Source organism: Capra hircus, chromosome 5 (assembly GCF_001704415.2).
Source record: "Capra hircus breed San Clemente chromosome 5, ASM170441v1, whole genome shotgun sequence".
In the NCBI taxonomy this organism is placed as follows: domain Eukaryota; kingdom Metazoa; phylum Chordata; class Mammalia; order Artiodactyla; family Bovidae; genus Capra; species Capra hircus.
Genome location: NC_030812.1, coordinates 118,784,784 through 118,908,146, shown reverse-complemented (window position 1 = coordinate 118,908,146; position 123,363 = coordinate 118,784,784). Strand labels below are relative to the sequence as shown.

The following is a 123,363-nucleotide window of genomic DNA, read 5'->3' as shown; positions in this document are numbered from 1 at the left end:
TGAGCAGCGAGGACCGCGCCGCCCTTCGGCTGCGGAAGAGCATCCGTGGACCACCGGGGAAGATGCGGCGAGGAGGGGGTCTTGGAGCTGGGATGGGGGCCGCTTTGGGCACTGGGACCAGAGAGAGGGCAGGAAGGGGAGAGAAAAACTGGAGAATTAATATCCGGGGGTGGCGGCTTCTCCCCACTCTACCGACCCCCTCTCCCCACCCTGCTCAAGACCCGGGGATGACAGGGACCAGCCCGGTCCCAGTCCTGGGGGTGAGACGGCAGGGACCTCAGAGCCCTGGGGTCTCTCCCACCGCCAGAACCATTTAACCCTCCAACTTAACCCTTAGGACCTCGCCGAACTGTGTTCAGCGCGGCTGGTGGCTCCCGCATCCCTAGCCGAGTTTGGGGAGTTCGCTCCGGACTCAGGCCCGCCGCTCCTCCAGCCCCCTCCCCAGGTCCCCTGGTTCGCCTAGCTCCGACGCGGGTCACCCCATCCCGGTCACCTTAGCGACAACAGGATGGGGCCGCGACCTAAGAGGAAGGGCTTAGGGGAGGGGGCGCTACTAGTCTCCACCTGCACCCGGGAAGTGAATTTTAGTTTTACGCGTTGTCGTGGCAACGCGGGAGGGGGTGATGAGTAGGCGGAGGAGAGGGGAGCGCAATAAAGAACCTAGCTCAGGCACCACCGCCCCATTGGAGCGCGCCAGCTCCCCCCCCAATACTCGTCAGCCTCACAGAACTACCCCAGAGCTGGGAAACCCGAGCCCTCACGGTTCTTAAAAGCAAAGAGCAGCCGCCCCTTCACGTTGAAATAGCCCTGATTTCCCGAGAAACAGCTTCTGACTCCCACAAAGCTCCCCCACCGTGCTGGACTCCTCCCCAGAGAACAGGCTCTGACCCCCATGGCTGCTCCCCTTCTCACAAGGCACACTTGCTAACCTTCACAGAACAACCCAGCCTGGGGACAACTTCTGGTCCTGGTAGAAAATACCCCAGTCTCACTCACCTTCTCCAAGAGCAGCCCTGGATCCCCTGAGCCTCCCAGGAATAAACTTGAATGAACCGCCCCCCGCCCCTCCACACACACACACACACACACACACACACACACGCACACACAGAGAAAACCTCCCTACCCTTCCGCGACATCCTGGAAGCACCCTACCCCCACACAGACCAGTTCTTGACACCCTGTTGGAGAAGTCCCCACCCCAAAGAGCCCCACAGTACCCACCGCTCTGCCCCTGGAACAGCCTCTGGTCACCCCAGAGCAAGACCCACTTCCCCATCACCAGCCCTGACCCCTGAGGGAAACCGGGCTCTCTCCCTCCCCAGCCACCACCCCTCCAGGAAAAATCTCTGCCTCCTAGGACTCCACTGACCCCACCGAGCGTGTGTCCAGCGCTGTCTGCAATCTGCTGCGGCTTTCTTCCCAGGCCTGGGCGGACCCTCCTTGCCTAAGAGTATGACCCCAGGATGTTCAGGCTCTTCCCAAGGCCACTGGCCTAGCCTGAGTGGGGGAGCTGAGGGTCCCCAGAGGCTGGGGCGGATAGGAGGGGTAGGGGAAGGGGGGGGAGCAGGAAGGGGCTGCCGGAAGCCCACTTATCTGCAGGAAGCACCTTGGGAAGCATGTGGCCCAGCCCTGGGAGAGGAAACGAGTGCTTCCCAGCCCCCCTGTCTCCACCGTCTTCCTGCCCCTGGCCTCCCCTCCCTGAGTCACCCAGAGCTGCCCCTTCCCGTGCCCCTCCCCCTCCCGCTGTGGCAGCTGTTTGGCCACGGCCACGTCCACCAGAGTCGTGATGGGACTGAGGAACGAGGCTGCATCTCCCCACAACCAGCCTCAGAGCAGCCCCAGGCCTCCAGGCTCTCCCTGCAACCCTGCCCTTGACCTGGGTGGCCAGACACCCACCTGTCCACCGAGACGCCCTCATGGGGACCACTGTGCTTGATACACCCAGCACCATGAATGCGGCACTTTCAGGAGAAAGCCTCACATCTCAGAAGCAACCAACACATCCCTGGTCTCCAGGCTCAACTGGGCCTGCCCTGCCAGGGCCAGGTCCACAGAGCACCTGGCCCAAAGAATGGGCACATGATGAACAAATTCCAAGCTGGAACCACTCCCCAGCCCACTGCCACCCTGGCAAATGGCAAAAATCCCAACCCCCAGAAGCACCTTTCCCACAGAATGTCCTCCTGGCCCTGCAGCCTGCTGGGTTGACGGAGCAGGAAGCCCAGGGACAAGCTATTTGGTTGAGAATAAGAGACCCCAGGCTCCTCAGTACCTCCCAGCCCAGCCCTGCCTCTCCACCCTCCTGTCTTAGTCCTTGAAGGCAAGGAGCCCCCAGACCCCATGGCCCTTCCATCAGGGCTGATTCCAGAAAGACCCATGGTTCTCCCATCCCCGCTTCCTCCCAACACAGGTTCGGAAGCCCAGGGCCTGTGGAAGCTCATGTGGGCAAAGCGTCCGGAACGTGCCTGGCACAGGGTCAGACCCCTCCAGTGGAACACTGCCCACCACTCCGTGGCCCCCCAGGCCCCCAGCCACTGCAGAGGCCGTCTGTGCCCACACCCTCAAGGGCCTAAGCACCCCTCATCCCGCTGCGTGGGCAGAGCACCCCCACCTGCGGCGTCCTGTCAGCCCTTCCAGGTGAGGCTACGTCCCCTCCCTCACCATGCCCTCCTTCCACACTCCTGGGCCACTTCCTCACCCAAATCCCAGCCTTTCCCTCCCTCGCAGTCGCCTACAGAGGCCTGGCCCACAGCCTCCTCTTGCTGCAAACCCCACAGGCCTGCTGTGTCTCCTGCTGCCTCACACCCGTTCTGTGCTGTGCGGGGCGGGGGTGGGGGCGTCCTGCTGTCTGGCCCTCCCCCGGGGCCCTCTCCCCGCCCGTGCTCCTCCTCTGCCTCTCCCACAACTCACAGCACCCTAGTGTCTGCCTGCCCTGAAATCACTCGTTGCTTATGGTCTAGGACCTGTCTTTCCCCCGGATGCAGGCTCCCGTGGGGTGGGAGCTTTCCGGATCTGGTTCACTGCTGTGTCCGAGGCCCCGGGCTTAGTCCCTTCTCAGTGGACACTGCTGAACTTTTATCTTCAAACTGTTCACACCCAACTTTGTCTGTTCAGGGCAGACCCTCTCCAGACTCAGAGCAGCTTGTAGGGCAGAACACCTGAGTATTCCGACTGTCTGGACCTGGCGCACTGTTTCTGGACAGGTGTTTGTTTTGTTTGCGTCAAGTTATTCAACATCTATCAGTATATTTAGGTTCGAGTTCATCCTAAGTCTGATAAGTTTTATTCTTCTAGAAAGACAGATCTTCTTCGGAAGAACCAACTTTCCATTCTGCTGATCTATTTCTATTTGGTCTTCTGTTTCTTTCTACTGCTTTGATTGTTGTTAGGATCCTTCTAATTTCTTCAGCTGGGTACCAAATTCAATTTTTAGTCTTTCTTTTCTCTGACAATCAGTGTTTCAGGTTATAAATTTCCAAGTTCCACTTTAGTTATGTCCATTAGGTCGGGTCTTAGTTCTGGCATGTGGGATCTAGTTCCCTGAAGGGATTGAACCCAGGCCCCTGCACTGGGAACTCGAAGTCTTGGCCAATGGACCACCAGGGAAGTCCTCCATTAAGTCTTAATAAGTAGTATCTTTAATTGCACCTTGTTGATTTTCTAATATCCATTGTATTGTTTGCCTTTCAGTTCAGTTCAGTTCAGTTCAGTTCAGTCGCTCAGTCATGTGCGACTCTTTGCGACCGCATGAATCGCAGCACGCCAGGCCTCCCTGTCCATCACCAACTCCCGGAGTTCACTCAGGCTCACGTCCATCGAGTCCGTGATGCCATGCAGCCATCTCATCCTCAGTCGTCCCCTTCTCCTCCTGCCCCCAATCCCTCCCAGCATCAGGGTCTTTTCCAATGAGTCCACTCTTCTCATGAGGTGGCCAAAGTACTGGAGCTTCAGCTTTGGCATCATTCCTTCCAAAGAAATCCCAGGGCTGATTCGTTTGCCATAGGGATTACTGGAAAGTATGCTACTTCAAGCTTCCAAATGTATACTAGGTTTCTTTCTTTTTATTTATTCATTTCTTTTCGAGGAGGGACTCGCCCTTAGCTACTGATTTCCTTTCTTATTGTACTACGGTCAGAGAGGATGACCTGCAGAATGCTGATCTTTGAGTATACTCGAGTACAGATACAAATATGATTTATTTGTAAAAAAACAAAAAATAATATAAGAAATACAAATATAAATATGTCTGAGCATATTTGAATAATACTGATTTTACAAAGGCTTTTTTGTTGCCATGTATGTGGTTCAATAGGAATTGTCGGATGCAAGGAGATGTGTGTGTGTGTGTGTGTGTCTCCAACAACATACACACACATAAAATCATACCTCCACCATATCGTTTGTTGATTGTATTATTCAAATATGCTGTGTCTTTTCTAATGTTCCCTTTGCTTGATTTATAAATTACTAAAAGAAGTGGGATAAAATCCCACTTTAGCAGCCTCTCCATGAAATTTTGCCACTTTGGGATTTATATGTCTTTTCAGGCTTTCTTTTAATGCTAACAGATTCAGAATTAGTATAGCTTTCTGATAAGTTATTCCTTTTATCATTACATGGTGCCTTATTTATTCTTAATGACGCTTCTTGCCTTAGTGTTTTTGCGATATCTAGTCTAGGCGTAGCCCTGTTTTGTGAGTATTGGCCTCACATATCTTTCCCCTCATTCTCCTTCCGTTCTTTCTACATTCCATATCCTTAGACGTGCTTCCGGTAAATAGTGTGTGTAGCCCTTTTGTAAACTAACGGTTAATGGGGTTTCACGACGCCAGTGGGCATGTCTCACCCGACTCTTGCCTTTATTTCGTGTTGTCAGTCAGTATTTTTTTGCTCTCTTGTCTGTGCTGCTCTCTCCTCTCTTTGGGCTCTTCCTTTGATTGATCACGTTGCCTTTATTCCTCTTTCCCTCAACCCCCTTTGTTTTTGGAGTTAAACATTCTTGCCATCATTTGCATAAATACACTGAGATTTGTAACACGCGGGATTAACAAAGCCCAAAGTAAGGGCTGTCCCCCTCCCCCTTCCCTGCACTAGAGGGGGCTCAGCCTCAGCCTCGGGCCTTTGTCCACATTGTTCTGCCTCGAGCGAAGCTGTTGTGGTTGCTCCTGGAGTCACCTGTCAACCCACTCTTCACTCACTTTCCTTCTGCCTTGAATTCTCTTCTTCCTGAAAGTAGTGACAAAGTAGTGACTTTGAAGTGTCTTATTTCACCCTTATTTTGAGTGATAATTTAGCCAGTGTAGGATGCTAAATTGACAAAATATCTTTTTCTCAATACTTGGAAGATTTTTCTCTCTGTGTGCTGTATTCTGGGTAATTTTTCTACTTCTGGTTTCCACCTCACTGATTTTGTTTGAGTTTAATCTGTTATTGATATTATCCATAGGTTTAATTTCCCCTCCATAGAATTTTAAATTTCAGTGGCCATAAATTTTATTTCTGCAAGCCGTATTTGGTACATTATCAAATCTGCTTCTTCTTTCTTTATATTGACTTTTTCTTTTTATTTAATGCAATGTTTAGATTTCTTTTGTCTTTAATTATTTTTAAAACATTTACTTTAAAGTTCTAGTCAATAGTTCACATGTGTGAATTTTTGGTGGTCTAATCCCGTTTGTAGTATCTCCCAACTCACTCACTGCAGGGGGACTGTAGGTTCTTTCTGTGACAGTTTTGTGACTTGGGGTTATGAACTCAACTGGGCCTGGGAAGCCTAGATGTGTTCCTCAGAGGAGTATAACTAGCCCAGGAATTGTGTCATGTTAATTTCTTGGCTTGGTGGTCCCGGGGACGACAAAGGGTAATATAATTTAGACTCCAAACTTGGGGGACCAACAGCGGCTACAACTTAATATGGAGACTTCTTCACAGAGAGACCCCCACAGAGCTTTATGAAAATTGCTCAAATAAAAGAGAAATACATAGTGATAATTATGAAGATAGATTACGCCCCAGATTTCTGAGCGCTGTATGGCATCCCAGGTGTATGACATGTACGGACTCATTCAGTCATCACTACATCACTGAGCCAGCCCATTACTGTCCTCACGTAATGGATGAGGAGACAGAGCAAATTAGAAGCAACTCAGCTTGTCTGAAGTCGCACGTGGTGGCGAGTCAGTGGAGAAGCCAGGGCTTAGAACACCATAGTGGGTGTGTGACCCAAACAGGGCCGATGAGAATCCTATTCTGGAGGCTAAGGGTCATAACTGAGGGAAGAAACCCTTTCTCCATGCTTGGGACACATGGGAGAAATGAAGCTCGATAGAGGCTAGTGACCATGATCGCAGCCTTGGGAAAAAGCAACCCTGGGAGGAAAATAGACGTGGGGGACGAGGAGGGTTCTGAAGAGGCTTTGCATCTCCAGACTTGGTCCCTGAAATCTGCTTTTCTTTCTTTTGGCTTCAAGAGCCAAGGGTACCTGAAAGTCCACACGAAGGAGGAGGGAAAGGCCTCTCTAAAAGGGAGCGTGGCTGCAGGAGAGGTGGAAGGGCCGGCCTTAGGGCAGGGCCTGAGCTGGCATCCCGGCTCAGCCACCAGATACCCTGGTGGCTGGGAAAACTTCCTGGCTCCACTCTCCCTGCCTGTGAGCTCCGGTATGTTAGGGACAATGGTAGGACGTGCTGCATCCCCTCCCTCCTTCAGGCCACACGCCAGGCTCCTGCTTTGGGGCCGACGAGGCGGCTCGAGCTCCCCCTGGGCCCTGGTGCAGGCGAGGAGAGCGCGTGGGTGTGACATGCTCACCGTGCACCTGGCGCCTAGCGAACACATTCTAATGGAACCAGAAAGCTAGTTGTGTGAAGACCTCCAAGACCGTCTGGAACCAACACCAAAAAATCATCACAGGGTATGGGAATGCAAAAGTAGGGTGTCAAGAGATACCTGGTGGAGGAGGGCACGGCAACGCACTCCCGTATTCTTGCCAGGGAAATGGACAGAGGAGCCCGGTGGGCTTCAGTCCACGGAATCACAAAAGAGCTGGATATGACTGAATGACCACATAACAGCAACATACACGCGTTTATATGTGTCTGTGTGTGTTACAGCTGAATCAATCTGCTGTACACCCAAAACATTGCAAATTAATTATACTTGAATAAAAGATAATTTTGAAAATAAAAAAAAAAAGAGATACCTGGAATAACAGGCAAGTGTGGCCTTTGAGTACAAGACGAAACAGGGCAAAGGCTAACACCGTTGCCAAGAGAACGCAGTGGACATAGCACGCTGGTCTTCCAGCAACACAAGAGAGGACTGTACACATGGACGTCCCCAGATGGTCGACACCGAAATCAGATTGTTTATATTCTTTGCAGCCAAAGATGGAGAAGCTCTATACAGTCAGCATAAACAAGACCTGGAGCTGACTGTGGCTCAGGTCACGAACTCCTCATTGCAATTTCACATGCTAGCAAGGTAATACTCAAAATCCTGCAAGCTAGGCTTCAACAGTATGTGGATCAAGAACTCCCAGTGTACGCGTTGGATTTACAGAAGGCAGAGGAACCAGAGATCAAATTGACAACCTCCACTGGATCATACAAAAAGCAAGAGAATTCCAGAAAAACATCTACTTCTGCTTCGTTGACTATGCTAAAGCCTTTGAGTGTGTAGATCGCGACAAACTGGAAAATTCTGAAAGAGCTGGGAATCCCAGACCACCTGACCTACCTTCTGAGAAACCTGTATGCCGGTCAAGAAGCAACAGTTAGAACCAGACATGGAACAACAGTCTGGTTCCAAACTGGGAAAGGAGTATGTCAAGGCTGTGTATTGTCACCCTGCTTATTTAATTTCTATGTAGAGTACATCATGCGAAATGCCCGGCTGGATGAGCCACAAGCTGGCATCAAGATTGCCGGGAGAAATATCAACAACCTCAGATATGCAAATGATACCACCCTAATGGCAGAAAGCAGAGACTCTAAAGAGCCTCTTGATGAAGGTGAAAGAGAAGAGTGAAAAAGCTGGCTTGATATTCAACATTCAAAACACTGAAGATCATGGCATCCCTTTCCATCACTTCATGACAAATAGACGGGGAAAAAATGGAAACAGTGACAGATTTTATTTTGTTGGGCTCCAAAGTCATGTCAGATGGTGACTGCAGCCATGAAATTAAAGATGCTTGCTCTTTGGGAAAAAAGCTATGCCAAACCTAGACTGAGTATTAGAAAGTGGTGAAAGTGAAAGTATTAGTCACTCAGTCATGTCCAACTCTTTGCAACACCATGAACTGTAGCCTGCCAGGCTTCTGTGTCCATGGAATTCTTCAAGCAAGAATACTCAAGTGGCCTGCCATTTCCTTCTCCAGGGGATCTTCCCCACCCATGGATCAAACCCGGGTCTCCTGCGTTGCAGGCAGATTCTTTACTGTCTGAACCACTGGGGGAAGCCAAAAAAAAGAAAAACAGAGACATCACTTTGCTGACAAAGGTCCATATAGTCAGAGCTATGGTTTTTCCAGTGTACAGGTGTGAGAGTTGGACCATAATGAAGGCTGAGCACCAAAGAATAAATGTTTTCGAACTGTGGTGCTGGAGAAGAGAGTCCCTTGGACAGCAAGGAGATCAAACCAGTTAATCCGAAAGGAAATCAACCCTGAGTACTCATTGGAAGGACTGATGCTGAAGTTGAAGCTCCAATATTTCAGCCACCTAATGCATAGAGCTGACTCACTGGAGAAGACCCTGATGCTGGGAAAGATTGCGGGCAGGAGGAGAAGGAGGAGTCAGAGGATGAGATGGTTGGATGCATCACCGACGCAATGGACATGAGTTTGAGCAAGCTCTGGGAGACAGTGAACGACAGGGAGGCCTGGCGCGCTGCGGTCCAGGGGGTCGCAGAGAGTGGGACGCACTGAGCGGCTGACCAGCAGCAGCAGCATTTCCGAGTGTTTCACAGCAGAGGCGTTTCCGACTGTGTCGTTGGAACCCTGCTTTTCGTATTCAGTCACAGTAGTCAGCACACAGAAATGCTTAATGATGGTTGGACAGGTATTAATTAACGAATAAATGAACCAAAGGACATCCTGCATTTAAAATGTGTTTTACTCACAAACATACTCAGCAAAGTATGAGGATGAGGCACTAGGCGTAGAGCAGTGGTCAAACAGCCCCCCTTGGCCGACCGGGTCCTCCCCTCACTGGGAACTGCGGCGACAGGCTGTCTGCTCGCCCCGCGTTCTGACATCATCCCTGTCTCTCCAAGGGATCCCTCACTCTCTGGCCTCCCAGTTCCTCGACCTCTCATCCCCCTAACTGTAAAAGTCAGGGTTTAGGTATAGAGTATGGACCCATGTACAACTGCTTTGAGCCGAAAGGGATTTGGCACATGGAGTTGTTGCCTGCAAAGTCATCGGAAGCACTGAAAGAAGCATCCAGCCTCAGCTCCTGGAGATACACTCTCCCTCAGCAGCACCACAGAACTAGTCCCCAGGGATTTGCTTTCTGCCACATTCAGCAAACTGAGATGTCCGAAAGCTGACATCCCACCTGCTGACTCCAACAGACCACCCCTCTGAGTCTGTATTTTCCAGCCCCTTTTGCATCTAGGTAGGGCCAAGTCAAGAGTTCCGGAATCGCGGCCACTCCTAGGCCTAGGAGATAATCAGTAAATACCTCCTTCTTATCCTGCCTGCTCTCTATTCAGCCTGCTGCATCCAGGATGGTCTTAAATCCATGAGTCAAAAATGGCAGCAGTTCCTCATCTACCAGGGAAGCCCCTACTTCCTCTTCTATGGGTCCCTAAATGCCTTCATGGAGCAGAGACTCACCCACCCCTATTCCTGCTTATGTTGCAAACTGGATTTTCTGTGAGCAAGAAGTAAATATCTGTTGTGTTGAGTCACTGAGATTTGGGGGTTTATCTGTTAAGGTAGCTAGTGTTCCTTCAACTGTTATAGGAGGGGAATCCCAGGGGCCTCGCTTTGGGCTTCCTACTCTGAGTCCCTGTCTAGATCAGCAGGCAGTGTTGCACTGGCCTGCTGCTCAATACATCTACTAGAATGATATGCTTAAGAACCAGGGAAATTAAGACAAAATAAATTAACAGAATCACTGCGTCCATGGTGAGATGGACTGTGGCCCCATACGCTTGTCTTGTGTGACCTCCAAAGCCCTCTCTGATCCGTGGACTATGGGGGCATCAGAATGTCTGGGCAGTGGTATTCACTCAGAATTAGTGGCCAACAGCCCCTGAGAACCTGACTGTCCCATCCCCTAGAGCATGGCCGTCCTGGCTGAAGGCCATGCCTCCCTCAAGGGAGGCCAGGGAGAAGACTTAGTACAGCCTTGGGTGTTTCCGCCAGGTCTTTCCCTCTGGCAGCTCCAGGTCCGTGAGTGACTCATGTCCAGGAATTGGAAGAGGAGCTGCATTGTGAGTCAAGTGTGGGCCATGTTCCCGAAACCTAGGGTCTTTCCACCACCACCCCCGCTGCCACTACCCTCTGTTTTTGTCCTGGAGGATGACTCCATGGCCAGGGAGCCAAAAATCTCTGAGGCCAAGCCATTCCGCCTGGCGCTGCGGCCTCTGCTAGTACCCAGCTCCCCAGAGTCTAAAGCGTGCCGCTGCTCCCCTCTCGACTCTGGAGTGCAGCTTGCTGTCTCAGAGAGGGAGTCCTCCAGACCCTCACCCAGGACAGCTGGGGACACCTGACCAGGTCACACACAACACACTTCTTTCTCTCTCTGTCTCTGGGCGCCTTTTTCTCTATTAAACCAAAGAGGTTTCCGGCAGCTTGGCTTCATTCACATGGACTGTCGTGAACCCTGGCTTAAAAACCAGAGCACAGTCAGCATCATCCAAGCCCCTGGATCTGAGTCCAGAACCTGCTCCCTGTTAGACCTGACTGATTTAGGATCTTTTGCCTCCAGTATCCTGGGGTTAGGAATAATGGTTGTTGAGGCCAAAGAGGAGGGAGCAGACCCAAGGGGGTAAGTGGAAGCCTGCACACAGGGCCCTTGGTGTCCCGGATCCCTGACATCAGCCATTCCCAGGGATCACCACAGAATACCTTCAAATGGGCCAAGCGCTGCAGCAGCCCCCAGCAGGCCCAGGAAATGGAGGCCCCTCCCTTGTTCGAGGTAGAAAGACCAGACCGGCACCTCTCACAAGGCCCCTCTCTTAACTGTGGGTGTTAGTTCCAAATTAAGTGTCCAGAGCCACTTCCCGCACCCTGGCAGGCTGCCTCCCACTGGGGCTCTGTCCCAAACTGACCCTCCTGCCAGCTCCCACAGCAATGCCAAGGAAGGCCCACAATCACGGAAAGACTCGGATGCCCACAGAGCTCAGCTTTGAACAGACACAGATGGAGGCACACGCGCCCTCTCCCCACCCAGAGGTCAGGGCTGCCTGCCGTGGGCACACGCCTGAGCAACCTCCAGAGTCTGCAGGGGAAAGTGCCGGCCATTTGCATAACATTACAGCCACAGGCCGGCTCTCCTGGAGAATAAGGGTACTTCCCAGCTTGCAGCAGAAAGGGAAGAAAGGGCCTTTGGCTGATTCCTTTTAAATTCCAATTCACAGCACCAACCAGCTGTGATAGTTCCAATTACAGGTTCAAAGATTTCTGGGCCATGGAAAAACTTTCTGTCCTGGCCACCCACCCCATCCTGCTCCCACGCACAGGCACAGAACCCATCCTGGAGTGTGACACCAAGGGGAAGGTTCACAGGAGCCCCTCCCATTCCCAACGAGGCCAGCAGCAGCCTGGAGGCCAGCCCTGTCTCAGGGAGATCCCTGCCCCTCAAATTTTGCTCCTTCGTACTGTCGCTAGTCTTAGCTTTCATCTTTCACCAGGAAAATGCCAGCTCCACAGCTGGGCTTCGGTGGAAGCTGTGTCTTGGCCCCACCCCAAGGGACCAGCGGCCTTTCAAGGACCCTGTCCATGCTCCCGCTGGCTCCACGGGCAGGAACTATGAGAAACCCTCCGCAACAGCAGCCCATGCTGCTGGTCCTGAGGTCCGACCCTGTTGGGGAGCCTGAGGCCAGAGAGCTATCCCCGGGGGGCGGGGGGGGGGGGTTTGGTTCCAGGGAAGAGATGTCCTAGGGGAGCTGCTGTGGGGAGGCACTCTCCGGGAGGCACTGACCTTGGGGTGTTTAGTTGCACTTAGTAAGATACCCGCCTAACCGCCTCGTGGGGCGCTCTCTTACTTGGAAACAGCTAAACAATCTGGGGACCAAAACCGTGAAGTCATTCGAACAAGGCTGTCCAGTGATGGAGCCAGGGCCGACATCTCTTTGGATGAGCCCTTCCCATTGGTGTGACCCGGATGCAGAGAAGACACCGCCCTCCAGATGCCCCACCAGCCCCTTCCCGACACACACAAACGCACCATCACACCCCCACCACACACACACACCACAAATACACCACACACACCACAAATACACCACACACACACACACACAGCCCACAAATACACCACACACACAGACACACACACGGCCCACCACACCCACACACACACGAACGGAGGGGGAAAGGCTGGAAAGAATTTTTGATCTGTTTCAAGAAAACACCAAACATGGCATTGTAGGAAAAGCCAGCAGCCCGCGGACTCCACGGTTTCCGGTTCGATTTGCTCATTCCACACTCTCCAGGCTCAGGGCCTTAAAGGAACACTAGGGCGCCAAGCGCCAACACTAGGATCCGTCCTGCCCGCACCTCACGCGCCGCCCGCCTCCAGCGCCGAAGGCCTCCGGGCGCAAACCCGGGCGCACCCGCCGCCCGCAACCCAGCCGAGACCCCGCCCCTCCCAGCGCCGTGCCCCGCCCCTCCCAGCGCCGTGCCCCGCCCTCTTAGCGCCGTGCCCCGCCCCTCAGCACCGTGCCCCGCCCTTCCAGTGCCGTGCCCCGCCCCTCAGCACCGTGCTCCGCCCCCTTAGCGCCGTGCCCCGCCCCGGGGCGGGCCGCGCGGGAGTCACGGGTCAGGGCCCGGGGCGGGGCCAGGCCCGGCCGAGGCGGAAGCGCCCGAGGAGGGCCCGGCTTCCCGGTGTCCCGCACTTACCCCCTCCTCGGCCCTGAACTGCTTTTGTCCCGCTTCGTGGGGCCCCTCGGGTCAGTGTTCTGGGACTTCTGCCCCCTGACCACGAGCCTAGGCGGGACCTTTAGCAGAAGAGGGTCAGATCTCCGCCTGAGAGTCTGAAGGTGTCCTGGCCCTTTAGGGTCTCCAGGGAGTTAGATCCAAGGCCACAGGCTCCTGGGTTTTGTTGGGGTCGAGGGTCTCCGGGTGCCGAGGCAGCTGGAAAGGAGTTGTCTCCGTCGGGGGAGTATTTGGGTCTGGGGTTTCAGCGGAGGGTAGTGCCTGAGCCTGGGTTCTTGGGGGAGGTTAATGTCCGGGTTTGGGGAGTGGGTAGCGCTCAAATTTGGGGTCTCCGGGTTAGAGCTTGCGGGAGCCAGTTTGCCTTCTCTCCCAAGGGTCTCTGTTACAGGCCTGTTTGTGCGGTGAGCCATGGAGGCTCCGTGGACCCTCACCCTGACCTTGGCCGCAGGCCTGGCTGCTGCCAGCCCACCTAACATCCTGCTGATCTTTGCTGATGACCTGGGCTACGGGGACCTGGGCTCCTATGGGCACCCCAGTTCCACCACCCCCAATCTGGACCAGTTGGCCGCAGGGGGTCTTCGGTTCACAGACTTCTATGTGCCTGTGTCTCTGTGCACACCCTCCCGGTGAGGAAGGAAACCGAGAGCCCTCACCCCTGACGGTTTGGTTCCTCCCAGATTCACTCTGGAGTGCAGAGGGCGGAGCAGGGCCTCTGTCTCTATGGAGAAATTGACGCCTCTCTGTTTCTCTCCTCTCTCCCCTCCTGTGTGCATCTTGGCTTTGCTCTGTCGTGGACTCTGACTTGCCCTGTAGGGCTGCCCTCCTGACCGGCCGACTCCCAGTTCGGATGGGCTTGTACCCTGGAGTTCTGGAGCCCAGCTCCCGAGGGGGCCTGCCCCTGGAGGAGGTGACCTTGGCTGAGGTCCTGGCTGCCCAAGGCTACCTCACAGGGATAGCTGGCAAGTGGCACCTTGGGGTGGGGCCTGAGGGGGCCTTTCTGCCCCCCCACCATGGCTTCCATCGATTCCTGGGCATCCCGTACTCCCATGACCAGGTAGGAACCACCAAGTTCCTTCCCCTTGACCCCAGAGCCCCACCCCACAGTCTAGACCACTGAAGGAGCTGCTCCCTCAGGGCCCTTGCCAGAATCTGACCTGCTTCCCGCCGGCCACCCCCTGCGAAGGCATCTGTGACCAGGGGCTGGTCCCTATCCCCCTGCTGGCCAACCTGTCGGTGGAGGCACAGCCCCCTTGGCTGCCTGGACTCGAGGCCCGCTACGTGGCTTTTGCCCGTGACCTCATGACTGATGCCCAACGCCAAGGCCGCCCGTTCTTCCTGTACTATGCCTCCCACGTGAGTGACCGTGGGCCCCCCGCCCGGGCTCCCCGTGATGCCCACTTGGTGCTAACTCCAGTCTCCATCCTCAGCATACCCACTACCCCCAGTTCAGTGGGCAGAGCTTTCCAGGGCACTCAGGCCGAGGGCCGTTTGGGGACTCCCTGATGGAGCTGGATGCGGCTGTGGGGGCCCTGATGACAGCTGTGGGGGACCTGGGGCTGCTCGGAGAGACACTCGTCTTCTTCACTGCGGACAACGGGTACTCAGCAGGGGCAGGGGGCTGCTGGTCAACCCCACACAGGGCCCTGGGTCTTCCGATGTTGACGCTGGCCAAGAACCTAGTGGGCTAAGGGGGTCTCGGGAGTTGTTGGCCATATATGGTGACACCCAGGTGCATGTGGGAGGCTGGCAGCTGTGAGTACATGGAGGTGCTGGTCTTGGGAGGACAGGGAGTGAGTGGACAGACATGTGCTGGCCATTCCTGTGCAAAATGTGTGACTTATATCGGTCTGGGGCTGGGGTCCCCGAGGCCACCTGGAAACCCTGGGCTCCTCATAGCTGACGTCCTCCCTGTGTGTCCTAGACCTGAGACGATGCGGATGTCCCACGGTGGCTGCTCTGGCCTCCTGCGATGCGGAAAGGGAACCACTTTCGAAGGGGGCGTCCGAGAGCCCGCCTTGGCCTTCTGGCCTGGCCACATCGCTCCCGGTCAGTTTTCAGGCCTTCTGATCCTGGACTCTTGGTCCCATCTTCCCAGCCCTGGTCACAAATGGAGTGACTGTACAGCCCTCCATTCCCAGGTGTGACCCATGAGCTGGCCAGCTCCCTGGACCTGCTGCCCACCCTGGCAGCCCTGGCGGGGGCCCAGCTGCCCAATATCACCTTGGATGGCGTTGACCTCAGCCCCCTGCTGTTGGGCACAGGCAAGGTAGGGCCCGTGAGCACATAGCCACAGCTCCCCCGACCCCCAGCCTGACCTCCCCTCCCCCGCCCCCACCAGCCACTCACCCTCCCCAGAAGTGAGTGTGGGCAGCCCCTGAAGTCCCTGGGGCCAGGCGGACCCTCTGTCGAGCTGCACCCGAGTGGTGCCGGCCGGGGGCTTCTGGGTGGGCAGGGAGCGACTGCACGCCCAGGGCCCAGCACGGAGCAGACAGTGTGGGCACGTGCAGACCCCCCGACTCTGCCCCCAGAGCCCCCGGCACACCCTCTTCTTCTACTCGGCTTTCCCGGATGAGGTCCGAGGGGTCTTTGCTGTGCGGAGCGGGAAGTACAAGGCGCACTTCTTTACCCAGGGTAACCTCCTCTCCCCGAGCCCTGCCCGCCCCGCCCAACCCCAGAGCCCAGCACCCCCGCCCTGTGCACAGATGTGCACCCCTCCCCAGGCTCTGTCCACAGCGACACCACTGCGGACCCTGCCTGCCACGCCTCTAGTCCTCTGACTGCCCATGAGCCCCCGCTGCTCTTTGACCTGTCTGAGGACCCTGGTGAGAACTACAACCTTCTGGAGGGTGTGGATAAGGTCGCCCCAGAGGCGCTGCAGGCAATGAAGCAACTTGAGCTGCTCAAGGCCCAGTTTGATGCTGCCATGACCTTTGGGCCCAGCCAGATGGCGCGGGGCGAGGACCCCGCCCTGCAGGTCTGCTGCCAGCCCAGCTGCACCCCCCGGCCGTCCTGCTGCCACTGCCCCGAGTTCCAGCCCTGAGGGCGCAGACGGAGGCCGTCTGGGGTTCCTGGCTGTGCTGTGGGGGTGTGGAGGTGGTTTGTACCCGAGAACTCTAATAACACCAGCTGACACTTGTGTGATAATTCATGTGATCCTTGTGAGAGCCCTGAGCTAGGTGTTTTTCTCCCTGTTACACATGAGGAACCTGAGGCATGGAGAGTCCAGTGACTTCCCTGAGGTCGCCCAGCCCGAGAGATAGCCGCCTTCCTCCCCCTGGTGATTGCTTGCGTCAGTGCAGACAAGCATGGTGGCAAGTGTGGGCACAGCGTTCACTGGAGCAGCACTAGGGGCTTCTGTGTGCCAGGGGAGGGTGGGGAGGGGGCGAGAGAGTGGCGGAGAGCAGACCCTGAGGACACAGCGCCCGGAAGAGCCAGGCTTTCCCCGGTGGAGAAGCACAGGAGCCAGACCTGCCTGGCTCTGGGAAGCCTGTCTGAAGTTGGGTGAGGAGCTGCACATCCTACGTGGTGGAGCGGTCAGCCGGCGTGGTGACGTGGGCTGGGGGCCCCGCACTCGGAGGGCACAGCAGCAGCTCCAGACACCTGCCCTCGGCCCCCAGTGCCTCCTGCAAAGCTCCGAGCTGCCTGCCTGCACGCACCTTTGCGGTCTCCCGGCTTCACCTCTGCCAGCGCAGGAGCCATTCTCCACCAAAGCAATCTCTTAAGAGACGTGCCGGTTTGGCTCCGTCTGCTCAGAACTGCAGGCTTCCTGTTGTGCTCAGAACCCAGACTCCTCGAGTGGCCTGCCATGCCTCCCCCATGCCCTCGTCCCTTAGCCCTGGCAGCTGGCCAAGATGCCCATCCTTGACGCTGTCTGGCACCTTCTCTGAAGAAAGCGCCCCCTGACTGCCCACTGCATGCATCTGCACAATGGCGTGTAGCCCTCAGGGGTCACCTGTGTGTATGCTGATGTCAGGGCCCCCCGCCCCCTCATGGGTGAGTGAGAAGAGTGCTGTGCTCAGGACCCCGAAGTGGGTGTGCTGTCTTCATGGTAGACCAGACAGCCATTCTCTTTCTACTGATGGAGTCCACCCTTTCCTTGGTGGGCTGAGACTCCTTGACCTCTCAGGTGCAGCCTCTCCTAGTCCCAGGAGAGTAGTAGCCAGTCTTAGCCACTCACAATCCAGTGATTGGCCCGAGAAGGGTGTCTAACCAAGGATCCTTGTCAGAGAAAGCTCAGGGCATCTGCTGGAGCCCAGGGTCTTGTTCAGCATCATCCTTGGAGATGGTGAGGACGATGCTGTGTCATCGCTGGCCCTGAGCAGACACTGGATGCTAATCAGCGTCCCCAGCCGTGTCCCTCCGGAGCTCATGGTGTGAGAAGACAGACCAGCCTCCGAAACCACGGCTGCTGGCTTGTGTGTTACTTGCAGCCAGAGGCAGTCTCGCTGGTTGGGCGTGTGGACGGGACGCGTGGAGGGCATGTGTCTAGGTGCAGGGGCCCCTTCTGGGTTCTCCATGTGACCCGTCACTTCTTGTCTGGCTTGGGCGCTGCACTAGCCATGTCCAAATCCCACTGCATCCTGGAACTGCCCCTCTGAGGCTGCCTAGGGAGGACCCACGTGCACACGTGGTCTGGGCATGCCCACCCCGTGCCGCCTGCACCCTCTCCTCCAGGGGGCCTGCAGGCACCTCAGGGTGCCTTGGTTTCAGGACGAGGACAGAGAGGAGTGGAAGCAGGTGCACGATCTCTATCACATCCAAACTCCAGCAAGAGTGAACGGATGCCAACACTCAGGCACAACCTGCGGGCACCTTGTTGCCCAGCTGGGTTGTGAGCATCACCTCATTAGTTCCACAGACCTTCACTGGCATAGGGCTGGGGCGCGGATCCAAAGAGGGGACTCAGCCCTGCTCCTGTGGGTGTCTTATTATTAAACATACTTTTATTTGGTTGCACTGGATCGTAGTCGCAGCACGCAGGATCTTCACTGTGCGAGGGATCTTTATGTCATTTGAACTCTTAGTTTTACCACACAGATCTAGTTCCTGCACCAGGGCTTGAACCCAGGACGCTTGCGCTGGGAGAGTGAAGGCTTGGCCGCTGGGTCACCAGTGAAGCCCCGCTCTCGTGGTGTTTAGTGACTAGCAAAGGAGGTGAGCACCCGGCCTGAGCACACAAACAGAGTGGAGTTCAGTGCAGAGACACCTAGACTGCCCAGGTTTCGGGGTGTGGGAACTGACTGGGTGCAACAGGAGAGAACTGTCAGGTGCTGCCGCAGCTCCCCCCTTGACTAAGGGCTGAGGTGTGTGCACACGTGCATGACGCACTGAAGCTGCACGCTTGAGGCTTGTGTGCTCAGGACACACCTTACGGCAGAAAGCGGAGAGGAACTAGAGAGCCTCCTGGTGACAGTGAAAGAGGAGGGCGGGAAAGCCGGCTTAAAACACTCAAAAAACGAGGACCGTGGCGTCCAGTCCCATCACTTCATGGCAAAGAGATGGGGAAACGATGGAAACAGGGACAGACTTTACTTTCTTGGGTTCCAAAATCACTGCAGATGGTGACTGCAGCCATGAAATAAACGACACTTTTCTCCGTGGAAGAACAGCTATGACCAACCTAGAGAAAGTGAAAGTGAAGTCGCTCAGTCATGTCCGACTCTTTGTGACCCCATGGACTGTAGCCCATGAGGCTCCTCCATCCATGGGATTTTCTAGGCAAGAATACTGGAGTGGGTTGCGATCTTCTTCTCCAGGGCATCTTCCCGACCCAAGGATCGAACCCGAGTCTCCCGCATTTCGGGCAGACACTTTACCATCTAAGCCACCAGGGAATCCCATGATCCAAGCTAGACAGCATATTAAAGAGTATAGACATTACTTTATTGACAAAGGTCCGCCTAGTCAAAGCTATGGTTTTTCCAGTAGTCATGTATGGATGTGAGAGTTGGACTATAAAGAAGGCTGAGGGCCAAAGAATTGATGTTTTTAAACTGTGGTGTTGGAGAAGATTCTTGAGAGTCCCTTGGACTGCAAGGAGATCCAACCAGTCCATCCTAAAGGAAGTCCTGGGTGTTCGTTGGAAGGACCGATGCTGAGGCTAAAGCTCCAATACTTTGGCCACCTGATGCAAAGAGCTGACCCATCAGAAAAGACCCTGATCCTGGGAAAGATTGAAGGCAGGAGAAAGGGACAACAGAGAATGAGACGGTTGGATGGCATCACCAACTCAATGGACATGAGTTTGAGCAAGTTCCGGAAGTCAGTGATGGACAGGGAAGCCTGGTGTGCTGCGGTCCATGGGGCTGCAGAGTCAGACATAACTGAACAACTGAACAAAACAAAAGATTTTATCGTTCAATGGAAATGAAAACTTAATCATGACTGTGTCAGTTATATCATTAAAAAATTTACCCGTTATAAATGCCACAAAGGAAGAGTCCTTGGTCCCACGGAAGCGTAACTGTGGGCTGAGGTGGTAGCTGAAGCAGTCAGGGCTGCCTCCCTGTCTGCCGAGACCTGAGGCAGGGCACTCGCGTGTGCGTGAGGTCTCCCCTCCCCTCCCCTCCGTGCAGGGCTTGCTGTGATGCTTTGAGAGCAGAGAAGCTGGTTTCTCATCATCGTGGCCGTGTTAGCGCGCCGCCCCCTTCATACAGGCACCCGTGTGCACGCCCGGCCCAGACGCACACTCGCACGTTAGACACGCATTTAACGGCCCCAGATGCTGTCCAAAATGCCCCGCTCTGCTTCTGTTGATTTGAAAAGTAGCTCTGGGCTTCCTTGGTGGCTCAATGGTAAAGAATTCACCAGGCAATGCAGGAGACGTGGGTTCGATCCCTGGTCCGGAAAGATCCCACTTGCCACGGGGCAGCTGAGCCACGGCTCCTGAGCCCGCGCCCCGCCGCGTGCGCTCTGCAGCAGGAGAAGCTGCAGCAGCGGGAAACCGGGCGCCGCAGCGACGGAGGAGCCACCTCGCCACGACCAGAGAGAAGCCGGCAGAGCAACGCAGCCTCCGCAGGTCAGGAACAAACAAAATGCAGCCGAAGCCTCCGCACGGTCAGGAACAAACAAAAGGCAGCCGAAGCCTCCGCAGGGTCAGAAACAAACAAAATGCAGCAGCCCTTCCCTGTGAGCCTAAGACCATCCACGCCCCTAAGCGGCTTCCTCAGGGAGCCCAGGCCCCTCTGCCAGGAGCTGCTTGTGTGGGGATGAACAGAACAGCAGGCAGTGGGTGCCGCGGTTTCCCCTCAGGCGGTGGGAAGGAAAGGAGGGGTCCCGACTCCACCTCCCTCTCCCCCCACCCCGTGACCTTGACCGCGACCGCAGGGAGACCACCCTCCCCTCGCCTTCCCATTGTCCCTCTTTGCTCAGGTGCTTGCTTGTCCCCCAAATGGCCAGAAGGGGTGGCAAAAGGGGGCATCTCCATGGGATAGGATGAATCCCGCCTCTTCTCTGACTGTTGTCCCAGAAGTCTTGCGTCCTGGTTAGGGTTCCCAGGCAGGGCCTGCAGCTCACTCTGAGGGGGCCTGACGACCAGGTGGGTGTGCCTGCCCCCCACCGGGGTCTGTACTCACCGCGACTCCTGCACCCGACCCTGACCTTCGTCATACCTGCACACCACCCGGGACGTCTGGAGAGTCCCACCAGTCCCCCGACCCCTGGCCTGCCAAAGGGGCAGCGGCAGCAGAGGGAGGAGGCACGCATTTGTGCCCCCAGCCTCCTGGGCTCCTTTGCGTGGAGACCCCCCGCCTCAGGTGGTCACAGCCCTGGGGGCCAAGGCAAGCCTGCCCCGCCGCCCCACCCCCACCCCACCAGGAGGACGAGCAGAGTCCCTCTGCCCAGAGGAACAGACCCAGGGAGGGGGAGCAGAGGCAGAGGGACCCGGGGTTGGGGAGGGTCCAGGATGGCAGGGCCCTGGGGGGCAGTCTCTACCTGGGCCCAGGTCCCTTGGCAAGGGTGCAGACTCCCCCTGTCTTGCAGACCCTACAACACTGTGGTGTGAGCGGCCTCATCAGCTGGGTGTCCAGAGCCCACCTTCCCAAGGGGGCGCCTGGGTCTCTGGGGACCACAGCCCCCTCCAGCCTGGAGGGACCGTCAGTCCAGCCTCCTGTCTTGCCCAGAAGTGGATCTCCAGGTGGTTGGGGCCCAGGGAGCAAGGGAAGGGGTCAGCTCACCACCAGCAGAGCCAGCCCGGGGCAGGCACGGGGAGCACAGGGGCTCCTGCTCCCGGGGTTCGGGTTCTCTGCCGGCGGTGGAGCGTGAGTGTGGTGAGCTGCTTCTGCCGAGGGGGTTGTCTACACAGGGTGGGAGTCTACACAGGGTGGGAGTCTACACAGGGTGGGAGTCTACACAGGGTGAGAGCCAGGCCCCTTCCTGCCAGGTGGATGCTGGGAACTGGCCGCTCTTGTCTGCTCTAAATTTGCACAAAGGAAATAAACAAAATCAAAGTTGTCTTGTCATCAACCCCAGTGATTGCCGAGGCAGCTTTTAGGGCTGAATTGTTCTGTCCTCCTCCCTGCAAAGCTGCACTTCACTCGCGGCGAGAGGGCGTGGGACTCGGTGCCACTGACTGTGGACTCCGGATGCTGCCACAAGGCAGAGCCAGGGCCGGAGACAGGCCTGTGTGCCGGGTCCTGTGCTAATTCCAGAACACGAGGCCCAGGCCGGAGCGGGGACACATCGGAGGGGAGACCTACGCTGGGCAGCAGCTCCCGGTTCACACGCACCTCACACCTGCACACCAGGTGAGGCCAGCTCAGGGCACTGTCTCAGGAACGGGGTCCCGGTACCACTGCTGTGCTCAGCACCAAGGCCGTGCCCCCAGTGGCCTGTCTTTAGGGGCGCCATTTGCCTCTCAGCCACCCTCAGCCTGGGGCAGGCTGGTACCTGGAGGCCCCTCAGGGGGTTTTGCTCTCAGTGCTTCTTTTGAGAATGTCAGGACGGCTACTCAGCTGTGAAGGATCAGAAGCCCATGCAGGGGTCCTGAGCTTGGCTGTGGCCGGCTGGGTGGTCCCAAGGGGACTTGCTTCTTCACTCCACTCTCAGCCCTCGCGTGAGACGCTCTGAAGGGCAAGGGGGGAGCCCTCCTGGGGTGGCCCTCAACCAGCTAGGGCCGGGAGCCAGCAGGTAAATGTTCTGGCTCCCCACCTTCAGGAGGTGCAGCAGGGAAGGGCACGCAGCCTAAGGATGGGCCTTACGCGGCTTTTGTTCCCTCTGCCTTGCTTTTGCCCACTCCTCAGTACAGCACACAGTGGGGCCTTTCCCAACCCCGCTGCCTGCCCTCTGCCCTTTCATGTCCTCCTGCCTGGAAGCGAGCACAGCGCGCAGGGACCCAGCAGCCTCGGGGAGCCATGAGGACTGAGAGCACACACAGGGGCCAGGACCGAGAGGGGCCTGACGCCCTCCAGGCCAGCCTCCAGACCCCCTGTGGCGCAAGGAGTGCCATGGCCCACTAGACCGTCTTCCTGGGGTTTTCTCTTAGAGCTCAATACTTGCATCGCACCTAACCCCCTGTTGAAATATTCCCATTAACATCCGAAAAGAATGTTGCTACTGACATGAAGAATATAAAGTCCCAGTTGTACATGTATTTTTTTATTTGCCTTATAGATTGTATTTTTAGATCTGATTATGTTTTTCTCCTTAACATTTTGAATCATGAACTTCTTGGTCAATATTTCATAACTAGACTGAGCTGAGACCACCATTCTTCACTTTATAATGATCTTGGCTACTCTGCCTTAATTTTTTTTTTTTTTTTTTGCCTTAAATTATACCTTGATTCTCTCAATCTCTTTCTAGCCTCAAATAAAACTCACATACGACTGCCGCTCTCAGCCTCCTGGCCGAGCACACCGAATCCTCTGAGATGGGTACTTTCATCGTGGCCAAAATAGCTTTTCATGTTAGAGTTTATCCTTTTTATTTTTAGCTTTTCTGTCAGTCTTTCTATTTGCCTTTGGGGGTCCCTAATAAACAGTTAGGACATGTTCACTGCAGGGAAAGATGAAGGAGCCGTCCTCCTACGGCTCCGGTGGCGACTGCAGTCTTTGTCTGCTTTCAGTCTTTTCCAGCGTAGTTTCGAGCATAGACTCTGCATATTTATTTTTCCTTAACAACATAACAAACATTTTCTGTATGATTGTTATTTGTAAGCACACTTTTTTTCAAATCAGCCCAATATTCCAATTATTTATTTCTAGTCTAAACCAGTTAACTCTATTGGTCAGTATTTAGATTGTTCTTATGCTTTCAACTTTTTTTACTCACTTATTTCTGGCCTCACGAGGTCTTGGTTGCTGCGTGCCGGCTTTCTGAGCTGTGGGGAGCAGGGCTCCCGCCCGGCTGCTCAGTCATCTCAGGGCGGCCTCTCCTGCTGTGAGCATGGACCCTGGAGCCTGTGGCCGCAGGAGCTATGGCGCACGGGCTTAACTGCTCCAAGGCACATGGGGTCTTCCTGGACCAAGAATCAGACCTGTGTCCCCTACATCGGCAGGCGGATTCTTAACCGCTGGGCCACCAGGGAAGTCCCTGCTTCCAACATTTTAAACAGGAACGTGTGTAAAGCTTTTCGTGCAGGGCGTTGCCCTTGGCTGGGCTTCCGGAAGGCAGAGTCCCGGCACAGGGGGCTGACTCATTCCCCACTCCGGGCTCCGAAGGGCCCCCAGCAAGTGTGCCAGGCGCTGCACCAGGCTCTGGGAGGACAGGGAGCATTAGCCATGTCCTGCTCTCTGGCTTCCCGGGTGGTGCTAGTGGTAAGGAACCTGCCTGCCAACGCAGGAGACATAAGAGACGTGAGTTTGATCCCTGGGTCGGGAAGGTCCCCTGGAGGAGGTCAAGGCAACCCACTCCAGTATTCTTGCCTGGAGAATCCCATGGACAGAGGAGCCTGGCGGGCTACAGTCCATGGGGTCGCAAAGAGTCGGACACAACTGAAGCGACCTGGCACACACACATGCTCTTAGACTCACGGTTGGCATCGTCTGCCAGGGGAGGGACAGGGCCCAGAGCCCGGGGCTCCCGCATCCAGGATGGTAGGAGATCGCCCAGCCACACGCAGAGGACAGCAGATGCCCACAGGAAGCTGTTTCCAAGGGCGGAAGTGGGGTGGAGGGAAGAGGGGCTGGAGGGCAGCAACAGGGCAGGTGGAGGTTCAGCTGGGAGCCGCCAGAATTGCGGCCACAGGATTAGGAGGGTGAGCGGCTTGCTCAGGTTTCTGCCGAGACTGCTCTCCTTGCAGGCGCTGGTGGACTTGCAGAGGCAGGTGGGGGCTGGGAGCCTGCAGGGAGCTGCTTGATGCCCAAAGATCCAGGCGGTGTGATCTGGCAGAGGTGGGGGGTGAGGGGGCAGAGTTAGGGGTGATGGGTGGGGGCGAAGCTGACATCAGGGAAGTCTAGGCTGGCTCCAGCCCAGCAAACTGGAAAACACGATAGAGCACAGATCTATTGGGATGGCTGAAAAGTTGTTTTCCAAACCAGCTTGTGCAACACCTGAACGAACTTTTCAGCCAACCCAAGAGGACGCGGGCACGTGCGGGGAAAGCTCATGGGTTCCAAGTGTCTGTGGCAGCCACCGGGCGTGTGCTCCTATGCACCTCTGTGTCAGGGTCCCCTTGACAGAGTCCCTCGAGGCCGCTGCCCAGGGGCCGGCAGAGGGCGCTCCTGGAGGACAGCTGGGCCTGTGCCTCCCTGGGTGGCACAGGGCGCGGCCCAGCTCGGGGAGGGCGCCGGTGAGAGGGAGCTGGAGCTGGAGACTGTGAGCCCAGGCAGGGAACCTGGGCTGAGAAGCCCCCAGAAGCTGGGGGCGTGAAGGAAGGTGCCTGAGAGGTCAGGAGAGGAGGCCAGGGCGGAGAGCCGGGCAGGTGTGGGAAGGGCCCCACAGGAAGCTGCGCCCCGCAAAGGCCACCAAGCACGTCTGGCCGCTGTCCCAAAGGCAGGCAGGTAGAGAGAGCCTCAGAGACAGAGAGGTGGGGAGGTGAGCTGGAGGAGGGCACTGAGCCCAGTGGCGGGGCGGGGGTGCTGGGCAAATGGAGCCTCCCGGGTGTGGGAGGCTCAAAGGCGGGCAGCCGCTCAGGGCTCCGCCTCTTTCAGCCGCATTCGGTAAGAGGTTTGCTCACAGGTGCTCCGCCGGGTCTCCTTCTTCCGCGGGGTTGGGGCCCTGGCCTGCGTGGCGGTTGCCCAGATGCTGAGGGGTCACTGATGACACCTGGCGTGTGACTGTGTTCTCTGTGGGTGGGTGAGCAGAGGCACATGGTTTCACAGACAGGTGTCTCTGACCTCCACGTGTGGACTGTCTCCCTGGCCCTCCTTCCATCCCCTGCACCCGTGGTCTTCCTCCTGCTGCTCTTGTCCTGGGTCTGGGGGGCGGGTGGGGCAGGCCCACCCTCGGGAAACTGCTGACTGCCACGCTGACCTCAGCGCCTGAGAGCGGGTGCTCGTGGAGCCAGAAGCAACGGAAGCCCTTGCCCCAGCAGGCAGGCCATGTGACAAAGAGTCACCTCTCGCCTTCTGGCTCTCTGTGGAGACTTGTTAAAACACCAGTCTTAGGATATAAGCAGAGTGATGCCTGCTGTGTCTCACACACGCATTCACAAGCATGCGGGCACACTCACAGGCCTGCACACACTCCCAGCCTGGTGCTCCAGTGCAGGCGGACAGCACACGCACCTCATGACCTTCTCTCGGGCCTCAGCTTCCTCACTGACCCAGCGAGTGGCGGTGGAGAGCAGCCACCACACAGCGCACCAGGAGCCCGGCAGAGCTTCAGACGGCAGCTCCAGCACCCTGGCCCCTCGGCCCCCGCCGCCGTGGGCAGCGCCTGGTCCCCAGCCCCGTATCTGCTGCCCTCACCCCAGAAATAGCCAGGGTCACACCAAGCAGAAAGTTTATTGAGGTGCTGGACTGGGGGGAGTGTTTGCAGCGGCAAAGCAGATGCTGGTGTGGTTGGGGCCCAGGCCAGGGCCCCCTCCTCCTAGCAGCGTCTGGGACTCGGGGTGAGCATCAGGGACAGCTAGTCCCCACCAAGGCCCTCCTGGGGAACCCCTCCCCGTGTCCCCCGAGCGCCAAGTGGGGCAGTATGGGGGGCCCTCTCTTTGTCCCCATGATGAGGACAGGACGATCCCTTGATATTCACTATAAAAATTAAAACTCCTTTATAAATCACGGGGGACGAGCAAGAGGGGTCACCTGGGAGCTTCCTCCCCACGCACCTCCCAGTTCCGACCCCACAGTGAAGAGCAGAGGGTGAGAGTTCGCAGCACAGAGGAGCAGAGACAGATGGGGTTTGGGGGGGCCGCGGGCAGCCCCAGGTGGCAGGGGGACGCGTGGGGGGCAGAGGCGCAGGGCCCCCCCGGGCGAGGACGCGCAATCCCGCACAGCCTGCAGCCCCCCAGGTGTCAGGCCCCACGGGCCCCCAGTCCAGTCCTTGCCGAAGCTGAGGCAGCCTCCCGAGGCGGCCCCAGCCCTGGCTGCTCCCGGGGCAGGAGAGCGGGGCGGCTACTCCAGGTAGATGTCCTCTGTGGGGCAGGCATACTCCAGGTGCTGCTGGTAGTACTCCAGGAAGGCGCGGCTTCAGGGGGAGAGCATCCTCAGGCCCGGGGCCCCACGGCCCCACCCAGGCCCGCCACACCGCCCCAGCTTCAGCCCTCAGCCTCCTGACCCGGACCTGGCTCCTTATTGTCTGGGTCCAGTGTGGCCTTCCCTACCCCCACCCCCCCACCCCATGGAATGCCGCTCCCACACTGAGGACCACCCGCCCAGGCCCCTCGACACCCTGCACTGCCATCTGACCCCCCCACCCCATCCCCACGCCCGACACCCTCCACTGCCATCTGAGCCCCCTCACCCCGTCCCCACGCCCGACACCTTCCACTGCCATCTGACCCCTCCACTCTGTCCCCACGCCCCTCGACACCCTCCACTGCCATCTGACCCCCCACTCTGTCCCCACGCCCCTCGACACCCTCCACTGCCATCTGACCCCCCCACTCTGTCCCCACGCCCGACACCCTCCACTGCCATCTGACCCCCCACCCCGCCCCCACGCCCCCCAAACCTCATCCCCACCATCCCCGCAGCTGCGTGCCCCGGGGCACCAGGTCAGCACCCCGTCCCAGTCCCGGTCATCATGTGCACTGGCCCACCCTCCAGACCCACTCACCCCACACTCTGGGCCACGGGCCTCATCGACTCCTGGGAGACAAAGACGTGGCAGGCAAAGCGGCTCAGCAGCGGGTGTTTGGTGATAAAGCCAAAATAGCTGTGGGGGGTGGGGCAGCGAGCGCACAGGGGTGTCAGGGCATGGAGCACTGGCCCCCGGGGTCAGAGCGCAGGGTGCAGGGCGGGCAGGGCTGCGGAGTGTGCGGGTCACATGACTTCTGTCCAGGAGCACAGTGCTGGGCACCATGAGGAGTTAGCGATCTTTGTTAATGTGTCCACAAGGGTGCCCAGCTGCATCTTCCTCCTGAGCCAGCGCCCGGAGCCTGCCCCCAGGCCGCGGGGCGAGGCGGTCTCTCCCCGGTCTGCTGGGCGTCCCGGGTGACCCCGCCCCGTCCTTCCCCTGAGGCCTGGAGCCTGCCCAGCTCCACCTCTGGTCCTGCACACCCACAGTACTTTTCAGGCTCCGCTGTGGGCTTGACGTGGGCCCTGATGTGCACAAGAGTCCTCCTGGAGGAGAAGCTTGTACCCCAGCTCCGGGGGCCCAGCTCTGTTCCCTCTGTGGCTTTCCTGAACCTGCCCTTCTTCTCAGCAAGACATCAACAAAAACTACTGTCCAGAGGGAGGGCCTGTCAGCGGCCAGCAGCAGGAGGCTCGGGACCCTCACCCAGCTGTGGCCTATCCAGTCCACGCCGGGGGGTCAGGGCTTTGTGGCTCCTCCAGACGGGAGCCCACAGGACAGCGTCATCGCCAGCACAGCATGCGTGTGTGGGCCTTGTCTCGAGCACCACGCTCAGATGACTGGATTCAGAGCAAGGGCCAGGCACCCTCCTAAGCAAGCTCTTTTCGTTAATAACCGGCACAAACCTCACAACAGTGCGGTGAGGCCGGTCTCAAGGTGACGGCACCAAGGCCCAGAAAGGGTCAAACGCACACCGCGACAGACAGCAAGCCTGCAGCGCCCTGGGCACGCTCTCTACCGCCTGTGATCACAGTCACCACTCACTCCTACCTTGTCCAGACCCCAGGCACCCAGCAGAGGCCAACCTCGCCCCTGCTTCACCTGAGCTACCAGGCACCGTCTCCCTGTGCCTCCTCCCTGAGGGGCCTGGGCTGGGCTCTGGAGCAGCGAATATCAGGAAGCTCAGGTCCGGGACAGCAGCTCCTCGGTCCCTTCCTGGCCACAGAACCTCGGAGCTGCACACGGTCAGGGTCTGGCCGGGGGGCCCGAGCCTGTGGCACCCCGTCTCCCTCTGGCGCCCTTCTCTCTCAAGGCCACCGTCCACATGGCTGCCCTGCACGCCAGTCCTCACGGCACAGTCCACCCCGCGGCCTGGTCTGAGCCCCGGCCCCCTACCCAGATCTCCAGCCCGTCAAATCAGCTTCCTCTCAATGGAGAAACGGCCAAATGAGGCTCTGCCCTGCTAAGGGTGGAAACCATTGCCCAGTCGGCAGACAGTGCGCCCCCAGTCTCACCACAAGCGTGCAAACGGCAAACACCCGACCTCAACCCCGGGAACAGAGTGTGCTTCTCACGGTCTGCCTCCCTTGAGGACCTGTGGCCTCAAATACCAGCAGCACCTCCGGGCCCCTGCAGGGCTCCATGTGCCTCGAGGCTCAGCCTCCATCGCCTCCTCTGGGGCACACAGCACTGTGCCGCGCGGCTCTCCTCACCGGCACCGCACAGAGTCAGCTGGGCAGGACGGCCGGCCTCCACCCGCCGGGCACGCCGCTGCTCTCACTCCCACCTCCTCTCTCTCGGCCTGGCCATCTTGTCTGCCTCATGGCCGAAGTTACCCGCCTGCTCCAAAACATACCTGCCCCGAGGTCTCTCTTCCATGCGCCAGACCCAGTAACAACGGACACCACAACCCCACCACGTCTGCAACTGAAGACTGCACGGCCAGCCTGCCAGGCCCGTTTGCACCATGCCCCTTCTCTTGCTGTGTGGGCCACCAACCGCTCAACGCCCAGGTCACCTGATTCTCCCTGCAGACTGGTCTCTACATCCAGTCAGCTCAGGCCTGCCTGTCCCACCTCCCGAAACCCGCCGGGACACGCGACTTGGAGGGCCCTGCACCTCCTGGCTCTGGCCAGCAGCACTTGGGTCCTTCCGCTTGCACAGTAGGCAGAGCCAGCTGGTCAGCCTGACGGCGTCACCCACCACCCCACTGCCGATGGGGTTAACTACAAGCTCCTCGGCAGGGTCAGAAGGGCACAGGTCCTCTGCGTCCCTCCTGCCTCATCTGGCTGCCCTAAAGACCCCCTAGTGCCTCTCACCCCTGGCCCTGGCTCAGCTGGCTCCATGCCAAGAAGACCCACCCTGTCACCCAACTGTCTTTTGAGGTTTATAGAGTGGTCTCTGGCTGCCCCCCCCAAGTCCCAGGAGAATTCAGCCACCTCTGTGCTCACTGGAGCCCCAGAGAGATGTCCACCGGATCCCTAGAGATGCTTCAAGCACTTACTTGACTGTGTGTCTATCTTCCTACCCAGACCACATGGGAGCCTGTCTGATCCATGTCTCCCGGGCCCGGAACAGAGCGGGCGCCATGTGGGGCTCACCTCATGGAGCCAAGTGGGTGGGGCTGCTGGACGGCGGGACTGCATGTGGGCGGCCCCCGGGGCCTGAGGGGACTACGGGAAGGGGAAGCCTCTTACCAGCTGTTACGGGGGTGGCAGCCGCAGAACGAGATGTTCTTCATCTGGAAGAAGTGGCTGCAGTGTTGGAACTGGAAGAGACGGCAGAAGAGTTAGCAGAGGTGGCCCAGCCCGCCAGACACGCCTGCTCTGATCCGCCTGCTCCGCCCTTTGCAGCCGCCTCGGTGGTTCAGGGCCCACACCCCACCTCAGGGCCTCCGCTGAGACTCAGCTTGACACCCCGGAGAGAGATCTCAAGGTCACAAGAGGCAGGAGGACGCAGGTGGACGGTCAGTTTTCGGGCCGTGGCAATCTGCAGAGTCAAGGAGAAGAAGGTCTCAGGGGCCTACAAGCATCAGCTTCCCCCTGGGGGAACATTCTCGATTAGGTCTGAAAAGCCGTGGCCCTGATTTGGGAAGATGTGAGTGTGGTCTCGGCCGCTCCGTGGTCTTGGGGTGGCCTGCCCCGTCTTCTCCCCGGCCCTTTGCAGGACTGCAGCCCCGGGCTCCTCAGTACCCGTCCCATGAGAGGGTAGGGGCAGGGCTGCCCCGCCCCCCTGCTGCTCCGGCTCTGTCTCAGGACCAGCAGGCAGGCAGGCCCTCCTGAGCGGCCACTGAGCGAATACTGAGCGAGCAAGTTGCATTCTCGGTGGCTCAGGTGGTAAAGAATCCGCCTGCGATGCGGAAGACCTGGGTTTGATCCCTGGATCAGGCAGATCCCCTGGAGAAGGAAATGGCAACCACTCCCGTGTTCCTGCCTGGAGAATCCCATGGGCAGAGGAGTCAGACGGGCTACAGTCCCTGGGGCTGCAAAGAGTCGGACACGACTGAGGGACTATCAGTGAGCCCCTGCAGGAGGGTCTGAGAGAGCTGGTCTTGACTTCCAGACACGAATAGGACGGGCTGCAGGGGGAGGTCAGTGGGATGGTGCCAGGGAACAGCCATGGCGCTGCCCTCGGCCTGTCTGCCAGCCCCTCCATCAGCGCTGGGGGTCCCAGGCTCGAGGCCTCCAAGGGCTGAGCCAGCCTGCAGCGCTTGCCCCACCCCCAGCCCCAGACTGACCTTCTGCATGGCTGCACACAGGATGCCATTGCCCTGGTGGCAAGGCACCTCCACGGAGCCCAGGAACTGGACGTCAAAGCGCTCCACCCAGCAGGGACCCCGCTTGCTCCCTAAGGGGTCACAAGGAGCCTGGGTTAGGCCAGCAAGAGAGGGTCTGGGTGACACAATGACCCTTAGGGAAGGGGCCTCACCCAGCAGGTCCTTGGCAGGCCCTGGCACCGCATGGGCGTAGAAGGCAGGGAAGACCCCGCGCTCGCCCGTACGCATGTTGAAGCCACGGAACCAGAAGTCGTCCTCCTCAGCCTCCACCAGCACTGGGTCATCCACGTCCAGCTCCAGCTCATCGGGATGGCGGGGAATGAACCTGAGGGCGAGTCAGAGGTGGGAGACCACTAGGGCAGGGGCAGGAGGGCTGGGCTGTGCCCACCAGGGTCCCAGAGGGTCTGAGACTCGGGTGGAGGGTCAGCGCCAGCAAGGGGGGTGGCTGTACCTGAAGACAGCCCTGTGTGTTTGCTCTCTCTCCTCCCCATTGACCAGGCACGAAAAAAGTCCGAAAGACTCGGTGCCTGAGAGAGAGAAACAGAGAGGAAGGCTCAGGGAGGCGCTAGAAGGCCAACCAGGGCCCCCTTCCCATGGCCCCCTGGGGTGGGTTGGCCCGGTCTGGGGCTGGAGACAGAGCAGCCTCCCCTCGCCACTCCCCACGCGGGGGTAGCCCGGGAAAGCCCCCACCCAAGCGCTGGGTAAGAGGGCAGTGCCCAGCGCTGACCACCCGCAGACCCTCAGGCTGTCCTGGCCCTTGGGGACTGATCTGCGTGCCCCGGGCGAGGAGCCAGCCTGCTCCCCTAGAACCACCCCCTTCCCCCTTCCCACTCACTGGAAGACCGAGAGGTGCTGTTGACAAAGACGTTGAGGAACTTCTTGGAGAAGGTGAGGTCGGGGCTGTCCGGGGAGGCGTCCCCGGGGCCCTGCTCCCCGCCCAGCAGCACGGCTCCTGCCTCCTCCTCGCTGGCCTCGCCACCGCTGTCCTCGCTGTCCTCACCCAGGCCGGCGCAGCGCCGCAGGCTCACCAGCTCCAGCTGCGTGTGCTCGTCCACCACCAGCGTGTACTTGACCGCGTCGTACACCAGCGAGGCGTCCAGCGCCGCAGGGCCCGCTCCTCGGCCCCCGGGGGGCGCCGCCTTAGCCTCAGCTTCGTCCTCCTCCTCTTCGTCCTCATCGTCGTCCTCATCCGAGCAGGCGGCGGAGCAGGCACGGCCTGGGCGGGCGGGGCGACCCGGGGCGGCCCACAGCGGGGTGATGGTGTCGCGCGTGGGGTTGCTGAGGAAGAGGCAGGGCCCCGGCTGCGCAGGGCCGGGCCGAGGGGCGGGGGGCGCGGGCGGCGGCGGCCCACACAGCGTCTCCATGTCCACCAGCTCCACGCCGCCAGGCGCCGCCGCTGCCGCCGGGGCCTCGCCAGCGGGTGAGGCAGGCTCCCCCGCAGGGCGCGGCGAGGGGGACAGGCACTGGCCGGGGCAGCGGATGGGCGAGGAGCCCTCGGAGATCATCCGGCTCACGAGGTTGCTGAGCAGCCAGGGCGAGTCGGCGTCCTCGCTGAGGTCCGGCTCCGACTCGGACCCGGACTCGTACTCGCTGTTGGTGTCCTCGGGGCCGACCGGCAGGAAGGCGGGGCGGCGCGGGGGCTCGCAGGGCGGCTCGGGCTCCGGCTCGGGCTCCGAGGCCGGCGACGAGGCCTCCTCGATGGAGTTGGTGAGGTGCGAGGAGCGGCCGCTGCTGCTGCTGCCGTCGTCACTGCTCCGCTCCAGCTCGGTCTCCGAGATAGACGAGATCATGCGCCCTAGGCGCGCGCCCCCGACGTCCTCGTAGTCGGAGCCCGGCGACGACAGGTCCTGGCTGCTGCGCCGGCCCCCGCGGCCTCCGCTGGAGCCGCTGCCCAGGTCGGCCTCGATACCCGGATCCGAGGAGGGGGAGGCCCCACCAGGTGCCAGGGGCCCTGCGGGTTGGTTTCCTTCGGAGTCGCAGCCTGGGCGCACAGGTGGCTGCGCCCCGCAGGGGTCTGTGTCGGTGGGCGGGAGGGGGGCGGGCGGCTCTGCGGGGCAGAGGCTCAGGTCAGCCCCCCCTGCCCTCCCCCCGCCTCCTGTGCCGCTCCCCACCACCCACCGCTGCCCTGCTCACCTCGGAGAGGCTCCTGCGCCGCTGGGCATAGCGCTGTTTCCTGCCTGGAGGCCGGAGGCCCTGGAGCAAACCCTCCATTGTTGTTCAGCGAGTCCTGCGGTGGGGGAGGGGCAGGGGAGAGCGGCGCTGAGCGCCCCCCCGTCCTCTCGGGCAGGAGGGGGCAGGTGGCCATGGGCACCAGAGCCCCCCACGCCGGGAACCAGGGGGAGCTCTGGGCCTGGGAGCTCACCTGGGCTCCGAGCGTTGTCAGGTGGAGGGTGGTAGGTCGATGCTTGTGAGGCTCCTCTAGGGAAGGGGAGGGGATGAGGGGCTCCGGGGCAGGGGTCTCTGAGCCAGGGCCTCCTCCCTCCTTGCCCTCCCCCTCTCCTTCCTCTTCGTCCTCCTCCTCCTCGTCCTCCTCCTCCTCTTCTTCCTCCTCCTCTTCATTGTCGTCAATCATCTCGAACTCCTGGAAGTCATCCTGGAAGGAGCAGATGGGGTGCGGCTGCTCCGAACGCCCCAGGGCAAGGCTGTCCTGCAGGAAGAAGGACAGGGCAGAGCTGGGCTGCAGCAGGACAGCGACCTGGGGTCCCAGGTGCCAGGAAAGGTGGAAGCAGGAAGCCACAAGTCAAGGGGGAAACCTCCCTCCAGACCACTCTGCTCTCCATCAACAGAGCAGTTTTTGATTTTTGCTTTTTTTAATATCAGCTTAAGATACATAAGGATCTTGATAAGTAAGAGCCCAAACTCCTAAGTCTCAGTGACAGATTCTCAAAGAGGCCCCAACCCACCTGCCAACCTCATCCCACCCTCAAATCCCATCACATTTAACACCAGTACTTTTTCCTTCACAGCATTTTAACACAACTCATAATTAACCGTAGAGTTTGCATCTGTCTCCCCAGTAAGCTGCAAGCCCCACCAGGACAGGGCCATGTCCATATTGTACACTGGGGTACCCCGACCCCCACCGAGAACAGGCCCTGGCCCACATAAAAGCTCAGTAAAGATCAAATGAATGCGTGAAGCGAAGAGGCCCAGCACCAGGTTTCACCAGACTTGCACCAACCTCAGAGCCTGTGATCCACTAATCCCCCGCCAGCAATTCCTCTGCTCCATCCCCTCCGGTACACTGCCCTCATCTGCCAACTCCTGCTAGTCTTCCCTAAGGGCATGGCCCTGCGTTTCCACTAGAAAATCTCCCTAATGGCCTCAGTCTCTGGTGGGCCATGTGTCCCCTCATTGGAACCCAGATGCTGAGGCTCAGGCACCCATTGTCTCTCACCTGTCTTCCTCCCCTACTAGGTTATAAGCTCCCAAGGGCAAGAGCCACACCTGTCCTGCTGTCTTCCCAGGCACCTGCAAGCCTCTAGCACTTGCCACACGGGAGTTGCTCAGAAATGTTCTTGAATGAAAACAAAAACGTGAAGAGCCAGGGAGGAGGAGGAGATGGGGGAAGGGGAACTTCAGGGGAGGAGACAGGAGGCTAAGAGAGGCTAGAGAGGTGGGGACAGGACTGAGAAGGAGATGAGATGGCAGCTGGAAGGGGGTAGATCTGAGGCCAGAGGCCCCAAAGCAGAGGCACTTCTTCCCTCCCCAAGTCCAGCCCATGGAGGAAGCCAGGCAGGGACGCTGGGGAAGGTCCTCAGTGGGCTGCTCTTAGGAAGAGAGGTGTCAGGTATCGAGGGGCCCACAAGTCAAGAGGCCCAGGGAGAGGGGGCACCGAGAGGATCCTCTCAAGGCTGAGCTTAGACCCGCCCCAGAGACCGCTGAGCAAAAGCTAAGCGAGGCTCTCCTGTGAGAGAGTTCTCTGCCCCAGCCCTCTCCCCACCTTCTCGCAGTGGTCCGAGTCATAGCTGAGGCCCAGACCGCAGTCATCAGTGATCTCAGACAGATCTTCATCGTCAAATTCCTCCAGGCTTATGTCCTGTGGAGGCCTGGAGAGGAGAGCAAGGACAGGGCTCCTGAGAGAGCCATCAGTCCTGGACTCCCTGCCTGAGAGCCGGTCCTAAGGAGGGGCCAAGGGAGCCCCCCACCCCAGCTCCTCGACCCCACGATCTCCAGAGCCCCCAACTCCCACACCGGCATCCTGCCATTATCCTGAAGCTTAAGCCCTGCTCTCCAGGGCATTTCCCCCACAACTGGAGCCACCGCCTGCCCAGAGGAAGCACTTGCCCCCAGCCCTCCTCCCAGTCCTCTCATTCAGAGCCAGCAGCCTCTCCTCCCACTGCGCTCAGCTCCAGGCCCCTCTGGGTCACAGCCTCAGCCTCGGGGGAGTCAGGCTGAGCCGAGAAGGGGGAGGGGGACTGAAGCTGCAGCAGCCGGGGGAGGGGGAGGGGTCGAGCCTGCTCCGGAGCGGAATTCAGCCCCTTTATCCGCTATTCCTGCCCAAGACCGGCCTACATCCCAAGGTTCAGCCCTTTCCCCACCCTAGTCCCTTCCCCCAGGCTCCAGGCTTGACTGCAACTCTCTTCCCTGAGCCCTGCAGACCAGGCCAGGCCTCCACCACAGAGGCCCAGCAAGGCCAAAAAGGACACTGCCAGGCAGAGTGTGTGCTCAGCACCCCGCAGGCAGGCTGCCCCTCAGGTTTGGCCCATGACCTCCGCCTTTGGAGGAGAGGCTCAGGTTGGGTGCAGCACCGGGTCCCGGCAGGAATCTGGGGTGGGGGATGGTCACTGGGGCTGGAGGAGGGTCGGAAGGGGAGGACAAAGTGGAGAGGCCTGGAATCAGGAGTGGGGGATGGGGAGCAAGTGGGCCTCAGGACCAGAGAGGGTCTGGGGCTCGGGCCCTCAAAGGCGTTGGGGGTGGGGTGGCAGGGTCGGGCCGGCGGAGTCTGGGGCGGGGTCAGAGGGGGAGCGGTGGGCAGGGAAGGGCCCGGGCGCCCGAGTGCGTACCTGCAGCCTGGCGGCGACAGCGAGTGGAAGGTGGAAAGAGAAAACATCTCCGCCCGATCCGCCATCTTCTCCGGGGAAAGGCCTGCCGACCGCGGCGGGGGAGGGGTGCCCGGAGCGCCAGCCCCGCGCGCCCTCCGTCGCTCCCGCCCGCCCGTCCTCAGCCCGCCCCCGGTCACCTCGTGACACGCCCTGCGACACCCCGCCGCCAGCACACCTCGACGCCAGGACACCGCGGCAGCGCGAGCCGGGGGCGGGGGTACCGGGAGCAGGGCGGGCCGGGGAGGGGAGGGGCGGGACGGGGGACGGCGGGGAAGCTGGTTGGAGGAGGCGAGATGGTTTGACTGAGGCTCGGGTTGGAGAGGCGCGTGTGTGGCTTAGTTCTTTGGGGTGGGGGCAGGTGGGAAGCAGATTGGTGGGGATGGGGCATCAGTTCGCGTGGTAAGAGCTTCAGCGAGGAACTGGCGATGGGAAAGTCGATTTGCAGACCCCTGGTTAGCTGGTGTGGGGGTGGGGGGACGGGGCCTCATGGAGGGGTGGGTGCGGCCCCGGGAGCTGCGCTGACTTCCAGGGAATCAGAGCAGAAGCCTGGGGTTCCCAAGCCCGGATCCGAGTGGTTCAGACTGACAGTGTGGGCTGTGCGCGAACGGGGCTGGAGGAGCTGTCCACGTCTGGGTGCTGACCAGGGCTGGTCGGAGCTGTCCCACAAGGGGTGCTGAGTGGCCCACGGACATGTCTCCCTAAAACGTGCGGACTGGGGCTGCAGGAGCTGTTTCCCCGCCGAGTGCTGATCAGAGCTGGAGGAGCTGTTCCCCCAGAGGGTGCTGAGCGGTGCTGGACAGAGGCATCTGCCCAAGGGGCGCTGATCCCGTCTGGACAGAGTTGACCACACAGAGGATGTTGACTGGGGCCCACACGGAATTTCAGTACACAGTACAGATTGCGCAGGCTGCATACAGGTATTGATGGACATCAGGTGAAGTTATAACCCTGAGGCTCTCTTCATTCAATTAGGAAAACTTTCTTGAGCACCAACTAGGTAACCAGCATGTTCTGGCTTTTGTGGAGCTGTGTGTGGAGAGAAATGGTTGACACTCAGCTCAAGGGGTGAGGATCAGCTGGTGTTGCAATGGGGGAAGGACAGGTCAGAGTCGGGAGTATGGTTATTAAAGACAGGTTGGAGGACCAGGTTAGGGAGACTTTACGGAGAAGATTGGGCTATAGAAAGAGGCTGGAGTTTCAACAAGGTTGCAATGAAATCATTCTTTTTTTTGCCTTGATGGAAATTATGTGTCCTGACATTCTTTGTCTAAATTTTTTCTGTGGAAAATTATTTCTGAGGAAAGGACTAGCCACTTGAGTGGCTGATGCCTGCAAACCGCAGGGCAAAGGAGCTCATGCAAGGTGGGATAGGTGACATTGTCCTTTGGGCGGCAATCATTCCAGCCCAGAGAGAAGAGACAGATGGTGCCCTCATTTGTGGCCCAACCCCAATTTATAATTTATCTCAATTACAGTGTTTTTCTAAGAAAGGCATTTATACGTTTTTTCCCTCCCCAATGGCTGAGAGCCACAGGAGAGCAGAGACACTATTGTACCTCTCTTTGAACCTCTCAGCTTCAAGCACAGTGCCTGGCACACAGTAAGTGCTCAGCAAATATGTGAATGAATGAATGAGGCTTGTGGACTCTACCACATCTGGGGCACTAAATCCTTGTCATCACGCTGTCTTTTCAACTTTAGGAGCACTAAGAACATTCCCCATTTCTGACGTTCAAGGACTCTGGATGCATTAACTACTCTGCTTTCCCCAGGAAACTCCAGATCTCTTCTCAGAATTCTCAAAGAACTTTGACCTAAAGTTCCCAGATTCCCTTTTGATCTTGAGTCTTGTCATTGAACTGACGAACTTGGACATCCACAAAAATGACCCATCTAACACCCTCGACTTCTGATCAAGTCTAATGGTGTAGGGTCTACTAATGGTAAACCTAGTACAAAACACAAAATTGACTGGACTTATGTGGGAAAGTTGAAACAGCAACACAGCCTCAGCAATCCTAATCACAGATGAACCCTAAAAAGCCAGGGGATACTTTCTGACAATTTTCTCATAGATTAGAAACTAAATAAAGTCAAACCTTCTGCCTTTTGCTTTATTCACATAGCACAGGTATCACAAACACAAAATTAAAACCCCAGTAGCAAAACTGAAAAATGAAAAGTTTAAGAGCTGTACTTTGTTGGGAGTACTCTCATAACCAGCCATTTCACCTCTTGAATCTTGATTTTGAGCCCTAATTCTCTGGCCGTTGCCTATCTTTCTCACTTTCTTATGGTATCGCCATGACACAATTCTTTGACCCCGTAACCCTGCTCCAGGGAATCCCCTGGTGGTCCAGGGGCAGGGCTCCATGCTCTTACTATCGGGGCCAGGGCTCCATCCCTGATCAGGGAACGGAGATCTCACAACACGGCCAAAGTGGCGGAGAAACTTACTCCAGGCACTACTGCTGTGTAGCAAGTTACCATCCAATTTAGGGGACTGAAACAACCGCTTTATTCTGCTCACAGTCTGGGCTTGTAAACTCAGGAAGGACTCCAGTGGGAAGCTCTTGCCTGGGGCTTCTCAAGCAGTTTGGTTACAGCTGGAGGTAAATGGAGCTGGATGCCAAAGATGGTTCACTCTCAAGATGACAGTTGATACTGTTGACTGGGGGCTCAGCTGAGGCTATCAACCAGCACCCACACCTGGCCTCTCTTCATGGAAGTCTCAGGGTAGCTGGGCTTCTGATATAATGGCAAGCTTCTCCAAGAGTGACTGCCCTTGGAGGGCTGGAGACAGCTTGCATGACCTCTTCTGAATTAGCTTTGGAAGTCATATGGCTCCCCACTGGTCAAAGCAGTCACAGTCCCATCCAGATTCAAGAGAGCAGTCACAGACCTGGCTTCTCAATGGTAGGAATGTCAAAGAACTGGAGTCGGGGCAGGGGGAGGGGGGGCAGCATATTATAACACCATCACAGATCTCCAGTCCCTTGATGCTCCTACTTTTCTTACTGCCAACCCAAGTTCCTTGCTAGAAATTAACCCCCTTTATGGGATAGCCAACTTCTCTTCAGGAGCATTTCCATCAGCAAACAGGCATAATCTAGTGTTAAAAATAAGTGACATATTCTCATCTCTGTACATATAAAGGGTCCAGTGCAATGGGGTTTTCAATACTGTTACGCCTTAAAGGAAAGGACAGTAAAAGCGTCCTTTTGGTTTAAGAGAGCATTGTCACAAACAGTTATGCCTTTCAGCTAATAGAGTTCTACCAATGAGGAAATTGCAACAGTGAATCAGAGTGGAGTCACACACGACTGAGCGACTGAACTGAAGTCTCTGAAATCTAAATGTCTAGTTTCAGCCAAGAAAGCAAGATGGGTAACCTGCAGCTCCACTGGCCATCTAAGAAAACTCAGCTAGGATTCTCACTCTTGCCATCTCTGCTCAGACTGCACAGTCTGATCCAGAAATACAGCCTCCAGATGTGCCGCCAGTGTCTGTGCTAGTATGTGAAGGATGCTGAATTTTAAATTTAGTTAAAATTAAAATTCAAGTAAAATTTTTACTAAAACTTTTGTTTTAGAACTTCCATTTCGAAGTTCTTTTCAAATTGTTTGATTATTCATTATAATTTTTTAGTTTCTGCATATATTTCCAAACTGGCCTTTTTACTGAACACAGGCATTTTATAAATGTTTGAGAACTTCATTATCTGAAACATGCTGTCTGTGCTTACTGCTGGCTAGCTGACATGATTTCTCATTATCCTTCTGTTTAATTACCTTTTTTTAAACTTAGAGGTATTTGCTAGCCTTGGCATTGTATTTATGGAAAACTCTGAGGCCTAGAAATAGCCTATGTACAGAAAGAACTTGTGTTTGCTTCTACCAGGCACCTATAGAATTACCAGCCTGACTTAAGGTTGGCATTTAATGACCACTGAGGTTTCTTAGACGACCTCGACCATAAGACTTTGAACGGCAACCCAGGTGAGGGCCAGCTTCTTGTTCTAAATTTTCAGCACCTCTTTGTTCCATCTGTCTGTTTCTCAAACACACATATTTTACCCCAAATTTGAAGTTGTCAATTTTCTTAAAAAAAAAAAAAGTATTTATTTGAATAATAATAAATCTTACCAGCTGAGGCTCACAGTATTTCTGGTCTTCATTGCAGCATGTGGGCTGTTAGCTGTAGCATGGGGGATCTAGTTCCCTGACCAGGGAGCGAACCAGGGGCCCCTGCTTTGAGAGCATGGAATCTTAGCCACTGGACCACCAGGAAAGTCCCTGAAACTGTCAATTTTCTTCTCAATCCTCAAAGGACAGGATTCACCCCTACTCAGGGGGTTTAACCCTTTGATGTCTAAGCTTGGTAGAGGGTTGGCCTTATAGTAGGAGTCTCCTCTTGAGCAGGCTCTGTGCTTTATCTCTGCTCTCTATATCCCACAGGTTACATACTAATTTCCTATTATTGTTGTTTAGTCACTAAGTTATGTCCGACTCCTTGCCAACTCCATGAACTGTAGCTCGCCAGGCTCCTCTATCCCTGGGATTTCCCAGGCAAGAATACTAGAATGGGTTTCCATTTCCTTCTTCAGGGGATATTCCTGACCCAGGAATCCAACCCACATCTCTACTGGCAGGCAGATTCTTTACTGCTGAGCCATCAGGGCTGCCATAAAAAATACCACAAACTTGGTGGCTTAAAGCAACAGAAACTTATTCTCTCACAATTCTGGTGGTAGAAGCTCGAAACCAGGCAGACTGGTCCCTTAACAGCCACCAAGCCATGCGGAAGGTGCTGGGGAAGGGCTTTCCCTGCCCCTTCCTGGCTTCTGGTGGCTGCTGGGACTCCTTGGCTTGCAGAGGCATCACCTCAGTGTCTGCCTGCACTGTCACGTGACCTTCTCTCCTGTCTCTGAGTGTGGGTCCAAATTTCCCGATTTTTTTAAGGACACCAGTAATTGGATTAAGAAGTGAAAGCGTTAGTCACTCAGTGGTGTCTGACTCTTCAACCCCAAGAGCTATAGCCCACCAGACTCCTCTGTCCATGAGATTCAGTCCAGTTCAGTTCAGTCGCTCAGTCGTGTCTGACTCTTTGCGACCCCATGAATCGCAGCACGCCAGGCCTCCCTGTTCATCACCATCTCCCGGAGTTCACTCAGACTCACGTCCATCGAGTCCGTGATGCCATCCAGCCATCTCATCCTCTGTTGTCCCCTTCTCCTCCTGCCCCCAATCCCTCCCAGCATCAGAGTCTTTTCCAATGAGTCAACTCTTCTCATGAGGTGGCCAAAGTACTGGAGCTTCAGCTTTAGCACCATTCCTTCCAAAGAAATCCTAGGGTTGATCTCCTTCAGAATGGACTGGTTGGATCTCCTTGCAGTCCAAGGGACTCTCAAGAGTCTTCTCCAACACCACAGTTCAAACGCATCAATTCTTAAGCGCTCAGGCTTCTTCAGAGTCCAAATCTCACATCCATACATGACCACAGGAAAAACCATAGCCTTGACTAGACGGACCTGAGTCGGCAAAGTAATGTCTCTGCTTTTGAATATACTGTCTAGGTTGGTCATAACTTTTCTTCCAAGGAGTAAGCATCTTTTAATTTCATGGCTGCAGTCACCATCTGCAGTGATTTTGGAGCCCAAGAAAATAAAGTCTGACACTGTTTCTACTGTTTCCCCATCTATTTCCCATGAAGTGATGGGACTGGATGCCATGATCTTAGTATTCTGAATGTTGAGCTTTAAGCCGACTTTTTCGCTCTCCTCTTTCACTTTCATCAAGAGGCTTTTTAGCTCCTCTTCACTTTCTGCCATAAGGGTGGTGTCATCTGCATATCTGAGGTTATTGATATTTCTCCTGGCAATCTTGATTCCAGCTTGTGTTTCTTCCAGTCCAGTGTTTCTCATGATGTACTCTGCATATAAGTTAAATAAGCAGGGTGACAATATACAGCCTTGACGTACTCCTTTTCCTATTTGGAACCAGTCTGTTGTTCCAGGTCCAGTACTAACTGTTGCTTCCTGACCTGCATACGGATTTCTCAAGAGGCAGGTCAGGTGGTCTAATATTCCCATCTCTCAGAATTTTCCACAGCTTATTGTGATCCACACAGTCAAAGGCTTTGGCATAGTCAATAAAGCAGAAATAGATGTTTTTCTGGAACTCTCTTGCTTTTTCCATGATCCAGCGGATGTTGGCAATTTGATCTCTGGCTCCTCTGCCTTTTCTAAAACCAGCTTGAACACCAGGGAGTTCACGGTTCGTGTATTGCTGAAGCCTGGCTTGGAGAATTTTGAGCATTACTTTACTAGCATGTGAGATGAGTGCAATTGTGCAGTAGTTTGAGCATTCTTTGGCATTGCCTTTCTTTGGAATTGGAATGAAAACGGACCTTTTCCAGTCCTGTGGCCACTGCTGAGTTTTCCAAATTTGCTGGCATATTGAGTGCAGCACTTTCACAGCATCATCTTTCAGGATTTGAAAGAGCTCAACTGGAATTCCATCACCTCCACTAGCTTTGTTCATAGTGATGCTTTCTAAGGCCCACTTGGCTTCACATTCCAGGATGTCTGGCTCTAGATGAGTGATCACACCATCATGATTATCCGGGTTGTGAAGATCTTTTCTGTACAGTTCTTCTGTGTATTCTTGCCTCCTCTTCTTAATATCTTCTGCTTCTGTTAGGTCCAGACCATTTCTGTCCTTTATCAAGCCCATCTTTGCATGAAATATTCCCTTGGTATCTCTAATTTTCTTGAAGAGATCTCTAGTCTTTCCCATTCTGTTGTTTTCCTCTGTTTCTTTGCATTGATTGCTGAGGAAGGCTTTATCTCTTTTTGCTATTCTTTGGAACTCTGCATTCAGATGCTTATATCTTTCCTTTCCTCCTTTGCTTTTTGCTTCTCTTCTATTCACAGCTATTTGTAAGACCTCCCCAGACAGCCATTTTGCTTTTTTGCATTTCTTTTCCATGGGGATGGTCTTGATCCCTGTCTCCTGTACAATGTCACGAACCTCATTCCATAGTTCGTCAGGCACTCTATCTATCAGATCTAGGCCCTTAAATCTATTTCTCACTTCCACTGTATAATCATCAGGGATTTGATTTAGGTCATACCTGAATGGTCTAGTGGTTTTCCCTACTTTCTTCAATTTGAGTCTGAATTTGGTAATAAGGAATTCATGATCTGAGCCACAGTCAGCTCCTGGTCTTGTTTTTGCTGACTGTATAGATCTTCTCCATCTTTGGCTGCAGAGAATATAATCAATCTGATTTCGGTGTTGACCATCTGGTGATGTCCATGTGTAGAGTCTTCTCTTGTGTTGTTGGAAGAGGGTGTTTGCTAGGACCAGTGCATTTTTTTTGGCAAAATTCTACTAGTCTTTGCCCTGCTTCATTCCGCATTCCAAGGCCAAATTTGCCTGTTACTCCAGGTGTTTCTTGACTTCCTACTTTTGCATTCCAGTCCCCTGTAATGAAAAGGACATCTTTTTGGGGTGTTAGTTCTAAAAGGTCTTGTAGGTCTTCATAAAACCATTCAACTCCAGTTTCTTCAGCGTTACTGGTTGGGACATAGACTTGGATAACTGTGATATTGAATGGTTTGCCTTGGAGACGAACAGAGATCATTCTGTCGTTTTTGAGACTGCATCCAAGTACTGCATTTCGGACTGTTTTGTTGACCACGATGGCTACTCCATTTCTTCTGAGGGATTCCTGCCCGCAGTAGTACATATAATGGTCATCTGAGTTAAATTCACCCATTCCAGTCCATTTTAGTTCACTGATTCCTAGAATGTCGACGTTCACCCTTGCCATCTCTTGTTTGACCACTTCCAATTTGCCTTGATTCATGGACCTGACATTCCAGGTTCCTATGCAATACTGCTCTTTGCAGCATCGGATCTTGCTTCTATCACCAGTCACATCCACAGCTGGGTATTGTTTTTGCTCTGGCTCCATCCCTTCATTCTTTCTGGAGTTATTTCTCCACTGATCTCCAGTAGCATATTGGGCACCTACTGACCTGGGGAGTTCCACTTTCAGTATCCTATCATTTTGCCTTTTCATACTGTTCATGGGGTTCTCCAGGCAAGAATACTGAAGTGGTTTGCCATTCCCTTCTCCAGTGGACCACATTCTGTCAGACCTCTCCACCATGACCTGTCTGTCTTGGATGGCCCCACATGGCATGGCTTAGTTTCATTGAATCAGACAGGCTGTGGTCCGTGTGATCAGATTGGCTAGTTTTTTTGTGATTATTGGTTTCAGTGTGTCTTCCCTCTGATGCCCTCTTGCAACACCTACCATCTTACCTGGGTTTCTCTTACCTTGGGCATGGGGTATCTCTTCACGGCTGCTCCAGCAAAGCACAGCCGCTGCTCCTTACCTTGGACGAGGGCTATCTCCTTACCGCCACAGTTCCTGACCTTCAACATGGGATAGCTCCTCTAGGCCCTCCTAGGGATTATCTACGCAGAAATACTGGAGTGGATAGCCATTTCCTCCTCCAAGGGATCTTCCCAGCCCAGGGATGGAACCCAAGTCTCTGGCATCTCCTGCATTGTCAGGCAAATTCGTTACCACTGAGCCATCTGGGAAGCCCAATCGAGTATGGCCTTGTTGTTGTTGAGTCACTAAGTCAAGTCTGCAGCACACCAGGCTTTCCTATCCTTCACTATCTCCCTGAGTTTGCTAAAACTCATGTCCATTGAGTCACTGATGCCATCCAACCACCTCATCCCCCGTCGCCCACTTCTCCTCTTGCCCTCAGTCTTTCCCAGCATCAGGGTCTTTTCCAGTGAGTCAGCTCTTCACATCAGGTGGCCAAATACTGGAGCTTCAGCCTCAGCATTAGTCCTTCCAATGAACATTCAGGGTTGATTTCTTTTAGGATCGACTGGTTTGTTCTCCTTGCTGTCCAAGGGACTCTCAGGAGTCTTCCCCAACACCATGGTTCAAAAGCCTCAGTTCTTCAGCACTCAGCCTCCTTTATGGTCCAACTCTCACATCCATATATGACCACTGGGAAAACCATAGCTTTGGCTAGACAGACCTTTGTTGGTAAAGTGATGTCTCTGCTTTTTAATCTGCTGCTTAGGTTTGTCTTAGCTTTTCTTCCAAGGAGCAAGTGTCTTTTAATTTCATGGCTGTAGTCACTGTCAGCAGTGATTCTGGAGCCCAAGAAAATAAGGTCTGACACTGTTTCCACTTTTCCCTCATCTATTTGCCATACAGTGATGGGATCAGATGCTGTGATATTCACTTTTTGAATGTTGAGTTATAAGCCAGATTTTTCACTCCCTCTTTCACCCTCATCAAGAGGCTGTTTATTTTAGTTCCTCTTCACTTTCTGCCATTAAAATGGTATCATCTACATATCTGAGGTTGTTGATATTGCTCCCAGCAATCTTGATTCCAGCTTGTGAGATCCTATCTTAACTAATTTCATCTGCAAAGACCCTATTTCTAAACAAAGTCACATTCTGAGGTTCTGAGTAGTTATGAATTGTGGGGTGGGGGAGGGGGTGGACACTATGCAACAAGGCGTAGGCTATAAACCCCCAATCCAAATTTTCTTGGTTCTCCAAATGCCTCTGATCAAAAGTAACATGCAGTAATCCACTAGTCCCTCTGGGTTTCTTGTCTTATTTAGTCACTGTTTTCTTACTTCATCAGTGTTCTTAGAAAACAGTTCTTAAGAAAAATAGTTTCTACTGGATTTTTAACCATTTTCAGCAGGAAGTTCCATTTAGGAATCTAGCTCACCACATTACATCTCCACTCATTTGATGAAGCTACAGTGTGGTAAGAATAGCTCAAGAAAATTAATGGATATTATGTCTTTTTCATTAATAAGCATGTGCAAAAGTCCCAACAAAGTATCAGCTAGCAAAATGCAATAGTTTATTTCTGTAAACACATTTTGATCACATGGGTTTAACCCAGAAATTCAAGGATGGCTCAACATCCTACTTTCATTTTTAATGGTAATCCAACACATTCATGGATAAAGAGAGGGACACTGCATGATCATGCCAACAGATGTGATTTTTATAACATTCAGCAATTAACTGTGATCGTAAAAATGGCTTCTAGTCATTACAGAATAACATCATTGGACTTGCCCACTTGCCAAAGGGGTGAAATCCAGAAAAATGAACAAAATATTAAAAGCAATGATTTTCAGATATTGGATAAAGGACAGTACAGGGCTGTGATCACCAACACAAAGGAAGCAAATTACATAAAGCCTACGATTGCCGTGGAGGCATTTACAGGTTGCAATGCAGGGAAGAGGCCCAGTTTAGGCGGGGGGTCTTGATGAGTTGGGAGACAGAAGTCAGAGTTTGGGGAGGCTGAGGTATTTGGAATTTTCAGATAAAAATAATAAAGAAAAGGGATCAATTCAGAGAAAGAATTCCAGAAAGCTAAAATAGGATCCCCATAAGTTTTAATAAATGCTCAATCATGCTTATGTAGAATAAAATTCTATAAGACTGTTTAAAGAAAACCTACTGGGAAACTATAAGGCAGAAACTCCGAAAGCGCGTGTAACACTAGCCCCCGAGCAGAGGCCACTGTAGACAACGCTAACAGTTTTAAAACAGACCTGAGAAGAGTCAAGCTGTTCACAAGACACTCAGCTGACTTCCAGAACCAACTTCAATACTGTTTAGAGGAAGATGATGAAATCCAGGCACTTTTGTCCTGCATCTAATTAAAAAAACAAATTCCCAGACCTACAAGGAAGCAGGAAAAATCTGGAGAGAAAAACATCAGTCAAAACAGACTTGGAAAGGACAGAAGTGATGGAATTAACAGCCATGGACATTAGAACAACTGTTATAAACATACTCAAGAATTTATAGGAGACATAAACACAATAAGCAAATAAAGGGAAGAGGTAAAAAAGAATCAAATGGAACTTTGGGAAATGAAAATTTGGTATATAAAATGAAACTATCCAAACTGAAGCAGAAAGAAAAAAAATTGTTTTAATTAACCAAGCGTCATTGACCTCTGGGAAAATATCAGGCAGTCTCAGAACAGTACAATTAGAAACACACAGTAGGAACACACACAAACGTACTGAAAGAAATAATGGCTGAAATGTTTCCAAAGGTTTTACAAACTATAAACCCACAGGCCCAAAATCCTCAACAAATCTCAAGCAGGATAAACACAAAACAAACTACTTGAAAACATATAATAACCTACTTGCCAAAAATTAATAATATCCAGAAAGAATTAAAAAACAGCCAGAAAAAAGAAGACGTATGCATGTCAGGAAATAAAGAGAAGATTTTTTGCTGGTTTCTCATAAGAAACCATGTAAACCATAGTGAATGGAGTGACCGCTTTCAATTGCTAAAAGGAAAACACCTGTCAACTTAGCGTTCTACATGCAGTGAGAATATCCTCCAAAAAGTAACAGTGAAGTTAAAGACAACTAGAGACAAACAGAACCTGAGATAATCCCCACTAGCATATCCACAATACACAGAATGTTAAATAAGTTCTCTAGAATGGATAGACCACGACAGAGGAGCGCCTGGGTCTGCGCAAAGGAGCCAAGAGGGCGGAGGGCGAGCCTTCTCTCGTGCTTGAATTCCTTTACAGTATAACCGACTGCACACATTTTTTAAACAGGCAATGCAGGGTTCGAAACATATGTGTGAGCAAAACATACAGCAGCACAAGGGACGGGAGGAAGCACTGGGAACCCACTGCTGTAAGATTCCACTCTTGGGAAAAATGGAGGAGGCTGAACAGCCAACAGGAGCCTGAAAGGCAGTCTCAGAAACGACAGGATGGTCTCTGTTTCCAAGGCAAACCATTCAACAGCAGAGTAATCCAAGTCTATGCCCCGAAGGCAAAGGAGAAAGGGAAAGACCTACGCAACTGAATGCAGAGTTCCAAAGAACAGCAAGGAGACAAAAGAAAGCCTTTGCAAGTGAACAATGAAAATAGAGGAAAACAGCAGAATGGGAAAGACTGGAGATCTCTTCAAGAAAACTGGAGAGGGCTTCCCTGGGAGCTCAGTGGTAAAGAATCCACCCACCAATGCAGGAATTGCCTGGTGGTTCAGCAATACGTGAACCCGTGAACTCCCTGATGTTCAAGCTGGTTTTAGAAAAGGCAGAGGAACCAGAGATCAAATTGCCAACATCTGCTGGATCATGGAAAAAGCAAGAGAGTTCCAGAAAAACATTTATTTCTGCTTGATTGACTATGCCAAAGCCTTTGACTGTGTGGATCACAATCAACTGTGGAAAATTCTGAAAGAGATGGGAATACCAGACCACCTAACCTGCCTCTTGAGAAATCTGTATGCAGGTCAGGAAGCAACAGTTAAAACTGGACATGGAACAACAGACTGGTTCCAAATAGGAAAAGGAGTACGTCAAGGTTGTATATTGTCACCCTGCTTATTTAACTTATATGCAGAGTACATCATGAGAAACACTGGGCTGGAAGAAGCACAAGCTGGAATCAAGATTGCCGGGAGAAATATCAGTAACCTCAGATATGCAGATGACACCACCCTTATGGCAGAAAGTGAAGGGGAACTAAAAAGCCTCTTGATGAAAGTGAAAGAGGAGAGTGAAAAAGTCGGCTTAAAGCTCAACATTCAGAAAACGAAGATCATGGCATCCGGTCCCATCACTTCATGGGAAATAGATGAAGAAACAGTAGAAACAGTGTCAGACTTTATTTTTCTGGGCTCCAAAATCACTGCAGATGGTGACTGCAGCCATGAAATTAAAAGACGCTTACTCCTTGGAAGAAAAGTTATGACCAACCTAGATAGTACAGTATTCAAAAGCAGAGACATTACTTTGCCGACTCAGGTCCGTCTAGTCAAGGCTATGGTTTTTCCTGTGGTCGTGTATGGATGTGAGAGTTGGACTGTGAAGAAGGCTGAGTGCCAAAGAATTGATGCGTTTGAACTGTGGTGTTGGAGAAGACTCTTGAGAGTCCCTTGGACTGCAAGGAGATCCAACCAGTCCATTCTGAAGGAGATCAGCCCTGGGTGTTCTTTGGAAGGAATGATGCTAAAGCTGAAGCTCCAGTACTTTGGCCACCTCATGTGAAGAGTTGACTCATTGGAAAAGACCCTGATGCTGGGAGGGACTGGGGGGCAGGAGGAGAAGGGGACGACCGAGGATGAGATGGCTGGATGGCATCACGGACTCGATGGACGTGAGTCTGAGTGAACTCCGGGAGTTGGTGATGGACAGGGAGGCCTGGCGTGCTGCGATTCATGGCGACACAAAGAGTCGGACACGACTGAGCGACTGAACTGAACTGAACTCGGACGGTAAAGTGTCTGCCTGCAATGTGGGAAACCTGAGTTCGATCCCTGGGTCGGGAAGACCCCCTGGAGAAGGAAACGGCAGCCCCCTCCAGTGCTCTCGCCTGGAGACTCCCGTGGACGGAGGAGCCTGGCGGGCTGCAGAGCACAGGGCAGCAAAGACTCGGACACAGCGACTCCACTTTCACTCTCACCAGCGCGGGAGACATGGGTTTGATGCCTGGTCTGGGAAGATCCCACACGCTGCAGAGCAACTGAGGGCACGTGCCGCAGCTGCTGAGCCTGTGCCCTCGAGCCTGGGAGCTGCTGCAGCAATGAGCCTGCAGCTACAGAAGCAACTGGAGCAGTGAAGGCCATGCGCCCTGCAGGCCAAGCTCCCAAGAGAGGCCGCCCCAGTGAGAGTCCCGCACACTGCAGCTAGAGAGGAGCGCCTGCTTGCCACACCGAGAAAAGGCTGTGCAGCAACACACACAGTGCGGCCGAAAGAAAACAGATAAAATTGTTTAGGAAGAAGCAAAGTCAGAGATACCAAGGGAACACTTGATGCAAAGATGGGCACAATAAAGGAGAGAAACGGCAAGAACCTAACAGAAGCAGAAGAGATTACGCACAGGTGGCACGAATACACAGAAGAACTGTGCAGATAAGGTCTTCATCACCCAGACACCCGTGACGGTACGGCCGTCCACCTACAGCCTGGAATGTGAAGCCGACTGGGCCTTAGGGAGCATTACTAGAAGCAAAGCTGGTGGGGGCGATGGGACCGCAGCTGAGCTCTTCCAGAGCCGGAGAGACGACGCTGCGCCACTGCTGCAGCCGCTACGCGAGAAAGTCTGGGGACTCAGCAGTGGCCACGAGGCTGGGGAAGGCCGGCTTCCACTCTGATCCCGAAGAAAGTGAGGCCGCTCAGTCGCGTCTAACTCTTTGCGACCCCATGGACGAGAGGCTACCAGGCTTCTCTGTCCATGGGATTCTCCAGGTAAGAATACTGCAGTGGGCTGCCATTTCCTTCTCCAGAGGATCTTCCCGACCCAGAGATCGAACCAAGGTCTCCCGCGTTGGAGGCAGATGCTTTAACCTCTGAGCCAGCAGGGAATCCCAAAGAAAGGCAATGTCAAAGAATGTTCAAACTACCATACAACTGCACTCACTTCACATGCTAGCACGGTAATGCTCAAAATCTTTAAAGCTAGGTTTCATCAGTATGTGAACTGAGAACTTCCAGATGTACAAACTGGATTTACAAAAGGTAGAGGAGGTTGAAGAGGAGATTCCTTGGTGGCTCAGTGGTAAGGAATCGCCAGCCACTGCAGGGGACACAGGTTCCATCCCTGGTCTGAGAAGATCTCACATGCCACAGAACAGCTGAGCCCGAGCACCACAACCACTGACGCTCACGTGCCCTCGAGCCTGTGCTTTGCAGCAAGAGAGGCCGCCACAGTGAGAAGGCTGAGCACGGCAGCCAGAGAGCTGCCTCACTCAGCCCAACTAGAGAAGCCAGTGTGCACACAGCGATGAAGGCCCAGCACAGAGCAGAACACATCAGCAAACAAACTGTTAGGAAAGAGAAGGCACAGGAACCAGAGACCGAATCGCCAGCATCCACGGCGTCATGGGAAAAGCAAAGGAATCCCCCAAAAATCTACTTCTGCTTCATTAACTATGCTAAGGCCTTTGATTGTGTGGATCACAACAAACTGGAAAACTGTTACAGATAGGAATACTGGACCACCTTACCTGTCTCCTGAGAAACCTGTATTCAGGGCAAGAAGGAATAGTTATACCTTACATGGAACAACTCACTGGTTCAAAATTGGGAAAGGAATATATCAAGGCTGTATGTTTCAACCTGCTTATTCAACTATGCAGAGTACATCATGTGAAATGCCAGGCTGGATGAATCACAAGCCAGAATCAAGATTGCCAGGAGAAATATCAATAATCTCAGATATGCAAATGATTCCGGGAGGAGGGCACAGCAACCCACTCCAGTATTCATGCCTGGAGAATCCCATGGACAGAGGAGACCGGCGGGCCACTGGGTCGCAAAGAGTCGGACACAACTGAAGGGGCTGAGCACATGCGTGCAGATGACACCACCCTCACGGCAGAAAGTGAGGAGGAGCTGAAGAGCCTCTGGATGAAGGCGAAAGAGCAGAGTGAAAAAGCTGGCTTAAAGCTCAACATTCAAGAAACTAAGATCACGGCATCTGGTCCCATTACATGACACCACCCTTACAGGAGAAAGTGAGGAGGAGGTGAAGAGCCTCTGGACGAAGGCGAGAGCTGGCTTAAAGCTCAACATTCAAGAAACTAAGATCACGGCATCTGGTCCCATCACTTCATGGCAAACAGATGGGGAAACAATGGAAACAGTGACAGACTTTATTTTCTCGGGCTCCAAAATTACTTCAGATGGTGACTGCAGCCATGAAATTCAAAGACGCTTGCTCCTTGGAAGAAAAGCTATGGCAAACCTAGACAACATATTAACAAAGCAGAGACATCACTTTACCAACAAAGGTCTGTATAGCCAAAGCTATGGTTTTTTCAGGAGTCATGCATGGATGTGAGAGTTGGACCATAAAGAAGGCTGAGCGCTGAAGAATTGATGCTTTCAAACTGTGGTGCTAGAGAAGAGTCTTGACAGTCCCTTGGACTGCAAGGAGAACAAACCGGTCTATCCCAAAGGAAATCAATCCTGAATATTCACTGGAAGGACTGATGCTGAAACTGAAGCTCCAATACTTTGGCCACCTGATGGGAAGAGTCAACTCATTGTAAAAGATCCTGATGCTGGGAAAGATCGAGGGCAGGAGGAGAAGGCAGAAGCGAGGATGAGATAGTTGGATGGCATCACTGACTCAGTGGACATGAGTCTGAGCAAACTCTGGGAGATAGTGAAGAAAAAGGGAAGTCTGATGTGCTACATACATAGTTCATGGGGTTGCAAAGAGTTGGACATGACTTAGTGACTGAGATTCTTATATGTGAGATTATTATTACTTGAGTGTAGACAATGATAACCTAAAAAGACGTACTATAAAATCTAGAGAATACACAATAAAAATCACAGAGAGACTTGCCTGCTGGTCCAGTGATTAAGACTCCACGCTTCCAATGCAGGGCGCATGGGTTCAGTCCTTAGTCAGGAAACTAAGACCCTGCATATCGTGCGGCATGGCAAAAAATAATAATAATTAACAGAGATATAGCCAGTTAGCTGAGTGAAGATAAAATGGAATTTTGAAACAGACTTGTTTAATAAGAAAACAAAAATAAGATAAACAGGGCTTTCTTGGTGAACAGTCAAAAATAAATAAATAAAATTATGTTTTTTTTTAAAGATTAAGGAGCCTTTAAAAAAATAAATAAAGCAAAGGTAAAAAAAAAAAAAGAAAGATAAAACAAAGATGGGACAAATATAAAACAAATAGCAAGATGGTAATTTTAAGACCAAGATGTCAATTTCATTAAATAGAAATCTTCTAAACTCTTAAGTTACAATGCAGAGACTGTTAGACTGTATAAAAAATGAGACCCAACTACTGGCTGTCTCAAGAAATGAACTCTAATATAAAAACAAAAATAAGCTAAATGTAAAAGGCTGGAACAGAGGAGGAGAAACAAGTTAGAACAGAAATCTTTTTGGAATTTTGCTTCATTTCTCTTTATGTTAGCTCATTGTTAGCAAATAGAATTTTTTTTTTTTTTTTGTCATGCCACATGGCATGAAATCTTAGTTCCCAGACCAGGGATCAAACTTGGGCCCTTGACAGTGAAAGCATGGAGTCCTGACCACTGGTCAACCAGGGTATTCCCTAAGTGCAACAGATTTTTTTATGTTGATTTTGTGCCCCACAATTTTACCATATTTATTCTTTCTTTTTTCCCAGAAAATTTAAAAATATCCCATTTATTATCAGGAAGCTAAAATTGAAACTCCTTATAGCTTCACAGAAATGTTTTCACTGAAATATATACTTTCCCCATTTTCTTTTTATTGAGGTACACTGATTTATATATATGAACCCCAGGTGTACAACACAGCGATCCACCATCTTAGAGTGTACACTCCGTTCATCGTCGTTATGAAATATCGGCTGTATTCCCTGCGCTGTGCAGTACACTCTCAAAGATTACTCACTCTACACATGGACATAGAGGCAGACTGCACTTCTTAGTCCCCTACCCGTGTCTTGCTCCTTCTTATCCATTGTTTCTAATACTTGTGGTGGGGTCTTTGGGGTCTTCTTCATGCGAAGTCGTGTCATCTGCAAACAGTGGTAGCTCACCTCTTCCTTTCCGAGCTGGGTGCCTTTTATTTCTTTATCTTGCCTAACTGCTCTTGCCAGGTTTTCCAGTACTGTGTTGAATAAGAGTGGTGAGAGTGTGCATTTTTGTCTTGCTTCTGATTTTAGAGGTAACTTTCCATTTTTCTCCACTGATTATGATGTTAGCTATGGGCTCATCCTGTTGCTGTTTATTTGCTAAGTCGTATCTGACTCTTCCATGACCCCATGGACTGTAAGCCCTCCGGGTTCCACAGTCCATGGAAATTTTTAGGCAAGAAAACTGGAGTGGGTTGTCATTTTCTTCCCCAGGGATCTTTCCAACCCAGAGATCAAACCCATCACCACGTATGGCCCTTATTATGTTGAGGGACATTCCTTCTATGCTCACTTTATCTTTTTTAAACCATAAATGGGTGTTGAATCAAATCCTTTTTCTTCGTCTATTGAGAAAATCATAACGTTTTCATCCTTTGTTTTGTTAATGTGGTATATCATATTGATTTGGGGATACTGAACCATCTTTGAATCCCTGGGATAAGTCCCCCTTGATCATGGTGTATGGTCCTTTTAATGTATTGTATTTGGTTTGCTAGTGTTTTGTTGAGGATTTTTCAATCTGTGTTCATCAGACATGGTACCATGTGTGTGTGCTGTTTCTGCTTTTGTAATCTGGGTGATGCTGGCCTTAAAAATGAGTTATGAAGCATTGCCACCTCTTCAGTTTTCTAGAATAGTTTGAGATAAATAGCTATTAACTATGCTTTGGTCTCCATGCAGACCAACTCCTGATTGCCCCATTAAGTAGCAGCGACCCTATCTACTCTTAGTAATTGGGGTCTATTATCCCCTCCTTCTTTGCCTGCTGGTTCGCCAGCATGAGGAGATCAAAATGACCTGGTGGAATTTGCAGATCCTGGTTCAGTGGAGGCGTCCTTCCCTGGAAGCAGAGGAAGTTCCCTTTGGAAGTGTTCCTTACCTGGGAACCAAGGGGTCTAACCCAGCAGAGCTCAATGCTACAGAGATAGAAGTGGCTAAGTCTGCAAGTGGGTCGCTGAGTATGGCGGTAAGCAACAGGGGGCTCAAGCCCCTGGGCTCTGGGGCCTGTGTCGCTGCTCCTGGATGCAGTGTACGTGCCCCCCGTCCTCACGGCCCTGCCCTAGAGCTGGGACTTTACCCAAGTCTTTAAGGAGCCGTTCCGTCTTCCCATTAGACTGGCTGCTTACAGCTAACACAGAATGCTACAGAAGTGGTGGGCCCCAGGGCAGCTCACGCTTTTGCACTGTGGTGCTGCAATCCACGGGGTTGCCAAGAGGGAGACACGACTGACTGAACAACAAATGGCAACTCACACACTGTTGTCCATGTTTCACCGTAAAATGAGCTCCTTTTTCTTTTTAAGGGAAAAGCTTTTCCAAGTGGAACTTTTTTGTTGTTGTTCACTCAGTCGTGTCCGACTCTCTGTGACCCCATGGACTGCAGCACGCCAGCCTTCCCTGTCCTTCACCGTCTCCTGCAGTTTGCTCAAACTCAGGTTCATTCAGTCGATGATGCCATCCAACCATCTCATTCTCTGCCACCCCCTTCTCCTCTGGCCCTCAACCTTTCCCACCATCAGGGTCTTTCCCACTGAGTCAGCTCTTTGCATCAGGTGGCCAAAGTATTGGAACTTCAGCTTCAGCATCAGTCCTTCCAAAGAATATTCAGAGTTGATTTGTTTAGTACCAACTGGTTTGCTCTCCTTGCAATCCAAGGGACTCTCAGAAGTCTTCTCCAATACCATAGTTCAAAAGCATCAATTCTTCGGTGCTCAAAAGGCACTCAGCCTTCCTTATGGTCCAACGCTCACATCCATACATGTTCTTGTTGTTCAGTTACTTAGCCCTGTCCAACTCTTTGTGATCCCATGGACTGCTGCATGGCAGGCTTCTCTGTCCTTCATCTCCTGGAGCTTGCTCAGACTCATGAAGGGGAGGACAGAGGATGAGATGGTTGGATGCCATCACTGACTTGATGGACATGAGTTTGAGCAAGCTCCGGGGGTTAGTAGCGGACAAGGAAGCCTGATATGCTGCAGTCCATGGGGCTGCAAAGAACCAGACACGACTGAGCAACTGTACTAAATCAGATAGGACCTTGGCTTTGCTACCGCACTGGCCTTAACAAAAGCCCTCACTACCTGGTCTGCTGCTGCCGCTGCTGCCAAGTTGCTTCAGTTGTGTCCAACTCTGTGCGACCCCACAGACGGCAGCCCACCAGGCTCCCCCATCCCTGGGATTCTCCAGGCAAGAACACTGGAGTGGGATGCCATTTCCTTCTCCAAGGCATGAAAGTGAAAAGTGAAAGTGAAGCCGCTCAGTCGTGTCGGACTCTTCCAGACCCCATGGACTGCAGCCCACCAGGCTCCTCCACCCATAGGATTTTCCAGGCAACAGTACTGGAGTGGGCTGCCATTTCCTTCTCCGGCCTTCTCCGCTGCCTGGTCTAAAATAAGGCTTTCCTCCCTCATTTCTCTGTCACAGTACATGCTGCTCGTTCCCTGCATAGTTCCGTTCACGATGAGTAATTGTCTTGTGTGTTTATCTGCCTCCTCCCACTGCAACTAGTAGAGACGCTCCGGAGGGCGGGGATGCATCCAGCCTTATAGACTGCTGCTATCATATAGATTCAATCATATATATCATATACGTATACATGTCAACCATATATATATATCATATATACGTATATATCAGCAATCATATAGATTGCTACAGTTCATGGGGTCGCAGAGTCGGACACCTCAGAGCGACTGAACTGAACTTCCTTGCCCGACTGCCCCGGGGGCCAAATGTGTCCACCGAGGGGCCGCCGCCGCCCACGCTGCCCTGTGCGCTCCCAGACCCTGGCGAAGGCCCACCTTGCCTCACAGGAGCGTTCCCGGGTAGCCGCCCTGAAGAGTCCGACCGGCTCCTAGGACGCGCCACCGGCCTACGTGATTCGCCCACGTAACAGGTCAGGCGCCGAGGGCCCGACCGCTCATAAAGCTTCTGATTGGCCCGCGCCATTTCCTGCTTCCGGGTTGCGGTCCAAACAACGGCCTATCTCTCGGCGGCCGGGCCAGGAGAGAGAGGCCATTGGACGTCGCCCTGAGCAGGGGCGGGGCATAGCGTCGGAACGCACGCCGGGACCATTGTCTCCTGGAGAGCCGAGCGGGGCCGCCGAGAGCCGAGTAGAACCAGGCGACCCGAGTGCGACCCGAGCCGCACAGGCTGGCCGGAAGCGGAGCCGAGCGCGGCCGGAAGGAGCCGAGGGCGCCCGCAGGGCCTCAGCGGCGACGGGGCGTGGGCCCGGCCGCGCCGGAGCCATGGCGGCCGAGGGGACCGATGTGGTCGGAGGAGGGCCTCTCGGACGCTGCCTGACCAAGGACAGCTTGCTGCAGGCTAAGTGCCCCGACGCGGCGCCGAGCCGGCGGCGTGGCTCGGCGCGCTCACGAGACGCCGAGCGCCGCGCCTACCAGTGGTGCCGAGAGTACTTGGGCGGGGCCTGGCGCCAGGCGCGGCCGGAGGAGCTGAGGGTTGACCCAGTGAGGTGGGAGGTCAGGGGTCACCCCCTCCTGTGCGCGCGCCGGGTCGGGCTCGGGCCCTGGGGACCCTCGGCATTCCTGGGCCGGGGGCGGGCCGGGGGCGCGGGGCGCGGGGGCTGGACGCCGGGCCGGTGGAGCGGACGGCGGGCTGAGCGCGCCCTGCTGTGGGTCTGCAGCGGAGGCCTCAGCAACCTGCTCTTCCGCTGCTCGCTGCCCGACCACCTGCCCAGCGTTGGCGAGGAGCCCCGGGAGGTGCTGCTGCGGCTGTACGGGGCCATCCTGCAGGTGAGGGGCGAGTGAGGGCCGCCGTGGCCTTGGAACCCCTCGCCCAAGTCTGGCAGGTGGTGTGGCCCCCACTGCGCAGTGGAGGACACCGAAGTTCAGGGGTTGAGTATTTTGTCCATTATAATACCAATGCCTGCGCTCTGGAGCCCCCCCCTCCCCCGGGCGGTGAGTCCCAGCTGTTGTGGGAGGAGCAAGTCGACCCTCGTGTGTGTTTGCGTCCCTTTGCCATTGGCCCTTTGTGACTGTGGTCCCTTCACTGTCCATCTTCCTTCAGGGCGTGGACTCTTTGGTCCTTGAAAGTGTGATGTTCGCCATACTTGCAGAGCGGTCGCTGGGGCCCCAGCTCTACGGAGTCTTTCCAGAGGGCCGGCTGGAACAGTACATCCCAGTACGAGCCCGGCCCTGACCTACCCGAAGCACTTCCTTCCCCCCCAACCCCCTTCCCAGTGTCTGCCTTCACATCCCTCACCCCAGGTAGGGAATTTTCCCCAAGCCCTGACTCCACCCCACCTCCGTTCCCCCACCCTTCCCCCACCTGCCCCAGCCCCTTCACCACCCTGATAGGTTCCTGGGTGCAGAGCCGGCCACTGAAGACACATGAGCTTCGAGATCCAGTGTTGTCTGCAGCCATTGCCACGAAGATGGCCAAGTTCCACGGCATGGAGATGCCTTTCACTAAGGAGCCCCACTGGCTATTCGGGACCATGGAGCGGTGAGTCAGGAGCCCGCACATGACTGAAGCCCCAAGCTGCCAGTCACTCCTCTGGGCTGCAACTGAATGTATCTGATGCTCTGTCCTCCCCTCCAGGAGAGTGAAGCCAGTGTCCCACTGTCTAACATGACCTCTTACGGAACAGGCTTCCAGAGATTGCCAGACAAGCCATTCAGTGACAGACAGGCAGGACAGCCTGGCCGAGGGGAGAGGGGAGGGATGGTACACTGAGTGGATCCTGTTATTTGGGCTTTAGGTACTTAAAGCAGATCCAGGACCTGCCCCCTACCGGCCTTCCCCAGATGAACCTGCTGGAGATGTACAGCTTGAAGGATGAGATGGGCAACCTCAGGTGGGGGCAGACAGGACAGGGTAGGGGCAGGGGTCCGGGAGGGGGCTGGACAGAGAGCACAGGAAGTGTGGGGTGTGGGCACCTAGTGGGGTCCTCCCCAGGATTTGCTGAGGGCTAGAATCAAGGCTTAGCCCACAAAGATGCTTCTGAGCCTCCTTTGTCACTCTGGCTCAGGACCCATGCCCCTGTTCCCCTACAGGAAGCTGCTAGACACTACCCCATCACCAGTGGTCTTTTGCCACAATGATATCCAAGAAGGTAAGAGAAGGCATCTGAGTCTCCCAGCCTCAGGTGAGGGGGGCCAAAGGGCCCTGGAGTGACCAGAATCTCACCACTTTCCTCCAGGGAACATCTTACTGCTCTCAGAGCCTAAAAACACCGACAGCCTCATGCTGGTGGACTTCGAGTACAGCAGTTATAACTACAGGTGAGGGTGAGCAGATGGCCTCCCGTGGGCCTGTTCCTACAGTGCCCTAGAAAGGCTGACCAGGCCTTCATCTCTGCATCCTAGCTGCCCACGGTATTTGGGGCTGAGTGTCCACCTTATTCCCTCAGGGGCTTTGACATTGGGAACCATTTTTGTGAGTGGGTTTACGATTATACCCACGAGGAGTGGCCTTTCTACAAAGCGCAGCCTGCAAACTACCCCACTGAGGGACAGCAGGTATGTGGGCCAGAAGCTGGGGGAGCAGGACCTGGCCTGTACGAGAGAAGGAGGGTAAAGTCTGGGAGGAATGGTGAGGAAGGGTGTTCACTGGGAGATCCTCACCAGGCGTCCCATTTCCTGACTCTGGTCTCTTGATCTCAGCTCCATTTCATTCGCCACTACCTGGCAGAGGTGCAGAAAGGTGAGGCCATCTCCCAAGAGGAGCAGAGGAACCTGGAAGCAGATTTGCTGGTGGAAGCTAATCGGTGAGGGGAGGCAGGTGGCAGGGCAGAGCAGGATGCAGAGGAAGGGCAGATGCCGGGCTGCCGGTGAGGTGTCAGTGCAGAGTGGCGGCAGGAAGCGAGGGTGAGGTCTGAGGCTGGTGGAGAACAGTTTGAGACGGGGAAGAGTCAGGACAGGGTGGCTTAGGGCGACGGGGAGCAGTCAGAGCCTTGGGGCACGTCCGTCCTGGTGGCGGGGCTCAGGCGGCGCCGGGTGTCCTCTGAACGCTTCTCCTGCCCTTAGGTATGCCCTGGCATCTCATTTCTTTTGGGGTCTCTGGTCCATTCTTCAGGCATCCATGTCCACTATAGAATTTGGTTATTTGGTAAGTAACCCAGATACGTGCGATAGATGTGGGGAGGGAGCGCATCAGGGGCCTCGGGCCCTCTCGGACATCTATGCGTAGTCAGGTGGCCTTGGGCAGACTGAGGGGCTGGGGGGTGCTGGGCCCAAGCATTCTCACCATCTGGGAATTCTTTGCCTAGGAGTATGCGCAGTCTCGGTTCCAGTTCTACTTCCAGCAGAAGGGCCAGCTGACCAGCTTGCACCCCTCATCCTGACTCCGCCTCCAACTCCTGCAATTTCTCCTGGAGCCTCCAGGGCAGGACCTTGGGGGGAGGGGCACAGGGGAAGCCCTAGGGGGCTGAGCTGAGCCGCACTGAGACTGGAGTTAAGGAGGCTGATCTCCCCCTGACCCCAGGTTCCCCCCGCGGGAAGTGGGCAGAAGCCCTGGCGTATGCACCGTAAGACAATAAACTCCCTGCACCCCTCGTGCCCTGTCCTAGCCCTCCTTGGGTGTTGTGGAAAGCACCCACCAAGAATTGCACACAGATTGACCAAGGACCACTGCAAGGAGCCTCGCGTTCCCCTCCTGAGAAGTACAGCTGTTGGGTGATCTGGGCTTGACGCTGGTCAGGGGCCGTTCTGCCAGTGGGAGCCATCTGCACCCCCCATCCCTGGCTGCAGCTTCAGTTCAGTTCAGTCGCTCAGTCATGTCCGACTCTTTGCGACCCCATGAATTGCAGCATGCCAGGCCTCCCTGTCCATCACCAACTCCCGGAGTTCACTCAGACTCACGTCCATCGAGTCCGTGATGCCATCCAGCCATCTCATCCTCTGTTGTCCCCTTCTCCTCCTGCCCCCAATCCTTCCCAGCATCAGAGTCTTTTCCAATGAGTCAACTCTTCGCATGAGGTGGCCAAAGTACTGGAGTTTCAGCTTTAGCATCATTCCCTCCAAAGAACACCCAGGGCTTATCTCCTTCAGAATGGACTGGTTGGATCTCCTTGCAGCCCAAGGGACTCTCAAGAGTCCTCCAACACCACAGTTCAAAAGCATCAATTCTTCAGCACTCAGCCTTCTTCACAGTCCAACTCACACCCATATATGACCACAGGAAAAACCATAGCCTTGACTAGACGGACCTTAGTTGGCAGTCATGTCTGCTTGCAGCTTAGATGTGATAAATCCCTAGGGGACTTGGGCTGGGTACTGGGGAGTCACGGCTGCAAAGAGGGCCCTGAGGCGGGGCTGCCCCACCCTCAGCGCTGGCCCTCAGGGAACAGGAGGCACAGCTGACACCCGGACGACCTTTTCCCTACATTCAGCTATTTTTAGTTCAAATGCCGCCCTCCTCACGTGAGCCCCGTTGGGCACCCCCAGGCTCCCAGACCTTTGAGAGATCTTCAGCTTGCAGAAACCCGCTCTGCGTCCCCACTCCTGATTCTCGTCGTGAGGCGGGGGTAGATTCTCGTTGCGCCCCGTATCTGTTCTCAACCCAAATTCGGGAGTGGGTGTCAGGTTCCCGGCGAGGGCGGGTCTTAGGTGGCCTGCCCTGAAGGACGTGCGGACACGGGCCAGAGCGACTGGCCGCACAATCGAACAGGAGCAAACCCTAGCTGTGAGTGGAGTTGCGGGCTAGCTCGGGCCGCCGACTGGGCCCAGGGCTCTGAGCTCGCGTAGGGGTGGGGGTGTGGGGGAAAGGGTGGGTGGAGGCTGGTGCCAAGGTCCCACGTGACACGGCTAGGGGTACGCACACCCCGCCTCACTCCAAACCAGACCTACTCCGCTTCCGAGGCCACTCACCCCCATCCCCGAGGCCGCCCTTTGCTGTCCTCGGGGTTTCTGAACTTTTCAAGGCCTTGACCCCCTTGCCGACCACCGCACCATTGTGCGAAAGTTCTGAGGCGGTTGGCGAGGCTGAAGGACCGACCTGCGGCCAGGGGTTGGGGGAAACCAGGACACGACGCTGGGCTGGCCCAGGGAGGGAGGTGGGGGCGGGCCAGAAGCGCGGACTATAGCGGGGGCGGAGCCTCGGCTCGGCGGCTGAGCCTGCCCACGCCCCCTCCTGCCGCCTCCCAGGTGCCAAGCAACCCCCAGGATGGCGGAAGCGCACCAGGCTGTGGCCTTCCAGTTCACTGTGACCCCAGAGGGGGTCGACTTCCAGCTCAGTCGGGAGGTGCTGAAACAGATCTATCTGTCTGGGGTCAGGTCCTGGAAGAAACGCCTGATTCGCATCAAGGTGGGCGCAGGCGGTCCTGGCCTCTATCTCCCAGCAGGTGCAGAATCCAGCCTTCCAGGGAAGCAGAGGCCAGGTGTCAGCTGCTGCCCGTTGTCAAGGTCCTCCTCCCCTCCCTGGGCTGGCAGCTCTGCTGAGTGACAGGCTCCAGCCCTGCAGAGCCCAGAGGGGTGCTCAAGTTGGAGGCGGGGGGACAGGAGCAGGAGGTGGTCCTGGGGCGCAGCAGTCAGGTGCTGCAGGTGTGGGATTTGGAGGAGTGAAAGCGGGCAAAGGCCGCACAGGTCTCCGCTCACCGAGCCCTTCCTGCTCTGTGAGCATGCCTGTTTCTGCCCGCAGAATGGCATCCTGAGGGGCGTGTACCCTGGCAGCCCCACCAGCTGGCTGGTTGTGGTTATGACAACAGTGGGTTCCTCCTGCTACAACGTGGACGTTTCCATGGGACTGGTCTATTATATCCAGAGATGGCTTCCTGAGGGGTAAGAAGCAAGGCCATAAGAGAGGGCCGGGTGGGCTCTGCGGCCGGAACTCCTGGGCCTGCAGGACACTGGCCCCCGGAGGCCACGGGGCAGCCCTCCCTGGAGGTGGCCGCCGGCTCTGTCCCTGCTTCTGGGAGTTCGTGTGTGAGGCCCTCAGGCGCTCAGATGTGAGTGTATCCAGGGAGTTTCTCCGCCTCTGGTGCCTACCCCGGATGGCTTTATGTATATCAGGGCTGCAGAATCAGAATTTCCCTGCGGGTGGCCTCCAGTGGAGCCGCTGCAGGCCTCTCCTCTTCTCTGACAGACGTCCCTACCGGACCCCATACACCCGGACCTCCTCAGCATGGCCGTCTTCTCCACGGGCGTCTGGGTGATGGGCATCTTCTTCTTTCGCCAAACCCTGAAACTGCTTCTTTCCTACCACGGTTGGATGTTTGAGATGCACGGCCAGACCAGCCACTTGACCAGAGTCTGGGCTGTGAGTGGGAGCCAGTGGAGGGGTCCAGGCATCTGGTTTGAGACCGCGGGGCCTCACTTTGGGTTCTGAGCTGGAGGGGACAACCAGGCAGGGCGCTGGTGCCCGGCAGGGTGGGTCCCGGTTCCGAGGGTCTGGGGCAGCCCCTCCAGCGTTTGCTACTTTCTGCTCTTTCCTGCAGCCTCCCCCTCAACATTCTCTACTCTGCATCCTCAGGTCTGCGTCCGCCTTCTGTCTGGCCGACGGCCCATGCTCTACAGCTTCCAGACGTCTCTGCCCAAGCTGCCGGTGCCCAGCGTGCCAGCCACAGTTCATCGGGTGAGGGCCTGGGTGCAGGGCAGGCTGGACTCAAAGAACTCACTCAGACATGAGACTGCCGCCTACAAAGAGTCAGCCTGAGAGGGAGCCGTGAGGCTGGGCTTGGAGGAAGGTCAGGACACAGGCGGCTCCTGCTGCCTGGCCCTCGCACTGATGCTGGCTTGCCTGGACAGTACCTGGAATCCGTGGAACACTTGTTGGATGATGAGCAGTATTACCGAATGGAGATGCTGGCCAAGGAGTTCGAGGAGAAGACCGCCCCCAGGCTGCAGAAGTACCTGGTGCTCAAGTCCTGGTGGGCAACCAACTACGTGAGTTCTCCCTGCTAGGCTTACCCTCACCCGGCCTGTGTGCTGGCTGCTCACACCCCGCCCTCTGCCCCGACTCTAACCTCCCGTCCACCCCCAGGTGAGCGACTGGTGGGAGGAGTACGTCTACCTGCGGGGCAGGAACCCCCTCATGGTCAACAGCAACTACTACGTCATGGTAAGAGCTCTGTGTTCACCGTGTCCCCACTCTGGTCTCGGGGCAGAACCTGGAGGACAGCTCAGAGCCGCGGTGGTAGTTTCCATGAGCAAGCGGAGGTTCTGGAGTGAGGCCTGGAGCAGAGGGAAGATGGGGGTGCATGTCCTACAGCAGTCGTCAGGAGGCTGCTTGCAGGTGATGGAAATACTGGGCATCCGGAGAGCCGAGCCGACCCCGCAGCCTGATGCTGTCCCCCGGGCTCCTCTGCTCACTGCCCTGCCCAGCTCGGGCTCTATCACTTCCTTCCTTGCTCTCCCACTGGCTTTCCAGCCTTGACTTCCCAGCTGTCCTGACAGCAGGGAACTTCCTTAAGTGCGTCTCAAGTAGACCCAGAGTCGCTGCTCTTAGGGCTCAGGTCCCTAGCCTGCCGGTCCCTACCCCATGGGAGCGGCCCTCTTCCTGCTCCCAGGCCAAGGCTGCAGAACCCACCGGGGGTGCCGCCCAGCCACAGACCTGCTCGCCTTCTCCTCTCCTTCTTCCAAAGCACATTTCAAGTAGGGTGCTGCCATGCCCCTCCTCCACAAAGCTATCTTTCTAGAAACCTATGTGCAGCTTGTCTAGGCCAGAGGTTTTAAGCTGTTCTGTGGTGGCAGAACCTCTTCCTCCAAGAAAAATAAATAAAATGTCAACAGCTCCAAGGGGTTTGGAAAAGAAGCTCAGGTGGAAGCCAGGGCAGGGGGTGACATGACCAGTCATGCGTTTCACCTCTGGTACTTGGCCTCAGAGAGTGTGCAGGATGGACTGGAGAAAGGGGCCGAGACACCCCAGACAGAGGGCCCCCTGTGCACACGCGCCACGGCCTCCCTGCAGGCTCTGCTGTCTCCCTGCAGGACCTCGTGCTTGTCAAGAACACAGACGTGCAGGCTGCCCGCCTGGGAAATGCTGTCCACGCCATGATCACGTATCGCCGTAAACTGGACCGTGAAGAGATCAAGCCGGTGAGTTGTGTTGGGGGTGCGGGCGTGACCGGAAGAGGGGCCGCATCTGAGCCGTGCTGGGCCTTCCTCCCAGGTGATGGCACTGGGCCTTGTGCCCATGTGCTCCTACCAGATGGAGAGGATGTTCAACACCACTCGCATCCCGGGGAAGGACACAGGTACGGGGTCGCACCCGGGCGCCCGTGCTGGGGCCTGGGTGGAGGCCCCTCCCTGCCAGCCATGGGCCCACCACACCAGTGCCCTGCTGCCTGCTGCTCCCTGAGCATCCTCAGCATCTTAGGGTCGTGACACTGTGAAAGATAGTCAGTTTGTGGCCGATAGTAGACACCTACTATTTACAGGCACGATGCTACTGCTGGGGCGCTGAGAGGCCAGGACGGAGCCCCTCCCTGCAGGGCTCCCGGCACACGGGAAGAGTCTCCTGCGCAAGAGCAGGAGGGAGCCTAACAAGGCTCCTGCCTTGAGGGGCCTGTAGAGCAGGAGGGCGGGCTTGCCCAGGGCCACCCGAGCGGCGCCTGCATTTCTGGCTCCAGCACAGCCTGTGATTTCCTAGAGCTCCAGGTTCCTCTTCTGTGAAATGCCTCATGGGACTGTGGTTGGCATTAAGTGAGAGGTGGGGAAGCTCTGGCTCAATGCCCAAAAGTTGGCGGAAGGCAGGCCAGGCGGAGGTCCTCGTGGCCACCTGGTGTGGGGCTGGGGGCCTTTGGGCAGGCATGTGGGGCAGGGGCCCTGCTTCTGCCTGAGTCCACCCTGGCCTCTGCCACAGACATGCTCCAGCACCTCCCGGACAGCAGGCACGTGGCCGTCTACCACAAGGGCCGCTTCTTCAAGCTGTGGCTCTACGAGGGCTGCCGCCTGCTCAAGCCTCGGGACCTGGAGATGCAGTTCCAGAGAATCCTGGACGACCCCTCCCCACCCCAGCCCGGGGAGGAGAGGCTGGCAGCCCTCACTGCAGGGGGAAGGTATTGGGGCCCACGCTGGGGCACCAGGAGGAGGGGAGTTCAGTCCCACGTGCCACCCTGGAGCTCAGGCAGGAGGCCTGACGGAGACGTAGGCCCGGGGTGCCCGGTGTTGACCAGGACCTGCCGTCGTCAGGAACACCGGTGGCAGCAACAGGGAGTCGCTGCTGTGACCTCTAACTGCTGCTGGCTGGATGGGGGTGTGCAGAGTCTGCAGACACAGGTCCTGGGCAGGGCTCTCATCCTGCAGGGGGCCCCACTCACTCTGCCCTTGTGCCTTCAGAGTGGAGTGGGCGCAGGCACGCCAGGCCTTCTTCAGCTCTGGCAAGAACAAGGCTGCCCTGGATGCCATCGAGCGCGCTGCGTTCTTCGTGGCTCTGGACGAGGAGTCTCACCACTACGACCCAGAGGACGAGGCCAGCCTCAGCCTCTACGGCAAGGCCCTGTTGCACGGCAACTGCTACAACAGGTACACGCCCCGGCTCCCCCGCTCGCGGCCCCGGAGCTCCCCCCGCCTCCCCCGCTGCCCTTCTCCTCCCGCTGCAGGTGGTTCGACAAGTCCTTCACACTCATCTCTTTCAAGAACGGCCAGCTGGGACTCAACACAGAGCACGCGTGGGCAGACGCCCCTATCATAGGGCACCTCTGGGAGGTAACAGGCCCCGGGAGGGGCCCTGCGGCGCAGGCTTGGGGTGGGGTGGCAGGGCAAGGACAGCCTCTCAGCCTGACCTTCCCCTGCAGTTTGTCCTGGGCACCGACTCCTTCCATCTGGGCTACACAGAGACGGGGCACTGTCTGGGCAAACCCAACCCTGTGCTGCCCCCGCCTCAGCGACTCCAGTGGGACATTTCTGAGCAGGTGTGCGGGCCGAGAAGGGGCAGGGGTGGCTGTGTGAGAGAGGCAAGGGCCTGAGATGCCCTGCAGGCCTCCCCTTTGTCCCAGCCCCACTCTCAGGGGGAAGGTCCGAGTGTCTCTTATGGTCCAGACCGACTCCAGGGAGAACAGAGACCCCAGGACCGTCTGGGGGTTGGAGAAAAACGTGAGGCGTGAGCTCCCCCCCCGCCAGTGCCCGCTCCCCCGCAGAGCCCAGCCCCGCCTCTGCGCTAACGCCCCCAGCCTGTCTGTGGCTTGTCCTCCTGAGGACATCGAGGCCTGCCCAGCCTTGCCTTCCTCCGTTACGAACCCTCAGGCCTTCTGGACATGACCCTGGAGCCCTGCTGGAGAGCTCTGCCCCCAGCTGACCTCTCCGTGTCTTGGCAGTGCCAGGCTGTCATCGAGAGTTCCTACCAGGTGGCCAAGGCTCTGGCGGACGACGTGGAGCTGTACTGCTTCCAGTTCCTGCCCTTTGGCAAAGGCCTCATCAAGAAGTGCCGGACCAGCCCTGACGCCTTCGTGCAGATCGCCCTGCAGCTGGCGCACTTCCGGGTAGGAGCCCCGGGCCGCCGAGCGGGCGGGGTGGCACCCGGGCCCACCCCAAGGTTCACCTTCTGTGTTCCCCAGGACAAGGGCAAGTTCTGCCTGACCTACGAAGCCTCGATGACTAGAATGTTCCGCGAGGGCCGGACAGAGACCGTGCGCTCCTGCACCCGTGAGTCCACAGCATTTGTTCAGGCCATGGTGCAGGGGCGCCACCCGGTAAGCCCCCACGGCCTCGTGCTGAGGCGACCGCTCGGCCTCTGTGGGTTCGGGGTCAGACCCACTCTTCACGGCCCTGTTTCTGCCCCCAGAACGAAGACCTCCGGCGTCTGTTCCGGAAGGCTGCTGAGAAGCACCAGAACATGTACCGCCTGGCCATGACAGGGGCGGGCATCGACAGGCACCTCTTCTGCCTTTACGTGGTCTCCAAGTACCTGGGAGTCGAGTCCCCTTTCCTGGCTGAGGTCAGTGTGGACGGGCGTGTCTGTCCGCAGGCCCGCTCTCGGTGGCTCTGCCTGCTCCACGCCCCTCTCAGGCCTGCGGACTGGCCGCGAGCAGCAGCCTTCCCCTTGTTGAGTGGGTGTCCGCGTGAGGGGGGATGGACGGACCAGTGTGACATGTCGGGGCGGCAGCGCCCATGAGGGAAGTGCAGAGGCTCAGGGGGACGGGGTGTCCGGGCGGAGGGAGCCTTCAGTGCCCAGACAGCCACTGAGGCCGCGGTGTGGGATATGGAGCAACAGCTCGGGGTGCGGGTAGAGGCAGGGGCAGGACAGGCAGGTCCTGTGGTGGAGGGTTCTGTGCAGATGCTGTAACGGTGAGAACAGACCGGGGACCAGGGCCGCAGTCAGGAAGGCGCTGCGTCCGTCCCTTCTGCGTCCTCAGCCAGGACGCCTCAGGCACTACCTGTCCGCGGGTGTGCAGCGCGTCTGACGGCAGGGCCTCCCTGTCGCAGGTGCTCTCAGAACCCTGGCGCCTCTCCACTAGCCAGATCGCTCAATTCCAGATCCGTATGTTCGACCCAAACAAGTACCCCAAACACCTGGGTGCTGGCGGTGGCTTTGGCCCTGTAAGTGCCCTTGAAGGTGGGCAGGTGGGCAGGACCAGGGGACGGGCGTGTCTTTGGAGAGTACAGGGACTCAAGGGGGTCAGACCAGACGCAAGAGCACAGGCCTGGACCTGTCTGGCATGGGAACAGAATGGGTACCTATAGACCTGTTGGGAGGAAAGTGGATGGGAGCTCACCCCTGCTGGAGTGACCCTGCCTGAAGCTGATGCGCCCTCTGAAGGGGGCTTACAGAGAGTCCAGCTCTCCCACTGAGATTCACACAGGCTAGTTGGTCAGGGAACTGGCGACGCCGTGGAGAGAGGCGGTGCTCTTGAGCCTCCTGAGGGGACGCAAGGCCGTGGGTCCCCTGGTGGGTCTGCAACCCTGTTTTCCCACGGTTTCCTGGGGGTGGGCCCCTTCCTGTGAACCTTGTGGGCAGAGCAAGGATAACATCAGCTTGGCTTTCAGATCTTCAAGGTCAGCTCACCTCTGCTTCTTTACCCTCCACGCTGCCTCAGGTGGCAGATGATGGCTACGGTGTTTCCTACATGATCGCAGGTGAGAACACCATCTTCTTCCACGTCTCCAGCAAGTTCTCCAGCTCAGAGACGGTGAGTCTGCCCTGCCGCTACTCCGCCTGAGGAGGGTCGGCCCAGGGCGCGTCGGGAAGGACCCTTGCTCCTGTGGCCAGGGGGCGGGGGCTCACCTGGAGTTTGGTCTGAACTCTTGACTTCCACAGAATGCCCAGCGCTTTGGGAACCAGATCCGCCAAGCTCTGCTAGACATCGCCAATCTTTTCCAAGTTTCCAAGGCTGATGGCTAAGGGCTGGAGAGATGCCAGCTGCCCTTCTGTCCCCACAGAGTGGAGGAGGGGGCCTGTGGTCAGCCTTCAGGCACAGGGGTGGCAGCGCATAGGTGCCTAGGCTCCAAGAACATCTCCGGAAACAAGTGCTCCCCCAGCTGACACTGCTCCCTGAGGGCTCAGGTGGCAGAGGTAGGGCTGGAGGGAATCTTGATTTTTTTTCTTGCTAGATGCTAATAAAAATAAGGCTGTATGGTTCTGCTTTAGCCCTTAAGTACCTATGGGTTTTTTGAGGGGTGGGGGACTAGGAGGCCCTTCCCTTGCTCTAGCTCAGGCCAGTGAGGTGGCCAGGGAAGGGCTAGGGCTGGAGACTGTGAGAGGCTTCTGACCTGCTTTTAATACAGGTCTCTGCTGTCCACACCCACATATGCACTTGGAATAAATTCTTGCTTCAGAACCTCCACCCGTTCCCTGGTGCCACTGTTTGTCTGCTGGAACTAGGGCCCACCTGCCTCCTCTGCACCGACACGCCCTCTGCACCTCCCTGGGCAGGAGCACGGCTCTGTGCAAGCCTCGGCATAGGGAGGAGCTGCAGTCCCAGGCCTGAGTCTGGGTGCCAGGTGGTCGTGTCTGTGAGAGGACACAGGATAATCTGGAGCAACAGGCCTTTCTTCAGTCCAGCTTTTTATTAATATCACAAGTAAACAAAAAAATTAATATGAAAGTATAAGCGGGTACTCAGTTACCACTGCCGCAAGGCTGAACAAATCTAGATCCCGTTGCTCTGCTAGGTGCTGAGAACCAAATGTGCATTAGACACAGTCCTCGGCCTTCTCTTATTAGCCAGTGTCTACCGAGCAGCCGCCATCTACTTGGCTCTGTGTGGGAGATTCCATGGTGAACAAGGCACCGCGTGCCCACGAGGATGTCACCACTTGGTGAGGCAGGCACGGATCCGGGGACGGAGTGGCTGGCAGGGACACCAGGAGGCTTTTGAGTAATCCATTTAGCAAGAACTTACTGAGCACTCAGTGTGCTAAGCACTGGGACACAGCAGTGAGCGAAACTGGCAAAAACAATCCCTCTCTGTGGGGCTTCAGAGTCTAGAGAGGGAGAAAGGCAATAACCAAGAAGAATGAGCAAATTACATAGTAAGTCAGATGGTAATCAGTGCTAAGGAGAAAAATAAGTGAGGGGAAGGAACAAGGAAGGGATGGGTGGCAATTTCAGACAGAGTGGCAGAGCCAGGCCTTCCCGAGTGGGGCCATTTGACTCAAACCAGCAGGAGAGAAGGGTGCAATCCATGTATATACCTGAGGGCAGAGTATTTCAGGCCAAGAGGGCGGCAAGGGTCAATGCTTCATGGTGGGAGGAGCCTGCTGGGGTAGAGGAACTGTCCCTGAGGCCTGTGGCTGGCGTTAGGTCAGGGGAGGGGCAGGCCAGGCTCTGGCTTCTAGTCATGATGTGGGAGGCCACTGGGGTTTGAGCAGAGGATGATATAATCGGTTGTAAATTTTAATGGGATCATTCTGGCTAACCAGAATAATATTAGAACAAAGTAGGGCACAATACTCTAGCCACCTGATGAGAACTGACTCATGGGAAAAGACCCTGATGCTGGTAAAGATTGAAGAGGGGAGGAGAAGGGGACGGCAGAGGATGAGATGGTTGGATGGCATCACCGACTCAGTGGACATGAGCTGAGCAAGCTCCGGGAATTGGTGATGGACAGGGAGGCCTGGCGCGCTGCGGTCCATGGGATCTCGGAGAGTGGGACACGGCTGAGCGACTGCGCTGAACTGAGGGCACAGTGAGCATAGAGCAAGGTCTAGCAGCAAGCACTGCTCCAGGTGACAGTGGGGTTGGGAGAAACTATGGGGCTTAACTAAGGGATGGAAAACCAAGAGACTAGGGAGCTGGCAAGGGTGGTTCACATTTTATTTGGGTGACTGGGTGATTAAAATTTTGAAGTGTTTGAATCTGGCATGACTGTAAGAAACGTTTGTGAAAATGCCTAAAAACCTTGAAAATATAAATTGAAAGAAAGGAGAGTTAGGCTCCTGATAATAGATTTGAAGCTTGTCAGAACCCTGAGAGCATGAGATGATTCCCAGGACGAAGGGTCCTAAGCTCTTTTTTTTTTTTTTTTTAACTTCTAATTTTGTATTGGGCTGAAGTCCATGGGGTCGCTAAGAGTCAGACACGACTGAGCGACTTCACTCTCACTTTTCACTTTCCTGCATTGGAGAAGGAAGGCAATGGCAACCCACTCCAGCGTTCTTGCCTGGAGAATCCCAGGGACGGGGGGGCCTGGTGGGCTGCTGTCTATGGGATCGCAGAGTCAGACACGACTGATGTGACTTAGCAGCAGCAGCAGCATAACCAGTTAACAAACAATACCATGATAGTTTCAGGTGAACAGCAAAGGGACTCGGCCATGCATGTACACATAGCCTCTTCTGAGTCTTGTGAGAAGCTCGTAAAAATACAGCTATGCTCACAAAATGGTACACTCCGTTTCAGAGCTTTCTTGGGCTTCCAAAAGTACTTTCACAGACCTTTGCCTCTCAGGTGCCTGCATGATCTACCCTGGGAAACTGTCTGGATTTGGTTGGCCTCTGGGAGACATCAGCTTGCCCAGCCCTGGGAGAACAAGCTGGCTTTTAATTAAGGTTAAATTCAGTCAAAGTTCTTTTATCTTATCTGTTCTTGGTTGAAATAAGAGAAGAAACCACAATGCTAAACCAGGGTATAAACTTCCCAATAATTACGCACCGGATGCAAATCTGTATTGGTGACCCACAGATGTGTGGATCTGCACTGTTAGTTGAGGCTAGCAGTCATAGCAGACAAAGCCGGAAATCTCAATGGCTTAGCCCAGTTGAAGTTTAATTTTTATTCAGTTGGCTGATAAGCAGACTCTGCTCCATACCATGATTCAAAAATGGGCTGTTAGAAGTCCTGCTTTCCTCAGGTAGCTTGCTAGTTGCTTTGGAAATCAACATCCCTCAGGTCATGGAGGAGAGAGAAAGAGGGCTCACTCATAGGAGGCTTTTATGGACTTGGCCTGGTAGTGATACAGAGCATTTCTACCCATATCCCGCTGGCCAGGACTCACACTGCAAGGGAGGCTGGGAAATGTAGTCTAGCTGCGTGCCCAGGCTATAAAGGAAGCATTTGGCGGACAGTTAGCCAGTTTCAGATGCACAAGTGCATGGGCAGATAGATGGCTCTGGACTCCCTGGGAGTCCATCCTTCTTGGCATGGTCTTTACAGGGTGTTTCAGACACCCACCTCCACTTCCAGGCCCTCACATTTCAGATCAACTGATTTCTAGTCTCTTACACTCCCCCACAAGAACCCTGAACCCCAACTTCACTCTTCTTTTCTAAAGGAGGCAGGCAAATCCACACCTTTGCCTTTACTGAACCGCCTGTCTAGAATCCTGTCCCCTTTCTCAGCCTGGTAAACTCCTTCCCTGAAGCTGTCTTCATTACCCCTCAGTTATTCCTGATCCATGTTTTTCTGGGATGCTATAACAGAAATCAGCTCTAGAAAGTCTCAGGAAGTGGTGGAGTGATTGGAAGTGTGCAAGTGGCTCACAGGTAGGAAGGAACAGCCAGAGAACCAGGTTAAGAAGGGGCAGGAACCTGGCAGCCTGGAAAGGGGATGTGGCCCAGACAGAGGACTCAAGAAAGAGACATGTCCTTACTCTGTGCCCAGAACTGTCTGGCTCAACTCTAGATATATTTCCTACTCTGCTAAGGATCAGAATCCCTGAGAGTGGGTCGCAGGTTTGTCAGGGATCGCAGAGTTCAACGTATTCAAGACTGAAGTTAACAACCTCCTAAACTGCCTTCTCTGCCACTCCTCCCCATCTGAGCCAGTGGTGTCCGTCTGCAGCTCCTCATCCATGCCTTCTCTCTCCCACATTACCAAGCCTTGTCAAGTCAATCTTCTAAATGGCTCTGACTCTGTACTTCCCTCCACCATGACCACCCCCTTTCCTGTGCCTACCTCCATCATCATGCACCCCAACAGCAACAGCTGCTCCATTTCTACTCTCCCTCCAGCAGCCAGAGAGACCCCTTCACCTTGCCACTCTTAAGCTTACCACCCTCCTAAGGTAACTCTATGTCCTTGGGCTGACTTACAGGGGCCACAGTGATCTCTTTAGCCTCCTCTTCACCAGAGCTTTATGTACAGCCCCTCTGGAGTTGAGTAGCACTCTCACTTGGCCTTGCTTGGTGATCTGTGCTTTACTGCCTGGAGTCCAGGGTACCTGGCAGACCGTGGCTGGAACCGGTGCCCACACCTCCCAGATGGGGCCTGAGCTGGGCCCCTGCCTCATCTCCTTGAGCCTCAGCACCCTCTTCTGTGAGGCAGTTGTAACAATGTTGGCAGTGCGTGGTAGCGGTGAGAAAAAATACTTGCGCATCCACTACTCACCCAACAGTGGTTACTAGCACTTGTCTGTGCCAAATGCCTCCTGTATACTGGCGACACACTGGTCAGGCAGACTGCCCAGCGTCCCCAGATTTATGATCAGGAGCAAGGGGGAAAACATTCCCATCAGAACGGGGATGTCCCCTTCTCGTCTGAGCTTTGCCGTGCCTCAACTTCAGCCACCCCTCAATCCAAGCACGCCGCTCATTTGAGATGTACCCACTTGAGCAACCAGCCAGGGCAGCCCCTCCCCTTCCGCCCTCAGCGACCGGCCTATGAGACCTCAAGGCCAGGACTTAGGACAGGCCTCAGGCGCGCAGGCATGAGCTCGTAGCCCCGCCCCTTCCGCTCCAGGAGACCAGCCAATGAGACCTCAAGGCCAGGACTTGGGACCCGCCTCAGGCACGCATAGGCATGAGCTCGTAGCCCCGCCCCTTCCGCTCCAGGAGACAGCCAATGAAAGCTAGAGATCAGCTCCGGGGGCAGGTCTGGTAACGGAAAGGGGAGGGGCGTCACTCTGAGGAGAGGCCTCATGCCTCAGGCGTCAGAGGCGGGTAGCTGAACAGGACCCGAGCACAGGCAAGTGGGAGGTGAGAAAGGCCGGCCCGCCTGGGGTCCTGTACTCTCCCTTGGTGCCCCAACCCCCAAGCCACGGCATCCCACGCGGTGCTCACCGTCTGACGCCAGACTGAAGGTGTGGCAACTACCAATTCCTCACCCCGGTCTTCTCACCCTGGGTCACCTCATCCTGAGTCTCCTCACCCGTGTCTCCTCACCCTGGGTCTCTTCACCCTGTCTTCTCGCCCCTCACAGGGTCTCCTCACCCATGTCTCCTCACCCTGGGTCTCTTCACCCCATCTCCTCGACCCTCGCAGCCGGCCCCTCTCCGAGGTCTCCTCACCTAGGCCCGCCCCTCACCCGCACCTCCCGCAGATCCTCACACTGCACACCCTGAATTCCATACGCGTGAGCCGCTCACCCATTACCCCACGCCTGGACTCATCACACAGCTCGAATTCCCTCACATCTGCACACCAGGCGTGGTCCCAGACTCCCCAGGACCACCGCCCAGAGCATCACTCACACATTCTATTCCCATGCTGTTCACACCACCACCACACACACACACACACACACACACACACACACACACACACACACACACACACACCACAGAAAATCTCTGATCCAAGTACCTCTCTCATCCTCACATTTCTCACTCCAGCAAGGCTCCCAGATTCCATTAAAGCTCTTCTTAGTGGGCAAGACCCTCAGACCACAAACAGGGTCCCAGGTCCCTGCAATTCTTATGCCTCTGAATTCCTCAGTCCCCAGGACCTACATTCCCTGTGCCTTCACACCCTAAGGTGATCCCTCAGTCCCTTCCCAGCCCCACTTTACCTCTGCCCACCTAACCCCTACGGTTGGCTATTACCCTCATTCCCCTGGGCTTTGGCACTGGCCCAGGTCTTCTCTCCATCCTCAACCTGCTGTCATCCTAGACAACCTCCCAGAAAGGAATGCATGGACCTTAATCCCATGGTCTTCTTCTTCCACTTCAGCTCTTTTCCTGGATCTACTTTCCAGACCTTTCCCTCCTCTGAGATCCAAGCTTACTCTTGCCACAGGCTCCATCCTTCTAGCTGCCACATGCTCTAGCCCCCAGTCTACCTGCCCCTCAACTCCATGTCCCTTGAAGCCTCTGCTTTGTATCCACCTCCATCTTACACACTGCTTACTTGTGCCTCCACCACCCACACGTTTCAGCTCCCAGGCCAGTTACCCTTCATCCTAAGGATACTATGCAGCCATGTGATCTCAGTCATACTACCACTGCTTCTCTGCTGCACGTCTCTGTGCCTCTAGTGAGGCACAGAGTTCTGCCAAATCTTCATCCTTCTCCTCAAACCAAGATAGTCTATTCTTGGGTGGGGGGACTCTTTTATTGCCGTCCATAGGCAAGGTAGAAACTTCAACTTTGAACATGGACTACCTGGACACTTGCCTACTACACTGCACCCTTATCTCTTTACGTTCCCTTACCTTCATAGGTTAAGGCGACCCTTTTCCTACCTGGGGTCAGTCCCTGCACCATCCATGACCCTTTCTCCTTAGTCTTCAGCCCAGTGGAGGCTACTCTCTAGTTTCGGTGTGTGGGCTTCTCGTTGCACTGGCTTCACGTGTTGTACAGCATAGGCTCTGGGGCTCTCAGGCTTCAGTAGCTGTGGCACTTGGGGTCTAGAGCATGTGGGCTTCAGCAGTTGTGGTGTGAAGGCTCAGTGGTTGAGGCTCTCAGACTCTATAGAGTGCAGGCTCAGTAGCTGTGGCACATAGGCTTACTTGCCCCCTGGCACATAGAATCTTCCATGACCATGAATCGAACCCATGTCCCCTACACTGGCAGGCAAGCTCTTAACCACTGGACTACTAGGGAAGTCAGGTTGTCTGTCTCTCTTGACTAGAAAGAAAACTCCACAAGGGCAAGTTATTATCTGTTTTGTTTGGTGAAATATTCCTAAGCACCTAAAACAATGGCTGATATTCAATAAATATGAATATTTTTGACTACATGAATTAATTTTCCTCCTTTCCTCCTCTCTTCTGTTGGCTTCAAGTACACACTCCCCAGTTCCCTACATTTCTGACTGCTTATCAGCACCTTTTATGGCCTTGTTTCCTTCTTAAGTGCTGATTTTTTGTTTATTTGGCTGCACTGGATCATAGTTGCGGCATGTGGGATCTAGTTTCCTGACCAAGGATTGAACCCGGGCCCTCTGTGTTGGGAGTGTGGCATCTTAGCCACTGGACCACCAGGAAAGTCCCAGTGCTGATGTTTTTAAGGGCTTCTTCCTAGTCCATTTTCTCTTTTCCCTTTATATATTCACTGTGAATGATTTCATCTCTTCCCATGATTTAACCACTATCAATTCTTTTATTTTCAGCTTAACCTCTTCCTAGGATTCTAATCCTATTTTTCAGGTGTTTGTTGAATAGCTCTGCTAGGATCCCTGATAAGCACCACACACTCAAGCTGCCCCAAATTGAACTCAGTAGCTTCTCCATCCCATCCCTTCACCTCCATTGCACCAGTTATACTGATAGTCATTCTCAAAACTACCCACTGAATTGTCTGAGGCAACTGGGAGAAAATGTAGTGCTATGGAGCTCTATCTCCCAGACAAGACTAAGTTTCAATCTAACATTTCAAACAGTAGAATGATGAAAGCATGAAGGCAAGAGAGAGCATGATGAGCTCAGCTTTCTTAATGACATGGCTATGATGGCCTTTTTATAGAAGAAGGCTTTGGTGAGAAACTGAGCAAGGACATTTGGCTGAGTGACTATTGCAATTTGTAGAATCTTGCTCTACAAGCTTCTTTTTACCAAACTGACTTCCTTGATGACAAGATGGTGTACTTATCTTTTTAATCCTTACTTTTTGTGGTACTGCTTGACATATGGTGAAAGTGAAAGTGAAGTCGCCCAGTCGTGTCTGACTCTTTGCGACCCCATGGACTGTAGCCTACCAGGCTCTTCCCTCCATGGGATTCTCCAGGCAAGAGTACTGGAGCGGGTTGCCATTTTCCTTCTCCAGGGGATCTTCCCGACCCAGGGATCGAACTCTGGTCTCCTGCATTCCAGGCAGACGCTTTAACCTCTGAGCCACCAGCTTGACATATGGTAGGTACCCACATTTGCAAAATTATGTATTTAATATGACTGAAGCCTAGGATATATATGAGGATGTGGCTCAATACTGATAAGTGTGAGCTTTTGTGACTTCAAAGGCATTATTTAAACAGAAAATTCGAATGTTGTTGTTTGAATATTTGAAATGTTTGAATGTTTGTTGTTGTCATTCAGTTGCTAAGTCATGTCCGACTCTGCACCCTCATGGACTGTAGCACACCACGTTCTTCTGTCCTCCACTGTCTCCTGGAATTTGCTCAAATTCATGTCCATTGAGTCAGTGATGCTAACCGTCTCATCATCTGTCGCCCCCTTCTCTTCTGGCTTCAATCTTTCCCATCACCAGGGTCTTTCTAATGAGTCGGCTCTTTGTATCAGGTGGCCAAATTATTGAAGTTTCACCTTCAACAGTCCTTCCAATGAATAGTCAGGGTTGATTTCCTTTAGAATTGACTAGTTTGATTTCCTTACAGTCCAGGGGACTCTCAAGAGTCTTCTCCAGTACCACAGTTCAAAAGCATCCATTTTTCAGCACTCAGCCTTCTCTATGATCCAACTCTTGCATCTGTACATGACTATTAGAAAAACCATACTTTTGACTATATGGACTTTTGTCAGTAAAGTGAATGTTTACTTTGATTTTAAAAATTAAGATTTATTTTTTAAAGTTACTAATCTAAAATTCTAGTCTTCCTTGAGTCTTTAAGCTTAGTTTATAAATTTTATTCTAAATGAGATTATTTATTAGATTGTTTATTCTAAATAAGACTATTTTACTCTAAATTTTTAATCTTCTTTTAGCTCTAGCGTATTTTTAATAATAATTTAATGTTTTTGTTCCATTTGCAAACTTAAATTATAAACTTAATGGATCCTATTTCTTTAAATACCTCAATTGTCTTAATAATAAATTTTCCTACCTTCTTATATATTCTTATAAAAATCATAAATAAAACTCATAAATAGAGTAAATCTCAAGTTCTCTTAAATATCCTAGTACTCTTATAAACTTACTAAGATTTTTACTGAAAATTAAAGCCATATTTAAACTCACATTTAAACTCATATTTAAAATTCACATTTTAAACTCCAATGACAAAGCTAACCAAATTCTCATAAACATTCAAATGCATATAATATCAGAGTCATGGTACAGGTATCCCTTGCTTTGCAAAGTTCACTTTATACCATTTCACTTTTATGAAAAACCTACAGCAGTACCTGTTTTACTAACAAAGAGAAATCTGAAGCGGATTTTCTCATGTATGGGAAGAAAAAAAAGGTGAAAAATAGAAGTGGCATCCAGGATTTTGTTTTGCAACAAGTCATATAGAGGCAGTATGCACCCCAAACAGTGAGAGTGGCAACGCCAAGCTCATTCCCCAGGAACTACACTCTGCTCAGCACCAAGGTGTCACAGCTTGGAGCTTTGTGAGCATCTATGCTTTATCTTGATTTATTTTGTGTATTTGTTAGCAAGATATGTCTTCAGGTAATTACTGCTTTGCCTTATGCCATTTTGGTTTATGAAAGGTTTTGTACAGACACTCTACTTTTGGACAAGGAGGCAAAACTGTAGTTTTATGCTTTTAATATTTCTTACTTTAATTTCTTTTCTTCCCAGAATTATAATTATTCACCCATATGATTTTTAGGGTTTCATTATCTTATACTTTTATTTATTTTTAAATTGAAGTATAATTGATTTTCAGTGTCATGTTGGTTTCAGGTGTACCGCATAGTGATTCAATTTTACGTACATATATTTATATCCATTTTTAGATTGCTTTCCTTATAGGTTATTACAAAAAATTGAGTATAGTTCCCATTGTCTTGTACTTTTTAGAGGTGTCTTTCCAGCTTGTTGAGATGTCATTATGATCAGAGGACACTGGCTGGGGTTCAGTAACTCTCTAATAGTCTGCCCGTGGCTTCCAGATCATTACTCTCTTGTTTCTTCTACCTCTGTGGCCCCTCTTCATCAGCATTTTAGGCTGGTTCCTTTGCATCTCCCCAGTCTTGATGTTGAGCCACTTCTCCATCTGTGTTTTCTCCCTTGATCTCACCCATTCTTATGTCTTTAAATATCATCTATATGCTTATGACTCCCACATTTCTATCTCTCCCTTGAATTCATTTATTCAGCTGCCTACTCAGTATTCCCACTTGGATGCCTCATGAGCATATGTTCAAAACTGGATTATTTCTTTCCCATGCAAACTAGCTTCTTCCAGTCTTCCCCTGTCTCAGTTAATGGTACCACCATTTCTGGTTGCCCAATCAAATGCCTTAGGATTGTACCTAACTCCACAATGACTCATCAGCAAATCTTGTCTGCCCTCCCTCGGTCCTCCTTCACGCTACTTCCTTCAGTCCTATGCTGATCTGAGCTGTTATTATCTCATTTCAGTTCAGTTGAGTCTCTAAGTCGTGTCCAACTCTTTGTGACCCCATGGACTGCAGCATGCCAGGCTTCCTTGTCCATCACCAACTCCCAGAGCCTGCTCAAACTCATGTGCATCGAGTCAATGATGCCATCCAACCATCTCATCCTCTGTCATCCCCTTCTCCTCCTGCCTTCAAGTCTTTCCCAGAATCAGAGTCTTTTCCAATGAGTCAGTTCTTCACATCAGGTGAGCAAAGTATTGGAGTTTCAGTTTCAGCATCAGTCCTTCTAATGAATAGTCAAGACTGATTTCCTTTAGGATTGACTGGCTTGATCTCCTTGCAATTCAAGGGACTTTCAAGAGTTTTCTCCAGCACCAGTACCATAGTTTGAAAGCATCAGTTCTTTGACATTTAGCCTTCTTTATGGTTCAACTGTCACATCTGTACATGACTACTGGAAAAGCCATAGCTTTGACTAGACAGACCTTTGTTGGCAAAGTGATGTCTCTGCTTTTTAATATGCTGTCTAGGTTGGTCATAGCTTTTCTTCCAAGGAGGAAGCATCTTTTAATTTCATGGCTGCAGTCACCATCTGCAGTGATTTTGGAGCCCAAGAAAATAAAGTCTCTTACTGTTTCCATTGTTTCCCCATGAAGTGATGGGACTGGATGCCATGATCTTAGTTTTCTGAATGTTGAGTTTTAAGCCAACTATTTCACTCTCCTCTTTCACTTTCATCAGAAGGCTCTTTAGTTCTTCTTTGCTTTATGCCATAAGGGTGGGGTCATCTGCATATCTGAGCTTCTTGATATTTCTCCCGGCAATCTTGATTCCAGCTTGTGCTTCATCCAGCCTGGCATTTCACATGATGTACTCTGCATAGAAGTTAAATAAGCAGGGTGACAACATCGTACTCCTTTTCCAATTTGGAACCAGTCTTTTGTTCCATATCCAGTTCTAACTGTTGCTTCTTGACCTGCATACAGATTTCTCAGGAGGCAGGTAAAGTGGTCTGGTATTCCCATCTATTTAAGAATTTTCCACAGTTTGTTGTGATCTACACAGTCAAAGGCTTTGGCATAATTAATAAAGCAGAAGTAGATGTTTTTCTGGAATTCTGTTGCTTTTTCTATGATGCAGCAGATGTTGGCAATTTGATCTCTGGTTCCTCTGCCTTTTCTAAAACCAGCTTGAACATCTGGAAGTTCACAATTCATGTACTGTTGAAGCCTGGCTTGGAGAATTTTGAGCATTACTCTGCTAGCGTGTGAGATGAGTGTAATTGTGTGGTAGTTTGAACATTCTTTGGCATTGTCCTTCTTTGGGATTGGAATGAAAACTGACCTTTTCCAGTCCTGTGGCCACTGCTGAGTTTTACAAATTTGCTGGCATATTGAGTGCAGCACTTTCACAGCATCATCTTTCAGGATTTGAAAGAGCTCAACTGGAATTCCATCACCTCCACTAGCTTGGTTCGTAGTGATGCTTCCTAAGGCCCACTTGACTTCTCATTCCAGGATGTCTGGCTCTAGGTGAGTGATCACACCATTGTGGTTATCTGGGTCATGAAGATCTTTTTTGTATAGTTCTTCTGTGTATTCTTGCCACCTCTTCTTAATATCTTCTGCTCCTGTTAGGTCCATACTATTTCTGTCCTTTATTGAGCACATATTTGCATGAAATGTTCCCTTAGTATCTCTAATTTTCTTGAAGAGATCTCTAGTCTTTCCCATCCTATTGTTTTTCTCTATTTCTTTGCATTGATCACTGAGGAAGGCTTTCTTATCTCTCCTTGCTATTCTTTGGAACTCTGCATTCAAATGAGTATATCTTTCCATTTCTCCTTTACCTTTAACTTCTCTTTTCTCAGTTTCCCAGCTATTTGTAAGGCCTCCTCAGACAACCGTCTCTCACTTGCATTATTCCAATGACCTCCTAACTGGTCTCCCTGCCTCCACCCATGTGCGTATAAACTGTTCTCAACCTAGTGATTTATTAACATGTAAATCAGATTATCAACTTTGAGGCTCCCATCTCACTCAAAGGAAAAGTCAAAGTCTTGGCCTATAAGGCCCACCTCAATTTTGCCCCACCATGTTTTGACCTTTTCTACTTAACTATTCATTTCCCTCTGTCTGTTCCAACTGTACCATCCTAGTGGCTCTTCCTCCCACTCATCCAGTAGGCTCCTAGCTCAGGGCCTCTGCTTTTAACTGTTTGTTCTGCATGGGATGCACTTTCCCCACATATCTGTATGACTCATCATCCTCTCACTTCCTCCAGGTCTCTAGTCAAAATCACTTCAGGAAAGCCTTTCCCTGCACACTTATCTAAAGAACAGTCACTGCTCTATACATATTCTCTCCCACCTTCCATTTCTGGTTGACTTTTTTTCTTTAGTACTTTTCCCTACTTTTATTTACTTCACTTATTAATCTTGTTTATTTGTTTCTTCTCCTCACTAGAATATAAATTCCATGAGACCAAGGATTTTAAAGTTTTACTCAGCGCTTTATCTTCAGAATCTAAAATAATGTTCAATAAATAACTGTTGAATGTATAGATAAAATAATGTTAGTGAAACTTTATAACTTAATGAATTAAGCAAGCAGTCCACACAGCTTAGATATGAATTATGTCATTACCTATTTCTTCACTTTCGTGTAGGTTTTTGTAACCACCCACATGACAGAATTATTTCATTCCATTTTGTACTTACTTAGCTGTTTTGTAAGAAAACTGTAGAGATTTTTTAACTTTCCAGAGTTTTGTGTTAGTTTCATGGATAGTTTTTCATTACATCTCTTGTAAATACACAACTCTTGTAAATTTTAAATAACATCTCATTAAATGTTGGGTCTCTTAAGGCTTTCAGTTATTTGAAACACACATCTTGGAACCAGATGAGAATAGTGGCAGTGAGGAGTTAGATTATGAAGGCTCTTATATCTATAGTAAAGAGGTTATATTTTATCCTGAAAGAAATAGGAGCTATTGAAGAGTTTCAAGCAATATGACATGGTTCATTTTGCATGTTAAGAAAGGTCACTCAGGGCATGAACTGGAAAATAGATTGGACATGAGGAAGCTGCAAACAGGGAGACCGGTTACAATTCTAGGACAATAGTCCAAGTGAAAGATGAAGAGAGCCTCTACCATTAGGTCCAAGCTTCATATTTTCAGCTCCAGCCTATCTCCTGAACTCCAGGCTGTTGTATTCAGCTGCCTATTTGGATCTCCAATTGGAGGCCTGGCTTCCCTCATAGCTCAGTCGGTAAAGAATCCGCCTGCAATGCAAGAGACCCGGGTTCGATTCCTGGGTTGGGAAGATCCCCTGAAGAAGGAAACGGCAATCCACTCCAGTATTCTTGCTGGGAAAATCCCATGGACAGAGAAGCCTGGTGGGCTACAGTCCATGGGCTCGCAAGTCGTACACGACTTAGCAACTAAACCACCACCAATAGGCATCCCATAGTAGCAACACGTTCAGAATAGAGCAGCTGGAAACTCCCCGATGGGCCAACAGTTACGACTCCATGCTCCCCTACAAGGGGCCTGGGTTCCTCTCCTGACTGAGGCACTAAGATCCCGCATGCAGCACTGAGCAGCAGCTCCGCCTCCAAAAAGTAGAGCACCTGGTTTTCCTTCTAATCTGCTCCTCTCCTGGTCTTCCCAATTTCCATTAACAACACCACCACCTGCCAAGTTGTTCTCATCAAAATTAGGGATCATTTCAATTTCTCTCTTCCCACCACTTGCCCCTGCAAACCTTGGCATAAGTCCTCTACCCAGTGCTGTTGGCTCATCCTCCACAGATTAACCAGAACACTTCACTTAATATTGATAGTATCACTGAAGTTCAAGTGCTGTCATCTCTAGACCACTTTAGTGCTCTCTTGACTAATAGATCTTCCCACTCTTTCCTCCTCTCGACCTCCTGCAGCAGTCCATTTTCCGGACAGCAGCTGAAGTGTGCTGTTACCTTAAAACATAATCACATGATCCCCTGCTCCCTCAACCTCCAGTGGCTTTTCATCACTCTCAAAATAAAAGCAAAGTTCTTGACTATTTAGTTGATTTCATGTCCTATCACTCTCAACAGCTCCATTCTCTATCCCTTAAAACACACTAGGGCGGCTCTCACCTTTTCTTGAGCCATTCCCTCTGTCTAGAACTTTTCCCCTCAATCTTCAGAAGACAACTCCTTTTTATCTTTCAAGTGGCAGCTCAAAGGTCACTACATTAGAAAGGACTTCTCTGACTTTACAGGCCAGAGCATCACTCTTCTGAAAAGTCTTCTTTATTACACCATTCTTTTAATTTCTTTGTAGCAGTGATCACAAACTCAAGGTATCTTTATGAATCTGTTAACTTGGCTATTTTCAGTCTCTCCCCCTAGAATGGAAACTCTATGACGGCATCCAGTCTGTTTGAATCCTCAGATACACTACAGTGTCCCCATAACCATAGCAGATGTCTGGCAATTAGTAGACACCCAGTAAAGCTGTAATCAATAGTGGATAATGAAGTGGACCTCTATTAAAGCAGCAGCCTTGGAGAACAGAAAGGAAGAAGGAAGAGACTTCAAAGAGCTGGACCAGGCTGTGATCTCCACAAGAGCAGGGTTCAGTTCAGTGGTGGCTTTCAGGCACAGTCTTCCTGACCCATAGATGATTTAATATTTATTCCATGAAAAAATGAAATTGGCGAGTTTTAGTGACCCCTTAGTTCAGGAAGGGGCTTTGCTTGCGGCTCAGAGAGTAAAGAATCCACCTGCAAAGGAGGAGACTAGGGTTCAGTTCCTGGGTCAGGAAGATCCCCTGGAGAAGGGAATGGCTACCCACTCCAGCATTCTTGCCTGGAGAATTCTATGGACAGAGGAGCCTGGTGGGCTACAGTCCATGAGGTTGCAAAGAGTCAGACATTACTGACTCTTTAGGTCAGGAAGATAAGAGGAGGTAAAGACAACGTCAGTTCTCTGGCTTGGGTGCCCAGCTGTGAGGAGTGGGGCTGGAGTTGAGACACGAGCCTGTCTCAGCGCATCTCCTCTCTGTGCACTCCCTAGATGGCTGACCCCGGCCCTGGGGAGAGAAGCTATGACAACATGCTGAAAATGCTCTCAGACCTGAATAAAGACCTGGAAAAGCTGTTGGAAGAGATGGAAAAAATCTCAGGTAGGATGTTTTCCCAGGCAAGGTACCTTCCTCCTTTCCAAGAGCTCAAATCCTCCTTATACTTCCAAGCTCAAACCAAGTACCTCCTCAATCAGGTCTTCCCTGACTACTTTTCAACTTCTTCACCATGTAGCTACTATACCACAAGATTTTATACTAACCACTGATATTGCCTTGAATTGTTTTCTGATTATTTTTGTGTGTTTGCATCTTATTCCAGCAAATGGACTATTATCTTCTTGAGGGCAGAAATAGTAACTACTTCTTTTGTAAGTGGGCACACAGTGCCATGAAGAACTAGTAAATTGTTAGTCGCTCAGTCGTGTCCAACTCTTTGTGACACCATGGACTGTAGCCCGCCAGGCTCCTCTGTCCATGGGATTTCCTGGGCAAGATTACTGGAGTGGATTACCATTTCCTTCTCCAAAAGCAGCAATAGAATTGAACTAATTTCTCCACTTTTGGAAAAGAATGTTAGTCTGTTATTTTACTTAACATGTTTCCAGTAAGCAGTAACTAGCAGTGGTAGTGATACAATTATAATTTCTTTAATTTGTTCTTTACTAGTTTGGAATATATGTAATTCTTAAAATTGTGTTATCCCATTTTATTAGAGAAAATTACAATGTGAAACAAATTTTAGAGTGCCCAAATACTCTACGTAAATGAAAACAAACTATTTTTAATGCATTATTAGTTTTTAAGTAATCTCCACTTACTACAAGTCTTCAGAAAATTTCTACTTAAAAGTGTTCTCAATTTCGTGCCCACATACTTGGAAGTTTTATATATCCCTTTTTAAAAAGTTCTAGAATTCATTTTCCACTATAAGTTGTTTGATTCCTTCAATCTAATTAAACATTCTCTTATTTAACACCATTTACTAAGCGCATATATGTGCTTTTTTAAAAATACAAAGTTGAATAAAGATGCTCCTTCTTGAGAAGTGAGTAGGGACCAGTAACAGACATCAAGATGACTAATTATATTTAAACATATAAATTTAAAGCACATTTTAACTTTATGGTAAAGCTATAATCCAGCAAATGCTAATAATGATGTACACCAAGTACTGGGGAAGGAGCAGAGGAGAGGCAGACTTCTTGGGAAGGCAAGTGAGGCTTTGAACAAAGCAGAGCATTAGAGAAGGAGTAGGGATTGGACAGATGAGGTCGGTCCTGTGAGCAGAGAAGAGGGGCTGTCCAGGAAAAGAAATAGTCAAGGCTGTGTGTTTATGAGGGAAAGATTGGCATAGTCAAGAAGTCCGAGTAGCTCATGAGATTCACAAGGTGGCAGGCCATAAAATAAGAGGCTGAAAGGTGAGAAGAAACATCTTTAATGCAATGCCAAGTTAAAGAGGTCTACCTTTCTTATGTAAGTGATAGGGAATCATTTGGAATTTCGAGGAAGTCAGCTGCCTTTTAGAAAGATAGCTCTGGTAACAGTGTGAGAGATAGTTCAGAAAGAAAAGCCTGGAGCAGGAAGACCAATTAGGCAGGTTTTCCAGAACTAAAGGCTGAAAAGGAGCTAGCCTTAACACAAGCTTGGCACTGAGAACAAGAAGAGTATAGCTGATTTCTGTGAGAGAATGTCTTACTGATTTGTAAGAGCTCTTTCTGTATTAAGACTCTTAGGTACTAGTTCAAAACTGTAGGAAATATTTTTCCCAGTTTGTCATTTTCCTTTAATTTTGTGTATGAAGCTTCAGTGAGGAGAAGTCTTATGTAGTAAAAATGTATTTATATTTTCCTTTCTGATTTATTCCCATTGCTTCAGTGCTTAGAAAATCTTTCCCTAATTCAAGATCAGTGAAACAGTCACTTATATTTTCCTCTACTTTGTGGTTTTAGTGTGTTGTTTTTTTTTAACATTTAATTCAAAACTATCTGGTGTGCCAAAGGAACCAAGCTGTACTGCATTTTTATTTAGATTCACTGGAATCTCTTTTTGGTAAATATTCCAACAATAATTAAGGTGGTAGGTAAGTAAGTTATTCAGTTCAGTTCAGTTCAGTCCCTCAGTCATGTCCGACTCTTTGTCACCCCATGGACTGCAGCACGCCAGGCTTCCCTGTCCATCACCAACTCCCGAATCTTGCTCAAACTCATGTCCATCGAGTTGGTGATGCCATCCAACCATCTCATCCTGTGTCGTCCACTTCTCCTCCTGCCTTCACTCTTTCTCAGCATCAGGGTCTTTTCAAATGAGTCAGCTCTTCACATCAGGTGGCCAAAGTATTGGAGTTTCAGCTTCAGCATCAGTCCTTCCAGTGAATAGTCAGGACTGATTTCCTTTAGGATTGACTGGTTGGATCTCCTTGCAGTTCAAGGGACTCTCAAGAGTCTTCTCCAACACCACAATTCAAAAGCATCAATTTTTCAACACTCAGCTTTCTTTGTGGTCCAACTCTTACATCCATATGTGACTACTGGAGAAACCATAGCTTTGACTAGACGGGCCTTTGTTGGCAAAATAATGTCTCTGCTTTTTAATATGCTGTCTAGGTTGGTCATAGCTTTTCTTCCAAGGAGTAAGCGTCTTTTAATTTCATGGCTGCAGTCACCATCTGCAGCGATTTTGGAGCCCACTGTTTCCGTTGTTTCCCCATCTATTTGCCATGAAGTGATGGGACCAGATGCCTTGATCTTCATTCTTTAAGTGTTGAGTTTTAAGCCAGCTTTTTCACTCTCCTCTTTCACCTTCATCAAGAGGCTCTTTAGTTCCTCTTTCTGCCATAAGGGTGGTGCCATCTGCATATCTGAAGTTACTGATATTTCTCCCTGCAGTCTTGACTCCAGTCTTGACTCAGCCCGGCATTTCGCATGATGTACTCTGCATAGAAGTTACATAAGCAGAGTGACCATACCCAGCCTTGATGTACTCCTTTCCCAATTTGGAACCACTCTGCTGTTCCATGTTCAGTTCTAACTTTGCTTCTTGACCTGGATACAGATTTCTCAGGAAGCAGGTAAGGTGGTCTGATATTCCCAGCTCTTTAAGAATTTTACACAGTTTGTTCTTATCCACACAGTCAAAGGCTTTGGCTTAAGTTATTAAGTAATAATAATTAAGTTGATATTACTAAGGTAATAGTGTTGTATTTAAAAAAATGCTCTCTCACCGTAGAGATGAGGTTGACAGGTATTTATATTGAAACAAGTCACAGAAAAAACTTAGCTTTGATGATTTTTAAAATTTGTCTTTGAAATTTTCTAAGTAAAAACTGAAATTATTTGATACATTCAGCTATTGAATTCAAGCAGCTGCACATCTTGGAAGGCTTTTGTACTTTCTTCCTCACAGAAATGAAACAAATGTAGCCTGCATCTGCTTGGCATGAATGAGGGTTCTGTTGCACATGATTCTACATCCCCTCCCTTTGGTGCTTTTCCGCATCACATTCCTTGAACTGGTATAAGATCCATTATTTTCCCTTTACGTTATTCTTTCCTTCATTTTAGTTGCACATATTTTCCTCTTTTATAACCCTATTTTTATATAAATATTCTGCACAGTTGTCTAATTTGGGGGGCAATCAAATCTTATAAAAACTTGCTTTAGCGATTTATCAGCTGATAAAGTTATGTTTTTATCAACATATAAGCAACCACAGATTAAATAGTATTAAAATGTTTTGTAAAGTTTACTTTTTATAGTTTCTCAAAGTAAATAATTTGTCCTTGGGCCCATGAATTCAAATCTAATAGTTAAGAACACTAAGATATTTTTCTACCTGAAGCGTAAGCAACAGAACTATTTTGTCATAGTGTCACTAGGACAGGTTAAGACAAATATTGTTGAAAGAAGTAACATGATTTTAGACCAGGATGAATCTTACAACCTTACCCTTTAGGTTAAATTTGAAATGAACCCCAACACATAAGTCTTTAGCTTCTGTTGCCCCTGGGAAGGCTCTTGACCCATTTTTCCAGTGACCACACAGGCCAAACAAAATCACCAAAGAAGCGTCATCAACTATCAAAAGCACCAACCAGCAAATAAATATAAATGTGCATATTTATACAAATATAGATGCGTATTTTAAACAGTATTAAAAAGCCAAATCCTCTTGACTTCAAGGCTTAAAGTTTCTCTTTCTGTTCTCTTTAAGTCAAATCATGACCTAGGATAAATTTCCCAGTACAAATTTGGCTGCACGACTTATGAGAGTGAGCCCTGAGAATGTGAGACTTCTCAGGTAGGAAGAGAGATTCTAACTGGGTTTCCCACCCCTGCCCCAAATCTATCCCATCCTATCCTATTAGTTGAGAAGCGATTTGTTTATTACTCATGAAATTTTTTACATATAGCAGGGCAGAGATAGCTAACTTGTTTTATAATAAGTTAGGTTTTTGGTTTATCACACTAGTTTCATTATTATTAATCAGTAAGTTCCCCCTTCATTATTCTTTCTTTCTTTTTCTTTTCACCTTTTCTCACTTGTTTATTCTCCAGATGAATACTCAATTCGTTTAATATTTTATTTGGAATTGTGTTAAATGTATACACTAACATGGAAAGAATGATATCTTTTAAAAAAATACTTATTTGGCCGGGTCGGGTAGCTGTGGCATGCAGGATCTCTCATTGTCACGAACAGGCTCTTCCCTGTGGCCTGACGGCTCTCTAACTGGGTGGCCCATGGGCTGCAGAGCACACAGGCTCCAGGAGTTGCGGCTCGAGGCTTTAGTTGCCGTGCAGCATGTGGAATCTTAATTCCCTGACCAGAGACTGAACCTGTGTCTCCTGCATTGGAAGAAGGCCTCTTAACCACTGAATGACCAGGGAAGTCCTGAATAAGACGTTTTTAACATTAAATATTCTCAGGCAGGCTTCCCTTGTTCGCTAAGCTGGTAAGGAATCTGCCTGCAATGCAAGAGACCTGGGTTCAATCCCTGGGTTGGGAAGATCCCCTGGAGAAGGGAAAGTCTACCCACTCCAGTGTTCTGGCCTGGAGAAGTCCATGGACTGTATAGTCCATGGGGTCGCAAAGAGTCGGACACGACTGAGCAACTTTCACTTCACTTCACTTCACTTCATTCTCAGGCAGAAATGTGGTATTTCTCTCTAATTATTCAAATATTATTTAACATGTCTCAAAGGATTTTGCAGTATTTTTCTCCAGATTTCTTTCCTTCAAGTATTATTTTTCTAATTTTATTAAGATATAATTGATGTGTAATATTATGTACATTTAGGTTGTATAATATGCGAGGTACCAGGGGATATGTTTATTTGTTCAAACAACAAAAACACATCTGTAGCAGCACCTGCAATTGGTGTCACCTCCTGATTGAGCTTACACAAATCCACTGTCATTCTCTCTAAGATTTGTCTTCTGTCCATGCCCGATAGGCAAGTGGAATGAAACTGTGGTGGGAACTATCTCCTGTGTCTTTCAAGTTGTTAATTGTAGTAATAATCTCTGCAGTCCCTTCAGGAGTGCAGTGTGGCTTTTAGTTTATTTCTTTCACAGGTAGAGGCAGTTCTAGTCACCTCCACTTGGTCTTTCCTGCCAAATAACCCTCACTCTGTGGATTAGGGAGTAAATATGGGGATTCTCCCAGTTGTTGAGTATGTATATTTCAATTATCCATCCTGGAACTGGGGAAATTACCACGGTATGGGTTCAGAAACCCACTGAGCCCACTGTGAGCTAGAGCTCCATGGGTAACCGGGCCTCTGTCTGCTGACTGGTGAACCACTATGCTGGTGGCAATGCTTTGGGTCCCCAGGAATTTGTGTCAGTTCAGATCCAGTATCTAGGAATTCCCAGAAGATCTGATTACTTCCCTTTCCCCAAAGTTCAGTCTTCAGCCATACTATTGTGGGGTCCCTGTTCCAGAAGCAGATGATCACGTAAAGAAGAAAAATAACTGAGCAAGTAGTTACAACAGATTTTGATAAGTGTTAAAATGAAAGGCAAAGGAGAAAAGGAAAGCTATACCCATCTGAATGCAGAGTTCCAAAGAGTACCAAGGAGAAATAAGAAAGTTTTCCTAAATGATCAAAGCAAAGAAATAGAGGAAAACAATAGAATGGGAAACACTAGAGATCTCTTCAAGAAAATTAGAGATACCAATGGAATGTTTCATGCAAAGTTGGGCTCAATAAAGGACAGAAATAGTATGGACCAAACAAAAGCAGAAGATATTAAGAAGAGGTGGCAAGAATACACAGAAGAACTATACAAAAAAGATCTTCATGACCCAGATAACTACAGTGGTGTGATCACTCACCTAGAGCCAGACATCCTGGAATGAGAAGTCAAGTGGGCCTTAGGAAGCATCACTACGAACCAAGCTAGTGGAGGTGATGGAATTTCAGCTGAGCTCTTTCAAATCCTGAAAGATGGTGCTGTGAAAGTGCTGCACTCAATATGCCAGCAAATTTGTAAAACTCAGCAGTGGCCACAGGACTGGAAAAGGTCAGTTTTCATTCCAATCCCAAAGAAGGACAATGCCAAAGAATGTTCAAACTATCACACAATTACACTCATCTCACACACTAGCAAAGTAATTCTCAAAATTCTCCAAGCCAAGCTTCAACAGTACATGAACTGTGAACTTCCAGATGTTCAAGCAGGATTTAGAAAAGGCAAAGAAACCAGAGATCAAATTTCTAACATCTGTTGGTTCATAGAAAAAGCAAGAGAATTCCAGAAAAACATCTACTTCTGCTTTATTAATTACACCAAAGCCTTTGACTGTGTAGGTCACAACAAACTGTGGAACATTCTTCAAGAGATGAGAATAGCAGACCACCTCACCTGCCTCCTGAGAAATCTGGATGCAGGTCAAGAAGCAACAGTTAGAACCAGACATGGAACTAAAGACTTGTTCCAAATTGGGAAAGGAGTATGTCAAGGCTGTATCTTGTCACCCTGCTTATTTAACTTCTATGCAGAATACAGCATGCGAAATGCCAGGCTGGATGAAGTACAAGCTGGAGTCAGGACTGCAGGGAGAAATATCAATAACCTCAGATATGCAGATGACACAACCGTTATGGCAGAAAGCAAAGAACTAAAGAGCCTCTTGATGAAAGTGAAAGAAGAGAGTGAAAAAGCTGGCTTCAGACTCAACATCCAAAAAAAGAAGATCATGGTATCTGGTCCTGTTACTTCATGGCAAATAGATGGGGAAACAATGGAAACAGTGAGAGACTTTATTTTTATTTTTGTTTTCTTTCCCAAACATTTTATTTTTTTATTTTAATTAATTTATTTTTTTAAATTGGAGGCTAATTACTTTACAGTATTGTAGTGGTTTTTGCCAAACATGGACATGAATCAGCCACAGGTGCACATGTGTTCCCCATCCAGGATCCCCCTCCCACCTCCCTCCCCATCCCATCCCCTAGGGTCATCCCAATGTACCAGCCCTGAGCACCCTGTCTCATGCATTAAACCTGGACTGCAATCTGCTTCACATACGATAATATACACATTTCAACGCTACCCTATCAAATCATCCCACCCTCACCTTCTCCCACAGAGTTTAAAGAACTGTTCTTTACGTCTGTGTCTCTTTTGCTGTCTCACATATAGGGTCATCATTACCATCTTTCTAAATTCCATATATATACTGTATTGGTGTTTTTCTTTCTGACTTACTTCACTCTGTATAATAGGCTCCAGTGTCATCCACCTCATTAGAACTGATTCACATGCATTTTTTAATGGCTGAATAATATTCCATTATGTATATGTGCCACAACTTTCTTATCTATTCATCTGCCGATGGACATCTAGGTTGCTTCCGTGTCCTGGCTATTGTAAACAGTGCTGCCATGAACATTAGGGTACACGTGAACAGACTTTATTTTGGGGGGCTCCAAAATCACTGCAGATGGTGACTGCAGCCATGAAATTAAAAGACGTTTGCTCCTTGGAAGAAAAGCTATGACCAACCTAGACAGCATATTAAAAAGCAGAGACATTATTTTGCCAACAAAGGCCTGTCTAGTCAAAGCTATGGTTTTTCCAGTAGTAATATATGGATATGAGAGTTGGACCACAAAGAAAGCTGAGCATCAAATAATTGATGCTTTTGAACTGTGGTGTTGGAGAAGACTCTTGAGGGTCTCTTGGACTGCAAGGATATCAAACCAGTCAATCCTTAAAGAAATCAGTTCTAACTATTCATTGAAAGGACTGATGCTGAGGCTGAAACTCCCAATACTTTGGCCGCCTGATGCGAAGAGCTGACTCACTTGAAAAGACCCTGATGCTGGGAAGGATTAAAGGCAGGAGGAGAAGGGAACGACCGAGGATGAGGTGGTTGGATGGCATCACCAACTCGATGGACATGAGTTTGAGCAAGCTTCAGGAGTTGGTGATGGACAAGGAAGCCTGGCGTTGTTGCAGTTCATGGGGTCACAAAGAGTCAAACACCACTGAGCAAACAAACTGAAATGAAGGGTGAATAATCTACATGGAGCTATAAGTAGCCAAAGGTGGAACCTAATTTGATATAAAGAGCCAAGAAAGGCCTCCTAGAATAAATTGCTTCTCAACTAGGACTAAAATATGAGCATGAGTTAGTTGAATGGAAGAGCAAAGGAGAAAACTGAAGAGTTTCTGAATAGAGAAATCAGAGCAGGTTTAACAGGAGATGGGGAAGAGTGAGTTCAGTTATGGATAATGCTGAGTTGGGAGTGCCAGATTTATACAGAGGTGGAGATATTCTGCTGCTAAGTCACTTCAGTCGTGTCCTACTCTGTGCAACCCCACAGACGGCAGCCCACCAGGCTCCCCCGTCCCTGGGATTCTCCAGGCAAGAGTACTGGAGTGGGGTGCCATTTCCTTCTCCTATGCAGGAAAGTGAAAAGTGGAAGTGAAGTCGCTCAGTCGTGTCTGACCCTCAGCGACCCCATGGACTGCAGCCTTCCAGGCTCCTCCGTCCATGGGGTTTTCCAGGCAAGAGTACTGGAGTGGGTGCCATTGCCTTCTCCGGAGATATTCTATGCACTGTCAAAATAGGATCACAGAACCAGTGTAAACGGTATAATGTGAGATGGTTGGATGGTATCAGTGACATGAGTTTAAGCAAGAGTTTGAGAACATGAACAAGAACATGAGTCTGAGCAAACTCTGGGAGATAGTGAAGAACAGGGAAGCCTGGTGTGCTGCAGTTCACGGGTCGCAAAGGGTCAGACCTGACTTAGCGACTGAACAACAACACCAATATAAATTGGTATGGCCATTATGAAAACCAGCTTGGAGGTTTCTCAAAATATTAAAAATACAACTACCGTATGATCAACAATTCCTCTTCTGGGTATATATCCAGGAAGTGAAGGGAATGAAATCAGTGTCTCAAAGAGATATCTTCATTTCCATGTTCATTGCAGCTTTATTCACAAATAGCCAAAGTATGGAAGCAGCCTAGGTGTCTGTTGACAGATGGATGCATAAAGGAAATGTGACACATTTGCATACACCCCAGTGGAACAGTCTTCAACCTTAAACAGAAGGAAAGCCTGTTGTCTGTGACAACATGGATGATGAATCTGGAGGACGTCTTACTAAGTGGAATAAATGACAGTGTACAGGAAGACCCCCTGGAGGAGGAAATGGAAACCCACCCAAGTATTCTTGCCTGGAGAATCCCATGGTTAGAGGAGCCTAGTGGGCTGCAGGCCACAGGGTTGAAAAGAGTCAGACATGACCACATGCACACACACATTCAATGGCATACAATACATTCATAATTTTGTGCCACCACAAGCTCCATCTAGTTCTGAAACAGAACAGGACCCTATAGCCCCCTCCATGTCCTCAGCCTGCTTTTTGTCTATGGAAAAACGTTAGCCAAAGAATAAGTATAATCAGAGAGGTGAGAACATGCAGAAACAAAGGAAAACAGTCACAGGGCCTCACCGAGCACAGTCAAAGGCTTTCAGTTCCTCCTCACAGACTTCCTTGGTGGCCCAGGCAGTAAAGAATCCGCCTGCGATGCAGGAGACCTGGGCTCGATCCCTTCCCCTTCCAGGGGAAGATCCCCTGGAGAAGGGAACAGTTGCCCACTATTCTGGCCTGGAGAATTCCATGGACAAAGGAAGCTGCCAGGCTACAGCCCATGGGGTCGGAAAGAGTTGGACATGACTGAGCGACTTTCACTTTCGTGAGCTACAGATAATATTCTGAGCCGTATCCTGTGAGCTGCCTCATAGCTACTGAAACCCCCACGAGGTGGAAGAACTTAACTACAGGACGGCCAGACTGCAGCCATGACATAAGCTGCCTCAATCCCAATAATCTGCCTCAAAAAGTGGAGACAAATGGACCCTGAAACTGAAGACTAACTACGCCTAAAGCAGCCAAGATGATGCTGGTCACATCACCGATGCCCAATTTCAAGATGACTGTCGGTGCTGACTGTACTTTTTTGTGTGCAGGTAGCTCTCTGTGTCAATAAAAGCTCTTGCCCACTGACTGTCAGTCAGGAGGCATTGGCCTTTGGACAGATGTGTGCCCTCCCTCCTCCCTGGATGCTGGCATCCAGAATAAAGCAAACTTTCCTTCCCACCAGCTTGGCCTCTTTACTGGCTTTTGGGCAGCAGCAGGCAGACTGCAGTTTCGGTAACAGTTCCACAACATTCTCATCACCCAAAAAAGGTACTTTTTACCTGTGAAGCAATCACTCCCATACCTCTCTGTTCACAACCCCTGGCAACTACCAATCTGTTTCCAGTCTCTATGGATTTCCCTATTCTGGATATTTCATTTAAAGAATCATATAATATGTAGCATTTTGTTTCTAGCTTTTTTTACCTAACCTAGTTATTTTCAAGGTGTACCCATACTGTTGCGTATATGAGTACTGTATTCCTTTATATGGCTAAATAATGTTTCATGTATTCATCCACTGATGTATATTGAGGTTGTGTCCTACTGTTTACCTGTTGGGCTTTCCAGGTGGTGCTAGTGCCAGTGCCGGAGAAGGCAATGGCACCCACTCCAGTACTCTTGCCTGGAAAATCCCATGGACGGAGGAGCCTGGAAGACTGCAGTCCATTGGGTCGCTGAGGGTCGGACACGACTGAGCGACTTCACTTTCACTTTTCACTTTCATGCATTGGAGAAGGAAATGGCAGCCCACTCCAGTGTTCTTGCCTGGAGAATCCCAGGGACGGGGGAGCCTGGCGGGCTGCCGTCTATGGGGTCGCACAGAGTCGGACACGACTGAAGCGACTCAGCAGTGCCAGTGCAGGAGAGATGAGAGACTTGGGTTCAGGCCCCGGGTCAGGGAGGCCCCCTGGGGCAGGGCATGGGAGCCCACTCCAGGATCTTGCCTGCGTGGGGCCTGGCGGGCTGCAGTCCATGGGGTCACAGAGAGTGGGACACAAGCGACTGAGTACACGCGCGCTTAACTGTTGTGCCTGGTGCCCCATGAACACTCCTGCACAGAGTTTGTGTGAGAGCCCACTCTCTATTGTTTGGGACACTTTCTAGGAGGGGAGTTGCTAGGCATGTAATTCTATGTTTAGCTTTCTGAAGAATCTCAAACTGTTTTACACAATGGTGCCTCATTTTACACTCCCACCAGTAATGTACAAGTTTCTAATTTATCCACATCCTGAGCAACACTTGTTATTTTCCAGGTTTTTTTGTTGTTGTTACTGGATTTCTTTTATTGATTTGAAGTAGTTTCTTGTAGTCTAGACACTAACTCATTATCAGTTCTAGGATTGTACAATTCTGTCATTTGTATGAAAAATTTGTCCGTGTTGTCCTTAGCTGAAAAAAGCATTTCGACAAAAGCGAATTCACCAGGACTCCCAGGTGACCTAGGGCTAGGGACCCGCCCTCCAGTGCAGGGGTGCAGGGGTGATCCCTGGTCGGGGGATTGAGACCACACACGCCGCAGAGCGCCTAAGCCCACGAGCCACAGGCAGAGCACCCAGGTGCCTCAGCTGCTGAGGCCCGCAGGCTCTGCAGCCCGCGTGCCGCGGTGAGCACGCCTGTGACCCCACAAAGACCCCGAGTGCCACGGTGCCGACGCGGTGCAGCCACAGAAAGAGCGGCATTTAAACTGTTAGAAACTAGTTCACCAATATTCTACCTGATGATCTCTGATGCTTATGCAGTCCCTAGGTCGCAGATAATCTGCTAAATTTTTATCCATAGATGTTATTTTATCTTTCATATTTGTGTTTAATTCATAGGGCATATACTTATCTTTTTCACTGATTTTTGGTATTATTTTCATCATATACTAAATTCCATATACACTGAGGTCTATCTCTTAATTTATTTTCTTCCATTGGTCTGTTGTCTGTACCACACTATTTTTTAAAAAATGCTTTAGGGAATTCCCTGGAGGCCCATTGGTTAAGACTCTGCACGTTCACTGCCGACCGTGTAGGTTCAATCCCTTATCAAGGAACTAAGATCCCACAAGCTGCACAGCACAGCTAAGTTAATTAATTGATTAAGTTCAATAGGGCTTTATAGGATATCTTGATATCTAATAGGGCATATTTCCCCTTTTAACTGTTGTCTTTTTAAAAGTGATTTGACAGTTGGACCTTATTCTTTCATACACACTTTTATAATTTACAAATACTGATAGTTTTATCTCTTATCTTACACCTCTTATTTCTTTTAAATTCTTAAACTCCATTTACCAGCATCTTCAATACCAGCAATATTATTAGAGGCAGCCTTGTTTGATTACCAAAGGAATTTATCCACAGTTTCCCCATTAAGTATAACGTTTGCTGTAAGTTTTTGATATATTACCTTTACTAGGTCAAAATGTCTCCTTCTGTTCCTAATCTGTTAGAGTTTTTATTTTCTAAAATCACAGATAGGTAATAGGTATTAAATTTTGCTAACGGCTTTTTTGTATTAACTGAGATATTACTATGATTTCCTCCTTTTATTCAGTTCAGTTCAGTCACTCAGTAGTGTTCGACTCTTTGCAATCGCATGGACTGCAGCACGCCAGGCCTCCCTGTCCATCACCAACTCCCAGAGTTTACCCAAATTCATGTCCATTGAGTTGGTGATGCCATCCAACCACCTCATCCTCTGTCATCCCTTTCTCCTCCTGCCCTCAATCTTTCCCAGCATCAGAGTCCTTTCAAATGAGTTAGCTCTTTGCATCAGGTGGTCAAAGTCTTGGAGCTTCAGCCTCAGCATCAGTCCTTCCAATGAATATTCAGGACTGATTTTTTTTTTAGGATTGACTGGTTTGATCTCCTTGCAGTCCAAGGGACTCTCAAGAGTCTTTTCCAACACCGCAATTTAAAAGCATCAATTCTTCAATGGTCAGCTTTCTTTATAGTCCAACTCTCACATCCATACATGACTACTGGAAAAAACCATAGCCTTGACTAGATGGACCTTTGTTGACAAAGTAATGTGTCTGCTTTTTAATACGCTGTCTAGGTTGGTTATAACTTTCCTTCCAAGGCGTAAGCGTGTTTTAATTTCATGGCTGCAATCTTTTATTACTTTTTATTACTGTGTTTAATTAAGCTGATTGATTTTCTGATACTCAACTATCCTTGAATTTCTTTTAAAAATTCTACTTGATCATAACATATTATTTTAACATATTGTTAAATTTGGTTAAACTATATTTAGGATTTTGTGTTTAGTTCCATGTGAGACAGACCTATAATTTTGCTTAATATAATCTTTTCTTTTAAAATAAGCCACCTTAGGGAAAATCATGTTTTCATTTTTGCTTGTCTCTAGTCTCAGGTTTTCCACAGTGTAACTGAGATGCATCCATCAAATGCTTTCCTTAAAAAGTCATACAGTCAGCCTACCGGTCTTCCCTCTTTTCCTAATTTCTGAAATTACTCATAGCAGATAAGAATTAACTATTCTTCAAAGTTCAGTAGAATTCATCTGAAAAGCCATCTGGGACCTGAGGTTTGAGGAGGTAGACCTTCACCATTTACATTTTAAAATGTCGATTCCTTTATTTTGCCTGTGATGTGAATTAGCCTGTGGGCTTGTCTTCATCCCTTTACTGCCTAGCTTGACTGGCCTCATCATTCCTGTTCTCTGCTCCTACCTCTGGGACTGTCAAAATAAATCTGCTTACTGCCTCCCTCATTAGTCCTCCCCTCTCCTACACAGATTTTGGAATACTTTATCTTCATCCTTTACTGAACTGAACCCTGTTTCTAGGTGCCCATCTTGACCATTTAAAAAAATTTTCTGTGTGAGGACGTGAGCCTACGTACTGGGTGGTCAGAGTGCGTGGCAGAGCCCTGACTAGCCTCTCAGAGATGGCTAGACTGCAGATCTCTTCAAGAAAATTAGGGATGCCAAGGGAACACCTCATGCAAATATGGGCACAATAAAGGACAGAAATGGTATGGACCTAACAGAAGCAGAAGATATTAAGAAGAGGTGGCAAGAATACACAGAAGAACTATACAAAAAAGATCTTCATGACCCAGGTAACCACAATGGTGTGATCACTCACCTAGAGCCAGACATCCTGGAATGAGAAGTCAAGTGGGTCTTAGGAAGCATCACTACAAACAAAGCTAGTGGAAGTGATGAAATTCCAGTTGAGCTATTTCAAATGTTAAAAGATGATGCTATTAAAGGGCTGCACTCAATATGCCAGCAAATTTGGAAAACTCAGCAGTGGCCACAGAACTGGAATAGGTCAGTTTTCATTCCAATCCCAAAGAAAGGGAATGCCAAAGAATGCTCAGACTACCGCACAACTGCACTCATGTCACACGCTAGCAAAGTAATGTTCAAAATTCTCCAAGCCAGGCTTCAGCAGTGCATGAACTGAGAACCTCCAGCTGTTAAAGCTGGATTTAGAAAAGGCAGAGGAACCAGAGATCAAATTGCCAACAATGTTGGATCATACAAAAAGCAAGAGAATTAAAAAAAACCCGTTTACTTCTGCTTTATTGACTGTGCCAAAGCCTTTGACTGTGTGGATCACAACAAACTGTGGAACATTCTTCAAGAGATGGGAATACCAGACCACCTGACCTGCCTCCTGAGAAATCTGTATGCAGGTCAAGAAGCAACAGTTAGAACTGGACATGGAACAACAGACTGGTTCCACATTGGGAAAGGAGTAGGACAAGGCTGCATATTGTCACCCTGCTTAATTAACTTCTATGCAGAGTACATCGTGCAAAATGCCAGGCTGGATGAAGCACAAGCTGGAATCAGGCCTGCTGGGAGAAATATCAATAACCTCAGATATGCAGATACCACCACGCTTATGGCAGAAAGTGAAGAGGAACTGAAGAGCCTCTTGATGAAAGTGAAAGAAGAGAGTGAAAAAGCTGGCTTAAAACTCAACATTCAAAACACTAAAATCATAGCATCCAGTCCCATCACTTCATGGCAAATAGATGGGGAAACAATGGAAACAGAGTTTATTTTCTTGGGCTCCAAAATCACTGCAGATGGTGACTGCAGCCATGAAATTAAAAGATGCTTGCTACCTCGAAGAAAATCTATGACCAACCTAGACAGCATGTTAAAAAGCAGAGACATTACTTTGCCAACAAAGGCCCATCTGATGTGAGGGTTGGACTATGAAGAAAGCTGACTATTGAAGAATTGATGCTTTTGAACTGTGGTGTTGGAGAAGACTCTTGAGGGTCCCTTGGACTGCAAGGAGATCAAACCAGTCAATCCTAAAAAAAAAAAAAAATCAGTCCTGAATATTCACTGGAAGGATTGATGCTGAGACTGAAGCTTCAATACTTTGGCCACCTGATGTGAAGAACTGACTTATTGAAAAAGACCCTGATTCTGGGAAAGATTGAAGGCAGGAGGAGAAGGGGATGACAGAGGATGAGATGGTTGGATGGCATCACTGACTCCATGGACATGAGTTTGACCAGGCTCTGGGAGTTGGTGATGGATGGGAATGCCTGCTCTGCTATAGTCCATGCGGTTGCAGAGTCGTACACAACTGAGCGACTGAACTGAACTGAACCAGAGATGGGACCTTGGCTTTGCTACTCTGCTGGCCTTGCCAAAAGCCCTCTGAGAGGGCCTGCCCTCACTACCTGGTCTAAAATAAGGCTTTCCTCCCTCATTTCTCTGTCACAGTACATGCTGCTCGTTCCCTGCATAGTTCCGTTCACGATGAGTAATTGTCTTGTGTGTTTATCTGCCTCCTCCCACTGCAGCTAGTAGAGACGCTCTGGAGGGCGGGGGTGCATCCAGCCTTATAGACTGCTGCATCATCAGGGCTGCCTTAGTGAAATGCCAGCACAGGGCAGGCGCTCAATAAATACTGACTGAATGGAAACTCAGGAGACACATGTTTCTGAAGGATGATTGGGAGGCTCTCCTATCTGTACTGTTTCTCCCTGGGATCCAATTACAGGGAGCTGTGCCCTTGATACGATGTTCTAGTGTCTCACTGAACTGCCTTTTCTGACGTGTGCTTTGGTACTGTGCCCCCAGCTTTCTTTTATCAGTGATTACACGTGTAGACACAGGAGAATGTGTTGTTTTTATTTGTCTGTTTGGCTAGGCTGGCTCTTAGTTTCAGCATGCAGGATCTTTAGTTTCAGCATGGCATGTGGGATCTAGTTCCTTGATCGGGGATCGAACCTGGGCTGCCCATGCTGGGAGCGTGGAGTCTTAGCCTCTGGACCACTGGGAAAGTCCCTCTTTGCATTTAAAGTAAGGATGTTGTCAAGGACATTTTCAACTATATTACATACCTCTCATGAAATATACCTATAGGGAAATTCTTTCTTAGGATAAAAGTGTCATAAACAATGGGTTTGTTTTTATTTTACGCTCACTGAATCTTTTTAAAAAATAATTTTCAGCATTCTATTTTTAAAAACGTTTTTATTTGTTTATTTTTGGCTGTCCTGGATCTCCACTGCTTTGCTTTGGCGCGCTCGTTGTGGCGAGCAGGGGCTGCTCTCGTGGCAGCGCGCAGGCTTCTCACTGTGGCGGCTTCTCTTGTTGCAGCACGCAGGCCGGGTGCGCAGGCTCCAGAGCTGCAGCACGCAGGCTCAGTAGCTGCAGCGTGCAGGCTCTAGAGCGCAGCATCAGTGGTTATGGGGCGCAAACTTAGTTGTCCCAAGACATGTGGAGTCTCCCCAGAGCAGGCTCAAGCCCTGCGCCGGCAGGCGGACCCTCACCCGCTGCACCGCCAAGGAAGCCCGGTCAGTAAGTCTGGTAACCGAGCACGTTTTCCTCTTTGCTTCGGCCTCAGGAGACTCAGGGCTATAATTTCAGCTGTTCTGTAGGTCTGTAGGAGCTTGTTTTCTGTGAGCTATTTTTTTGGTTTCGTTTTGTTTTACCCACCCTAGTTCTCTGTCCTGAATACCTCAGTTATTTATTTTACAGCAGGAGTTTCTCCTTTCTTGAGCACTTAATATATGCAAGGCAGTTTATGTACATCATCCGTTTAATCTTCACAGCAAGCTGTGAGATCCGGACATTGTCCGGCCTTGACATGTGAGGAGACGAGGTTAGTGGTTTAAATCTCTGACTCCAGGTCACACGGCCAGTGAGTAGAGAGCCTTGGCCTCAGGCCCATGCTCCACCTGCTGTCCAGGTGGCTGACATGATGGTCTTCGAGCTTCCTGCAGAGTTACCCACGATGCTTGTTAAGATGCAGGTTCCTGGGCACCATTCCCAGCCCACTACGTAAGAGCCTCTTTGAGCTTTGAGAGGGCCCAGCTGTCTACCGTTCACAGGTGTCCCGAGAGACTCTTGCTGCAGAAGCTGGAGGGCCCCTGTGGGCAGATGGTCGCATGCCCTGTCTGCTGAGGCGCACGGCGTGCATCTTCCCTAACTGCTCCCTGACCACACAGCTGTGGCTTTCTGTCGAGCTTCAGGTCTGTCGCGCTGCTCCTCTGTGCTGCATGCAGACGTGCGTGTGCGTTCGTCATTAGTCATCTGCCTGTTTTTTTCCTTTTGGCAGCACCATGCAGCTTGCAGGGTCGTAGTTCCCTGACCAGGGGCTGAACTTGCACCCTCGGCAGTGAAAGTACAGAAGCCCACCCACTGAACTGACAGGGGATTCCCTGCCTGTCTCGCCTGTGGTTAATTTCCTGAAGGATATAGTTTCCCAAAGTATCCAGCTTTTGCTAGCCCAGCCCGGAGAAGTTCTAAGGGGATGTGTTTGCTGCACACAGAGATGACCCTCTTATTCTTAGGTCTAAAGGGGAGAACCACACGAGTGGAGGGCTGTGCTCAGAGGGAAGGGGTGAGGTGGGGTCTCTGCACACAGCACTGGATTCGTACTGGAAGCGCAGGGTCACCTGCAGGCCAGGGGCACTGCCCTCAAGTTGCTCTCAGAGGGAAAGAAAGTCAGTCAGTCCAGTGGTGAGCACCAAGGGACACTGACATGAACATGCAAACCTTCATGAAAGGAGGAGCCCCTGGGCTGGCCTCAGTGAAAGCAGAGGGGTGCCCTGCTGGAGGCAGGCAGGCATCCCAGGCCCATGAGCATGAGAAAACCCGGGGCTCAGGCCTCACAGGAATGGCAGTGGGCAGCCCTGCCTGAGCATGGGAGCTTGGGTGGAGGAGCACTTCCTGGGAGTCACCCTGCGGCCTCTAGCTGTGAACTGCAGATGGGTAAGGACCTGTATTTCACCTTTCCTGACATTTCATGTCAGACTGCCATCCAACCTTTTAGTGCTGTGGGCTGGTGTATTCCGAAGTTAAGACTTGGTGAGATTAGGGCAGGTTCGTTCCTGCTCTGTGTAGAGAGGAGATTTAATAGGGGTTGTTATGAGCCCTCTGACACATGGCCGACCCGCTTTCTCTCCTTAGAGTAATTGGGTGGCTCAGCGCATCCTGTCCCAGGATGCTGGGCGTGACTAGAGGCACCCAGCCCTCGCCAGGGGGCCCAGCGCTGCAGCCACCCCTGTGGCCTGACCAGGGCCTGTCTGGCTGTTGCAGTGCAGGCCACGTGGATGGCCTACGACATGGTGGTGATGCGCACCAACCCCGCGCTGGCGGAGTCCATGCGGCGGCTGGAGGACGCCTTCCTCAACTGCAAGGAGGAGATGGAGAAGAAGTGGCAGGAGCTGCTCAGTGAGGCCAAGCGCGCGCAGTAGGCCCCCGGGTGGAGCCGCAGCAACCCCGACTCGTGGCCTGGGCGCGGAGCTTGTTTCTCAATAAACTTGTTTTCAAGCACCTCGGGATCCTTTCTGTCTCACCCAGCTGCATTCAGGCCCTGTGAGCACACAAGACGGGCGAGACGCGGATGCTCTGGTGAGGCAGAAGAGCTCAGTGCCAGTGGCGCTGAACTGAGAATAAGAGGCCAGAAAAGGAGCCAGACAGGTGGGACACGGGCAGCATTCAGGCGGGTTTATTTGCCTTCCCACAGTGAGTTCCAAAGCGGACGGGGAGAACGTCGTTACTCAGCTGCATGTCTGGGGCGCTGTGCTGGGCACTCGGGTGTGCCCTTAGGTTCCCACGACCCCATTTCAGACAAGAAAAGCCGTGGTGGATGTCTATCCAATCCACACGGCGAGTGAGGGGCTGGCGGGGAGGGGGCAGGCTCCTCCAGGGGCCGAACCAGAGGGAGAGGCGGCACCAAGCTGCAGACCGGCACGAGCTGAGTGGTCCCGGCCGGCCTGGGCAAGGGTCTAGGCAGGGGTTAGAGCCAGCAGGACACTCACAGACAAGGATTCTCAGCCCTGAGGTCAATCAGACAAAAGAGGGCTTCAGAGCTGTTCCAAGATAGAACCAGCCAGACTCTGGAGGCCTCAGGCCAGGTACAAAGTCCCAGAGACAAGGGTGCTTTCCTGGGGACTCCTCTGGTCTCCCTTCTCACCGCCTTGAGTGCTCCCTGCCTGGCCTGGAGCCCCCGGGTCAGGTCAGGCAGTGGGGTGTTACTGTGAGAGGGGCTCTGCCTGGGGGACGGATGGGTGAGCGGGCTGAGGCCCCAGGCGGCCAGGGAAGGATTAAACAGGAAGCAGCTTGGGTCCAGTGGGAGGTAAGATGCCAGCAACCAGCTCCCGGGCGCTGGGGGCCGGGGCTCTGAGGGGGAGCAGGCCCAGAGGAAGGGGGAGTCAGGAGGCTCATTAGAACAGAAAAGGAAAGTTGTCCCAGGAACAGCAGCAGAGCGTTCTGCACCGCAGCCTCCTCCCAGGGCGCCTCCCACCCAGCAGACCCGCCCCAGGGTCTCCCGGGAGAGCAGCCAGTCAGAGGGCAGTCTGCAGTGGGGCCCTGGCAGGCAGAGTCAGGGTGAACGGGCAGAGGACCCCTTTGGTCCCCAGGGGGAAAGGCTGCAGCTCCTTGGCCTGGAACTGGGCGGTCCCCTCGGAGACGGTGAAGGTGGCTGTGACTTGGTGGTTGAGGCAGTAGATGGTGTTGCCCAGCGCCGCGCAGCGCAGCGGGGCAGGGGCGGGCAGGGGCAAGGCGGCGGCCCGGCTCCAGGAGCTCGTCACGGGGTTGTAGCGCATCACCGCGGCGCCCACGCCCCGCAGAAGGTCGAAGCGGTACAGGAAGCCCCCCAGAGCCACCATGTCGCCGGACCGCCGGTGGCTGGCACTGTAGGGGCATTCATCCCACGCATCCTTCGTGGGACTGTACCTGAGCAGCCGGTGAAAGAGATGGCCCCCGGTGACGTAGATGTCCCCCTGGCAGGCCACAGCCTCGTGAGCCACGGGGAAGGCGCCCGCAGGGAGGGGCGCGCGGGGGGTCCAGGCGTCCGCGCGCGGGTCGTAGCACTCCATGCTGTACAAACACTCGCCCCCGATGGCATAGAGCAGCCCGTCCAGCGCCACTAGCTTGAGCTGGGCACGCGCCTGCTGCATGGGCCGCACCTGGCTCCAGACGTCGGTCAGAGGGTTGTAGCAGAACACCTCGTTGGAGCAGACGGCCTCGGCGCCAGAGCCGCGGATGCCCCCCGCCAGGAACAGGTAGTTGTGCAGGGTGCAGAGGCCGCAGCCGCGCAGCGGGGCCTCCTGAGGCACCCTGGTCAGCGGCCGCCAGCTGTTCTCTCCGGGGTGGAACAAGTGCAGATATGCGGGCGGAGGCAGGGCCGCGGGCCCTAGGGCAAGAGCCTCTGCCGCAGGGGAGTCCCGTGTGAGCCCAGAGCGGCTCGCCCCGTAGAGGCCCGGCAGCACCAGGGCCCCCAGCACCGCCGGGCCGCGGCCGGTGCGCAGGCTCACGATGCGCTCCCGGTCAGCCCCACTCAGCTGCCGGTAGAGGTTCGGCTCTCTCAGCACGTGAAGCAGATTGTCGCTCATCCAGGCATAGGTTTCCTGGGCCAAGCCAGGGTCCCCGTGCTGCTGGGCAAAGGCCAGTGCCTCCAGGCAACTGCCCAAGTCCAACCATCGCGGCAGAGCCACGGCGGAGGCCCTGGACTTCCGGGGCCCCTCCACCACCCCCCAGCCTCCCGGCCTCTGCAGAAACCCCGTGAGTTTCCGGGCCTCCTCCTGCTTCTCCCCGAGGCCCTGCCCGGGGCCTGAAGGGCGAGGCCCTGCCTCGGACGCCCGTCCCTGGTGCTGCCCTGGGGCCGTCCAGCTGGCCTCCTGCTTGGGGCTCTGGGACATTTCACACAAGCTGCGTTTCCGGGGCCGCGGGACTGGCTGGGGGTCCCGCCTTGTAGCCAGACAGGGTGAAGAGCCAGGCTGGATCTGCTCTGGGGGCGGCAAGGGGGCCATGGGCTCTGCGGCTCCCCTCAGCAGCAAGTCTGGATATTTCTCCTCGGTTCTGTCCCCTCTCGGGCCTGAGGGGGTGCCTGCAGCAGCAGCCCCCTCAGTCTCAGCGTGACTCTGCTGTGGCTGGGCTCCAGCCTCCTCCAGGGCCCCTGGACCCACCCTTGTGGCCAGCCCCTCTGTGCCATGCCTGTCCTCCTCTGGGGGAGCAGCCGACTCTCTGATCTCAGAGGGTGAGGCTGCGCCCGGATGGCTGGGACTCTCCAGAGCGGCCCTCAGGGCTCTCCCTTGGGTCCTCTCTGGCCTGGGAAAGGGGTGACTCCTGAGAACCATCGAAATAAGGTTTCCCCAGCTGGTTGAGAGCTGCCCCTGCTGATGGTCCTTGCAGAGAACAACACTCGGCTCCCGAGATGCAAGCCTTGATCCACTAGCAGCCGCGGGGGCTGCAGCTGGTGCGGGGGCAGCGGATGGTGCTGGAGGAGGGGCACCTGTGGGGGGGGCAGGGGTCGGCGCTGGGGAGGAGGACCCCGCAGCAGGACTCTGGCTCACTCCGAGGGGCAAAGAGTCTGAAGGAAAGGAGATCGGAGGAATCGGGGCTCCAGGTACGAGACTGGGGCGGGCGTGTGCTGCGGGTGGGGACCCTGGGGGTGGAAGGGGTTTAGGGGTGCATGGCGGGGTCGTGGCCGAGGAGCTAGGGGAGGAGATGTAGCTGCAAATGTCTGCAGAACCACAGGCCACCCGGCCTCGCAGGGACCCTCTCCCTTCTCTAATGCCGTGGGTCCCTTGCTCCTTTGTCCCTCCAGGCCCTGAACTGAAGGAAACGTGATCTCCAGAGCCATTAGCCCCAGCCCGTCCCACAGTGCAGGCCTCTGTGGTCCTCTGCACCAGGGACAAGAGAGGGCGTCCCCCCTGGGGCCCCTCTGGTGATAGGCTCACAGGGCCCGGGGCCTGGCTGAAGCTCCCGGTGACCAGGACCTCCCTCCTCACCCAGGGCCAGCCTCCAGTGGCGGCTGGGGACCCCTGAGACTCCCTGGGGGCCAGGGTCGCAGCCTCCTTGTCCTCGCCGGCTGTGGCTGCCGAGTCCAGAGCTAGGCCTTGGGCGGCTTGGGGGCTGCTCTCCCCAAGCCCCCTCTCTGAGGCACCCATCAAGGGCCTAGCCTGCAGGCTGCACAATGGGGGCGGCTCCTGGGGGAACAGGAGCCCCCGGGAGCCCGCGGGCAGGCTGCTGGCTGCACCCGCAGCGTCCCACACGCTCTCCACAGAGCCCAGAGACAGGGCGTCCAGCTTTGGCCGGCGACAGCCGCTCCGTCCTGAGTCCACCTGCCCCCACCAGCTGCCGGGGCTCTGCCCCCTCGAGGCAGGTGACCCCCGCCCTTGTTGCCAGGGGCGACTGTCCCGTCCTGCCCTGTGGACAGGGGCCTTGCCTCGGGTACCCCCTGCCTCCCCCCTCACCTCCACTTCTCTGCCAGGATCCCGAGGGGTGAAGTGTATCAGGAGGGGTGCAGATGACCCTTCAGCTTTGCTCCCACCCGGGAGAGCAGAGCCTGACCTGCGAGCCTCCTTCCCTTTACGTTGGAGGGTTTCAGGGGGTCCCAAGGCCCCTCCACTGGCCCCCTCCCCTGCTGGCATCTTAAGGGGAGGGGAGGCTGCAGCAGCCAGACTTCCGCTGCCCAGGGGCTCCTGATCCTGGGCGCCCACTGCAGCTGGACTACCCTGGCCACGTCCTGCAGGGCCTGGCTTTCCCTGCCCTGAGCCGTGACCCTCAACAGCGCCACTGACCTCGTGCTTCGGGGGTAGGGCTGGCCCAGCTGCTCCCACCTGCGAAGGCCGGAGGGCTGGTCCCGGCACTTCCTGGTCCTGCGCGGAGCCAAACCAGTGCAGAGCCAGCGCCGTGGCGGCCACCACGGCCAGGGCCAGCAGGGTCAGCGCGGCGCCCTCCCAGTCTTCGTCCACGTCCCCGTCCCAACCCCAGGCGAGGCCGCCAGCCTCTGAGGCGCTCTGGGCCATGGTCTGGGCCGCCGACCCGGCGAGAGGCGCCGGGCAGCAGGCTGGGAGCTGCGTGCTGCGCGACACTAGGGCTTCAGGCCCTCCCGGGTGCCGCAGATGGGCCCGCGACGTGCCCCGCCCAGAGAGCTGCCTGGCTAAGGAGGCTGTGCCTGCGGGCGCGCCGCGGACCCGCGGACCCGCGGACCCGGGAGGGTGGGCCTCCGTCGAGCAGGGGGTCAGAACAACTCCCTGCAGCTCCAGGAGCTCGGGCCTCCCCGACCCTGCCCCGCCCCCGCCCGCCCCCGCCCCTCCCTCTTTCTGCGGGTCCAGGGGCGGATGGCAGCACCCGTCAGCACTGCCCCGGCAGCCCAGCCACTCGTTCTGCCCAACAGACCCTCAGCTCGGGTCCCTCCGCTGAGCTCGGGCCAGTCTCCGGGGCTCTGCCAGGGAAGAGTTACCCACAGGGAGATGTTATCTGTAGCTGCAGCAACACGAGGAGGCCCTGATGAAGTTACTGGGAACCCGAGAAGACCGTTCCGCTCTGCAGGGGTGGGGGCGTCTCCCTGAGAAGAGGGATGGGGTGGGGGTCCTGACTCCCAAGCTCGGTCCACACGCAGATGGGCAGCGGGGAGGGACGCAGGCCTGAAGCGTGGCCCCACTCCTGGGGACGGGGTACTCGGGAGAGTGGCTCCCAGTCCCCTCCATCCAGCTGCCTCTGGACCCTCTTGACCCTGAGTTCAGAGATGGGACTGTTGTCAAAAGGCATTTTTAAGCCATCGAGAGTAATGAGTGGACAAAGTAAGGAAGATCCAAAAGTTGTGTTTTCCTCTTTATTGGCCTGACTCATCGCAACCTTCCAGAGCCTCCTGGCCTCTCTGGGCCATCTCGACTGCCAGAGGCCCCTCTGGCCAGCCCTGGAACCTCCAGGACCCCCCTCCAGCCCCAGCGCCCCATCAGCCTGGTCTCGCCAGCCTCCTCTCACCCTGCCCCTCCCTCCTCTCCAGGACTCAGGCCCCCGCAGCACGTGGCTGCTCAGGGCACAGGCTTTGTCTCCTCCGTCTGCTCCTCTCTTCAACCGAGGAGTAAATCTCAGGAAAGGTGCCAGCTGGGGCCAGACTCAGAAAGAGCCTGGAGCTCCTGGGACAAGGGCAGGCACCTCGTCACAAGTGCTTGTTCGTCGCTGGGGGCAGAGGACTCTCCCTGACTAGGGCAGCGAGAGGGCCAAGGCCTGTCCCTGGCACCCCGCCCAGGCCCTGGTGAGCCTCAGGCGTCTCACCCACCCGTGCTCTCCCACCACCCCCCCGCGCCGGGTGTATTAAGTGACAGTCAGAGGGAGCAAGGGGCCCTGCCTTAAGGTGGACCTCAGCCGGGGGCCCCAGGCTCTGTGTCTGGGTAAGTCTGGGGTCCAGCGACCTTGCAAGGATGGAGATGATCCCAGCATCTGCACCTCAGTACAGGCCATGCGGTACCCACCACACCTCCACCCAGCACCGGAAGACCGTGCCATCGTCTGAGCGCCAGGCTGTGGTCAGAGAGCAGACGGGTCCCCTAGCCGGGTCCACCAGGGGCGCCTTAGGACACCAGCTTCACGAGGTGCTGAGGCCTGGGATGGGTCCCAGAGGCACAGCTGGCCAAGGAAGGGTCCAGGCCCCTCCCCTGGGGAAAGGAAACACCTGACTTTTCAAAACCCAGATCGAGGCAAGCCCCGCCCTGCAAGGAGAAACTCCCTGTGGGAAAGTGCCTGGAGACGTGTCACCTTCCAAACAGTGGAAGTATTTCCCTCTTATCTTTCCAGAGGGAGTGAAAACGCGGCAGTGCTGGAAAGGTGACAGGCGTCAGAAGCGCCCGGGGTCACCCACAGAGACTGTGACACGCGAGGAACTGTTCTGGCTGTGCCGTCGTGGCTTAGCTAGCACAGTCTCCCATCGAGGCAAAAATAAAGATCAAGGAAACGGGCCCCGGGCAAGTCTGGCCTGCAGTGGCCTCCTTAGAGCCCTGTGCCCCATCGCCTCTGCAGCAGGACCCCTGACCTATTCCCTCCAAAGAATAGAGGGACTTGGGCCTATGGACCCAGAGATCCTATTTCCTCAGAAATGACACAAAACAGGAATGGAGGAGTCACCTGCCTGCCAGCACGCGTGACCAATGGACACTGAGGGCCTGAGAAGTGGGGAAATCCATCCACGTGTGAGCTGATCCGTGCCAGCGCCCAGCAAGACCCCCCACCGCTGGGTCACTGAGCCCGGACTGTGCTGGATGGCACCCGGCACAGAAGCACCTGGCGCCTTTCGGAAACATGTGCTGGAGGAACGCCTAGTGAGATGGAGACATTACCCCACTGGAGAGCCAGCTGCCCATGGGTGGCTAGTATGCATGAGGCAGCAGAGAGCAGCAGAGCTCACTAAATGCCGGGCTTTCCTATTAGTCAAGAAAGATCGTGTGATCAGAAATGATGTGAACCAGAGAACACTACATGATATGCACGCCTGCGTGCTAAGTCGTTTCTGACGCTTTGTGACCCGATAGGCCGTTGCCTGCCAGGCTCCTCTGTCCATGGGATTCTCTGGGCAAGAACACTGAAGTGAGCTGCCATTCCCTTCTCCAGGGGATCTTCCTGACCCAGGGATCGAACCTGTGTCTCTTATGTCCCCGAGTTGGCAGGAGGTTCTTTAACACCAGTGCCACCTGGCAAGCCCATAACATCATATATGTTTATCTTGAGTCGGAGAAGGCGATGGCACCCACTCCAGTGCTCTTGCCTGGAAAATCCCATGGACGGAGGAGCCTAGAAGGCTGAAGTCCGTGGGGTCGCTGAGGGTCAGACACGACTGAGCGACTTCACTTTCACTTTTCACTTTCATCCATTGAAGAAGGAAATGGCACCCCACTCCAGTACTCTTGCCTGGAAAATCCCATGGACGGAGGAGCCTGGAAGGTTGAAGTCCATGGGGTCACTGAGGGTCAGACACAACTGAGCGACTTCACTTTCACTTTCACTTTATGTTAAGAGTATATACATATAAATAAATCTAGAATAACATTTAAGGCTTAGAAAATATAAATCTCAGATTTAACATTCATACCCAACAGGGTATACCTCTTAAGGAATCCATGTGAGTGAGGGAAAGGTTTATGCAAAAAACTTTAATAAATAAAAGATAACACAATGTTACTTGTAATGGAAAAACTTAAACACATAAGCATTCAACAATATGAGAATGATGAAGAGAACATGTGTTTCCACACAGTTTTTTTTTCCAGGTCCAGAAAAAAAAAATGCCCTTCGTATTTGATAGGATTGCACTGCATCTGTAGATTGCCTCGGGCTCTGTGGTCATTTTACCAATATTAATTCTTCTAATCAAGAGCACATATCTTTCCATCTGTTTCTGTCAACTTTAATTTCTTTCATCAACATCTAGTTTTCACAATGCAGGTCTTTTGTCTCCTTGAAAATGAAAGTGAAGTCGCTCAGTCGTGTCCAACCCTCTGTGACCCCATGGACTGTACCTGCCAGGCTCTTCCATCCGTGGGATTCTCCAGGCAAGATTACCTCAGAAATGACACAAAACAGGGATGGAGGCAGTCACCTGCCTGCCAGCACGCATGGTGCTGGATCTCTGGAGTGGGTTGCCATTTCCTTCTCCAGGGGATCTTCCCAACCCAGGGATCAAACCCGGGTCTCCTGCATTGCAGGCAGACTCTTTACCATCTGAGCCACCCAGGTACTTTATTCTCTCTGATGCAGTGGTAAGTGGGATTGTTTCCCTAATTTCTGTTTCTGAGAGTTTGTTGTCAGTGTATAGAAGTGCAACAAACACTGGTCAGAATGGCCACCATCAAAAAGTTAGGCTTCCCTGAGAAGTAAGCCTTCCAGTGGTTAAGAATCTGCCTGCCTGCCAATGCAAGGTACATGGGTTCAATCCTTGGTCCAGGAAGATCCCACATGACACAGAGCAACTAAGCCTGTGCGCCACAACTACTGAGCCGTGCTCAGGCAAGAGAAGCCTGAGCTCCTTGACAAAGAGCAGCCTCACACTAGAGAAAGCCCTTGCAGACCCAGAGCAGCCAGATATAAACCAATCTTTTTTTAAAGAACTCCACAAGCGATCAGTGCTGGGGAGGGTGAGGAGAGAGAACCCTCCTACACTGTTGATGGGAATGTGAACTCATGCAGTCACTACGGAGAAAAGTATGGAGGTGCCTTCAAAACTGAAAACAGAGCTACCATATGATCCTGCAGTCCCACCGCTGGCCATATATCTGAAGAAAACTCTAAATCAAAAATATACGTGCACCCTGATGTTCACAGGGCTTCCCCGGCGGCTCAGCTGGGAAAGAATCCACCTGCAATGCCGGAGGCCTGGGCTCGATCCCTGGGTCAGGAAGTTCCCCTGGAGAAAGGAATGGCGACCCACTCCAGTATTCTTGCCTGGAGAATCCCATAGAGAGAGGAGCCTGGTGGGCTACAGTCCACGGGGTCACAAAGAGTCAGACGTGACTAAGCAGCTATCGCTTCATTTCACTTCACTTCTGATGTTCATGGCAGGCTTCCCAGCTGGCTCGGTGATAAAGAATCCACCTGCCGATGTAAGAGATGCAGACTCATTCCCTGGGTTGGGAAGATCTCCTGGAGAAGGAAGTGGCAACCCACTCCAGTGTTCCTGCCTGGGAAGTCCCTTGGGCAGAGGAGCCTGACGGGCGACAGTTTTTGGGGTCACAAAAGCGTTGGACACGACTTAGTGACTAGCCAGCAACAATGTTCGTGGCAACACTGTTTACGATCCCCAAGACATGGAAGCAGCCTCAATGTCCACTGGCAGAGGATGGATAGAAAGCCGTGGCACACATATGCAACACGCTGCTCCTGAGCCATGAACTGAGTAAATGGCGTGCCCTGCAGAAACATGGGTGAGCCTAAGGTGCTCCCAGGGGACCAGTGCTCAGGAAGTGGCGCTGCCATGCTGTGGCCCTTGTCGAGGAACTGGAATCCCGAGAGCTGTGCAACTTAGCCGAAAAAAAGGATGGCAACACCAAGTGAAGTGAACCGCACAGAGAAAGACCAATATCATATGACACTGCTCATATATGGGATCTCTATTTTAAAGTGATGCAAACGAACTTACATATGAAAGAGATTCATCGATGGAGACACTTCCAGTTACCAAAGGGGAAGGTGGGGGGTTAGGAGTTAGGGGTAATATACACACACCACTATACATAGAGTATATAAACAAAGTGCTGGACACATCAACTAAGTCACCTGCATTCCTTTTTGTGACTGAGTGCCATCCCATGGCCTGGAAGGGAGGCTCAAAGGAGGGGATGTGTGTGTGCATATGGCTGCTTCACAGTGGCACGCACAAAAGACCAGCGCAACAGAGTGACGCGGCTATACTCCAATTCAGGACTGACCGGATAAGGAGGACCCACTGAACAGCGCTGCACGGAGACCCAGCCAGTCCCTCCTGAAGATCAGCCCCGAATGTTCACAGGAAGACTGACGCTGAAGCTGAGGCCCCAGTACTTTGGCCACCTGATGCAAAGACCTGACTCATTGGAAAAGACCCTGATGCTGGGAAAGATTGAAAGCGGGAGGAGGGGACGACAGAGGATGAGATGGTTGGATGGCATCACTGACTCGATGGACACGAGTCTGAGCAGGCTCCAGGAGCTGGTGATGGAGGAGGAGGCCTGGCGTGCTGCAGTCCACGGGGCTACAAAGAGTCAACAACACCGAGCACTCAACAGCAACCATATAGCATGCAAAACTACCCTCGGTGCTCTGTAACAGCCGATAGGGGAAAGAATCTGGGAAACGCACATGTATACGTCAGTGTAAGCAAGTAACCCTGCTGCTTGGAAAAGAACGCAGTGCTGTGCGCCAACAGGCTTCAGTTCTTTCTCTTGGGGATGGTTTGGAACACGCCTCCTGTACAATGTCAAGAACCTCCGTCCATAGTTCTTCAGGCACTCTGTCTATCAGATCTAATCCCTTGAATCCACTTGTAACTTCCGCTTTATAATTGTAAGGGATTTGATCCAGGTCATACCTGAATGGTCTAGTGGTTTTCCCTACTTTCTTCAACTTAAGTCTGAATTTGGCAATAAGGAGCTCATGATCTGAGCCACAGTCAGCTCCCGGTCTTGTCTTTGCTGACTGTATAGAGCTTCTCCATCTTCGGCTGCAAAGAATATAATCAGTCTGATTTCGGTGTTGACCATCTGGTGATGTCCATGTGTAGAGTCTTCTCTTGTGTTGTTGGAAGAGGGTGTTTGCTATGACCAGTGCGTTCTCTTGGCAAAACTCTGTTAGCCTTTGCCCTCCTCCATTTTGTACTCCAAGGTCAAAATTGTCTGTTACTCAGGATGTCTCTTGACTTCCTATTTTTGCATTCCAGTCCCCTATGATGAAAAGAACATCTTTTTTGGTGTTTGTTAGTTCTAGGTCTCGTAGGTCTTCTTAGAACCGTTCTACTAGGATAAACCACTAGACCATTCAGGTATGATCTAAATCAAATCCCTTACAGTTATACAGTGGAAGTGACAAATAGGTTCAAGGAACTAAATCTATAGACAGAGTGCCTGAAGAACTACGGACAGGGGTTTGCAACATTGTACAGGAAGCAGTGATCAAGACCCCAAGAAGAAGAAATGCAAAAAGGCAAAATGGCTGTCTGAGGAGGCCTTACAAATATCTATGAAAAGAAGAGAAGCTAAAGGCAAAGGAGAAAAGGAAAGATATATCCATTTGAATGCAGAGTTCCAATGAATAGCAAGGAGAGATAAGAAAGCCTTCCTCAGAGATCAATGCACAGAAATAGAGGAAAATAACAGAATGGGAAAGACTAGAGATCTCTTCAAGAAAATTAGAGATACCAAGGGAACATTTCATGCAAAGATGGGCAAAAATAAAGGACAGAAATGGTATGGACCTAACAGGAGCAGAAGATATTAAGAAGAGGTGGCAGGAATACACAGAACTGTACAAAAAAAAGATCTTCACAACCCAGATAATCTCGATGGTGTGATCACTCACCTAGAGCCCAGACATCTTGAGTGTGAAGTCAAGTGGGCCTTAGAAAGCATCACTACGAACAAAGCTAGTGGAGGTGATTCCAACTGATCTATTTCAAACCCTGAAAGATGATGCTGTGAAAGTGCTGCACTCAATACGCCAGCAAGTTTGGAAAACTCAGCAGTGAAAAAAAAAAACAAAACAAAACTCATCAGTGGCCACAGGACTGGAAAACTTCAGTTGTCATTCCAATCCCAAAGGAAAAGGCAATGCCAAAGAATGTTCAAACTACCACACAATTACACTCATTTCACATGCCAGCAAAGTAATGCTCAAAATTCTCCAAGCTAGTCTTCAATAGTACGTGAACCGAGAACTTCCAGATGTTTGAGCTGGATTTGGAAAAGGCAGAGGAACCAGAGATCAAATTGCCAACATCCGCTGGATCATAGAAAAAGCAAGAGAGTTCCAGAAAAACATCTATTTCTGCTTTATTGACTATGCCAAAGCCTTTGACTGTGTGGATCACAACAAACTGTGGAACATTCTTTAAGAGATGAGAATACCAGACCACCTGACCTGCCTCCTGAGAAATCTGTATGCAGGTCAAGAAGCAACAGTTAGAACTGGATATGGAACAATGGACTGGTTCCAAATAGGGAAAGGAGTACAACAAGGCTGTATATTGTCACCCTACTTATTTAACTTCTATGCTAAGTACATCATGCGAAACGCTGGGCTAAATGAAGCATAAGCTGAAATAAAGATTGCCAGGAGAAACATCAATATCCTCAGATATGCAGATGACACCACCCTTATGGCAGAAAGTGAAGAGGAGCTAAAAAGCCTCTTGATGAAAGTGAAAGAGGAGAGTGACAAAGTTGGCTTAAAGCTCAACATTCAGAAAACGAAGATCATGGCATCCGGTCCCATCACTTCATGGCAAATAGATGGGGAAACAGTGGAAACAGTGACCGAGTTTATTTTCTTGGGCTCCAAAATCACTGCAGATGGTGATTGCAGCCATGAAATTAGACACTTGCTCCTTGGAAGAATACCTATGACAAACCTAGACAGCACATTACTTTGCTGCAAAGGGCCATCTAGTCAAGGCTATGGCTTTTCCAGTAGTCATGTATGGATGTGAGAGTTGGACCATAAAGAAAGCTGAGCATTGAAGAATTGATGCTTTTGAACTACGGTGTTGGAGAAGATTCTTGAGAGTCCCTTGGACTGCAAGGCGATCCAAACAGTCCATCCTAAAGGAAATCAGTCCTCAATATTCATTCGAAGGACTGATGCTGAAATTGAAGCTCCAATACTTTGGCCACCTGATGTGGAGACTGACTCATTAGAAACGACCCTGATTCTGAAAAAGATTGAAGGCAGGAGAAGAAAGGGACAACAGAGGATGAGGTGGTTGGATGGCATCACTGACTTGAAGGACATGAGTTTGAGCAGGCTCTGGGGGTTGGTGATGGACAGGGAGGCCTGGCGTGCTGCAGTCCATGGGGTCAAAATGAATCGGACATGACTGAGCGACTGAACTGAACTGACTTCAATTAAAACACACACACACACACACACACACACACACTCAATGAACTGTCACTTCACATTCACTGCTACCAAACTGCTTCAGTCCTGTCCAAGTCTTTGCGACCCTATGGACTGTAACCCACCAAGCTCCCCTGTCCATGGGATTCTCCAGGCAAGATTATTGGAGTGGGCTGCCACACCCTCCTCCAGGGGGTCTTCCCGACCCCGGGTTCGAATCTGAGTCCTTTACATCCCCTGCACTGGCAGGCAGTCTCTTCACCACTGTCGGCACCTGGGAAGCCTTCACATTTACTAGGACAGCTATAAATTTAAAAGATAGAAGGACTTCCCTGGTGGCCAAACATTAAGACGTCCATGCTTCCACTGCGGGGAGCACGGTTTACTCCCTAATCAGGGATCCCGTATGCCACATGGTGTGACCAAAAGAAAAAAGAAAAGATTATTTCCTCAAGGTAACCAGAAGGCAGAAGCCTATAGCTGATGTACAGAAGATGATGAAAAAGGAACCCAAAGAGAATGCTAAGGAAACTTGTCGAAGCGTAACAGAGTGGGCCGAGAGAAGGAGAAAGGGCCCTCTCTGGCGGTTCAGTGGATAAGAGTCCACCGGCCAACACAGGCAGCACAGGCTCCGTCCCGGGCCCTCGAAGACTCCACATCGGTGGGACCACTGAGCCCCTGCTCCAGCTCTGCTGCCGCCTGCGCTCCCCGGGGCCATGAGCCCCAGTCCCGAGCCCTCGCTGCCGCCGCTGGAGCCCGCGCCCCGCAAGAGAAGCCGCCGCAGTGAGAAGCCTGCCCCCCGCAGCTAGAGGAAGCCTGGGCGCAGTCACAGAGACCCAGCACAACCAAAGAAATAAGCAAAAAAGAAGTAAAATAAGTGAAAAAGCAAAGAACGAGCCGAGAACTATAAAAGCAGCAAGTAAACAACGAACAAGATCTCAAAAGCTTATGAAGCACTATAAAGTACTATATTAATGCAAAGCTAGAATTTAGGCTCCTCCCTGTTAAAGGATATACTGGTTTTGGAACGTAGATTGTGGTCATTTATCTGGAACGCAGTACACATTATTGAAATGTATTGTGCTTCTAATGAAAAAAGAAAATACCTGAGTTGATGAAGATGTGCAAAAACTAGAATTCTCATATATTTCTGGTAGGAATGTAAAACTGTTCAACCACTGTGGAAAGCAATTTGTCAGGTCTTCCAAAAAGCTAAACACGAAACTACCATATAATCCAGCAACTTTAGGTATATAGGTAAAAGAATTAAAGACAGGTACTTAGAGAAGTATATGTACATAGAGTTTCACAGCAGCATTATTCAAAACAGCTAAAAGGAAACAACAGTCCATATGTCCATCAACAGATGGATTTAAAATACTGTGACCTTGTACAGACACTAGCTCAGTCATCAAAGGAAGGGGATCCTGACACAGGCTACAGCGTGAATAAACCTTGCAAACGTTATGGACAGTGAAATAAGCCAGACACAAAAGACAAATACAGCATGATTTCACTTAAAGGAGGTCCCCAGAGTAGTCAGACTCACAGACACAGAAAGGAGATGAGAGGTTACTGAGGGCTAGGAGAGGGGAGGGGAGTTAGTGTCCAACAGGAACAGAGTTTATCTCGGCGATGATGAAAGCCTGTGTGCAGACTGCGGTGATGGGCACACGGCACCACGAATGCATGTGATGCCCCTGAGTCAGCCCCCGCCGCTGCTGTGCGGTTGCTCAGTCGTGTCTGGCTGTTGCTGACCCCGTGCGCTGCAGCACCAGGCTTCCCTGTCCTTCACTGTCTCCCAGAGTTTGCTCAAACTCATGGCCATTGAGTCGGTGATGCCATCCATCTCATCTTCTGCTGCCCCTCTTACAGATGGTTAAAATGATAAATATTAACACACTGTCCCCAAAACTGTCATTATTCTGCAGCACAGGCCAGCTGTCGATGTTCTAAAGACACGGTGTAAGGTCCCACCAGCGAGGGTGACTGGGAGCACTCATCAGATTATGTATTTGTAGGTTCCTCAAGAGGGACTAGGCATGTCTAGTTTCTCCAAGAAGCAAGAAATGAATCAAAGACTGCCCAGGCCCAGGAACAGCCCTCAGGAGTGTGCCTACCCATGACGCTCCTGGCAGTAGAACCTCAGCCAAGGCCTGATGTCCCTCGACAGAAGGGCACAGCCCAGACAGGTCTGTTCTCTGCTAAGCCTTCTGAAGAGGAAAGCAACATCTAGGTTCACGATCAACTGAGGAGTCCCTTTAAGAATCAATACACTAACTGTTAACATCAACAACTAATACTTCATAAATAAACAAGTAACTAAGAAGAAATAGTTGAGAAAAAATAAAATTATTTTTTACTTAGAAGCATTGAGTTCAAAGCGGCAGAAGAGGAGGGTGCTTCCCACGACACTGACTAAAATGCTGAAGGTGGAAGTCATTGTTGTTGTTCACTTGCTCAGCCATGTCCGACTCTCTGCGACCCCATGGACTGCAGCACGCCAGGCCTCCCTGTCCGTCACCAACTCCCGGAGCTCACTCAAGCTCATGTCCATTGAGCTGTGATGCCATCCCACTGTCTCATCCTCTGTTGTCCCCTTCTCCTCCAGACTTCAGTCTTTCTCAGCATCAGGGTCTTTTCAAATGAGTCAGCTCTTCACATCAGGCGGCCAGAGTCCTGGAGCTTCAGGGATGGAGCCTGGCTCTCCCGTGCTGCAGGCAGGCTCAGCCATCCGAGCCTCCAGGGCAGCCCCTGTGGAAGTCATACCACAAGCATTTGTTTCAAAATCTGCGACAAGTAAGAACGAAGACAACTGAAAAGAAGCTAAATTTCCTCCTTGCCAAGTATTACGAAAGATTTCACTGATGGTAAGTCCTGAACGGTTAGACAAACGGCAAAGGCGCTTGGCAGGGTTGGGAGAGCAGAGCAGGTCCAGAGCGCCCTCCGGAGGTGGGTGTCTTGCATGGCATCGTCCAAAACCATAGGTTTAGAGAGGCGCCTCAGAGATGGCGTTCAGATGTGACCTCAATGGAGAAAATATTTTTTGACTTTTAAAAAGATTTAGTTTACTTTTGATTGGAGGACAATTACTTTACAATATAGCGGTTTCTGCCGTCAATCAACATGAATCAGCCATAGGTCTACGTACACGCCCTCCCTCTTAAAGCACTGTCCCACCTCCTTCCCCGTCCACCCACCCCTGAGGCGCGCGGGTTCCCACCGGCTGTGTGTTCACACAGGGCAGCGCACGCTTCAATACGACTCCCGAGTCACCCCACCCGCTCCCGTCCCCACTGGGACCGGAAGTCCGTTCCTCAGCTCTGCGTTTCCTTTGCCGCCCCACAGACAGGACCGTCAGTGCCACCTTTCTAGACTCCATGTATATGCATTACTATATATTTGCTCATCTCTTTCTCACTTACTTCACTCTGTACGTAGTCCTGCAGTGAACACTGGCGTACATGTGTCTTTTTCAATTATGGTTTCCTGAGGGTATGTGCCCAGTAGTGGGATTGCTGGGTCATATGATAGTTTTATTGCTAGTTTTTCTTAATCAATTTATTTTAATTGGAAGCTAGCTACTTTACAATATTGTGGCGGTTTTACCCTACGTCGATGGACATGAACCAGCCACGGGTGTGCCTGTGCCCCCCATCCTGAAGCCCCTCCCGCCTGCCTCCCCACTCCAGCCGGCGGGGCCCTGCTTCATGCAGCGAATTCGCACTGCTCACCTATGTCACACACTGTGATGCACATGGTTCAGTGCTATTCTCTCATGCTGCCCCACCCTCGCCCTCTCCCAGAGTCTGCAAGTCTGTTCTTTACATCTGTGTCTCCTCTGCTGTCTCGCATACAGGGTCATCGTTACCATCTGTAAATTCCATATATATGCGTTAGGATACTGTATTGGTGTTTCTTTCTGACTTACTTCACTCTGTATAATGGGCTCCAGTTTCATCCACCTCATTAGAACTGACTCAAATGTGTTCTTTTTTATAGCTGAGTAATATCCCATTGCGTATATGTACCACAGCTTTCTTATCCATTCATCTGCTGATGGATATCTAGGTTGTTTCCATGTCCTGGCTATTATAAACAGTGCTGCGATGAACATTGGGGTACACGTGTCTCTTTCAATTCTGGTTTCCTCGGTGTTTAAGCCCAGCAGTGGGATTGCTGGGTCGTAAGGCAGTTCTATTTGCAGTTCTTTAAGGAATCTCCACACTGTTCTCCATAGTGGCTGTACTAGTTTGCATCCCCACCAATAGTGTAAGAGGGTTCCCTTTTCTCCACACCCTCTCCAGCATTTACTTTTGTAGACTTTTGGATCGCAGCCATTCTGACTGGCGTGAGATGGTACCTCATTGTGGTTTTGATTTGCATTTCTCTAATAATGAGTGATGTTGAGCATCTTTTCATGTTTGTTAGCCATCTGTGTGTCTTCTTTGGAGAAATGTCTGTTTAGCTCTTTGGCCCATTGTTTGACTGGGTCGTTTATTTCTCCAGTATTGAGCTGCAGGAGTTGCTTGTATATTTTGGAGATTAGTCCTTTGTCAGTTGCTTCGTTGGCTATTATTTTCTCCCTTTCTGAAGGCTGTCTTTTCACCTTGCTTACAGTTCCCTTAGTTGTGAAAAACTTTTAATTAGATCCCATTTGTTTATTTTTGTTTTTATTTCCATTACTTTGGGAGGTGGATCATAGGATCTTGCTGTGATTTATGTCAGAGAGTGTTCTGCCTATGTTTTCCTATAAGAGTTTTATACCAACTCTATAAATTTTTAAGTAGCTATTTAAGATTAGATTATGTCCATTAATAACTCAAGGCTAGATTATATCTGTTAATAATTACATCTGTAATTCATTTGTGACAGTCAACTGTGCCTAATGTCACTGGCTGGTATTGTCTGATAGTGAAAATGGATTAATTAATCAAGAATGTGGGTGAAGCTCAGCAGCCTAACAGCAACTTTGAGAGCATGGGGCTTCCCTGGCAGTCCAGCAGTTAGGACTCCCTGCTTCCACTGCGGGTAGTGTGGGCTCAACCCCTGGTCACAGAACTAAGACCCCACCTGCTGCCTGTGGGGCCAAAGCCCAAGTCCCACGTGGGATGTAAAACGGTGACAGTCAGGACCCTGGAAGAGCCTGGCAGTTTCTTTAAAAACAAACCATCAATAAACAAAAAGAACAAAACACACTCTAACACCATAAACAAAAGTAAACTCAAAATGGATTAAAACCTTAAACGTTAGGCCAGATATTATAAAATTTTTAGACGAAAACATAGGGAGAACACTTTCTGACATACATTGCATCAAGATCTTTTTTGATCCGCCTCCTAGAATAATGAAAATAAAAACAAGTGGGACCTAATTAAACATAAAAGCTTTTGCCCACAAAGGAAACCATAAACAAAAAGAAAAGAAAACCCTCAGAATGGGAGAAAATATTTGCAAACAAAGCAACCAACAAGGGATTAATCTGTAAAATATACAAATAACTCATGGAGCTCAATATTAGAAAAAACAACAACAGTTCACAATCAAAAACTGGGCAGAGGATCCAAATAGACATTTCTCCAAAGAAGACATACAGATGGTTATAAAGCACTTGAAAAGATGCTCAGTACCACTAATCATTAGAAAAATGCAAATCAAAACTACAATGAGGCACCGCCCCTCACTGGTGGAATGGCCATCATCAAAAAAATCTACAAACGATAAATGTTGGATCTTACACTGTTGGTGGGAATGCACACGAATATAGCCACTGAGGAGAGCAGTACAGAGGTTCATTTAAAAACTGAAAATAGAACTGCCATATGGACCAGCAGTCCCACTCCTAGGCACAAATCCAGAGAAACGCAGAATCCAAAACGGCACACGCACCCCCAGGTTCATTGTAGGACCATTCACAGCAGCCAGGACGGGATGCAGCCCAAGCACCTGTCGACAGAGGGGTGCATAAAGAAGATGTGGCACGCAGACAGCCACACAGGGAGTGCCACTTAGCCATCAAAGAAGAAGAAAATAATGCCACTTGCAGCAACATGGAGAGACCTGGAGATGGTCACGCCGAGCGCAGTGAGTCAGGCAGAGAAAGACGAACATCGTATGATACTGCTTATGAGTGGAATCTTTAAAAAGGTTCCCTATGAACTTATCTACAAAACCAAAAGCTACTGCACACACGTAGAAAATAAGCTTTCAGTTACTGGGCAGGGGGTGAGGCGGGAGGAATAAGCTGGAAGACCGGGATTGCCATGTGGGTGCTGAGTCACTCAGTCATGTTCGACTCTGTGACCCCATGGACTGTAGCCCCCAGGCGCCTCTGTCCATGGGACTCTCCAGGCCAGAATACTGGAGTGGGTTGCCATGCCCTCCTCCAAGGACCTTCCTGACCCAGGGATGGTGCCTGAGTCTCTTACATCTCCGGCACTGGCAGGTGGGTTCTTTTCTGCTAGAGCCACCTGGGAAGTGGTGAACGAGACTGCGTGCACAAGAACCCGCTCTACAGCG

At 52.1% G+C, this 123,363-nt stretch overlaps 5 protein-coding genes across 6 annotated transcripts; 4 read left to right on the top strand and 1 right to left on the bottom strand.

The window, feature by feature from the left end:
* Positions 13,004 to 16,252, top strand: ARSA (arylsulfatase A). Its single transcript, XM_005701596.3, has 9 exons — positions 13,004 to 13,122; positions 13,497 to 13,734; positions 13,922 to 14,162; positions 14,243 to 14,461; positions 14,536 to 14,705; positions 15,030 to 15,154; positions 15,247 to 15,374; positions 15,637 to 15,739; positions 15,829 to 16,252. Exons 2-9 carry the CDS (start codon positions 13,517 to 13,519, stop codon positions 16,146 to 16,148), a joined length of 1,524 nt encoding a protein of 507 aa, XP_005701653.1. The 5' UTR covers positions 13,004 to 13,122; positions 13,497 to 13,516; the 3' UTR covers positions 16,149 to 16,252.
* On the bottom strand, positions 25,974 to 36,253 carry MAPK8IP2 (mitogen-activated protein kinase 8 interacting protein 2). The gene is made up of 12 exons (XM_018048997.1): positions 36,005 to 36,253; positions 34,942 to 35,047; positions 33,361 to 33,645; positions 33,132 to 33,225; positions 31,834 to 33,045; positions 31,450 to 31,525; positions 31,151 to 31,323; positions 30,960 to 31,069; positions 30,107 to 30,211; positions 29,920 to 29,990; positions 27,266 to 27,364; positions 25,974 to 26,674 (listed from the first exon to the last, which is right to left on the bottom strand). The coding sequence occupies exons 1-12, from the start codon at positions 36,067 to 36,069 to the stop codon at positions 26,602 to 26,604; spliced, it is 2,469 nt and encodes an 822-aa protein (XP_017904486.1). The 5' UTR covers positions 36,070 to 36,253; the 3' UTR covers positions 25,974 to 26,601.
* On the top strand, positions 56,737 to 60,284 carry CHKB (choline kinase beta). 2 transcript variants are annotated; one of them, XM_018048996.1, is made up of 11 exons: positions 56,766 to 57,241; positions 57,413 to 57,521; positions 57,796 to 57,909; positions 58,100 to 58,233; positions 58,490 to 58,585; positions 58,785 to 58,843; positions 58,931 to 59,012; positions 59,141 to 59,249; positions 59,394 to 59,497; positions 59,757 to 59,838; positions 59,999 to 60,284. In XM_018048996.1, the coding sequence occupies exons 1-11, from the start codon at positions 57,018 to 57,020 to the stop codon at positions 60,071 to 60,073; spliced, it is 1,188 nt and encodes a 395-aa protein (XP_017904485.1). In that variant the 5' UTR covers positions 56,766 to 57,017; the 3' UTR covers positions 60,074 to 60,284. The 2 variants fall into 2 exon arrangements, with proteins under 2 accessions (XP_017904484.1, XP_017904485.1); XM_018048995.1 differs by having other exon boundaries at positions 56,737 to 57,521.
* CPT1B (carnitine palmitoyltransferase 1B) lies at positions 60,869 to 69,446 on the top strand. Its single transcript, XM_018048994.1, is given in 20 exon segments — positions 60,869 to 61,413; positions 61,875 to 62,034; positions 62,368 to 62,507; positions 62,812 to 62,837; positions 62,840 to 62,985; positions 63,199 to 63,300; positions 63,474 to 63,611; positions 63,709 to 63,786; positions 64,656 to 64,763; positions 64,837 to 64,921; positions 65,530 to 65,725; positions 66,006 to 66,191; positions 66,269 to 66,374; positions 66,464 to 66,580; positions 66,983 to 67,147; positions 67,223 to 67,357; positions 67,450 to 67,602; positions 68,091 to 68,204; positions 68,702 to 68,794; positions 68,923 to 69,446. Coding segments are annotated over 19 exon segments (2,313 nt in total). The 5' UTR covers positions 60,869 to 61,413; positions 61,875 to 61,893; the 3' UTR covers positions 69,007 to 69,446.
* SYCE3 (synaptonemal complex central element protein 3) lies at positions 73,946 to 103,809 on the top strand. Its single transcript, XM_005701591.1, has 3 exons — positions 73,946 to 74,010; positions 84,575 to 84,683; positions 103,573 to 103,809. Exons 2-3 carry the CDS (start codon positions 84,575 to 84,577, stop codon positions 103,728 to 103,730), a joined length of 267 nt encoding a protein of 88 aa, XP_005701648.1. The 5' UTR covers positions 73,946 to 74,010; the 3' UTR covers positions 103,731 to 103,809.

Excerpts from the sequence above, each read along its gene's own strand:
- ARSA (XM_005701596.3), top strand. The coding sequence starts at position 13,517 with ATGGAGGCTCCGTGGACCCTCACCCTGACCTTGGCCGCAGGCCTGGCT. Across the intron at positions 13,735-13,921 it reads TCTCTGTGCACACCCTCCCG|GGCTGCCCTCCTGACCGGCC; the intron begins GTGAGGAAGGAA and ends CTTGCCCTGTAG. Across the intron at positions 14,706-15,029 it reads TTCTTCACTGCGGACAACGG|ACCTGAGACGATGCGGATGT; the intron begins GTACTCAGCAGG and ends TGTGTGTCCTAG.
- MAPK8IP2 (XM_018048997.1), bottom strand. The coding sequence starts at position 36,069 with ATGGCGGATCGGGCGGAGATGTTTTCTCTTTCCACCTTCCACTCGCTG. Across the intron at positions 33,046-33,131 it reads GGCGCAGGAGCCTCTCCGAG|AGCCGCCCGCCCCCCTCCCG; the intron begins GTGAGCAGGGCA and ends TCTGCCCCGCAG. Across the intron at positions 30,212-30,959 it reads TGTGTGCAGCCATGCAGAAG|ATTGCCACGGCCCGAAAACT; the intron begins GTCAGTCTGGGG and ends TTGACTCTGCAG.
- CHKB (XM_018048995.1), top strand. The coding sequence starts at position 57,018 with ATGGCGGCCGAGGGGACCGATGTGGTCGGAGGAGGGCCTCTCGGACGC. Across the intron at positions 58,234-58,489 it reads CTATTCGGGACCATGGAGCG|GTACTTAAAGCAGATCCAGG; the intron begins GTGAGTCAGGAG and ends TTTGGGCTTTAG. Across the intron at positions 58,844-58,930 it reads CCACAATGATATCCAAGAAG|GGAACATCTTACTGCTCTCA; the intron begins GTAAGAGAAGGC and ends ACTTTCCTCCAG.
- SYCE3 (XM_005701591.1), top strand. The coding sequence starts at position 84,575 with ATGGCTGACCCCGGCCCTGGGGAGAGAAGCTATGACAACATGCTGAAA. Across the intron at positions 84,684-103,572 it reads AGAGATGGAAAAAATCTCAG|TGCAGGCCACGTGGATGGCC; the intron begins GTAGGATGTTTT and ends TGGCTGTTGCAG.